General features: G+C 46.0%; 1 protein-coding gene across 3 annotated transcripts; it reads right to left on the bottom strand.

The window, feature by feature from the left end:
- Window positions 1-39,319: 39,319 nt before the first annotated feature.
- On the bottom strand, window positions 39,320-143,771 carry LOC120928006 (interferon-induced GTP-binding protein Mx2-like). 3 transcript variants are annotated; one of them, XM_040339063.1, is made up of 15 exons: window positions 143,748-143,771; window positions 114,813-114,943; window positions 108,216-108,274; window positions 93,324-93,570; window positions 91,316-91,453; window positions 88,210-88,364; window positions 84,278-84,416; window positions 77,635-77,833; window positions 73,519-73,597; window positions 71,701-71,823; window positions 66,743-66,884; window positions 61,227-61,385; window positions 53,443-53,519; window positions 44,496-44,720; window positions 39,320-39,676 (listed from the first exon to the last, which is right to left on the bottom strand). In XM_040339063.1, exons 2-15 carry the CDS (start codon window positions 114,898-114,900, stop codon window positions 39,446-39,448), a joined length of 2,061 nt encoding a protein of 686 aa, XP_040194997.1. In that variant the 5' UTR covers window positions 114,901-114,943; window positions 143,748-143,771; the 3' UTR covers window positions 39,320-39,445. The 3 variants fall into 3 exon arrangements, with proteins under 3 accessions (XP_040194997.1, XP_040194998.1, XP_040194996.1); XM_040339064.1 differs by lacking the exon at window positions 143,748-143,771 and adding an exon at window positions 121,254-121,408; XM_040339062.1 differs by lacking the exon at window positions 143,748-143,771 and adding an exon at window positions 121,205-121,296.
- Window positions 143,772-144,179: the final 408 nt, after the last annotated feature.

Here is a 144,179-nt window from a genome sequence, read left to right as displayed (position 1 = left end):
CCTTAAAGGGGTTGTAAAGGTTTTTTTTTTATTTTCTAAATAGGTTCCTTTAACCACTTAAGCCCCGGACCAATATGCAGGTTAAGGACCTGGCCCCTTTTTGCGATTGGGAACTGCGTCGCTTTAACTCACAATTGCGCAGTCGTGCGACGTGGCTCCCAAACAAAATTGGCGTCCTTTTTTTCCCACAAATAGAGCTTTCTTTTGGTGGTATTTGATCACCTCTGCGGTATTTATTTTTTGCGCTATAAATAAAAATAGAGCGACAATTTTGAAAAAAATACAATATTTTATACTTTTTGCTATAATAAATATCCACCAAAAATATATAAAAAAAACGTTTTTTTTCCCCCTCAGTTTAGGCCGATACGTATTCTTCTACATATTTTTGGTAAAAAAAAATCGCAATAAGCATTTAACGATTGTTTTTTGCGCAAAATTTATAGCGTTTACAAAATAGGGGATAGTTTTATTTGCATTTTTATTAATAATTTTTTTTTACTACTTATGGGGGCGATCAGCGATTTTTTTCGTGACTGCGACATTATGGTGGACACATCGGACAATTTTGACACATTTTTGGGACCATTATCATTTTCACAGCAAAAAGTGCTATAAAAATGCATTGTTTACTGTGAAAATGACAATTGCAGTTTGGGAGTTAACTACTAGGGGGCGCTGAAGGGGTTAAGTGTGACCTCATATGTGTTTCTAACTGTAGGGGGTGGAGCTGGACGTGTGACGTCACTGATCGCCTTTCCCTATATCAGGGAACAGACGATCAATGACACTGCCACTGCCACAGTGAAGAACGGGGAAGGTGTGTTTACAGTCACCTCTCCCCGTTCTTCAACTCCTGTGACCGATCGCGGGACTCCGGCGGCGATCAGGTCTGCGGGTCCCGCGGCCACGGAGCTTCGGACCGGGTCGCAGGCGCGCGACCAACGGCTGGGCATTTAACAATCACGTACAGGTACGTGATTGTGCCCAGCCATGCCATTCTGCCGACGTATATCGGCGTGAAGGGGTCCTTAAAGGAGTTGTAAAGGAAAAAATATTTTTGCCTGAAATGAATGTCTGCAAGGTAGACAGACAGAATAGTGTAATGATTCTGTTAAAAAACTAGTAAATACCTATTAAATTCCTTCATCTATATCACCTCCGGCATTCTAGTTTCTGTTCTCTCATTCACTTCCTGGTTTGCGGCGCTCGTTCATGTAAGAACTACATTTCCCAGTATGAATTGCGGCACACCCAGTAATTCACACCTCCTTGAAGTCTCTAACACGTAGAGAGCGTCCTGCCGCACAGATGTAGTTCCCAGGAGGGGGCGAGCATGTCACTGACCACCGCAGTAAACCCTCCCATCACGGTGGTCAGTAAAATCAGACAAGCAGGAAGTGAAGAGAACAGAGAAGAAATAGAGCAACTTCTGAGCAAAAATTAACAATGAGGAAGTAAAAAGAGGAATGTCTGCAGGTAAAGGATGCTTATTATGAAAAAAAAAAATTCCTTTACAAACCCTTTAAGTGGTTAAGCTAGTGCAGTGCTGGTTCACTTACCTTTTCCTTCGATTTCCCTTCAAAATGTTTTTTGTCTGAATTTCTCACTTCCTGTTTCTCCTCAGTAAGCTTGCTCCCATCATCCGAGCGGTGGAAAGTCAGTCAGAACAGCTTACTGAGGAGGAACAGGAAGTGAGAAATTCAGACAAAGAAAAAAAACATTTAGAAGGGAAATGGAAGGAAAAGGTAAGTGAACCAACAATGCACTAGCTTAAAGGAACCTATTTAGAAAATAAAAGCCAAACCTTTACAACCCCTTTAATGCATAGGATGCATTAAGGTGAAAAAACACGAAGCTTTACAACCCCTTTAACTGAACTAATTTCCAAACTGTCTATCATTTACCTGGTAGAGAGCAAATCCCTAGGTTTATCTTTTGTTGTTTGCATGCCTCTCATGGCTTCAGGAACCCCAGCCATATCCAAGCCGTGCCAGGATTGTACCCATCACACTCTCAGTCAGCATGGATCTCCACATAGTTTTATTATTTGGATAGAGACCAACTAGGCAGGAGGTGCAGAAGGAGCCCCCTCATCTGACACTCCAGAGGGTGGATAATTGAAAATCATAAAATCAGAGTGGTGCTGTGGATAGGTATACTGAGTAAGAAATGCCACGTCCCGAAAAAGTTCCGTTTTATAAAAATAGGTTGGCAGATGATGGATTTTATAGGCATAACACAACTGAATATAAAGAATAAGGATTTTGTTACAGAAAATACAAAATTGACATTGAAATTCATTGGCCCAGATTCAAGAAGCTATTGCGCCCGCGCAATATCTGTTTTGCTCCCGCGTAGTGAATGCCCCTGATTCAGGAACATCGCTACGCGGACTGCAGCCTAGGATATGACAGACATAAGCCTCCTTATGCCTTCATATCTCAGGCTGCATTCTTGCGTTGTCCGCTAGGGGGCGCGGCCATTGTGATCGGCGTATAGTATGCAAATTGCATACTACCACCGATTCACAAAAGTTGCGCGGGCCCTGCGCACGCAAGGTACGGAGTTTCCGTACGGCGACTTTAGCGCAAGGCTGCTCCTGCTAATAGCAGGGGCAGCCAATGCTAAAGTATAGCCGCCCTTCCCGCTCGTGAAATTTAAATTTCACGTCGTTTACGTAAGTGATTCGTGAATGGCGCTGGACGCCATTCACGTTCACTTAGAAGCAAATGACGTCCTTGCGACGTCATTTGCCGCAATGCACGTCGGGAAAGTTTCCCGACGGAGCATGCGCTGTTCGCTCGGCGCGGGAGCGCGCCTAATTTAAATGATTCCCGCCCCCGACGGGATCATTTACATTAGGCGCCCTTACGCCGGGCTAATTAGCATAGCGCCCGCGCAATTTACGGAGCTACTGCTCTGTGAATCGCGGGCAAATCAAAATATTTGCGTGGGCGCAGAGCAAAAATCGTTGCCCTTTGCCCACGCAAATATTGCGCGGATCTACCTGAATCTGGGCCATTGACTATTCATAAATATGCCTCAGAGCATAAATAACACACCACCTACATAACAAATATATTATACTTAGAAAAGAAGAACCCTAGGTCACTGCCCAAAGAATGATTGATGCACTAGCATAGAGCGTGATGCCGCGTACACACCATCACTTTATGTGATGAAAAAAAACGTCATTTTCTGTGAAGTAAAAAACGACGTTTTTCAAACTTCAATTTTCATAAACGACATTGCCTACACACCATCTTTTTTTCACAATGCTCTAGCAAAGTGAGGTTACGTTCACCACTTTTTTCCATTGAAGCTAGATTAATAACTAGCTTCTGGGCATGCGCGGGTTTCAAAACGTCATTTTAAACGTCGTTTTTTGCTACACACGGTCAATTTCTGTGAAACAAAAAACGACGTTTTGAAAAACGACACATAAAATTGAAGCATGCTTCAATTTTTTTTGTCATTTTTCACAAGACATAAAACAACGTTTTCCCCCACACACACGGTCATTTAAATTGACGTTTTTAAAAATGTCGTTTTTTTTCATCACATACTGTAAAGTGATGGTGTGTACGCGGCATGAGACGGGCGGTGTGTCAAATTACAGCTCAGCTTGATATGTTGAGCGTATTCAAAAGACGCTTCTTCAGGATTTCTTCTTCTTTCTATTTTGTAGACGCTATAACTTTTGCGCAAACCAATCCATATACAGTTATTGCAACAAAAAAAAATCCCAAAAATATGTAGAAGAATACGTATCGGCCTAAACTGAGGAAAAACATATATTTTTTTTAAATTGGGATATTTATTATAGCAAGAAGTAAAAAATATTGGGGCAGATCCACAAAGAAAGTACCCTGGCGTATCAAGTATTGATACGCCGGCGTAATTTCAAAATTCCCGCGTCGTATCTTTGTTTTGAATCCTCAAAACAAGATACGACGGCATCTGGGTTAGATCCGACAGGCGGACGTCTTCGTACGCCTTCGGATCTTAGATGCAATTTTTCGGCGTCCACTAGGTGGCGTTCTCGTCGTAATCCGCGTCAAGTATGCAAATTAGCTATTTCCGACCATCCACGAGCGGCCGTCGCATTTTGTTACGTCGTTTCCGTTCGGCTTTTTCCGGCGTATAGTTAAAGCTGCTATCTGGTGGCGTACTCAATGTTAAGTATGGCCGTCGTTCCCGCGTATAATTTTGAACATTTTACGTCGTTTGCGTAAGTCGTCCGTGAATGGGGCTGGACGCCATTTACGTTCACGTCGAAAACAATGACGTCCTTGCGACGTCATTTGGAGCAATGCACCATGGGAGTTTTGAAGGACGGGGCATGCGCAGTTCGTTTGGCGCGGGGACGCGCTTCATTTAAATGAAACACGCCCCCTACTCGCCGCATTTGAATTCTGCACCCTTACGCTGCGAGAGATACGCTACGCCGCCGTAACTTACGGCACAAATTCTTTCAGGATTCAAAGAATTGCAAAGTAAGTTACAGCGGCGTAGCGTATCTCACATACGCTGCGCCCACGCAGATGTATGTGGATCTGCCCCATTGTGTTTTCTTCAAAATTGTCGTTCTTTTTTTGTTTATAGCGCAAAAAAATGAAAACCGCAGAGGTGATCAAATACCACCAAAAGAAAGCTCTATTTGTGGGAAAAAAAGAACGCCAATTTTGTTTGGGTACAGCATCGCACGACCGCGCAATTGTCAGTTTAAGCGAGGCAGTGCCGTATCGCAAAAAATGGCCAGGTCATTGGGTAGCCAAATCTTCCGGGGCTGAAGCGGTCAAAAAAAAAACTGTAGGTATGACCCCAAACATGCTGAAAAATAGATTTTGGGTTTACATACAGTACACGTTAAGAGACGACAGGATACATTTACAAGTGACTCCCCTTACATAGGGTAATTATTGTTTGCTCTTGCAGTCATTTTCTACATCATTTGTTGGGTCTTCCATAATAACCTGTTAAGCCCTGTACACACGATCGGATATCTGATGGAATCTAATCCGATGAATTTTTTCGTTGGATATCCGATGAAGCTGACTTGCCTACACACCATCAGTCAAAAATCCGACCGTGTCCAACGCGGTGACGTAAAACACTACGACGTGCTGAAAAAAATGAAGTTCAATGCTTCCGAGCATGCGTCGACTTGATTCTGAGCATGCGTGGATTTTTGACCGATGGACTTCCACACAGACGATCGTTTTTTTTCTATTGTTTTTTTATCCATAGGAAAAATTTAAAACAGGTTCTATTTTTTTTCACCGATGGGGAAAAAAACGATGGGGCCCACACACGATCGGTTCGTCCGATGAAAACGGTCCATCGGTCCGTTTTTATCAGACAAACCGATCGTTTGTACAGGGCTTTAGCTTTGGCTTTCCATTCAGAAAATCAGACTCAACTTCTTCCACCTCGTTCAATAAAAGTCTTACCTGAACAGAGGGCTCCCCGGAGCATTAAGATCAGATCAAGCAGAAAGCCGATTGATTGTAGATCATGCATGACAAAAAATATCTGAGACAAGGTAAAAGATCAGTTTTGCTTTTGCAGAGTTTTATGTGTGATTATGAGGCGTGATGAGACTTCCTGAGTGACTTTTCCTGTTGTGGTCACTATCAGACCACTGGCAGAAATGATCAGGTATACTGAATATACAGCGGGTAAAATACGTATTGGACACGTCACCATTTTTCTAGGTAAATATATTTCTAAAAGTGCTATTGACATGAAATTTTCACCACATGTCGGTAACAATCCATGGAAAAAAGTATTGAACATGCTAACTGAAATGTATTTACCGTATTTATTGGCGTATACTGCGCACTTTTTTGCCCTGAAAATCAGGGCAAAATCGTGGGTGCGCGATATATGCCGATACCCGCTTCCCGCGCCGAGTTTGAACTACTGCGCCGGCATATACCGAGCGCAGTACACTCGTATAGTCGGGCAGGCTCGGCTCCTCTCGCAGTCACGTCCTGGACGTACAGGACGCACAGGACGTGACCGCGAGAGGAGCCGAGCCTGCCCGACTATACACGAGTGTATTGCGCTCGGTATATGCCGGCGCAGTAGTTCAAACTCAGCGCGGGAAGCGGGGATTGAGCGGGGAGGACACTGCAGAAGGACGCCGGACCCGACGAGCAGGACACCACCGAAGCCGCAGACGGACGCCGGACCCGACGAGGCCGCCGATGGACGCCGCGCAAGACACCAAAACTGTAAGTACTAAAATCTTTTTTTTTTCAGGAATGCGGGTTCACTTTAGGGGTGCGCGCTATACGCCAGAGCGCGCAATACCCCGATAAATACGGTAATACTTGGTACAAAATCCTTTGTCGGTAATGACGGCTTCAAGACGCCTCCTGTATGGAGAAATGAATCGCATGCTTTGCTCAGGTGAGATTTTGGCCCATTCTTCCACACAGTCTTCAAATCTTGAAGGTTCCGTGGGCCTCTTCTCTGAACTCTGATCTTTAGTTTTTTCCATAGATGTTCTCTTGGATTCAAGTCGGCTGAGCCAGTCTAGCAGCTTTTTTTTTTTATCTTTGAAACCAATTTTCAAGTTTCCTTGGCTTTGTGTTCTGGAGGGCCGATCCTAGGCAGGGTGCACAGGGTGCATTGCACCCAGGCGCCTGCAGAGGTGGGGGCGCCGAACATCTAACAGACTCTCTAACAGAAGCCCTCTCTGTGTCCATCAGAGAGGTCCCCCTCCAGGTCCCAATAAAGTACTTTGCTTCTCTTCCTGTATTTTGATTATTGTTAAGAGATCATGTAAGGATCCCAGATTAATGAAGACTTCGTTGGGAGCATCTCTGTGGTTGAGTCATTCCCATAGAAACATTTGTAAAGGGGAGGAGTTGGTAAAATTACGACGCCCATGTGGGGGCACCAGAAATATTTCTGCACCCAGGCGCCTGTGACCCTAGGATCGGCCCTGGTGTTCGGGATCATTGTCTTTCTGAAATGTCCTCCCTCTTTTTATCTTCATCATCCTGGTAGATGGCAGCAGATTTTTATCAAGAATGACTTGGTCCATTTTTCCCATTCATCCTTCCTTCAATGATATGAAGTTTGTCAGTACCCTATGCTAAAAAACAGCCCCGCCCACACCATGATGTTCCCACCTCCAAACCTCACTGCTGGTATGGGTGTGTTTTTGGGGTGATGTGCAGTGCTGTTGGAAGGCAACATGGTTTAACCACTTGCTTACTGGGCACATATACCCCCCTCCTGCCCAGGTGAAATTTCAGCTTCCGGCACTGTGTCGCTTTAACTGACAATTGCGCGGCCGTGCGACTTGGCTCCCAAACAAAATTGACGTCCTTTTTTCCCCACAAGTAGAGCTTTCTTTTGGTGGTATCTGATCACCTCTGCGGTTTTTATTTTTTGCGCTATAAACAAAAAAGTAAGTCAGTTTTGAAAAAAAAATACAATAGTTTTTACTTGTTGCTATAATAAATATCCCAATTAAAAAAAAAAAAAAAACATGTTTTCAGTCTAGGCCGATACGTATTCTTCTACATATTTTTGGTAAAAAAAAAAAACGCAATAAGCGACTGGTTTGCGCAAAAGTTATAGCGCCTACAAAATAAGGGACAGAATTATTATTATTTTTTTTACTAGTAATGGCGGCGATCTGCGATTTTTATTGGGATGGCGACATTATGGCGGACACATCAGACACTTTTGACACATTTTTGGCACCATTCACATTTATACTGCAATCAGTGCTATAAATATGCAATAATTACTGTATAAATGTGAACAAAAAGAATGTAAGATGATGAAACTCTCTAAGGAGTGTCAACAAATTAAAACAGCGCTATCAAATAACTGTGCATATTTGACTATATAAAATACATTACTACAACCCATATGTAATGATATACAGTGATAATAAACAAAATATATCCAGTTTAAGAAATAAACACTAAACTGTGACTGTAATAATAAACACCCGTGATTGACTTAAACGTGAAGTGAACGCACTGAAAGTGCAAGAGACAGTCTTTAAAAATAATTTAGAACGTGGCCAAACAAAGCAAAGTTCATGTGTATAAGGATCCTGCGATCTTCAAATTTTTTCAAAAACTTCCACCACACCCGACAGTGCTCAGTGATTCCTCCCCCATCAAATGGACACTCACCGGATAGGTATGCCTCACACTCTCGTGTTTTGGCACAAAAAACCTTATCAGATGTAGTTGTTCCCGTCAATAAAGATGTAATCCAAATATGACATCCAATCAGTTCCACATATATGTCAGAGAGAGACAAAAGAAGTGCAAATAGTGTGATACCATCAAAGGTTTAATAGCACACCAAAATAAAACTTCAAACAGTGCACTCACAAACAAAATCTTGTAAAACAGCAGAATATCACATCAAGAAACTCCTTCAAACGTCAAAATGGTGAGAAGCGGTCACGGCGGACCCCCGATCAGCGAGAAAAAGTGAAACCAATTCTCCTACTCACGGTGCCATGGACTTCTGTCAGATGCAGCTGCACATCCACTTAAATAAAAAACTTCAAACGCACTCTGCATCCAAAAACGCAGCACTCACTAGTAAAATTAGACTGTATGGCAATACCCCGACATGTTTCGTTATAAAAACTTATTCATGGGACTAACCACACAGTCATAAATGGTTACCTTATATCTGATGTAGTCAGATCAATCAGCCTATCAGTCCTGGGCGTTTTCCCACTTCCTCCAAAACTGTGGGCGGAAGTAAACGATAATCCCAAACTGCTGTGGGCTGACAGCATCATCCACCACCACTGGCTGGTGTATGAATCAATCAGCCAGTGTGATAGGCGTGGCGCCAGTCCCCAGATTCCAATAGGTGAGAGAGTATGTTAATCACATCCCCCAACAGCAGCAGTCTGAGCCAATCACATGCTGCACAGCGCATCCCGCTCCGCCTGCAACGATGGGCGGGCCTAGAGCGCTTATGCAGCCAAAGCTAGGAGGAAGTCAGCGCCTCCTCCATTGGCTGGCTGTCTTACCCAGCAGCCACAGCGGTAAGCCGACCTGATAGGTCGAGCAGACGCTGCTCATGATAGGCTACAGAAGCATACAAAACACAACTGGATTCCTTAATACAATGGGGTTTCCAGATCAATGCCCTGAATATTAAAGAGAAAGCATATTTGGCTCCTTCTGTGTGTAGAGTTCCGGTTATCTACACCTTACCGAAGATACACAAACATGCAACCATGCCACCAGCCCGTCCAATAGTGAACGGCATTGGGTCCGTCACGGCAAGGTTAGGTGAATACTTGGACAAATTCCTCCAGCCAAGTGTGCGGGAAACCAAAGCATACTTAAAGGATACAGCTGATCTGCTCATATCCCTGGAGGATATAAGAATAAATCCAGGTACTGAAACCTTCCTTGTGACGGCGGATGTCGCCTCACTATATACTATAATACAGCATGAGGACGCTGCTCTGGCACTCAATTGGGCATTGAGTAAGAGGGAGGAGATCCCGTTTACACAAAAAAGATTTTTGGGTCAAGCCCTCGATTTCTGTATGTCGCATAATTATTTTTGGTTCGATGGTTTCTTTTTTTCACAACAGGTTGGCGTGGCTATGGGAGCTAAATATGCCCCTAGCCTCGCCAACCTGTTTATGGCGGAGTGGGAGGACAAAAGTGTCTTCAGAGATCAAAGATCTCAACTTATCTTCTATCGGAGATACATTGACGACATCTTTTTGATCTGGCAGGGATCGGAAACGGATCTCAAAGTTTTCCTTGAAGTATTGAACAACAATGTGAACAACATTAAACTGGAATATGTGATCAGTGCGTGTTCAGTTAACTTCTTGGATGTAACTATAGAAAGATGTAATGACAGGTTGAAAACAAAGGTGTACTTTAAAAGCACTGATCGAAACAGTTATCTATCGATCAGAAGTGGACACCACCCTGCTTGGATAAAGAATATCCCTAAAGGGCAATTTCTCCGAGTGCGCCGAAACTGCACTGATGACTCAGATTATTTTGAGCAGGCGAATGTACTGAAGAAGAGATTTGCCCAAAAGGGATATGATGAGATCAACCTGGTGTCAATGATTCAAGAGATCGCAGAGAAGCCGAGAGAAGACTGTTTTAAGAAGAAAATAGAAGAACCATCCACAAATGAACATCAGTGGAGCTTCCTGACGGGCTTCCACATCCAATATAAGGAAATTGAAACCATATATAAGAAACACTGGCACTAGTGCTGCGTTTTTGGATGCAGAGTGCGTTTGAAGTTTTTTATTTAAGTGGATGTGCAGCTGCATCTGACAGAAGTCCATGGCACCGTGAGTAGGAGAATTGGTTTCACTTTTTCTCGCTGATCGGGGGTCCGCCGTGACCGCTTCTCACCATTTTGACGTTTGAAGGAGTTTCTTGATGTGATATTCTGCTGTTTTACAAGATTTTGTTTGTGAGTGCACTGTTTGAAGTTTTATTTTGGTGTGCTATTAAACCTTTGATGGTATCACACTATTTGCACTTCTTTTGTCTCTCTCTGACATATATGTGGAACTGATTGGATGTCATATTTGGATTACATCTTTATTGACGGGAACAACTACATCTGATAAGGTTTTTTGTGCCAAAACACGAGAGTGTGAGGCATACCTATCCGGTGAGTGTCCATTTGATGGGGGAGGAATCACTGAGCACTGTCGGGTGTGGTGGAAGTTTTTGAAAAAATTTGAAGATCGCAGGATCCTTATACACATGAACTTTGCTTTGTTTGGCCACGTTCTAAATTATTTTTAAAGACTGTCTCTTGCACTTTCAGTGCGTTCACTTCACGTTTAAGTCAATCACGGGTGTTTATTATTACAGTCACAGTTTAGTGTTTATTTCTTAAACTGGATATATTTTGTTTATTATCACTGTATATCATTACATATGGGTTGTAGTAATGTATTTTATATAGTCAAATATGCACAGTTATTTGATAGCGCTGTTTTAATTTGTTGACACTCCTTAGAGAGTTTCATCATCTTACATTCTTTTTGTTCACTTATTATCTTCTAAACAGCAGCTAGGCATCATCTACTCCTCCATAGGCGCAACGGTGGGCGACTTTTTAGGGCGCATTCTATAGATCACCCATTGTTACTGTATAAATGTGACTGGCATTGAAGGGGTTAACACTAGGGGGTGAGGAAGGGGTTAAATGTGTACCCTGCATAGTGTTCTAACTGTGGGGGAAGAGGACTGACTGGGGAGGTGACCGATCTGTGTCCCTATGTACAAGCAGGGGCGTCCCTAGGGGGGGGGGGCAGAGGGGGCCCTGACCCCACCAACATCATGCTGCGCCCCACCATGTGCCCCCCCTCCTTTTTTTTTACAATTCTTGTATTTTGCTCCCCGAGAGGGAAAGTGTCCCCAGTCAGCTCTGCGGGGGATTCCTCCCCCTCCCTCTGCTCGCCATCACTGCATAATGCGAGTGCTCACACAACCAGATATTCTAGCCTGGACCGTGTTTAAGTGTGTGCACTGCAGACTGCAGTACACTGTAATCACTGAACTACATTATCTCCATCCCTTCTCTCTCCCCCCCCATCTGTCTCCCTCCCCCTCTCCTGTTCTTTCAAAACATTCACAATTTACTTTCACTTTCAGTTAGGCAGATAATATACGGTGCAAATTTCTTTCCTGCATCCACAGATTGCAGGAAAGAAACTTGCATGACTCCCCATCAACAGACAGTGGTGACAGGGGAATATCCCTCCTGCCCAGCAATGATATTCTCCCGACAAACAGTTATTATCACCAGTGACTATACAGCAACCACTAGTGATAATTATAAGAGAATCTGCTCATTAATGGTTCAAATCTCAGCCAGTTTCTGCTGAACCAGCTGAGATTTAAACTGTCTATGGCTGGTCTTAGCTCTTAGGCAGCCCATACATTGATTAGCACTGTGGAGTGTCGGCTTCCTGGCGGGATTGGGCATGTGGGATTTCAAACACACCCGAGCCCATCTCTATTGGTTGTAGACAGTTGAGCTCCCTGCAGGTTGCTTAGCAGCAGTGGACCCTTCTCTGACATGCTGATCGGGATGCAATCCAGGTGATGCTCTTAGTCAAATCCTAGTCATAAATATCAGTGATTTTAATGATCAAAGCCCACACTTTACAGGCATAGAGCCCACATGGCTGCTGATCATACGGTTGATTATATTTATGTGGTTGTACTCTTGATGCTAATAAATACTGTGTTTATTAGATCTGACTGGGAGCATCACCTGGATCACATGCCGATCAGCATGTCAACAGAGAAGGTTATACAGCATTACTGCTGCTAGGTGACCAGCTGGGGGCTCAGCTCTTTATAACCAATAGTGCCAGCCTTCCCCTGCATGTCACCAGCACTAGGTCCTAATAGACTGCCGCCGCTGCCAAGGAGACAGATGCCAGACCAGCGCTGTAAATAGCAGGGACAGGACAGCTGGGGATCCCCACTGTGGCAGAACACCAGGGCCCGGTGGCATGACAACCTTTGCAACAATGATAGTTCTCCCACTGCTTTGGACCCTTATATTTTCTTGGTGTGCTGGTGACATATATCTCTTGTTTTCTGCCACCCTGGGGGGCCCCAGTATAGTAGGAAGGGAGCTCACTGCAGAACATATGAAAGGGCCCATAGTGGGATCGTAGTAAAGGGCCCCAGGATATATATATATATATATATATATATATATATAATTGCATTTTATAGTTGGCCCCCTACTTTTGTCCCTGTCCCCCCATGTGCCCCCCCTAAATATGAACGCTGGAGACGCCACTGTGTACAAGAGACACAGATCGGTCTCCTCTCTCCCTGACAGCATGCTGTCTCTGTGAGAGCCGGCAATGAGAGATGATCTCATATGTTTACATATGAGATCATCTCTCATTGGCCGCACAGATTGCCTACCAAACGGCCACTTCGATTGACCGTTCACGGCGATCTGTGATTGGCTGTGTCCAAGGGACACGGCCAGCACAGAGTTTCCCCGCTGCACGCTCGGGAGCGCGCGCAGGGAACGAGGAAAGGGGCAGACGTCAATTGACGTCCAGTTGGATTTTCAGGTCCGCGCTGTAGCCGTCATTCGGCTATAGCGCGGGCCTCTAGTGGTTAATATCATAGTTCTGGAATTTCGCTTCCTGGTTCATACAGGCTACTGGCCCCAAGTTGGAATGTAACCAGTTAACATCAAAGCTTTCAAAAGGGAAAAAAAGTGCGCTTATCTAGTGCAATATACAGCTGCAAACTCAAAATGTTTATACAAACAAAAATTAACATAGAAAAAGGTGGAGTCGCGCTAAATAATGTGTGATAAATTATGTCTTATCCAATCATAAGGGACAAAAATAAATATAAAAAAGTCCAATGATGAAAACAGTGAAGGAGAAAGTTCATATAAAAAGAAAAATGTGATATATATAAAAAATGGTATAGCAGAAAATGTGATCAGTTCAGTGAGAAATAAAATTCAAAAACAGCTATCCAAAGGAGTAAAAGAAATCTGGATCAGAGGATAAACCACGGGCATGGATCACAACTTCCTGGTATTACTGACCCTTACCAGATAGGACGATCCAAATGGATCAAGCAAAGCAAGTAGCCATACACCTGGGCTGCACAGGGAATCGGAATCTTGAAGCGATCCTCGCAATGGTCCTCCAGCGGAGTATCCAGGGAAAAACAAATGAACTAAAATAGTGTGATACTGTATGGAGCACTTGCATGTATCATCCCCCAGTGACTGGCAAAAGAACAGTGTGACACAAACAAATCACCACCACCACAGTACACACTGATCCTTACCAGAGCCCTGGAAATAACATTCGCAGACAGTATATGTAGTGTGTGCAGCAGATGAAAGCTTTCCACAGAGCGACCCTCAGACCAGTAATCAGGCGATGTACGAGCATGTAGAAGAGAACTCACAATAGTGTAACATCGTTTAGACGTTTAATCAATAAAAAAGTAATGCACTTACAGCATATGAGATATAAAACAGCATAAAAGTTCCGGCCGGTAACAAAACGAGTATCCTCACTAGCGGTGACGTCAGTACGCCTCCTCCCAACGTTTCGTCCAATCAGACTTGTTTCATCATTGGACTTTTTTATATTTATTTTTGTCCCTTATGATTGGATAAGACATAATTTATCACACATTATTTAGCGTGACTCCACCTTTTTCTATATCAACATCAAAGCTTTGTAGCATATCAGAATCTGCATCTGGAAGTTAGTAACAACGGCTTGGCTCAAGCCCACCTGGTGTGATATGTGTGATTACAGGCTTCAAAGAGAATAAGGGCTAGCAAAGACGGCCCACAGTTCATGGAGATGATACATGGACAATGCTGCCCCTAGAGGCCAATATAATATATTACAAGGACTACCTCTTGGCAATATCTATTGGGCATAAGGCAAGTGGGGGTGGTTACGAGTGGGTGTGAATGTTTGAGTAAAAAAGACACACAAAAGAGAAATAGTCCCCTTTCCCCCTAGATCCTGGCTTTTGCCATCCAGAACCCAGCCAATGAGACTATGTCTAGAGGATTGTGATGAGTATTTTTGATATTCTGCTGCTTAGTGTTTGACGTTAGTATATTCCTATTTTCTTGGGAAATAAATGAAAGTTATTGTTTTACTAAGCAGTGTGTTTACTTTCATAGAAAACTTATATCATTGTGCTTATCAGAGTCTTAATAGACTATCTAATTATAGGCTTAGACAAGTTAATACCTTTATGCAATAGATAGAGGGAATCAGTAAACACCTTTCGGAAGAATAGTAATATAGTTTATATTAGATTGTATATTATTGCATATTTACTTCAAGTGCCATTTGACCTCCAAACATGGTGTGTAATATGGCATCCAAAGAGTTAAATTTTGTTCTGATCTGACCAGACTATATTCTCTCCGTGTTTCACAGGCTTGTCTAAATGTTGTGCAGCGAACTTTAAACAAGCTTCAATATTATTTTTCTTCAGCAATGGAGTCTTGCGTGGCTGTCTTAATGAGAGGGCACACCTGGGCACTGCCCAGGGGCCCCAGCTGCATGGGGGCCCCCTGCACTTTCCCCAAAGCAGCTGGTCCTTGAGCCCATGCTCCCCTGAAATTGGGGGCCCCATGATGGCACTGAGAGTGATAGATGCAAAGGGGAGGCAGTCTGCCTCCTACCTACTTAAAGCGGTTGTAAACCCCCATCTACTATCTTCAGTATTAACAGTTTCCTAAAAACAGTGTCCCGCTGCATCCACCGATCGTTATGTAATCAATGCAATTATTATAATTGCGGTGTAATCGTTACCTTTGTCCCTGAGCTTCCTTGTACTATGCCAGCACCATTATTCTTTTTGTCTTCCGCATCTGCTGCTGTAAAAACTTCCGCCCACAGTTGATGACGATTGCTGTAATCCCACGCGTGCGCACTACGGCAAATATTCAAGCCTCTTCTTCGTTTCCGGTTACTATGGAAACGAAGAGAAGCTCTGCACAGCGTACACCCGGAAGCTGTTATCAGAGCTTCCGGAGCATGCTGCAGATGCTGGGTCACAAATGTAATATTACCTTCTTCCGAAATCGTACATTATTTCCCTATAGTTTTAAAAAAAATATTAATCGAAATATATATATATTTAATGAGTGTATTACCAGAACTAATTATTTTTTCAAAAAACAGCAGCGTTGTTATTTTTTGAAGTATAGATATATATTGAGGTGTATATCTAGCAATCAATATATACATGCATATGTATATCTATACATCCATTTAATAATTAAATCAATTTAAAAATATGAAGATATATCTCTATAAATTCCGATATGTAAACATTAAAGATTTATATAAATATATTTATAGAAAATTTTCTTATTTTTTTATTTATTATAGTATTACTTGCAAAAAGATTAAATCTCCAAAAATTCCCAGCAACTTTATTTCCCCTTTGTATAGCTGTCACCTGTAAGAAAATATGTAAACATAAAAATAAATATAAAAACAAAAAAAGATTAATTTTAACTCTCTCTCTCTATTTATATATCTAAAAATATATATATATATATATATATATATATATATATATATATATATATATATATATATATATATATTTCCTGGTGCCTCCATGGCAGCATACCAATGGTCATGGCTCCGCCCCCGACCGACCCACAGGACCACATAACTCTCTTAATAAAAGGAGTTGCTCCCCCCTGTTTAGGCATTCTTTTTTCTGTCCTCATCCCGCAGGATCATACGTCAGCTCTACCTCACCATCCCATGGTGTGACCGTTGCAGGTTCATGCTCTCCTGCAGGACGGAGTCCTATGGCTTGGGCTGCTAAAGGCGCCAGATAAGTATAGGAGCCCTTTTTTTCTGTGGATCTTTTTTTCAGGGCACTTATTTTAAACCTCCAGGAGCCTGTCTTCTCTCCTCGCTAGGTAACACAGGCTGACTGTCCCAAGGTATCCCAATTGATTCTTCCATAATGCTGTCCCTTCCAAGCAGGCCATCTAGCGCACCCCACTTACCGCCAGTGTTTGTATCACTCTGCGGCTGGATGTCGGAGCATCGGCTCCCTCCACGAGCGGCGAGCGCTTCGCGCGCGTCACATGACTCAGGCTTGTCATCTCGGTGGGCGGAGTCGCGTCGGCACGGCCGCGCATGCGCACTGCGCATCCGGCGGCCATCTTGGTACTCCCAAGCTATTTAAACAGCCTGTGTCTCTCATTTGGGAGCAGACTGTCTGTGGGATAGCATCTCCATTGCTCTTCTCTTGCTTGCTCCCCCTGCAGCAAGCACTATGGATCACTGCCAAGGTACATCTATTTCATGGGTCTTAAAAAAAAAAAAAAAGTGTTTCTTTTGTTTTAAAAAAAAAAAAAAAAAGGAGGAATGTTTTCCTTTTGTTTGTGATTATCCTTTATGGGCATGTGTATGGATATATATATGTATGTATGTGTATATATATATATGTATATATATGTAGGTGTGGATGTATACTGCTATTATTCCTTTTTCTTCACAAGAAACGAATGCTTATGTAATACTTTATCTAAAGCAGGTTAGTAATCAGCGTAAATTCTGTAATTTGCCCTTAGCTGTCCTGGACATAGTCACGCCAAAACAAAAAGATCCTCAACAATCCACTAGGTAAGGGCTGCTACAGTCAGGTAAGTTTTTTTTAAAAAAAAGAGCACTGCAGCAGGCATACAATATAGCCTTTTCTGTGGTTTTGTCTCCGCAGCCCGCAACGAGACTCATCTCACAGATCATCCCGCGACAGAGGCTCAGGGAGCCATAGAAGTTCGGGTCACCACCACACTTCAACCCGTAACTCAAGTAGTCAGTGGAGTTCTTCCCACCGCTCCTCATCCAAACCAAGAGGGGAGGACTGCTGGGTTTGTGGTAAAAAAGCCTTACCAGGGAAGCTAGCCTGCGGCCAGTGTTTTTCAGAGGCTACAGCAGAAGAGCGGAGCTCCTCAAGCTCCATAAAAGAGCTCATCAAGGAATCAATCAGGGAATTGGCTTCTGCACAAAGTACCCCTTCTTCTCCCTCTGCTGATCAAGAGGTCGCAGGCCCGTCCACCCCATACCCCGGGGAAGGTGGCTCGGAGGAAGAGCCAGTCTCAAATGAGGAGGAGTTTTCATCATTTGACTTTAGTTTAGTGGAACCTTTTGTGGTGGCAGTCAAGGACGCTATTCAATGGGAGGAAGAATGCCCCGAACCCCCGTCCAAAACAAAAAAGTATTTTCCTCATTTGATAAAAAAGGTCTCTAATTTCCCGCTTATGGAGGAAATTAAAGGGATCATCTTAGGGGAATGGCAAAGGGTAGAGAAGAGGCCAGTCGCCTTCAATCATCTCCAAAAACTGTATCCATTGGCCGAGTCAGATGCCAAACTCTTTGACTCCATTCCGGCTGTAGATGCTTCAGTCATGAGGCTGGCAAAAAATACGACCCTACCACTAGAAGACTCGGTCTCCTTTAAAGACGCCTTGGATCGGAGGATCGACGCAGACCTTAAAAAGGTGTACCAAGCGACTGGAGGGGCTTGCAAGCCAGCAGTGGCCTTGTCATCCGTCTCCAGGGCCACCCGAGTGTGGTCTGACAACATCGAGACAGCTCTCAGGGCAGGTATAGACACTGAAGAAGTTATTAAGGCATTAGATGAGCTAAAGCTTGCATCAGATTTCATGGCAGAAGCGGCTATAGATGTCTTAAGAAGTTCATCCAGGGCCATGCTGTATTCGATCACGGCCAGAAGAGCCCTGTGGTTAAAACCATGGGCAGCAGACCCATCTTCTAAACAATCTTGGTGTCGCATTCCGTACGATGGGAAAGCACTATTTGGAGAGAAGATGGACTCCGCGATTTCAAGAGTCACAGGGGGAAAGAGTGGTTTAATCCCTCAAGACAGAAGCAGGAGGAAGAGATTCGCTCCCAGGCCAGGGGCCCAACAGAGAGGGAGGGACTCAAGGTCCTACCGCCCAGGCAGAGAGTACAGACGGGGCTGGAAAGGGTCTCAAGCTTCTTTCCTTAAACTAGGAAAACCAAAGCCCACAACCTCCGCTGGGGATACCCAGAAGTCTTTTTGACTTCCCTACCACCCAGACCGGCTTAGTGGGAGCAAGACTCAAATCCTATGCGCAGGTCTGGGTGGAGGGGTGCACCGATCTATGGGCAGTGTCCACCGTCCTCCGGGGACATTTTTGGAGATTCAAAACCCGACCCCCACCCTTTTCTTTTCAAGATACCAAGATCCCGGCCTCCAAGGAGAAAAGGGAAGTATTATTTCAGTACATCCAAATACTTCTACAACAGAAGGCAGTATCGCCAGTACCAGCGTCAGAGATAAAATCGGGATTCTACTCTCCCGTCTTTTTAGTTCCCAAGAAGACGGGAGGGTGGAGGCCCGTACTGGATTTAAAGAGATTAAACAAGTATATCAGATTGGAACGTTTCAAGATGGAGTCTCTGAACACAGTAATCTTATCAGTCCAACCAGGGGACTGGATGGTCTCCATAGACCTTCAAGATGCGTATCTGCACATTCCAGTACACGACCAGTTCCAGCATTTCTTACGGTTCAAGATAGGCAGTCTACATCTACAATTCCAATGCCTCCCGTTTGGAATCTCGTCAGCCCCCAGAACATTTACAAAAGTGTTAGGGGCAATCCTGGCACCCCTTCGGGAAGAAGGGATTCGAGTACTGTATTATCTGGACGATATTCTAATCTTGTCTCAGCGCAAGTGCACCCTAGAGGAGCACACTCAAACAGTACTAAACACCTTGGTCAGGTTTGGCTGGTTGATCAACCTGGAAAAAAGCCAACTAACGCCAACACAGAAAATGACTTATTTGGGGGCCTTATTCAATACCCCGGAAAGGTCGGTCTCTCTTCCACCCGAGAAGATTCCGAATTTGATCCAGAAGGTGAAACGAGCAATGGGTTCCCGCAACATGCCAGCTTCAGACTGTCTGAGTCTAGTAGGCTCCCTCGCTTCATGCATTCCTATGATAAAATGGGCCAGATGGCACCTACGGGAATTCCAACTAGGTTTCCTAGCACAGTGGGGGAAAGAACATCTCAAACAGAAAATAAGTGTTACCTCTTCAGTGAAATCCAGCCTGTGGTGGTGGACGAGGCCCTCCAATCTACTAGTTCCTCGGTTCCTTGGACCAGTTACCTGGACAGTCCTTACATCAGACGCCAGTCAGCTTGGTTGGGGAGCACACACCCAAGGCAAGCTAGTTCAAGGGAGGTGGCCGTTCAATGCGGAGGGGGTGATTTCCAATATCCTGGAACTAAGAGCAGCGTGGATGGCGGTTCTGCATCTAGCTCCTCTCCTCAGAGACAAACCTGTCCTTCTCCAAATGGACAACCGTGCAGCAGTAGCCTACGTCCAGAACCAAGGGGGTACACACAGCGGGTCACTGCTCAGCGAGGTAACTCCGATAATCTCTTGGGCAGAAAAGAATCTATACGACCTACGAGCATCCTATATTCCGGGACCAGAGAACCAGCTAGCCGATCACCTTTCCAGGTCATTTTACAACAACAACGAGTGGTCTCTAGACCAAGAGGTTTTCAACAGGATCTGCCAACAGTGGGGGACTCCCCAAATAGATCTCTTTGCCTCACCCCTCAACGCGAAAACTCCTCTGTTTTTCTCGAGGACACCATGTCCGACCTCAGCGGGTACGGATGCCTTGATCCAGCCTTGGACATTCCAGTTGGGATATGCATTCCCCCCAACCCCCTTAATTCTGAGATTACTCCAACGTCTGACGAAAGAAGATGTCACCATTCTGGCGGTCATTCCATATTGGCCGAGGAGGCCATGGTTCCCGCTCTTGGTCAGTCTATCACTGTGCAGTCCGACTCCTCTACCTCACAGGAGCAGCCTGCTGTCTCAGGGCAACTTCCTTCATCCTCATCCAGGGATACTGGACTTGAGGGTCTGGAAATTGAAAGGAGGAGGCTGGGGGACTTAGGGTGTTCACATAAAGTTATTCAAACCCTTTTGCTTGCAAGGAAATCTTCCACAAACACCACTTACTACAGAATATGGAAGAAGTTTGTGGCTCTGGCGGAAGCCAACCAATTCAACCCACTATTGCCTGAAGTCCACAATGTTCTATCTTTTCTGCAGTCAGGCTTAGACCTAGGTTTGGGCCACAGCACCCTAAAGGTCCAGGTGTCTGCCATCTCAGCTCTAACAGATGTTCGATGGGCTCATAATCCGTTGGTGGACCGATTTCTGAAAGCGGTTCTGAGACTACGCCCGCCTAGAAAATCTCTATACCCCAAGTGGGATCTAACAATAGTTCTGGAAGCTCTAGCACGTTCCCCCTTCGCTCCTACAGAAGATTGCTCACTGGAAGACATTACCTGGAAAACAGCCTTCCTAATTGCCATCACATCGGGGCGCAGGATATCGGAAATTCAGGCCCTAGGAGCCCAAGAGCCTTATATCACCTTCTTCCCAGACAGGGTGGTATTACAGCCTATTCATCAATTCATTCCTAAAGTACCTTCGGTCTTTCATCTAAATCAGGAATGGGTCCTTCCAACATTTGAAGTAGAACAAGCATCCTCAAACTTACATGAGCTGGATGTAGCCAGATCCTTAAAACACTATCTTAAGTTAACTCAGGAGTTCCGGAAGGACCAACGTCTCTTCATCATCCCTAGAGGAGCAAGGAAGGGAAAAGCAGCTTCCAAAGTAACAGTGGCAAGTTGGATTGTTAAACTCATTCAGAAAACTTATCGGGCTAGTGGTCTTCCTATTCCCAAGGCAGTGAACGCCCATTCAACAAGAGGAGTCGCCGCGTCTTGGGCAGCTTTGGCACGGGTCTCCCCAGAGACAATCTGCAGGGCAGCAAGCTGGTCTTCCTTCAGCACCTTTATGGCACACTATAGCCTGGATCCGGCAGCTCTCACCTCCCGTGACTTTGGGAGAAAAATGCTAGAATGCTCCACTCTGTAGTTTATTAAATATATATTTTTGAGCAGTACCCTCCCTGTAAGCGAGTTATTTGACCATTGGTATGCTGCCATGGAGGCACCAGGAAAACGGAAAATTGAATACTTACCTTTCTGTAATTTTCCTTTCCTGGTGCCTACCCATGGCAGCATACACCCTCCCTTTCGGACTGCTCTGCGGTCTGAGGTCTAGTTACTAAGAATGCCTAAACAGGGGGGAGCAACTCCTTTTATTAAGAGAGTTATGTGGTCCTGTGGGTCGGTCGGGGGCGGAGCCATGACCATTGGTATGCTGCCATGGGTAGGCACCAGGAAAGGAAAATTACAGAAAGGTAAGTATTCAATTTTCCGTTATATATATCTCGATTTATGTATATATGTATTTTTTTAACCTACTGTTTTGTATGTATATCTATATATATATATATATATGTGTACATATGTATATACATATATATGTATATATATATATATATATATATATATATATATATATATGTGTTTATATATATATATATATATATATATAATTTAGCATATTAAGATATAAATATTTTAATATAGATTATTTTACACACACACACATATATATATATATATATATATATATATATTCTATATATATAGTTACTATTTTTAAAATCTATTGTCTTATATATATATATATATATATATGCGTTTCTCTCTCTCTCTCTCTCTATTTATATATCTAAAATATATATATATATATATATATATATATATATATATATATATCTTGATTTATGTATATATGTATTTTTTTAATCTTCTGTTTTGTATGTATATCTATATATATATATATATATGTGTTTATATATATATATATATTAAAAATAATATATATATATATATATATATATATATATATTTAGCATATTAAGATATAAATATTTTAATATATATTATTTTACACACACACACATATATATTTATATATATATATATATATATATATATATATATATATATATATTCTATATATATATATATAGTTATTATTTTTAAAATCTATTGTCTTATATATATATGCGTTTCTCTCTCTCTCTCGTTATATATATATATATATATATATATATATATATATATATATATATGGGGAGAGAGAGAGAGAGAGAGAGAGATGACACAAGACAATCAATTTTTGAACAATCTTTTTTTATTATAAATCTAATTGTAAGACACAAATGACACATGAGAATAGTAACACATACACTGGAATGTGCATATACTTTTACATATGATTGCAGGCTTAGCTACATCAGGAATCCAGGCTTCACACTCTGCAATATCAAGACGCTTCCTGGTGTGTCTTGCGCGCCGTCTTCCTCCTTCAAACCCTGTGACGTAGGAGTCACAAGGTATGAAGGTAAACATCCATGAGCCTCTTGGGGGGGGAGGGAGGAAATTTCACTGAAAAATATCGCGCGATGTCGGGGCTGACGTCAACAGCAGGAAATGACGCAGCCCCCGACATAAACAGAGCTAGTGACCGGCAGGGTCTCGGCTGGCCGGATTAACGAACGGACGGCGCATGCGCGGAGTGACGTCACCATTTGGGATATCGGCGATATCAGGAGAAGGAAGCAGGTAGGGAAAAAAAAAAAAGACAGGGACGAATTGGGGATATTAGAATGCCTCTAGAAATAGAAAGAAGAAATTTTAGGTTTACAACCACTTTAATGTCCGTTTACCTGCACTGTCATCATTGTAGGGGCCCCAGAGCATTACTTTGCCCAGGGGGCCATGATGCTATTAAGATGGCCCTGCATCAAAACTGGCACTAAATAGAGTAAAAAGTCTGATTAATATTTAAAAAAAAAAAATTATAGCTGCTATGGCTGGTCGGAAAAAACATGCACCAATGAAAGGAATGCAAGACCAAATCATAAGAGTCCAACCCAGATAGCAAGGATAACTTGGCACAAATTTGTGTTGAATTGTGTGAATGTGTTTATTTCCTCTGAATACTTTGTATAAACTCAGATGAGCATCTCAGTGCCTCTGGAATGCTTGTTTCTTCGGAGTATGCCAATTCAGAAGAAAAGCAAAAATATATATATATATAAAAAAAAAAAATTCCCAGCCTAGTGCATAGTCTTTAAAGCGGGGGTTCACCCTATAAAATAAATATATTTTTTTTTTTTTCTTCTAGCCTAAAATTCGGCATTGTAGCGCAAGCTACAGTATGCCGGTCTTAATTTTTTTATCGCCGTACTCACAGCGTAATCGTACATCGTAGATTCCGATTGCCCACGGGGAATGGGCGTTCCAATCCAGACGGAAGGTGATTGACGGCCGGCTCTGGCGCGTCACGCTTCTCCGGAAATAGCCGAAATAGGCTTGGCTCTTCACGGCGCCTGCGCATAGTCTGTGCGCAGGCGCCGTGAAGAGCCGAGACCTACTCCGGCTGTCTTCGGGGAGCGTGACGCGCCAGAGCCGGCCGTCAATCACCCTCCCTCTTGAAAGGAACGCCCATTCCCCGCGGCAGACGGAATCTACGATGTACGATTACGCTGTGAGTACGGCGATAAAAAAATTAAGACCGGCATACTGTAGCTCGCGCTACAATGCCGAATTGTATGCTACAATGTTGTTCTGCAGGGTGAACCACCGCTTTAAGCACCATTTATTAATGAAAAAAAGTGTAAGAAATACTCGCAAATGTTTGTAAGTTCACAAACATGTAATAAATCCTAATTAGACACATGCAGAACGAAAACATTTGTTTTTGTTTTAATTCATAATTTACACAAATTTGTTTAGTTAAATTTGTTTCATTTGTTTTCAGAATCCAGTGTTTATTTGGAATCGAATCGATTCACATTTTCTGAACTCCGTTTGACCGAACTCGGAAGATTTGAATCAATTCGAATTCCATTCAAAATTTGAATTTTGGAAGATGGTTATATTCTTTCTATTCCAATCTATTCTATTGGTTTTTCGATTCTATTTTTTTATTCTTTTCTGTTCTATTCAAATTTACTCTATTAACCATTTGAATTTCAGGAATTTATTTTCTATTGTTTAGTCTATTCTATCCTTTTCTATGCTATTATTTTATTTTCCATTCTATTCTTTTCGAATTAAAATTTATCCTATTCGGAATTAGAATTTTGGAAAATGGTTATATTGTCATATTCTTTCTATTCTGTTCTTTTCTATTGTTTATCCCATTCTTTTCTATTCTGTTATTGTATTTTCTATGCTATTCTTTTCTATTCTATTATTTTCTATTCTATTTGAACTCAAATTTATTTGATGGTTATACTCTTTCTATTCTATTGTTTTTTTTTCTATTCTAGTATTTGCTATTCTATTCTAATTTGAATGTATTCTATTCTTTCTTTTCTAGTACAAAAATGTTGTGGTAATGTGCGTTATATAGTCTGAATGGGCCCTTAGGACCAGATTCACGTAGGTGAGCGGCGGCGTAACGTATCGTAGATACGTTACACCGCCGCAAGTTTTCATCGCAAGTGCCTGATTCACAAAGCACTTGCGATGAAAACTACGCCGGCGGCCTCCGGCACAAGGCGGCCAATTCAAATGGGCGTGTGCCATTTAAATTAGGCGCGCTCCCGCTCCGGACCTACTGCGCATGCTTCGTTTCGCAATTCCCATTGTGCTTTGCGCGCTGTGACGTAATTTTTTCGAACGGCGATGCGCGTAGCGTACTTCCGTATTCCCGGACGTGTTACGCAAACGACGTTAAATTTTAGATTTCGACGCGGGAACAACGGCCATACTTTAGACAGCAATACGATTGCGACTAAAGTTAGGGCACCCAAAACGACGACTACATTTGCGACGGGAAACTAGACTAGCGGCGACGTAGCGAACGCGAAAATCCGTCGTGAATCGCCGTAACTCCTAATTTGCATACCCGACGCTGGTTTACGACGCGAACTCCCCCCAGCGGCGGCCGCGGTATTGCATCCTAAGATCCGACAGTGTAAAACAATTACACCTGTCGGATCTTAGGGATATCTATGCGTAACTGATTCTATGAACAACAGATACGACGCCGTATCCCTTTTGTGAATCTGGCCCTTAGTACTTGCATAGTATCTGATTGAGTTTCTGGAAATTAACCTTTTACTTTAAAGTGGATGTAAACCCGAAAAATTTGTATTTATGTTTTTTGATGTCACAATGTAGAGTATACAATTTCCTATCATCTGTGCCCAGTCTTGCCACACAGAGCTAATCCAGCTCTGAGCAATCCTCTTTTATTGTTCAGGGAAATAAAACGGACTTACAGAGAAAAGCCTTAGTCCGTTCCGCCCCCTTGCTGTGAGTGACAGGTTATTTACATATCTCATGCACTAGCCTGGAGACAGGCATTATTTTTTAATTCCCACCCCCACTCCTTTTCTGAAGTCATGTGGTTACTTTTCTGGATTGTGACTGGATGTTAGTGATCATAGCAGAATTTAGTGTAAGGAATACACAGGAGAAAATGCATGTTGATAAGGGGAGTGTAGGGGAGGGCGGGGAGTCTACTGACATCACGACTCCACCCACCGAGCTCCAGACAACAGATCCACCCACAGAATCTGCAGTTTTTCAGTTCTTATAACAGACAGAGGGGAGACATGTGACAGGTAAGGATACATGCAGGAGGCATCTATATCCTTATAGATCAGCACTATGGCAGGAGATTAGAGTGGGTTTACATCCACTTTAAGTTTATGAAAAGCCCCAAATTTTCTTTTTGTTTCGGACAGAGTAGGGGGAAGATATCTCTTCACTTCCTGTCCTGGAGACACAACAGGAAGAGAATGAAAAGCTCACCAAAGTGATGGAAATCCCTCCTTCGACTATTGTCGGCAACATTCCACCCAAAGCTACGAAAGAAAAAGTTATCGCATTATGGCCAATAGATGGAGCTGATGATACTTATTTCCTATGATCCCCAACTCCTTCTAGAGGCCATAATGGGCCATTTTCCTCAACCACTTTTTTTTTTTTTTATGAATGTACAACATTCGAACTGTAGAGGAAATAGCTTGAAAACATTTGCTTTCTCCCTATTTGAAAGTTCCATCAGTTTCACAAGAATAATAGCTCTGTAAAAAAAAATTCTTGCATACTACACTGTACACGGGTGGCAACAAAGGCAGATTAGTTTGAAAAGGGACTGGGGAGGGATTAAAAAAAAATTTCAGGTCAGGGCCACATTTAATATATATATATATATTTAACCATTTAAGGACCGCCGCACGACTATATACGTCGACAGAATGTCACGGCTGGGCACATGGACGTATATATACGTCCTCTATAAGAGCCCAGCCGTGGGTCGCGAGCGCGCCGGTCCGAAGCTCAGTGACCGCGGCCGAGAAACCCGCGGACCTGATCGCCGCGGGTGTCCCGCGATTGGTCACAGGAGCTGAAGATCGGGAAGAGGTGTGTGTAAACACAGCTTCCCCGTTCTTCTCTGTGGCAGTGTCAGTGATCGCGTGTTCCCTGATGTAGGGAACGACGATCACTGACGTCACACGTCCAGCCCCGCCCCCCTACAGTAAGAAACACACATTAGGTCACACTTAGCCCCTACAGCGCCCCCTAGTGGTTAACCCCTTCGCTGCCAGTGTCATTTTCACAGTAATCAATGCATTTTTATAGCACTTTTCGCTGCGAAAATGACAATGGTCCCAAAAATGTGTCAAAATTGTCCGATGTGTCCGCCATAATGTCGCAGTCCCGATAAAAAAAACGCTGATCGCCGCCTTTAGTAGTAAAAAAAAAAATGAATAAAAATGCAATAAAACTATCCCCTATTTTGTAAACGCTTTAAATTTTGCGCAAACCAATCGATAAACACTTATTGCGATTTTTTTTACCAAAAATATGTAGAAGAATACATATCAGCCTAAACTGAGGAAAAAAATGTTATATATTTTTTGGGGATATTTATTATAGAAAAAAGTAAAAGATATTGCATATTTTTTAAAAATTGTCGCTCTATTTTTGTTTATAGCGCAAAAAATAAAAACCGCAGAGGTGATCAAATGCCACCAAAAGAAAGCTCTATTTGTGGGAAAAAAGGACGCCAATTTTGTTTGGGAGCCACGTCGCACGACCGCGCAATTGACAGTTAAAGCGACGCAGTGCCAAATCGTCAAAAAGGGGCCTGGTCCTTAAACTGCATAATGGTCCGAGGCTTAACCGGTTAATGAATATTATCATTTAAACAAATTGTAAAAAAAAACAACACAATCAGGTTTCACAAATTTTTATTAAAGCAATTTTTTCTATACATGTATAGTAGATTACTTACAAATAACAATAAATAAAATTATACCTTGCAGTTGTGGAAACACAGGACATCACAGCAGATAAATTGACCTAGTAGATTAAAAATGAATATATATATATATACCTTTAACACTCACCATCCTAGCAACAGGGTAGCGGGGTGGACATCATTCTGGGAAATTTGACCTTTGAGGTCCACCTCTCACCTCTGTTTCGGAATACTGGCCTCTTTCCATTGTACTGTACCAATGGGAGTATTATCCTATGTATTAACTAGAAGAAGCTTTTAGTATACAGTGGAACCTCGGATTGCGAGTAACGCAGTTAACGAGCGTTTCACAATACGAGCGCTGTATTTGAAAAAATCCTAACTCAGTTTGCAAGTGTTGTCTCAGAAAACTAGCAGGATTCAGGCCAAAGCAGTGTGCAGTACCGCGTTTGGCCTGAGGTGAGGGGCGCCGTTCGGCAATGCTCAGAAAGACACGGAAATACTCAGGCCCTGATTCAGATACCAGTTACGACAGCGTATCTCTGGATACGCCGTCGTAACTCTGAGTTGCGGGGTCGTATCTATGCGACTGATTCATAGAATCAGTTACGCATAGATTTCCCTAAGATCCGACTGGCGTAAGTGTCTTAGGCTGCATATTTACGGTGGCCACTAGGTGGCGCTTCCGTATATTTACGCAAGGAATATGCAAATTAGGTAGATACGCCGATTCAGAAACGTACGTCCGCCCGGCGCATTTTTTTTACGTCGTTTACGTTCGGCTTTTTCCGGCGTAAAGTTACCCCTGCTATATGAAGGGTATCCTATGTTAAGTATGGACGTCGTTCCCGCGTTGAATTTTGAAAATTTTACGTCGTTTGCGTAAGTCGTTCGCGAATAGGGCTGTATGTAAATTACGTTCGCGTCTAAGTCATTGACGAATTGAGGAGTAATTTCGAGCATGCGCACTGGGATTCTTTCACGAACGGCACATGCGCTGCGCCATTCATAAAAAACGTCAAATACGTGGGGTCACACTAAATTTGAATAAAACATGCCCACATCATTCACATTTGAATTAGGCGGGCTTACGCCGGACCACATACGCTACGCCGCCGTAACATAGGGCGCAAGTTCTTTCTGAATACGGAACTTGCGCCTTAATTTACGGCGGCGTAATGTATCTGAGATACGTTACGCCCCCGCGGAGAGATAGGCAGATCTCTCTGAATCTGGGCCTCAGTTTCCGATGATTGCTGAGGTGTCCTCAGGCCTTTCCGGCCGTTTCCGAGGCTCTCCGGTGCTCCCGTCACCCCTGGTCGCATGCGGTATTGCATGTCATTGAAGTCAATGCGGAACAAATAATTTTTGTTTCCATTGACTTCAATGGGAAAACTCGCTTGGATATGCGAGTGCTTTGGATTACGAGCATTCTTCTGGAACGGATTATGCTCGTAATCCGAGGTTCCACTGTACATTTCAACTCTACTCTTAGAGTAGGGAGGGGTTGGAACCTCTGTCAGGTTTTTATTGCTGTCTGTGTCCCAGCTGGGGAGATTCAGCTTCTCTATTAGTCCTGGTGACAGGTGGCACAGAAAATGATGGAAAATCCTAAATTCTACAGTTGCCCCCAAAAGAAGAATAGCGGAGAAGTCTTCCAAGGGGGCCAGTAACAGCTTTCTAAAATGGGATTTACAATCATTTTAGGGAGATTTCCTCTCATTTGTCTCCCCAACAGGACACAGACAGCCAATAAAAAAATATGTGTAGCATCATTAATAATAAGAAGATGCCGAGAAGCCCTCCTTCGTATTTTGCATTGGGATCTGGGGTCATTTGGATATGCTGTAGGGTGAGGCACATATATGGGCTGCTGTAGTTCTCCTGGTTGGCCACTAGATGCTCCCATAGCTTGAGAGTAGGACTCAGCTTAGGAGCCTCCTGGGTTAAGTGCTAGCCCCACCCCTGAGGGGTACCCTGGGTAAGGTTATATTAGGAAGGTAAAAAACGTGGCTAGTTTGTTCGATTCCACAAGGAGAGTGATTACTGTTTTTTCCATGTGGGTGCAACCGCAAGGACCAGCATGTAGGCAGGGAGCTTAGGGGGGAAGCTGGAGGACTTGTAGATATCAGAACTACACACATTCCCTAAGGAAGGGATACTGGACCCCAAATCATTGTACTTTACATATCTCAACTTAAAGAGGAGTTCCACCCAAAAATGGAACTTCCGCTTTTTGGAATTCCCCCTCCCCCATCCGGTGTCACATTTGGCACCTTTCAGGGGGGAGGAGGGAGCAGATACCTGTGTAATACAGGTATTTGCTCCCACATCCGGGCATAGATCACCACGGTGATCGTGGTGACCTACGCCACGTCTGGCGCCTCCCCTCTCTCGTCTTCTGGGAGACATACAGGTCCTAGAAGACAGCAGGGACCAGTGGGATCAAGCAGCGCAAGTCGCGGATGCGCAGTAGGAAACCAGGAAGTGAAGCCGCAAGGCTTCACTTCCTGATTCCCTTACCAAAGATGGTGGCCGTAACTCCTAATTTGCATACCCGACGCTGGTTTACGACGCGAACTCCCCCCAGCGGCGGCCGCGGTATTGCATCCTAAGATCCGACAGTGTAAAACAATTACACCTGTCGGATCTTAGGGATATCTATGCGTAACTGATTCTATGAACAACAGATACGACGCCGTATCCCTTTTGTGAATCTGGCCCTTAGTACTTGCATAGTATCTGATTGAGTTTCTGGAAATTAACCTTTTACTTTAAAGTGGATGTAAACCCGAAAAATTTGTATTTATGTTTTTTGATGTCACAATGTAGAGTATACAATTTCCTATCATCTGTGCCCAGTCTTGCCACACAGAGCTAATCCAGCTCTGAGCAATCCTCTTTTATTGTTCAGGGAAATAAAACGGACTTACAGAGAAAAGCCTTAGTCCGTTCCGCCCCCTTGCTGTGAGTGACAGGTTATTTACATATCTCATGCACTAGCCTGGAGACAGGCATTATTTTTTAATTCCCACCCCCACTCCTTTTCTGAAGTCATGTGGTTACTTTTCTGGATTGTGACTGGATGTTAGTGATCATAGCAGAATTTAGTGTAAGGAATACACAGGAGAAAATGCATGTTGATAAGGGGAGTGTAGGGGAGGGCGGGGAGTCTACTGACATCACGACTCCACCCACCGAGCTCCAGACAACAGATCCACCCACAGAATCTGCAGTTTTTCAGTTCTTATAACAGACAGAGGGGAGACATGTGACAGGTAAGGATACATGCAGGAGGCATCTATATCCTTATAGATCAGCACTATGGCAGGAGATTAGAGTGGGTTTACATCCACTTTAAGTTTATGAAAAGCCCCAAATTTTCTTTTTGTTTCGGACAGAGTAGGGGGAAGATATCTCTTCACTTCCTGTCCTGGAGACACAACAGGAAGAGAATGAAAAGCTCACCAAAGTGATGGAAATCCCTCCTTCGACTATTGTCGGCAACATTCCACCCAAAGCTACGAAAGAAAAAGTTATCGCATTATGGCCAATAGATGGAGCTGATGATACTTATTTCCTATGATCCCCAACTCCTTCTAGAGGCCATAATGGGCCATTTTCCTCAACCACTTTTTTTTTTTTTTATGAATGTACAACATTCGAACTGTAGAGGAAATAGCTTGAAAACATTTGCTTTCTCCCTATTTGAAAGTTCCATCAGTTTCACAAGAATAATAGCTCTGTAAAAAAAAATTCTTGCATACTACACTGTACACGGGTGGCAACAAAGGCAGATTAGTTTGAAAAGGGACTGGGGAGGGATTAAAAAAAAATTTCAGGTCAGGGCCACATTTAATATATATATATATATTTAACCATTTAAGGACCGCCGCACGACTATATACGTCGACAGAATGTCACGGCTGGGCACATGGACGTATATATACGTCCTCTATAAGAGCCCAGCCGTGGGTCGCGAGCGCGCCGGTCCGAAGCTCAGTGACCGCGGCCGAGAAACCCGCGGACCTGATCGCCGCGGGTGTCCCGCGATTGGTCACAGGAGCTGAAGATCGGGAAGAGGTGTGTGTAAACACAGCTTCCCCGTTCTTCTCTGTGGCAGTGTCAGTGATCGCGTGTTCCCTGATGTAGGGAACGACGATCACTGACGTCACACGTCCAGCCCCGCCCCCCTACAGTAAGAAACACACATTAGGTCACACTTAGCCCCTACAGCGCCCCCTAGTGGTTAACCCCTTCGCTGCCAGTGTCATTTTCACAGTAATCAATGCATTTTTATAGCACTTTTCGCTGCGAAAATGACAATGGTCCCAAAAATGTGTCAAAATTGTCCGATGTGTCCGCCATAATGTCGCAGTCCCGATAAAAAAAACGCTGATCGCCGCCTTTAGTAGTAAAAAAAAAAATGAATAAAAATGCAATAAAACTATCCCCTATTTTGTAAACGCTTTAAATTTTGCGCAAACCAATCGATAAACACTTATTGCGATTTTTTTTACCAAAAATATGTAGAAGAATACATATCAGCCTAAACTGAGGAAAAAAATGTTATATATTTTTTGGGGATATTTATTATAGAAAAAAGTAAAAGATATTGCATATTTTTTAAAAATTGTCGCTCTATTTTTGTTTATAGCGCAAAAAATAAAAACCGCAGAGGTGATCAAATACCACCAAAAGAAAGCTCTATTTGTGGGAAAAAAGGACGCCAATTTTGTTTGGGAGCCACGTCGCACGACCGCGCAATTGACAGTTAAAGCGACGCAGTGCCAAATCGTCAAAAAGGGGCCTGGTCCTTAAACTGCATAATGGTCCGAGGCTTAACCGGTTAATGAATATTATCATTTAAACAAATTGTAAAAAAAAACAACACAATCAGGTTTCACAAATTTTTATTAAAGCAATTTTTTCTATACATGTATAGTAGATTACTTACAAATAACAATAAATAAAATTATACCTTGCAGTTGTGGAAACACAGGACATCACAGCAGATAAATTGACCTAGTAGATTAAAAATGAATATATATATATATACCTTTAACACTCACCATCCTAGCAACAGGGTAGCGGGGTGGACATCATTCTGGGAAATTTGACCTTTGAGGTCCACCTCTCACCTCTGTTTCGGAATACTGGCCTCTTTCCATTGTACTGTACCAATGGGAGTATTATCCTATGTATTAACTAGAAGAAGCTTTTAGTATACAGTGGAACCTCGGATTGCGAGTAACGCAGTTAACGAGCGTTTCACAATACGAGCGCTGTATTTGAAAAAATCCTAACTCAGTTTGCAAGTGTTGTCTCAGAAAACTAGCAGGATTCAGGCCAAAGCAGTGTGCAGTACCGCGTTTGGCCTGAGGTGAGGGGCGCCGTTCGGCAATGCTCAGAAAGACACGGAAATACTCAGGCCCTGATTCAGATACCAGTTACGACAGCGTATCTCTGGATACGCCGTCGTAACTCTGAGTTGCGGGGTCGTATCTATGCGACTGATTCATAGAATCAGTTACGCATAGATTTCCCTAAGATCCGACTGGCGTAAGTGTCTTAGGCTGCATATTTACGGTGGCCACTAGGTGGCGCTTCCGTATATTTACGCAAGGAATATGCAAATTAGGTAGATACGCCGATTCAGAAACGTACGTCCGCCCGGCGCATTTTTTTTACGTCGTTTACGTTCGGCTTTTTCCGGCGTAAAGTTACCCCTGCTATATGAAGGGTATCCTATGTTAAGTATGGACGTCGTTCCCGCGTTGAATTTTGAAAATTTTACGTCGTTTGCGTAAGTCGTTCGCGAATAGGGCTGTATGTAAATTACGTTCGCGTCTAAGTCATTGACGAATTGAGGAGTAATTTCGAGCATGCGCACTGGGATTCTTTCACGAACGGCACATGCGCTGCGCCATTCATAAAAAACGTCAAATACGTGGGGTCACACTAAATTTGAATAAAACATGCCCACATCATTCACATTTGAATTAGGCGGGCTTACGCCGGACCACATACGCTACGCCGCCGTAACATAGGGCGCAAGTTCTTTCTGAATACGGAACTTGCGCCTTAATTTACGGCGGCGTAATGTATCTGAGATACGTTACGCCCCCGCGGAGAGATAGGCAGATCTCTCTGAATCTGGGCCTCAGTTTCCGATGATTGCTGAGGTGTCCTCAGGCCTTTCCGGCCGTTTCCGAGGCTCTCCGGTGCTCCCGTCACCCCTGGTCGCATGCGGTATTGCATGTCATTGAAGTCAATGCGGAACAAATAATTTTTGTTTCCATTGACTTCAATGGGAAAACTCGCTTGGATATGCGAGTGCTTTGGATTACGAGCATTCTTCTGGAACGGATTATGCTCGTAATCCGAGGTTCCACTGTACATTTCAACTCTACTCTTAGAGTAGGGAGGGGTTGGAACCTCTGTCAGGTTTTTATTGCTGTCTGTGTCCCAGCTGGGGAGATTCAGCTTCTCTATTAGTCCTGGTGACAGGTGGCACAGAAAATGATGGAAAATCCTAAATTCTACAGTTGCCCCCAAAAGAAGAATAGCGGAGAAGTCTTCCAAGGGGGCCAGTAACAGCTTTCTAAAATGGGATTTACAATCATTTTAGGGAGATTTCCTCTCATTTGTCTCCCCAACAGGACACAGACAGCCAATAAAAAAATATGTGTAGCATCATTAATAATAAGAAGATGCCGAGAAGCCCTCCTTCGTATTTTGCATTGGGATCTGGGGTCATTTGGATATGCTGTAGGGTGAGGCACATATATGGGCTGCTGTAGTTCTCCTGGTTGGCCACTAGATGCTCCCATAGCTTGAGAGTAGGACTCAGCTTAGGAGCCTCCTGGGTTAAGTGCTAGCCCCACCCCTGAGGGGTACCCTGGGTAAGGTTATATTAGGAAGGTAAAAAACGTGGCTAGTTTGTTCGATTCCACAAGGAGAGTGATTACTGTTTTTTCCATGTGGGTGCAACCGCAAGGACCAGCATGTAGGCAGGGAGCTTAGGGGGGAAGCTGGAGGACTTGTAGATATCAGAACTACACACATTCCCTAAGGAAGGGATACTGGACCCTAAATCATTGTACTTTACATATCTCAACTTAAAGAGGAGTTCCACCCAAAAATGGAACTTCCGCTTTTTGGAATTCCCCCTCCCCCATCCGGTGTCACATTTGGCACCTTTCAGGGGGGAGGAGGGAGCAGATACCTGTGTAATACAGGTATTTGCTCCCACATCCGGGCATAGATCACCACGGTGATCGTGGTGACCTACGCCACGTCTGGCGCCTCCCCTCTCTCGTCTTCTGGGAGACATACAGGTCCTAGAAGACAGCAGGGACCAGTGGGATCAAGCAGCGCAAGTCGCGCATGCGCAGTAGGAAACCAGGAAGTGAAGCCGCAAGGCTTCACTTCCTGATTCCCTTACCAAAGATGGCGGCGGCAGCACCCGAGAGACGAGGGACAGATCGGCTTCGGGTGCCGACATCGCTGGCATCCCAGGACAGGTAAGTGTCCATATATTAAAAGTCAGCAGCTGCAGTATTTGTAGCTGCTGACTTTGAATTTTTTTTGTTTTGGCGGAACTCCGCTTTATCTGCTTGCCGACCAGCGCACGATGATATACGTCGACACAATGGCACGGGCAGGCAAATGGGCGTACCTGTTACGTACCTTTAAATTTGGCACCCAGCGGGTCCCGGGAACTCAATGTTCCAGGGCGGCCCGGGATTGCGGTCGGCAAAGGCAGAACAGGGGGATGCCTCTGTAAACAAGGCATTCCTCTCTTCTGCCTAGTGACACGTCAGTGATCTACTGTTCCCTGCATTCCCCCCACTACACAACAACGCTACCGCTTAACAAAGCACACAAATACAGCGGCAAATTCAAGATTTCAAAGCTGCCCTGCTATTGGAGGAACATTAGTGCACTGAAGCATTAACCCCCAACTTAGGACACACACTTATTTGTAATTATTCCTTGTTGGCCACACAGGATATATATATCTAGTTTGCATGCACCAGACGCCTTCACAAACCAAAATCTGAGATTGTAAAAGCATCACCAGAGAACTATGGGTGGGGGTGCCAGAACATTACAGGAGGGGGCGGAGACAAGACCCCTAAGAGAGAGAAGCAGCAGTGACCGGTCTGTTCTACAAGAAGCGCCTTCTCAGAGGCAAAGTACAGGAGTTGTTTCATGATGAATTACTAACAAAGATAATACACAAAGGAGTGCAAAATTCAACAAAGAATACACATGGATCTTGTATTAAGACAATGTTGTCCGTCGGCTTTCAGCAGCAGCCACAGTCTCCATCCTCGCTATGGGAATCATGAAGTGAAGCTTTCTGGCTTCACTTCCTGGTTCCCTACTAGGCATGTGCGCGTCCTCACTGGTCCCTGCTGTCTTCTGGGACCTGTGTGTCTCCTAGAAGACACCGGGGGGGACAGAGGAAGCGCCGTAAGTGGCGTAGATCACTGCGGTGATCTATGCCAGGAAGCGGGAGCAAATACCTGTATTAGGGCTCTTTCACACGGGCGGCCCGTTCAGGTCCGCCTGCCAGTTTTCTAGGCGGACCTGAACGGGCGCTCCGTGCTCCTCTATGGAGCCGCGGTTGTCAGCAGTGACATGCCCGCTGACATCCGACCCGCCAAAGTGTGACGAAGGAAAAACCTACTTTTCCATCCATCTGGCAGATCGGGTGAACACGGACATACGGTCCGTGTTCATCCGATCCCCCCATAGGGGAGAGCGGAGAAAAGACAGAGCGGTCCCTGCACAGTGTGCGAGGACCGCCCTGTCATCCGCCGGCTCAGCGGAGATCAACGGGGCGATCCCCGCTGAGCAAGCGGAGGTTCATGGGGCGGATTATTACTGATCTGCCCCATGTGAAAGGGGCCTTACACAGATATCGGTTCCCCCCTCCCCCTGAAAGGTGCCAAATGTGACACCGGAGGGGGTGAGGGTTCCAAAAAGTGGAAGTTAAATTTTTGGGTGGAACTCCACTTTAAGTCTAGGGGTAGAGGAAGCAGAGCAATACTTACCTTATTCCTGGCTCCAACAGGCTATGGCCCGCTCTTTGACATACCAGGTTGTGGGTGGGCCTTTGACATCCTCAAGTACAATGCAGGACCTCTGGTCCTGTATTGTACATGATGGCGTCAGAGTGAGAGGCTTCGAGAGACCAGTCATGGATGCCTGCCAGAGCAAGAAACATGGTATTACAGATTATTCATCTACCCCTAGACTTAATGAGCACTTAACCCTTGCCGTGCGGGGGCTGCACATCAAGGGTATTTTTTTTAATCAGCTAAAAAAATAAAAATCTCTGCAAAACACTAAATATCCTTCAGGGTTGGGAAACAACCGACCCGTGACAGTTCGAATGTTTAGAACTTGGTGGATCAATAAAAAATTTAACAGATTTGAACTTTACTGGTATCAAAAGGAGGAACAGCCACACATTTATAATAAAATAACAATGTTTATTACAAAAATCTATAAAAATCATCAATAGAAACATGTACAGTGGAACCTCCGATTGCGAGTAATGCGGTTTACGAGCGTTTCGCAATACGAGCGTGCAAAAGTTGTCTCGCAATACGAGCGGGATTCAAGCTCCTGGGGTGTGCAGTACCACATTTGGCCAGAGCTGCGGGGGTGCCACAGACACTCGGTTCCTGAGTGTCTCCGAGGGTCTCTGGCACCCCCGCACTTCTGGCCACATGCGGTACTGCATAGACCAGCAGTGGCTGTGGAACGGATTAACGGAGTTTCCATTATTTCCTATGGAAAAACTCGCTTTGATATTCGAGTGCTTTGGATTACATGCATGCTTTTTTGAACGATCAATGTTCGTAATCCAAGGTATTACTGTATTCATATTTTTATGGGACAATTTTTGCCATATATGAAAACACCAATATATCTTTGAAATTACTTCAAGAGGTCGACATGTTTCACATAATCGCTTACTCAGTACCTCAAAGTCTTAGGAGACTTTATATATATATATAAATATAATCAATAAAAACATGTATTTATGGGACAATTTTTGACATATATTAAAACACCAATATATCTTTGAAGTTACTTCAAGAGGTTGACGTGTTTCGCGTAATCGCTTCCTCAGGACCTCATAATCTTAGCAGCAAAGAAGTTAGGCCTATCCAAAATAAAAAATAAAATTATCAGCACATAAGCATCAGAAAAGCTGTATAAAATGTCTCACACATCCACGTACGTATCATCCCATAGGCGCAACATACAGATGGTAGTACAGCAGGTGATGCGGACTTGATACATTGCCTTTCACAATTTATCAAGTCCACATTACCTGCTGCACTACCATCTGTATGTCCTGCCTATGGGATGATACGTAAGTAGATGTATGAAACACAGCTTTCCTGATGCTTATGTGCCGATTAGGCTGCTTTCACATTGGGCAGCGGAGGTGCGGTGACAGTATAGCCGCGCTATTTTTAGCGCCGCTATACCGTCGTATTTACGGCGATATTTGGGCGCTAGCGGTGAGGTTTTAACCCTCGCTAGCGGCCGAAAAGTGGTTAATACCGCCCACAATGCGCCTCTGCAGAGGCGCATTGTGGGTGGTATTACCGCGGTTTCCCAGTGATTTCAATGGGAAGGCGCGGTATAGGAGCGGTAAACACCCTGCTCCTATACCGCTCCAAAGATGCGGCTAGCAGGACTTTTGGAGCGGTCCTGCTACCGCACCGCTTCAGTGTGAAAGCCTTCAGGCTTTCACATTGAAGCCTGCAGGGCAAGATTTATTCATGCGGTATAGCAGCGCTATTTTTAGCGCTGTACCGCATGAATAACGCCTCAATGTGAAAGGGGCCTTATTGTAATTTTTCTTTTGGATAGGCCCAACTTCTTTGCTGCAAAGACATTGAGGTCCTGATGAAGCGATTACATGAAACGCGTCGACCTCTTGAAGTATCTAGCAAAGATATATTGGTGTTTCAATATATGGCAAAAACTGTCCCATAAAAATATACGAATACATGTTTTTATTATTGATGCTTTTTACATATTTTTGTAATAAACATTGTTATTTTATTAGAAATGTGTGGCTGTCTCTCTTTTCTGATACTTATGTGCCGATTATTGTAATTTTTCTTTTGGATAGGCCTAACTTCTTTGCTGCAAAGACATTGAGGTCCTGAGGAAGCGATTACGCGAAACGCGTCGACTCCTTGAAGTATCTAGCAAAGATATATTGGAGTTTTAATATATGGCAAAAATTGTCCCATAAATACATGTTTTTATGTATATATATATATGCGAAACGCGTCAACCTCTTAAAGTATCTAGCAAAGATATATTGGTGTTTCAATATATGGCAAAAAATGTCCATAAAATATACGCATACATGTTTTTATTGATTCTTTTTATATATTTTTGTAATAAACATTGTTATTTTATTATAAATGTGTGGCTGTTCCTCTCTCGGTATCAGTAAAATCCAAATCTATTAAAGTTTTCTAGGTTTATTTATTATTTACTGGGCCATAGTGCTAGAATGCACATAAGACAAGGAAGTGTTCCTTTCTAAAATAGTGATAAAGTTTGATGACCACTTCAGTGAAGGATCCAGAACTTAGTTGGGGAACCTCGCCAGGCGCCGCTGGGCTTTTTGCAGCCGGTCGATCCGACCCTTTAAGCTCTTCCTCTCGGTGGAGAGGTCCTGCTTCTCCTGCAGCATCAGATTCAAGTTCTCTTTGTCTTGAATAAGGAGAATCATCTGTGTCTGAAGCTGACTGGCAGAGCCGCGGAGGACATAGTGCTGGATGATGAGCGGGATCTGACTAGCTAGGCGGGCAATTGTGTTCTAGGAAAGAAAGAAAAAGGTTACAATTAAATATTATCTATAAAGGGATCACAGTACTCCCCCTGACAGTGCATTCACCTTCCTTTCTACCCCAGGAGGGTGGCACTATTTATGTACAGGCCAGTGGCGTCACTAGGGTTGGTGTCACCCGGTGCGGAAAAAATTGGTGTCACCCCCTCGACCAACAATAGTCCCCCTTCAGTACAGACCACCCTCCCTCATTATAGACCCCCCCACTAAGTACAGACTCCCTTTCTTCAATATAACCCACTCCCATTAAGTACGTATCCATCAGTATATACCTCCCCTCAGTGCAGACCCCCCCCCCATCAGCATAGACACCCCCCAGAACAGACCCCCTCCATAAGAATAGACCCCCCCCTCAGTGCAGCCCCTCTCCATACGCATAGATCCCTCTCAGTGCAGACCCCCCTCTCCATAAGCATAGATCCCCCTCAGGGCAGACCCCCCTCTCCATAAGCATAGTTCCCCCTCAGGGCAGACCCCCCTCTCCATAAGCATAGATCCCCCTCAGGGCAGACCCCCCTCTCCATAAGTATAGATCCCCCTCAGTGCAGACCCCCCTCTCCATAAGCATAGATCCCCCCTCAGGGCAGACCCCCCTCTCCATAAGCATAGATCCCCCCTCAGGGCAGACCCCCCTCTCCATAAGCATAGATCCCTCTCAGTGCAGACCCCCCTCTCCATAAGCATAGTTCCCCCTCAGGGCAGACCCCCCCTCTCCATAAGCATAGATCCCCCTCAGGGCAGACCCACTCTACAAAAAAATGTATCCCACTCAGTGCAAACCCCCCTTTCCCTAAGCATAGTAGACCCCCCCCTACATAAACATAGATCCCCCTCAGGGCAGACCCCCTCTCCATAAGCAGAGATCCCCCTCAGTGCAAACCCCCCCCTCCATAAGCATAGACCCCCTTCAGTGCAGAACCCCCTCTCACCTCCCATAGCACCCCCAGGCTATATATATATATATATATATATATATATATATATATATATATATATATATATATATATATAGAGAGAGGGAGAGGGAGAGGGAGAGGGGGAGAGGGAGGGGGAGAGGGAGAGGGAGGGGGAGGGGGAGGGGGAGAGAGAGCTGTGTCCATGTCCAGTTCCCCCCCCCATCATCAGACGAGCACAGGCTTCACATACTCGCATAGACACCATGGCAATCCCCCCCCCTCCTCTCACCTCGGGTCGGCGGCGGTCACCCCCTCAACATGCTAACACCCTCCCGGCGCTCCCGCCCGTCACAGCACCAGCTTGGGGCCACGCAGACACAGAGATAGTGCAGACACGTGACAGGCTCAGCACGCAGCGCAGGGATGTTGGAGGCAGGAAGGACACACGTGCGGCTGCGGCGCACGTCGCTAGAGATGTTTAGCCAGGACCCTCCTCACCCTGAGAGAAGAAGAGTCGGAAGGTGTCTCCCCTCTAGCGGGTGTCACCTGGTGCGGAGCCCAGCCCCCGCACCGGGCTAGCAACGCCTCTGGTACAGGCATCTGCCAATGGGCAGCATCTATTTCCTGGACTAAAACTGTTTCACACATCCCTGAGTGCATTGACCTACCTTCCACAGGTTGATTTACTACAACTGGAGAGTGCAAAATCTCTTTCAGCTGGGCATGGTGGCCAATCAGCTTGTAATTTCCTTTTTTTTCCCTATGATCGTCAGCTCCATCTACTGGCCATAATGTGGAATTTTACTGAAATACCTGGATCAGAAGGTATGGCATGCCTTCAATGGCAAGCAATACCGCATGCGGCCAGAGGCGGGGGGAGCCAGAGCCAGAGCCGAGCCGAACCGAACGTCGCAGATCGCAGCCAATCTGAAATGCACGGAAAGGCCAGAGGACATCAAGGCTGACCTCTGCAAATCTCGGAAACAAAGTCTTTCTGAGGTTTGCCGAGGTGTCCTCAGACCAGTTTCCAAGGCTCTCCGGCGCCCCCTACCCCGGCCTCTGGCTGTATGTGGTATTGCATGCCATTGAAGTCAATGCGGAACAAATTATTTTCATTTCCATTGACTTCAATGGAGAAACTGGCTTTGATATGCGAGTACTTTGGATTACGAGCATTCTCCTGGAATGGATTATGCTCGTAATCCGAGGTTCTGCTGTATACCGCATTATTCCCCTGATAGAGCTGATGATCATAGGAAATAAACACATTGGGGTTGATTTACTAAAACTGGATAGTGCAAAATCTGGTGCAGCTGTCCATGGTAGGCAATCTAACTTCAGCTTGTTCAATTAAGCTTGGGAAGCTGATTGGTTTCTTTGCAGAGCTGCACCAGATTTTGCAATCTCCAGTTTTAGTAAATCAGTCGCAGTCTGTCCACACAGTATGGTCACCTGCTGATTTGGCACCACCCACAGGCAGCTTAACTCCTCAACAGGGGTGTACTCACTTTTGTGAGATACAGTGGAACCTCGGTTTACGAGTAACGCGGTTAACGAGCGTTTTGAATAATGAGCCACTTTTTTTCTTTTTCAAATCCTGACTCGGTTTGTGAGCGTTGTCTCGCAAAATGAGCAGAATTGAAGCTAATGGGGTGTGCAGTACCGCATTTGACCAGAGGTGCGGGGGCGCTGGTGACACTCGGTTTGGGTCGTTTGGAAATACTCAGAATCACGCGAGATCAGCCGAGCTGTCCCTTAGTATTTCCGAGGCTCACCTCTGGCCACATGCGGTATTACATGCCATGGAAGTCAATGCGGAACACATTGGGCTAGATTCAGGTAGATTTCGGCGGGCGTAGCGTATCTCAGATACACTACCTAGCCGTAAGTTAGAGCAGCAGGTCCTGTATTCACATAGAACTTGCGCTGCAACTTACGGCGGCGCAGTGTAACTGGGCCGGCGTAAGCCCGCCTAATTCAAAATAGGCTGGTTGGGGGCGTGTTCTATGTAAAATACTAGTGACCCCACGTATTTGACGTTTTTAATGAACGGCGCATGCGCCGTCCGTGGACGTATCCCAGTGCGCATGCTCCAAATGACGTCGGCAAATCGTCAATGCTTTCGACGTGAACGTAAATTACGGCCAGCCCCATTCACGGACAAGTTACGCAAACAAAGTAAAATTAGAAAAATTTGACGCGGTTCCGACGTCCATACTTAACATTGGCTGCGCCATCTTTTTGGTGGTTTATCTTTACACCTGAAAACCCCTTACGTAAACGGCGTATCTTTACTGCGACGGCCGGGCGTACGTTCGTGAATAGGCGTATCTAGCTGATTTACATATTCTCGGCGTAAATCAGCGTACACGCCCCTAGCGGCCAGCGTAAATATGCAGTTAAGATACGACGGCGTTGGAGACTTACGCCGGTCGTATCTTAGCAACATTTAAGCGTATCTCAGTTTGAGCATACGCTTAAAGTTGCGACGGCGCGGATTCGGACTTACGACGGCGTATCTACTGATACGCAAGTCGTAAGTCTTTCTGAATCTGGCCCATTATCTTAGTTTTTCATTGACTTCTATGGGGAAACTCGCTTTGATATACGAGTGCTTTGGATTACAAGCATTCTCCTGGAACGGATTATGCTCATAATCCAAGGTTGCACGGTACTTTATATGCACTTCACCCATGCAATTAGTGGGGTAGATTCAGGTAGGGGCGCACACTGCTACGGCGGCGCAGCGTACCGTTTTTACGCTACGCCTCCGTAAAATTACTGGAGCTACGCTTCATTCACGAAGCATTTGCTCCGTTATTTGCGGCAGCGTTTCGTAAAAGGGGCCGGCGTAAGCGCGCGTAATTTAAATGATTCCGTAGGGGGCGTGGATCATTTAAATTAGGCGCGTTCCCGCGCCGAATGTACTGCGCATGCTCCGTCGGGAATATTTCCCGACGTGCATTGCGGTAAATGACGTCGCAAGGACATCATTTGCTTCGACGTGAACGTAAATGGCGTCCAGCGCCATTCACGATCCACCTACGCAAACGACGTAAATTTCGAAAATCGCGACGCGGGAACGAAGTGTATACTTACCATTGGCTGCGCCTCCTAATAGCAGGAGCACCCTTACGACGAAAGCAACGAACGCAAACGGCGTAAAACACGACCGCCGGGCGCGCGTACGTTTGTGAATCGGCGTGAGTATGAAATTTGCATACTCTACGCTGACAACTACGGGAACGCCACCTAGCGGCCAGCATCAGAATGTAGCCTAAGATACGACGGCATAAGAGCCTTATGCCAGTCGTATCTTAGGCTACAGTCGGTGTATCGAGCTTTCTGAATACAGAAAGTTGATACGCCGGCGCTACTTAGTAATTACGCTGCGTATCTATGGATACGCAGGCGTAATTGCTTGCTGAATCTACCCCAGTGTTTTGCTTGATTGAATTACTAGTTAGCCTAAATACACTATCAAGAACCTGACATTCTCTTGTTCTACCTGCAGGTGGCAATACTTTCTAATGCATATTAGCTTGTGACTTCAGTAGCCACCAGTAGGTGTATAAAAACTCACACAGTGGAGGGCGCCATTTGAGTGCAGCAGATGGAGGCGGCAAAATACAGTGGGTTTCATTTTGTAATTTGGTGGTCCCTGATCCAGACCTACCCCAACCCTGATCCACCCGATCCTCTGTTATTTGGTGTACAAAACATCTATTCTGGGATGACTGTCCCTTTGCACTGGGCTTGTTCATTGTTGCTTTGCCCTTGCCCACAGAACACGTCTATAGTGCACAGACCACCAGTCATCTCTACATGACTCTGGTCCCACCAATCCATAGACGACTCCAGTCCTGGTTTTCTGACCCGTACAGAATTCTCACCTTGAAATAGGCTTGGAGATGATAACTCATTTCCACGATGGATAAGTGCATGTCGCCTTGAGATTTCTTCTGGAAACAAAATTTAGTAGCGTCCTCGCGGGCGGCCTTCAGGTAGCGCCCGTAGATTGAGTCCTGACAGTAGATGATGTCCTCCATCCTGAACTGGTTTTGGATCACGTTCTCGGCCTCTTTTTGTTGGTCACCACAAATGTTTTCCAGCTTTCCCTTTTGAAAAAAAAAAGGAGAGGAGAGCTTAAAGCTATTTTCATCCTTATGCTGCTAGCCTTAGTAAAAATAGATAGGAAGGTGTATATATATATATACATACATATACACACACATTTCTATAGTTACTTCCTGGTTTTTGGCCTAGGCCAAAATGATCTCATATAGGTAGATTCAGGTAGAGTTAGGCCGACTTATCAGTAGATAAGTCGACCTAACTCAGAATCTACGCCGACTTATGTTTAAGCGTATGCTCAAACAGAGATACGCTTAAACATATCTAAGATAAGACAGCTTGCGCCGTCCTATCTTAGATTGCAATTTTTCGGATGGCCGCTAGGTGGCGCTTCCATTGTGGTCGGCGTAGAATATGTAAATGAGTTGATACGCCGATTCACGAACGTACGCCAGCCCACCGCAGTCGATTTACGCCGTTTCCGTAAGGCATTAGCAGGCCTAAAGTTATTCCACCTATTAGGTGGAATAACAATGTTAAAGTATGGCCGCCGTTCCCGCCGCGAGATTCAAATTTTTTACATTGTTTGCGTAAAAGTCGTCCACGAATCGGGATTTACGCCGTTTACGTCCACGTCGAAATCAATAGGCCCGTGCGGCGTACTTAGCCGCAATGCACACTGGGAAATGTAGGCGCCCGGCGCATGCGCAGTTAGAGATGAATGTAAAAAACGTGAGGTCAAGCCTCATTGCCATTAAACACGCCCCCCTCCAAGACATTTGAATTTGGCTCCCTTACGCCCGCTTTAGGCTACGCCGCCGTATATTAGCAGGCAAGTACATTGAGAATCATGTACTTGCCTAGCTAACTTACGGCGGCGTAGCCTAAACAGGCTAAGCTACGCCGCCGTAATTTTGCACCCAGGTACCTGAATCTACCTAATACTCCCTAGGAGTCTTCAAGGGCATCTTATTCCTGGAGGAGTGGAGGAGAGGTTTTCTCTCAGCACATCCTCCAGCCTGCATGCCTGAGCTAAGGGCAAATGGATTCCAGGGAGTAAATGCTACATGAATCATCTGCCCTTACTCAAGATGGCCACGGCTACAAATGCTAGAGGGGGAATTCCAAAGTGACTTCTTAGCAAAATAAAGCGTGGAGACGTGGATGGATGGATGGATGGGGGACTTTGCTTTGAATATTAAAAATGAATTAGATGATAGCACTTGTAGCAATCCTCACTTACTGTTCTTCTGTCTAACTCCACACAGTAATTCGAGGCTTTCTCCCTGGTGTGGAGTGTCGTGCCCACCCCCTCCCTTGGACTACATGAGAGTCAGGACGCCCACTAACACAGAGCTCCTTTCTCTATCTGCAACATAGAGAGCGTCCTGACTCTCCTGTAGTCCAAGGGAGGGGGCGAGCACGACACTCCACACCAGGGAAAAAGCCTTGCATTACTGTGTGGAGTTACAGACAGAAGAACAGGAAGTGAGGATTTCTCAGAAGAAATAAGGACATTTAAAAGCAAAATGGAAGGATGAGGTAAGTGAAGGAGGACTGCACTAAGGGAAAGGAAGCTATTTAAGGAAAAAAATTATTTCCTTTACAACCTATATAAGTTTCACTTTAAACCTCAGCACTATGATGTCAGAGATCTAATCCTCTTTAGCGTGTTATGAACCTGTAGATTTGCACTGCCCCCTTGTGACGTCACCGACCCAGCATGCACGGTCGATAAAGTCACAAGAGGGGCGGTGGCATCAGGTGACTTTGCCGGGCGGCCCCGCCCTTTAGCTATTTAAAGAGGAAGTAAAGCCGCCTTAACCACTTCAGCCCCGGACCATATTGCCGGTCAATGACCGGGCCACTTTTTGCGATTCGGCACTGCGTCGCTTTAACAGACAATTGCGCGGTCGTGCGACGTGGCTCCCAAACAAAATTGGCGTCCTTTTTTCCCCACAAATAGAGCTTTCTTTTGGTGGTATTTGATCACCTCTGCGGTTTTTATTTTTTGCGCTATAAACAAAAATAGAGCGACAATTTTGAAAAAAAATATATATATTTTTTACTTTTTGCTATAATAAATATCCCCAAAAATATATATAAAAAACAATTTTTTTCCTCAGTTTAGGCCGATACGTATTCTTCTACATATCTTTCGTAAAAAAAAAAATCGCAATAAGCATTTATTGATTGGTTTGCACAAAAATAATAGCGTTTACAAAATAGGGGATAGTTTTATGGCATTTTTATTAATATTTTTTTTTTTACTAGTAATGGCGGCGATCTGCAATTTTTTTTTGGTACTGCGACATTATGGCGGACACTTCCGACACTTTTGACACATTTTTGGGACCATTGGCATTTTTTATAGCGATCAGTGCTACAAAAATGCATTGATTACTATAAAAATGCCACTGGCAGGGAAGGGATTAACACTAGGGGGCGAGGAAGGGGTTAAGTATGTTCCCTGGGTGTGTTCTAACTGAAGGGGGGGGGTGGCCTCACTAGGGGAAATGACTGATCGCTGTTCATACATTGTATGAACAGAAGATCAGGCATTTCTCCCCTGACAGGAACGGGAGCTGTGTGTGTAAACGAGCGATCGCCGGTGCCCGGCGGCGATCGCGCCCGCCGGGCACGCGCGCCGGGATCAGGGATGAGCGGGGGGCGCGCGCCCCTATTGGCTGCTGGGAGAGATGACGTATAGCTAAGTGATCTCACCCAGCAGAGCCGACCTGCCTCCGTATAACTGCCGCGGCTGGTCGGCAAGCAGTTATAAAATAAATAAACCCTGCAAGACAAAGGCATAATGAGCTAGTATGCATAGCATACTAGCTCATTATGAAGTACTTACCTGAGATCGAAGCCCCCCCAGCGGTCCTCCTTCAGCTGCTCCATTGCTGCCATGTCTCCTAGAGGGACTTCCGGGTATCGCAGCTCCAGCGCTGTGACTGTCCGGAGCCTTGATGACGTCACACCCGTGAATGCATGCGGGTGCCGCCACTAACGGCATCATCGCCGTTAGAAATGGCACGCTTAGTGCGCCTGCGTGCCATTGTCTATGGCGCACCGTAGACATCGGTGCCTTTCTTCTGCAAATATCTCCTAAACCGTATAGGTTTAGAAGATATTTCTTGTACCTACAGGTAAGCCTTAGGCCTTGTACTCACGAGCAGACATGTCCGATGAAACCGGTCCGCGGACCGTTTTCATTGGACATGTCTGCCCGGGGACTTCTGTTCGATGACTGTACACACCATCGAACAGAGGTCTGCGCGTAAACAATACGCGGGGCGTGTCCGCGATGACGCGGTGTCGCCGCGACAATGACGCGGCGACGTGGGCGGGCCTGCCTTTTAAATGCTTCCACGCATGCGTCGAAGTCATTCGCCGCATGCGAGGGATGGGGGGCGGCCGGACATGTACGGGCGGACAGGTTTCCAGCGGACTGTTTTAAAGCAAGTCCAGGAAACAGTTGTCCGATCCGCCCGAAAATGGTCCGCTCGGGCCTACACACGGCCAAACATGTCTGCTGAAACTGGTCCGCGGACCAGTTTCAGCAGACATGTTTGGTCGTGTGTACGGGGCCTAAATCTAAGCTTACATGTAGGTTAAAGTGGTCTGTAAGGGTTTACAACCACTTTAAGTTCCACTTTAAACCTCAGCACTATGATGTCAGAGATCTAATCCTCTTTAGCGTGTTATGAGCCTGTAGATTTGCACTGCCCCCAGCATGCACCGGTCGATAACACCACAAGGGGGCGTGGCACAGGCGACGTTGCTGGGTGGCCCCCTCCCCTTAGCTATATAAGAGCTTTCAGGCGGTGGGAGCCTTCGGCCAGAACTGAGCTTTTTTTGGGTTGGTGGTGTGGCGGCGGGCGTCGTGATCTACACCAGGGGACCAGTGGCGGCCCGTCCATAGGGGGCGCTCGGGCGCCGCCCCCCCACCCCCCCCAAGCTGTAAAAAAAAATAATAAAAAAAAAAAAAAATTTTTTTTTTTTTTTGTAAATGTCACTTTAAGAGTGATCAGGCGCCGGACATGCGGCGGTCTATGGAAAGCTTCCCAGCCTGCAATCAGCTGATTGCAGGCTGGAAAGCTGATTTGCCCGTGTTTAGGGCGTGTGCAGGGCGCAAGCTGTGCGCCCGCACACACTCCCACTCTCCAGTGATTTGTTAAAATGCCCTAGTGGTGTGATGGGATTGGCCAGCGGGGACCGAAGTAGAGGTCAGTGGGAAGTGCCATTTAAATCACTTCCGGTTTCTGGAGTGCTTGTGGGGGCATCAGAGGAGCGGCGCCATTGAAGGTAAGCAGTTACTTTCATACCTCCACTCCCTGCAGCTAAATCCATCCATGTCTGCCACCACCACCACCAGCCAAACCACCACCGTGCCCCGCAGCATCATCCCGCGCTAGTACTGCCACTGACAGCCAGCCCCGTCACCACCAGCACCCCCCCCCCCCAGTTGGAAGCGGGATTCCTGCTCCCCTCTCCAGGGTCCCGCCGAGCAGCACTACACACAGCTTCAAGTCTGTATGCTCTGATCGAACTGACTGTGTGAAGGGAGGAGGGGGAGGAGGGGGGGGGGAGATTATGCTTCACCTTTTCCCCCAGCTATTCACTCGTAATCTGCTGGTGGCTGACCTCTTCTGCCAGGCACATGTATCTGTCTTCACCAGCAGATTACGAGTGAAAAGCTGGGGGAAAGGTGAAGCAGGCCCCCCCCCCCTCCCCCCTCTTCACAGTCAGTGCTGCTCCGAGCATACAGACTTGAAGCTGTGTGCAGCTGGACTCGAGAGGAGAGCAGAAGGGGGGGGGGGGATGGGGGACTGCTGATTGTAGTAACTGTTTCTCCCATTCACCACTAAATCTCTCTCATCTGTCTGTCTTATCTATCTCTCATTCTTCCCCTTAGACCCAGTGTCTATCTATAGATCGATCTATCTATCTATCTATCTGATTATCTACCTATCTATCTATCTATCTATCTATCTATCTATCTATCTATCTATCTATCTATCTATCTATCTATCTGAGTATCTACCTATCTATCTATCTATCTATCTATCTATCTATCTATCTATCTATCTATCTATCTATCTATCTATTTGATTATCTATCTATCTATCTATCTATTTGATTATCTACCTATGCATCTATCTATCTATCTATCTATCTGATTATCTATCTATCTATCTATCTCTCTCTATCTATCTTTCTATCTCTCATTATTCCCCTTAGACCCAATATCTATCTATCTATCTATCTATATGTTTATATATCTATGTATCTGTCTATCTATCTATCTATGTATCTGTCTATCTATCTATCTATCTATCTATCTATCTATCTATCTATCTATCTATCTATCTATCTATCTATGTGTTTATCTATATCTATCTATCTATCTATCTATCTATCTATCTATCTATCTATCTATCTATCTATCTATCTATGTGTTTATCTATATCTATCTATCTATCTATCTATCTATGTGTTTATCTATATCTATCTATCTATCTATCTATCTATCTATCTATATCTATCTATGTGTTTATCTATATCTATCTATCTATCTATCTATCTATCTATCTATCTATCTATCTATCTATATGTTTATCTATCTATCTGAGTATCTACCTATGTATCTATCTATCTATCTATCTATCTATCTATCAATCTATATGTCTATCTATCTATCTATCTATCTATCTATCTATCTGTCAATCTACCTGTATGTTTATCTATCTATCTATATATCTATGTATCTGTATATCTATCTATCTATCTATCTATCTATCTATCTATCTATCTATCTATCTATCTATCTATCTATCTGTATGTTTATCTATCTATCTGTCTGTCCGTCTATCTGTATGTTTATCTATCTATCTGTCTGTCTGTTTATCTATGTATCTATCTATCTATCTATCTATCTATCTATCTATCTATCTATCTATCTATCTATCTATCTATATGTCTGTCTGTCTGTCTGTCTGTCTATGTATCTGTCTATCTATCTATCTATCTATCTATCTATCTATCTATCTATCTATCTGCCCCCCCCCCTCCTACCCAATGTTTATCTATTTCTCCATCTGTCTATTTATCTGTCTGCATATTTATCCCATCTGTCTCTATTTCCACACAATGCCTGTCTGTCTTTCTATTGGTCTGTCTGTATATATATCTGTAGGACCTATTGTGGGCGAGTGACCGGGGGGGGGGGGGTTGGTTGGGGCTTTGTTTGCGCCCCCCCAAAATAATGGAGCACCAGCCGCCACTGCAGGGGACATTGTTTTTTTTTTTTTTTATTATCCACTTGCCAACTGGCTCACGCTGATATACGTCGGCAGAATGGCATGGTTGGGCAAAACAAGGTATGGGTACGTTGTTGCCTTTAAGAGCCGCTGGAGGCGCCCGCCCGCTGCGCTATCGTAGGCATGAGAGCCAGCACGGAGATTTGTGTGTGTTAACAAACAAATCCCTGTTCTGTCAGGGGAGAGGAGACAGATTGTGTGTTCCTACTAAGTAGGAATAGCGATATGTCTCCTCCCCCAGTCAGTCACATCCCCATACAGTTAGAAACGCTAACTGAGCCCACCCTTTTTTAAGCCTATTAGGCCGCGTACACACGATCGCTCCATCCGATGAGAATGGTCTGATGGACCGTTTTCATCGGTCCAAACCGATCGTGTGTGGGCCCCATCGGTTAGTTAACCTTCGGTCAAAAAAATAGGAACTTGCTTTAAAATTGAACCGATGGACGCCTAACCGATAGGTCAAAACCGATCGTTAGTATGCAAAAGCATTGGTTAAAAACTCAGAATCAAGTCGACGCATGCTTGGAAGCATTGAACTTTGTTTTTTTCAGCATGTCGTTGTGTTTTTACGTCACCGCGTTGTGACAAGATCGGTTAATTAACCGATGGTGTGTAGGCGCGACGGACCATCAATCAGCTTCATCGGTTCTTCGGACCGTTCTCATCGGATGGACTGATCGTGTGTACGAGGCCTTAGGCCCCGTACACACGAGAGGATCGATCCGCTGAAATTGATCCGCGGATCGGTTTCAGCGGATAGATCCGCTGGTGTGTACGATCCAGCGGATATTTATCCGCGGATATATTTCGGGCCGACCGATTTCCAGCGGATACAAATTTCTTAGCATGCTAATTAATCTATCCGCTGGAATCGGCTCCAGCGGATCGATCCGCTGGTCTGTACAGACTCACCGGATCGATCCGTCCGAACCCGTCCCTCGCATGCGTCGTAATGATTCGAGGCATGCGTGGATATCCTTATATGACAGCGTCGCGCACGTCGCCGCATCATCCGTTTCCGCGGATAAATCCTCTCGTGTGTACCCGGCATTAGAGTCTCTGGCTCTAATCACATGCTTTAAAAAAAAAAAAAAACCCCCATTGGAATCCATGTGTCCGCGCCATGCATGTAGATTAGGGGGCCGGACGCATGGATAGAGGGGGTGGCGCCAGTGCACCCGTAATAGACGGGCCGCCACTGCTCAGGTGGTTATAAAGAACACAGACACTCTCATTCAGGAATCATTCTTTAAAGGACGTAGTGGAACAGAAAAGGGTAGGAATCTGCCGCAATGTTTGTTTAAATCCTGGCAATGTATATAGATCAGCCGTGTGGGGGGAACCTTTTATTTTATTTTTTTTGTCCACAAAAGCGGAGTTACACTTTAACCACTTAAGCCCCGGACCAATATGCTGCTAAATGCCCAAAGGCGTTTTTACAATTCGGCACTGCGTCGCTTTAACAGACAATTGCGCGGTCGTGCGACGTGGCTCCCAAACAAAATTGGCGTCCCTTTTTCCCCACAAATAGAGCTTTCTTTTGGTGGTTTTTGCGGTTTTTATTTTTTGCGCTATAAACAAAAATAGAGCGACAATTTTGAAAAAAATGCAATATTTTTTACTTTTTGCTATAATAAATATCCCCCAAAAACATATAAAAAAAAAACTTTTTTTTTCCCTCAGTTTAGGCCGATACGTATTCTTCTACATATTTTTGGTAAAAAAAAAAATCGCAATAAGTGTTTATCGATTGGTTTGCGCAAAATTTATAGCGTTTACAAAATAGGGGATAGTTTTATTGCATTTTTATTAATTATTTTTTTTTTACTACTAATGGCGGCGATCAGCGATTTTTTTCGTGACTGCGACATTATGGCGGACACTTCGGACAATTTTGACACATTTTCACAGCAAAAAATGTCTTTAAATTGCATTGTTTATTGTGAAAATGACAGTTGCAGTTTGGGAGTTAACCACAGGGGGCGCTGTAGGAGTTAGGGTTCACCTAGTGTGTGTTTACAACTGATGGGGGGTGTGGCTGTAGGACTGACGTCATCGATCGAGTCTCCCTATAAAAGGGATCACTCGATCGATGCAGCCGCCACAGTGAAGCACGGGGAAGCCGTGTTTACATACGGCTCTCCCCGTTCTCTAGCTCCGGGGAGCGATCGCGAGGGGGCGGCTAGAAACGAATAGCCGCGCCGTCATCCCGGATCGCTCCCTGCGGGTTACCGACCGTCGCATGTACCGGGGGGGGGGGGTCCCGATCGGACCCCCGACCCGCGGAAAGGCGGGGACGTACATATACGCCCATCTGCCTGTACGTGCCATTCTGTGGACGTACATATACATGCGGCGAGCGTTAACCGGATAATCTGTTTGTAAAAGGTGAAGATTAAATAGTTGTATTTACCAATAGAATCTGAGTAATCAGGCTTACCTTTGCACTTCTGTAAAGATTGGGGAACTGCTCAAAATGCCTTGAAGCGATGCTGTCGAAATATTTTCGGACAAGCTCTAAGAAAAAAAAACAGAAAAGAGAAATGTAATGTTAGTGAGATACTATATTACCCACTTAAGGACCTCCGCACAACTATATACGTCAACAGAATGGCGCGGCTAGGCACATGGACCCGGTCCGAAGCTCCGTGACCGTGAAACCCCGCGGGTGTCCCGCGATCGGTCACAGGAGCTGAAGAACGGGGAGAGGTGAGTGTAAACAAACCTTCCCCGTTCTTCTCTGTGGCAATGTCAGTGATCGTCTGTTCCCTGATCACTGATGTCACACGTCCAGCTCCGCCCCCCTACAGTAAGAAACACACATGAGGTCACACTTAACCCCTACAGTGCCCCCTAGTGGTTAACCCCTTCACGGCCATTGTCATTTTCACAGTAATCAGTGCATTTTTATAGCACTTTTTTTCGCTGTGAAAATGACAATGGTCCCAAAAATGTGTCAAAAGTGTCCGAAGTGTCCGCCATAATGTCGCAGTCACGAAGAAAAATCGCTGATCGCCGACATTAGTAGTAAAAAAAAAAATTATTAATAAAAATGCCATAAAACTATCCCCTATTTTGTAAACGCTATACATTTTATAAACTACCGATAAACGCTTATTGCGATATTTTTTACCAAAAATATGTAGAAGAATACGTATCGGCCTAAACTGAGGAAATTTTTTTTTTATATATTTTTTGGGGATATTTATTATAGCAAAAAATATTGAATTTTTTTTTAAATTGTCGCTCTATTTTTGTATATAGTGCAAAAAATAAAAAACGCAGAGGTGATCAAACACCATCAAAAGAAAGCTCTATTTGTGGGGAAAAAAGGACACCAAATTTGTTTGGGAACCACGTCGCACGACCGCGCAATTGTCAGTTAAAGCGACGCAGTGCCGAATCGCAAAAAGGAGCAAGGTCCTTAATCTGCATAATGGTCCGGGTCTTAACCAGTTAATGAAAGTGGCAGGGTCTCTTCATTCCTGTTGTCGATGCTTTAGTTTTATTAAAGGAGAAGTGTAGCCAAAGCTTGTTCTGCAGTCCTGTGAGCCCTTTTTAGCAGACAGCGGGCCGAAGCCTGTTGTCGGCTGATGTCACAGAGCCGGTCCAGGCTCGGGCAAGGTGACGACAATATGGTCAGGATTTTCCCACGTGCCTGGATCGGTACCAGGCTCAGCCTCTCAGCGAGTCGCTCTCACCCCCTCCACAGCCCAGCACTCCAGTGAGCAGAGAGCCGGTGACGGAGAGCCTCCAGCTCTCTGATTATGGGGCTCTGAGAACCAGGGCCGCTGATAGAAATCATGGTGCCCCATACAGCCTACCTGACGGGGCCCCCTTCAGCCCCACTCCTGGTCCCGCCCCTATACATAGGCTAAATAAGTACGTTTTCTTCTTCAATTACGGGCACTTATATGGCTGTACTGATGGGCACCAATGAGGTGGCACTGATGGGCAATGATGATGGTCACTGATATGCGGCACTGATAGGCGGCGCTGGTATGCGCCACTGATGGGCATTCATAGGCGGCACTGATGGGCACTCATAGGCGGCACTAATGGGCACTCATAGGCAGCACTGATAGGTGGCACAGAGGGGCACTGGTGGGCAATGATGGGCACTGAGAGATGGCACTGATGGACACTGAGGGGTGGCACTGATGATACTGATGGTGGCATTGCTGGGCAACACTTGTTTTATATTTTTTGCCAGTCAGTGCCCATGTTGCCAGTCAGTGCCCATTTGTGGGCACTGATTGGCATCTATTGTGAATATTTTTTAACATGTGGATGGCCATGGGGTACATTCCTGGCCATCCACGTTGCCCCCGAACAGGGAGAGCTGTTTGTAAACACAGCTTCCCCGTTCTTCACAGTGGCAGCTTCATTGATCTTGTGTTCCCTGATATAGGGAAACACGATCAATGACGTCACACGTCCAGCCCCACCCCCCTTCAGTTAGAAAAACATATGAGGTCACACATAACCCCTACAGCGCCCCCTAGTGGTTAACTCCCAAACTGCAATTGTCATTTTCACAGTTATCAGTGCATTTTTATAGCATTTTTTTTGCTGTGAAAATGACAATGGTCCCAAAAATTTGTCAAAATTGTCCGATGTGTCCGCCATAATGTCGCAGTCACGAAAAAAATTGCTGATTGCCGCCATTTTACCAAAAATATGTAGAAGAATACGTATCGGCCTAAACTGAGGAAAAAAAACTTTTTTTTGTATATATTTTTGGGGGATATTTATTACAGCAAAAAGTAAAAAAATATAGATTTTTTTTAAAAATTGAAGCTATATTTTTGTTTATAGCGCAAAAAATAAAAACCGCAGACGTGATCAAATACCACCAAAAGAAAGCTCTATTTGTGGTAAAAAAAAGACCCCAATTTTGTTCAGGAGCCACATCGCACGACCGCGCAATTGTAAGTTAAAGCGACGCAGTGCCGAATCGCAAAAACTGGCCAGGTCCTTTACCTGCATAAAGGTCCGGGTCTTAAGTGGTTAAAGTAACAAAGTGCTGTTTAGCAAAAAAAATAGCCTGGTCATGAAGAGGGGTAAATCTGTTGGAGATCAAGTGATTAAAGGATTTATTAATTAAAAAAAAAAATCATTGGGCGAATGCATCAGCTTTTGTACAGCCATTACAAATAATCCCTATAATAATAATATATGTATTTCTTTGATCATCAGCTCCATCTAGTGGTCATAATGCATTATGGCCACTAGAATTCCCAGCAACAGGATCTAAAAATTGGAGAAAATATTTTCACCTACCTCCATGGGTTAATCCCTTGCTGGCTGAATGAGAAAGCCGTTGCTCCTTGTTGACAGAAATGCTGTAAGAATGTACAGTGCATCTGGAAAGCTTCCCTTTTTCCACATTTTCTTATGTTACGGCATTATTCCAAAATGGATTCAATTCATTGGCCCGGATTCAAGTAGCAATTGCGCCTGTGTAACCATAGGTTACACAGCGCAATTGCTTACTTGCTCCGGTGTAGCGAATGCTCCTGATTCAGGAACATCGTAACGCCGACTGCAGCCTAAAATCTGCGTGGCATAAGGCTCTTATGCCACGCATATCTTAGGCTGCATTCTAGCGATGACCGATAGGGGGCGCTCCCATTGTGCTCAGTGTATAGTATGCAAATTGCATACTAACACCGATTCACAATGTTGCGTGAGCCCTGCGTACGCAATTTACGTTGTTTCCGTACGGCGTGTTTAGCGTAAGGCTGCCCCTTCTAATAGCAGGGGCAGCCAATGCTAAAGTATACCCGTCGTTCCCGCGTCGCGACGTTCGAATTTTACCTAATTTGCGTAAGTGATTCGTGAATGGCGCTGGACGCCATTCACGTTCACTTTGAAGCAAATGACGTCCTTGCGACGTCATTTGCCGCAATGCACGTCGGGAAAGTTTCCCGACGGAGCATGCGCTCTACGCTCGGCGCGGGAGCGCGCCTAATTTAAATGATTCCCGCCCCCTACGGGATCATTTACATTAGGCGCCCTTACGCAGGGCAAGTTTACACAGCGCACACGCAATTTACGGAGCTACTGCTCCGTGAATCGCGGGTAGCGCAGTAAATTTGCGGGGGCGCAGGGCAAAAACGCTGCCCTGCGCCTCCGCAAATAAGGGGAAAATCTACCTGAATCCGGGCCATTATTTTCCTCAAAATTCCACAAACAATACCCCATAATGACAACGTGAAAGAAGTTTGTTTGAAATCTTTGCAAATTTATTAAAAATAAAAAACAAAAAAAAAATCCCATGTACATAAGTTTTCACAGCCTTTGCTCAATACTTTGTTGAAGCCAATTGCAGCCTCAAGTCCTTCTGAGTATGAGGCTACAAGCTCGGCGCACCTATTTTTGGGCAGTTTCTCTCATTCTTCTTTGCAGGAACTCTCAAGCTCCATCAGGTTGGATGGGGAGCGTCAGTGTTCAACCATTTTAAGATCTCTCCAGAGATGTTCAATCGGGTTCAAGTCTGGGCTCTGGCTGGGCCACTCAAGAACATTCACAGGGTTGTCCTGTAGACACTCCTTTGTTCTCTCGGCTGTGTGCTTAGGGTCGTTGTCCTGCTGGAAGAGGAACCTTCTCCCCAGTCTGAGGTCCAGAGCGCTCTGGAGGAAGTTTTCATCAAGGATGTCTCTGTACATTGCTGCATTCATCTTTCCCTCGATCCCGACTAGTCTCACAGTTCCTGCCTCTGAATAACATCCCCAAAGCATGATGCTGCCACCACCATGCTTCACTGTAGGGATGGTGTAACAGGAGTCACTTTTGGGCACAGATTGAGCCAGGAGATGGGGTACACATGTTGGATTGTTTTGGCGTGGACAGTGATTTACAGTATATTCCTTAATGCCTGCAAAGAATATTCTATGACTCATTTCTATGATTAGCCCTGACTAGTGACATGCTAATTGAGTCAGGGCCTGGAAGACATTCTATTGTCCTTGTGTAAAGGTGTTAATCCAGGTCTGCTCCCAGACCTCTAATTATGTATGCTAAATACTGTTTATGTGTGGAATGTACTTGTCGGAGACAGAGCGTCTGTCTGGGGATGTGGATTGGAAGGAGATCACTGTGTGATGGTGTTTTGTTTGTTATGCTGTTAATGAAGGAATGTTTAGTAATTAGCCTTAGTGTGTGATTAGGGGGGTGGAGATTTCATTGTTCCTTTGAATACTTCCATGCCTTGTACTATAAGCTGAGAAGAAACCATTAAAGTTGTCTTCATTTTGAAACCAGTAATGGAGCAAGTCTCATTATTCTGGGATGTCTGATGTCTGTTGGACGGTTGGAGTGTCAGATGAGCTGTCGTGGATGGGATGGAAGGTCATAAACGGTGGTGACCGTTACAGATGGTATTGGCCAGGTGATGAGCGGTGCCTGGTTTCCTCCAGACATGATGCTGGTCATTCAGGCCAAAGAGTTTAATATTTGTTTCATCAGACCAGAGAATTTTGTTTCTCATGGACTGAGAGTGCTTTAGGTGCCTTTTGGCAAACTCCAGACAGGGTATCACATGACTTTTACTGAGGAGTGGCTTCCGTCTGGCCACTCTACCATACAGGCCTGATTGGTGGGGAGCTGCAGAGATGGTTGTTCTTTTGAGAGGTTCTCCTCTCTCCACAGAGAAACACTGGAGCTCTCTCAGAGTCACCATCGGGTTCTTGGTCACCTACTTGACTAAGGCCCTTCTCTCCCGATTGCTCACTTTGGCTGGGCTGACGCTCTAAGAAGAGTCCTGGTGTTTCCAGACTTCTTCCATTTACAGATGATGGAGGTCACTGTGCTCATTGGGACCTGCAATGCGGCAAAAATGTTTCTGTACCCTTTCCCCAGATCTGTGCCTCCAAAAATGTCTGGGAGGTCTACAGACAATTCCTTGGAATTCATAGCTTGGTTTGTGCTCTGACATGCACTGATAACTGTGGGACCTTTATATAGACAGGTGTGTGCCTCTCCAAATCATGTCCAATCAACTGAATGTGCCACAGATGGACTCCAATCAAGTTGTAGAAACATCTCAAGGATGATCAGTGGAAACATGATGCACCTGAGCTCCTGTACACACGACCGGTTCATCCGATGAGAATGGTCCGACGGACCGCTTTCATCGGTTCACCGCTGACGTGGCCTGATGGTCTGATGTGTGTACACACCATCATTCCAAAAATCGATCGGGTCAGGATGCGGTGACTTAAAACACACGATGTGCTGAATAAAACGAAGTTCAATGCTTCCAAGCATGCGTCGACTTGATTCTGAGCATGCGCGGGTTTTGAACCGATGCTTTCTGTACTAACCATCGGTTTGGCGCAATCGGTCAGCGGTCCATCGTTTCGATTTTAAAGCATGTTTTAAAATTTTGGTCCGAAGGACAAAAGACTGATGGGCCGTACACACGGTCAGTTTGGACTGATGAAACTGAACCTCGGTCCATTCTCATCGGTTTTGACCGGTCGTGTGTACGCGGCCTAAGTGTCATGGCAAAGGCTGTGAATACTTTTTTTTTTAATAAACTTGCAAAGATTTCAAACAAACTCCTTTCACGTTGTCATTAACCACTTCCCGACCTCCTCATGTACATTTATGTCGGCAGAATGGCACGGACAGGCACATCAACGTACCTGTACGTGCCTGCCTAGACGTGGGTGGGGGGTCCGATCGGGACCCCCCCCCCCGGTACATGCGGAGGTCGGGTCCGCTCGGGGAGCGATCCGGGACGACGGCGCGGCTATTTGTTTATAGCCGCTCCGTCGCGATCGCTCCCCGGAGCTGAAGAACGGGGAGAGCCGTGTATAAACACGGCTTCCCCGTGCTTCACTGTGGCGGCTGCATCGATCGAGTGATCCCTTTTATAGGGAAGACTCGATCGATGGTGTCAGTCCTACAGCCACACCCCCCTACACTAGTAAACACATACACAGTGATCCCTAAATGTTACAGCGCCCCCTGTGTTTAACTTCCAAACTGCAACTGTCATTTTCACAATAAAGAATGCAATTTAAATGCATTTTTTGCTGTGAAAATGACAATGGTCCCAAAAATGTGTCAAAATTGTCCGAAGTGTCCGCCATAATGTCGCAGTCACGAAAAAAATCGCTGATCGCCGCCATTACTAGTAAATAACTAGTAAATAAAAATGCAAAAAAACTATCCCCTATTTTGTAAACGCGATAAATTTTGCGCAAACCAACCGATAAGCGATTATTGCGATTTTTTTTACCGAAAATAGGTAGAAGAATACGTATCGGCCTAAACTGAGGGGAAAAAACATTTATATATGTTTTTGGGGGATATTTATTACAGCAAAAAGTAAAAAATATTGCATTTTTTTTTTAAATTGTCGCTCTATTTTTGTTTATAGCGCAAAAAATAAAAACCGCAGAGGTGATCAAATACCACCAAAAGAAAGCTCTATTTGTGGGGAAAAAAGGACGCCAATTTTGTTTGGGAGCCATGTCGCACGACCGCGCAATTGTCTGTTAAAGCGACGCAGTCCCGAACTGTAAAAACCCCTTGGGTCTTTAGCCAGCATATTGGTCCGGGGCTTAAGTGGTTAAGGGGTATTGTTTTGTTTGAAGAATTTTGAGGAAAATAATGAATTTAATTTTTTAATGAATCAATTTTGGAATAATGCTGTAACATAACAAAATGTGGAAAAAGTGAAGCGCTGTGAATACTTTCCGGGTGCACTCACCAGAAAGGGACTGACATCTCGCTCATCCAGCTAGTAAGGAAGCAACACATGGAAACAGAAGAGTATTTTTCTTATCCTCTTTTTCCTCTATAAGGAGAACACATCAACAACAGGAAACCATAGTTTGCTATAGGGATTGCCTGAGCTAATAGCTGGCTCCCCGAATACCCAGAATATCTGATATACCTTTGTATAGGATACTCTAAATTCTATGGACAGTGAGACCTGTTTTCTTTTCAAACGATCTCTGAATGTGTCCTGACGAAGCTTAACGGCGAAACGCGTTGACGCACAGGGGCTCACTTCTTATCATGTATTTTTTATATGTGCTTTTTAAATTTTTCTCTTATCTTTTGTACCAGGAACACTACTGTGAAATGGTCTTCTGAAGGAAAGGTTTTTGAGAAAAGGGATTAATTTCCTACTTCACCAAGTAACACATTTATTGTGAGATCAAAGGTCTCTTTCCCACCAGTAAACAGGACTGTGTTCCTTCCTACCGGTTATTTCATTCAGCTTCACAATCGCCGGATCTTCGTATGTCTGGATTTGCTTCTTGGCAATATTTTCAAACGTTCTGAAATTTACAAAGCCCGTCATCTCTCGGCCTCGGTGCTGCTCCTCATAGATCTTTATGTCATCTCTTAGGTCCTCAGCATCTGAAAACCAAGTACAGGTGAACATTTTTCTTCTCTTAATCTCACTTAAAAATCATTGAAAAAGAGTTTAAATTATTAATGTGAATAATATGTATTACATGCGGTAAAATATTTCTAAGGTAACCACAGTGTCAAATGATTGTATCTTTTTTTTTAACTGCTTGCCGACCAGCCGCCGCAGTTATAGGGCGGCAGGTCGGCTCCCCTGCGAGAGAGCCCATAGCTATACGTAGGCTCTCGCGCAGGCGTCGCTTCTTGCTCGCCCCCGACTCCCGTGCACATGCCCGGCGGGCGCGATCGCCGCCAGGCACACGCGATCGCTCGTTACAGAGCGGGGACCGGGAGCTGTCTGTGTAAACACACAGCTCCTGGTCCTGTCAGGGAGAGAAATGCTGATCTTCTGTTCATACAATGTATGAACAGAAGATCAGTCATTTCCCCTAGTGAGGCCACCCCCCTACAGTTAGAACACACCCAGGGAACATACTTAACCCCTTCCCCGCCCCCTAGTGTTAACCCCTTCACTGCCAGTGGCATTTTTATAGTAATCCAATGCATTTTTATAGCACTGATCGCTATAAAAATGCTAATGGTCCCAAAAATGTGTCAAAAGTATCCGAAGTGACCGCCATAATGTCGCAGTACCGAAAAAAAATCGCTGATCGCCGCCATTACTAGTAAAAAAAAATATTAATAAAAATGCCATAAAAATACCCCCTATTTTGTAAACGCTATAACTTTTGCACAAATCAATCAATAAACGCTTATTGCGATTTTTTTTACGGAAAATATGTAGAAGAATACGTATCGGCCTAAACTGAGGAAAAAAAATGTTTTTTTATATATTTTTGGGGGATATTTATTACAAAATTAACTTTTTTTTCAAAATTGTCGCTCTGTTTTTGTTTATAGCGCAAAAAATAAAAACCGCAGAGGTGATTAAATACCACCAAAAGAAAGCTCTATTTGTGGGGAAAAAAGGACGCCAATTTTGTTTGGGAGCCACGTCGCACGACCGTGCAATTGTCAGTTAAAGCAACGCAGTGAATCAGTGACGTGTCACGTGTAGCCACGCCCCCTAACAGTTAGAATCACTCCCTAGGACACACTTAACCCTACTGGTTAACAACTTCACTGCCAGTGTCATTTACACAGTAATCAGTGCATTTTTATAGCATTGATCGCTGTATAAATGTGAATGGTCCCAAAAGTGTCCGCCATAATGTCGCAGTCACGATAAAAATCGCAGATCGCCGCCATAACTAGTAAAAACAAAATTATAATAAAAATTCCATAAAACTATCCCCTATTTTATAGACGCTATAACTTTTGCGCAAACCAATCAATATACCAAAAATATGTAGAAGAATATGTATCGGCCTAAACTGGGAAATAATTCGCTTTTTTTAAAAAAAAAATGGGGATATATATTATAGCAAAAAGTACAAAATATATTTTTTTTTGTTATAGCGCAAAAAATTAAAACCGCAGAGGTGATCAAATATCACCAGAAGAAGCTCTATTTGTGGGGAAAAAAAGACGTAAATTTTGTTTGGAAGCCACGTCGCACGACCGTGCAATTGTCAGTTAAAGCAACGCAGTGCTAAATTGCAAAAAGTGGCTCGGTCATTTGGCAGCCAAATAGTCCGGGGCTGAAGTGGTTAAAATTATTGTAAAGGTTATTTTTTTTAAATAGCAAACATGTCATACTTAACTGCTCTGTGCAAGGGGTTTGCACAGAGCAGCCCTTATCCTCTTCTTCTGTGGTCCCCTGGCGGCGCTCCTGGCTCCTCCTCTTTATCGGGTGCCCCCATGGATAGCCAGTTTCCCTGGGGACACCGGTGCGGGCCCGCTCATGATTCCCGCTGCTGCGTCCATAGACACAGACAGCAAGACTCGGCCCCGCCCCCTGCTCTTGTGTCACAGGATTTGATTGACAGCAGTAATGGCCCTACCACTCTCTCCCCCAAAAAAGGGTCTGTTAACCACTTCCGGACCACCGCACGCCATATATACCATAACCCAGGTATCCTCGTCTTCACCGGGGGGTCCGGTTTCCGATAATGGTGGTCTCTGCGGCAGATTCGCCGCAAGATCCCCGCTATCGGCGGCGGGAGAGGCCCCCCCTTACCGTAGCTGTCGGCAGCGGCGGAGGCGATCAGGTCCTTCCTGTGGCTGGGTATGGAGACGAATGAGGGGAAGATGGCCCCCACCTGTCTCCATACCATAGCAGGGCAGAAGCGACATTAAAAGTCACTTCCGCCCATAGCTCTTTTTTTTATTTTATTGCATTTTAGTGTAAATATGAGATGTGAGGTCTTTTTGACCCCGGATCTCATATTTAAGAGGACCTGTCATGCTTTTTTTCCATTACAAGGGATGTTTACATTCCTTGTAATAGGAATAAAAGTGACACAATTTTTTTTTTAAAAGAACAGTGTAAAAAATAAAAAGGTAAAATAAATAAGATTTTTTTTTTTTTTAAACGCGCCCCATCCGCTGCGCAAATACGGTGTGACATAAAGTTTTGCAACGACCGCCATTTTATTCTCTAGGGTGTAAGAAAAAAATGTTTAATGTTTGGGGAGTATTTTTCTAGCAAAAAAAATGTTTTTAACTTGTAAACAACAAATCTCAGAAAGAGGCTCGGTCCTTAAAGGGGTTGTAAAGCTTTGTGTTTTTTCACTTTAATGCATCCTATGCTGGCTTTCAGCTGCTGCAGGGAGAGACACAGACATAGGGCATCGTGCCTGTAATCGCTTCCCCCGCACCGATCCCCCTCCTTGTTCTGCCTACTTCTGATCCCCCACTGTGCTGCTCCCCCCCACCAGGTAGGCTGTTGGGGGACCCTGTTCGGTGCCATAAGTAGCACTAAAGATCCCTCCATTTTGATTCTGTGGGACGGATGAGGCAGGGGCCTTAGAAGTGGAAAAGTGTAGTTTGAGTTGAACTGATCCCACAGGAGTCCCCAAGCCATCCCCTGCTATGGCTAAGAAATGGTTGGAGTCACAACAGCAATGTCCCACTTCCTAAGAAACCCCTCCTCAAGTCAACAGTCTACTGCTGAGCAAAATTAGGAGGGAGTAACCAACTTGATTAGTCCAGTCACCATACAACACAGCCTTCAGCCCTCGTTCTCACTGGTGCGATTTGACATGTCAAATCGCATGTCAAGTCAGTGGCAATTTTTTTTTAAGAATTTGAGGTACAGCCTAGGATAAGGATCCAAGGGGTTCTACAGGAATCAGTTGGCTAACACAGGCAGCACAAGGAACCTACACTCTGTTTCAACAGTTTGGTTGCTTTTCAGACATGTGCAATTCATTTAGTACTGAATTTGTTTAACGAATTTTGACAAATTCGCTTATTCCAAAATTTCCGAATTTTTCAATTTACGAAATTTCTAATTACCAAATCTTCGAATTCCAAAATTTCTAATTTTCGAAGTTTCTAATTTCCTATATTTTGAATTTTCAAAATTTTGAATTCCTCAATTTAGAATTTTTGAATCTTCGAATTTCCAAAATTTTGAATTTCCAAAATTTTGAATTTCCAAAATTTCGAATTTACGAATTTTTGGAAACTTGGGCCCAGATTCACATAGAAATACGTTACGCTGCGGCGGCGTAACGTATCCCATTTACGTTACACCGCCGCAAGTTTACAGCGTAAGTGCTTGATTCACAAAGCACTTACCTGTAAACTTGCAGCGGCGTAGCGTAAATCCGCCCAGCGCAAGCCCGCCTTATTCAAATGGGGCGGGGACCATTTAAATTAGGCGCGTTCCCGCACCGAACGTGTACTGCGCATGCTCCGTCCCTAAAATTTCCTGATGTGCATTGCGCTAAATGACGTCACAAGGACATCATTGGTTTCGACGTTAACGTAAATGGTGTCCAGCGCCATTCACGGACGACTTGCGCAAACGACGTGAAATTAAAAAATTTGATGCGGGAATGACCATACTTAACATTGGTTAGGCCACCTAGAGGACATGCTTAGTTTTACGTGATGTATCTCTATGGAAACGACGGGCAAAGCGGACGTTCGTGAATCGGCGTAACTAGTCATTTGCATATTCTACGCCGACCACAATGGAATCGCCACCTAGCGGCCGGCCTAGATTTGCAGCCTAAGATCTGACGGTGTAAGTCACTTACACCTGTCAGATCTTAGGGCTATCTATGCGTAACCTGATTCTATGAATCAGGCGCATTGATACGACAATCATATCTCAGAGATACGCCGTGGTATCTCTTTTGTGAATCTGGCCCTTGGAATTTTGAAAATTAAAAAATTCGAAATTTTGGAAATTGGAATTTCGTAATTTTTACATTTCGAAAATTCCAAAATTCGAAATTCCAAAATTTGAAATTCCAAAATTTGAAATTTCTAAAATTCAGAATTCCAAAATGGGAGATTAGGAAATCAGAAATTCGAAAATTCAGAATTGAAAAATTCGAAAATCTGAAAATTTACGAATTCTCAAATTTCCGAAATTCAGAATTTTCTAATTTCAGAATTCCTGAATTGCAAAATTTACAAATTTTTGGAAACTTGGAATTTCGAAAATTCAAAATTTTGGAAATTGAAATTTCGTAATTTTTACATTTTTTGAAGTTCGAAATTAGGAAATTCTAAAAATTCGAAAATTTGAAATTCGAAAATTCAAAATTCCAAAATGGGAGATTAGGAAATCAGAAATTCGAAAATTCAGAATTGAAAAATTCGAAAATTCTCGAATTTCCGAAAATTTCAAATGTTCTAATTTCAGAATTCCCGAATTCCAAAATTTTGAATTTCCGAATTTTTGGAAACTTGTAATTTTGAAAATTAAAAAATTTCCATATTTCAGACATTTTGGAAATTGTAATTTTGTAATTTTTAAATTTCGGAAATTCGAAATTAGGAAATTCTGAACATTCGAAATTCTGAAAATACGAAATTCCAAAATTTGTAATTTCAAAATTCCAAAATGGGAGATTAAGGAAATCCGAAATTCGAAAATTCAGAATTGAAAATTTCTTTAGAATTTCAGAATTCCCGAAAAATGCAAAAAAACGAATATAACGAAAACTAACACATTTTTCAGCAGTGCACATGTCTATTGCTTTTATACCATTTTATATATTATACTATATATTATTATAGAATAGGCTTTGATAATATACTGATAGGTGGCTCTAAATGAATGGCTTGCAATAGGTGTCCTGCTAGAATGCTGACTGTACTATCTGACACACAAGTCTGTAATGTATAAACCTGTAAGCATAAATGCTATCAAAAATCATTTTCAGACCAACAATAACAATAGAAAATAAAAGTTTGTTGAAATAATGTTGTTTTTTTGCGCTTACAATTGTCAGCTGAGTCTTTGAGACTTCTCTCCCAGGAATTGAAGAGCCTTCGCATGCTGGTGAAAAGCTTTAAACTTCCTTTGCTGACGTCCTCCTCCCCATGAACGGCTTTTTCAAGTTCGTCTCCAAAGTGTTTAATTTTCTGTTAGAGAAAGGATAGATAGAAACATATCAAATAGAACTGACATTGTTCTAATATAATACAGTGGAACCTCGGATTACGGGCATAATCCGTTCCAGGAGAATGCTTGTAATCCAAAGCACTCGCATATCAAAGCGAGTTTCCCCATAGAAGTCAATGGAAACTAAAATAATTAGTTGACTTCAATGGCATGCAATACCGCATGCGGACAGAGACGGGGGGGGGCACAGGAGAGCCTCGGAAACAGACGGAACGGCCCGAGGACAGCTCGGCTGACCTCGGCAAACCTCAGAAAGGCTCTGGAAGATAGTATTTCTGAGTCTTTCCGAACAGTTACGATCGGCACTGTTCGGCTCGGCCCCCCCCCCCACCTCAGGCCAAACGTGGTACTGCACGCCACTTTGGCCTGAATCCTGCTCATTTTGCGAGACAACACTCGCAAACCGTGTTAGGATTTTACAAAATACAGTGCTTGTATTGCGAAACGCTCGTTTACCGCGTTACTCGCAATCCGAGGTTCCACTGTATATACAGGAGAGCGGAGGTGGAGCTAACAAGTCGCAGGACCCTCATATAGAGTTTAACCACTTAAGGACCGGACCAATATGCTGCTAAATGACCCAAGGGGTTTTTACAATTCGGCACTGCGTCGCTTTAACAGACAATTGCGCGATCGTGCGACGTGGCTCCCAAACAAAATTGGCGTCCTTTTTTGATCACCTCTGCGGTTTTTATTTTTTGCGCTATAAACAAAAATAGAGCGACAATTTTGAAAAAAATGCAATATTTTTTACTTTTTGCTATAATAAATATCCCCCAAAAATATATAAAAAAACATTTTTTTCCTCAGTTTAGGCCGATACGTATTCTTCTACATATTTCTGGTAAAAAAAAAATCACAATAAGCGTTTATCGGTTGGTTTGCGCAAAATTTATAGCGTTTACAAAATAGGGGATAGTTTTATTGCATTTTTATAAAAAAAAAATTTTACTACTTATGGCGGTGATCAGCGATTTTTTTCGTGACTGCGACATTATGGCGGACACTTTGGACAATTTTGACACATTTTTGGGACCATTGTCATTTTAGGAGTTTCGTTTCACCTAGTGTGTGTTTAACTGTAGGGGGGTGTGGCTGTAGGTCTGACGTCATCGATCGTGTCCCCCAATAAAAGGGATCACACGATCGATGCAGCCGCCACAGTGAAGAATGGGGAAGCCGTGTTTACACACAGCTCTCCCCGTTCTTCAGCTCCGGGGACCGATCGCCGCACTCCAGCGGCGATCGGGTCCGCGGGACCCGCGGTCCCGGTCACGGAGCTTCGGAGCGGGTCGCGGGAGCGACCCACGGCTGGGTACTAGTACAGGACGTACCTGTACGTGGATGTGCCCAGCCGTGCCATTCTGCCGACGTATATGTGCAGGAGGCGGTCCTTAAGTGGTTAAACTGGGGTCGCCCTTCACTTTCCCCATTTAATGTCTGTGGACACCTGTCTGTTACACCTATATTAGATTGTTGGACATCCCATTCCAAAACCATTGGCATTAACATAGAGTTGGCCCCCCATTGTTGCACTCTTCTGGAAAGGCTTTCCACAAGATTTCAAAGTCTGTCTGTGGGAATTTGTTCTCATTCAACATTTTTAAGGTCAGGTCCTTAAAGGGGTTGTAATGGTACAATTTTGTTTTCCTAAATAGCTTCCTGTCATGTAAATACACACAGTAATGCGAGGCTTTCTCCCTGGTGTGGAGTGTTGTGCTTGCCCCCTCCCTTGGACTACAGGAGAGTCAGAACTCTCCAGTAGTCCAAGGGAGGGGGCGAGCACGACACTCCACACCAGGGAGAAAGCCTTGCATTACTGTGTGGAGTTACAGACAGAAGAACAGGAAGTGAGGATTTCTCAGAAGAAATAAGGACATTTAGCCCTGGTTCACACTGGGTACGATTTGGAACGATTTGAGATGCGATTTGACATGTCAAATCGCATCTCAAATCGGCGGCAATTGTCGGCAATGGCACTGTCCTAATCAGTGCGACGCCGCATCTGCGATTTCAAAAAGTAGTTCCTGTACTACTTTTTGCGATTTCGGGCCGCGATTTACATCGCGGCAAAATCGCGGCAGAATCGCAGCCGCAAAATCGCAGGAAAATCGCGCATTTTACCGCGATTTTGAATTCGCAGCAGTGTGAACCTAGGCTTTAAAGCAAAATGGAAGGATGAGGTAAGTGAAGGAGGACTGCACTAAGGTAAAGGAAGCTATTTAGGGAAATAAATTGTACCTTTACAACCCCTTTAGGGCCTGTACACACCACACGATCGGATAATCCGACGGGAATTGTGTGATGACAGGATGTTGTCGGATAATCCGACAGCCTCTGTACCCATAAATTGCCATCACTGTGCCCATCAATTGCTGCCAGTGTGCCCCATCAATTGCTGCCAGTGTGCCCCATCAATTGCCGCCAGTGTGCCCCATCAATTGCCGCTACTGTGCCCCATCAGATGCTGCCAGTGTGCCCATCAATTGCTGCTACTGTGCCCATCAATTGCTGCTACTGTGCCCCATCAGATGCTGCCCGCCACTTACCTGTCTCGCAGCGGATCAGCGGCGGTCTCCTGCACGCCCTCCATGTCTTTTTCCGTCCTCTCTCAGGTGTCCAATCACAGCGCCTGACATTTCAGCCAATCAGGTCACCGGTAACAGACACGGCAACCTAATTGGCTGAGAGGCGGTTCAGTGAAATTCCTTCGCTTTGCTAACACACAGCTGAAAGAACAGCGACCACCCCCGCCGATGTAATTCAGGTGCCTGGCGCCCAAAAAGGGGCCGGACACCTGAATAGGGGGTGTCAGCAGCGACCATAGATAGATTCATTCTATAGCGATAGAGTGGTGCTCCTGCGCCCTTTATAGACGCACCGCCACTGATCTGTAGCTCATTCATAATGTAGTAGATATACAGGAGAATAGATTTTTAGAATCCTTCCACTCCCAATTTCCTGCTGGGGCAGCTCTCTCACATTCACGGGACCAATATCTACATGAACCCTAGCAGTTCCTTTGGGCAGGTACAAAAGGTTTTCGCACATGTGTAAAGCCCCTTATCAGCAGCTGAAAGATCCTGCACTAGGGGTCTACATCAGGAGCTCTTCTGCTAAGGGCATCGGAGGCCTAACCCCAAGCGTTAGCTCACTAGTTATGGCCTAAGAGCCTATCAGGAAACCCCTAGTCTACAAAAGTCACATGGTTAACGGGGTCCCATCTCCTAGAGTAGACAGCCCGGTCTCACCATGTTCATGCCAACCACTTAGCTTCAAGGCCACCAAGCTACTGTGTTTCTGGTGCAAACAAGAGACCCGCCTCCACCAAAACACTGGCCAATCAAACCCACCAGGGCACCACGATCTCCATGTGAGCCATATTCCACTAAAGAGTCCCCAGGTATGAGCAACTCATCTCAAATGTCAATGAAGAGACCGACTCATTGTTCTTCTTCTTCCTGCTTTACTGAATATGAGCTTGCATAAGCTGGAGCCGAGCATAGCTGATCGGCGCAGTTCGGAATGACTACGTTCCCAATCCTTTCCGAGGCTGTCCTTTTGGCCTTTCCGGCTGTTTCTGAGGCTCTCCAGTGCCCCCCTGCCTCTGGCCGCATACGGTATTGCATGCCATTGAAGTCATAGCAGAACAAATTATTTTAGTTTCCATTGACTTCAATGGGGAAACTCGCTTTAACCACTTAAGGACCACCCCATGTACATATACGTCCACAATATGGCACGTACAGGCACATGGGCGTATAGGTACGTCCTCGCCTATTAGCGGGTGGGGGGTCCGATCGGGACCCCCCCCGCTACATGCGGAGGTCGGGTCCGCTCGGGGAGCGATCCGGGACCACGGCGCGGCTATTTGTTTATAGCCGCTCCGTCGCGATCGCTCCCCGGAGCTGAAGAACGAGGAGAGCCGTGTGTAAACACGGCTTCCCCGTCCTTCACTATGGCGGCGCATCGATCGCGTCATTCCCTTTATAGGGAAGACACGATCGATGACGTCATTCCTACAGCCACACCCCCAAACCTGTGGTTAACTCCCAAACTGCAACTGTCATTTTCACAATAAAGAATGCAATTTAAATGCATTTTTTGCTGTGAAAATGACAATGGTCCCAAAAATGTGTCAAAATTGTCCGAAGTGTCCGCCATGTCGCAGTCACGAAAAAAATTGCTGATCGCCGCCATTAGTAGTAAAAAAAAAATAAAAAATAAAAATGCAATAAAACTATCCCCTATTTTGTAAACACTATAAATTTTGCGCAAACCAATCGATAAACGCTTATTGCGATTTTTTTTACTAAAAATAGGTAGAAGAATACGTATCGGCCTAAACTGAGGAAAAAAAATGTTTTTATATATGTTTTTGGGGGATATTTATTACAGCAAAAAGTAAAAAATATTGCTTTTTTTTCAAAATTGTCGCTCTATTTTTGTTTATAGCGCAAAAACTAAAAACCGCAGACGTGATCAAATACCACCAAAAGAAAGCTCTATTTGTGGGGAAAAAAGGACGCCAATTTTGTTTGGGAGCCACGTCGCACGACCGCGCAATTGTCTGTTAAAGCGACGCAGTCCCGAACTGTAAAAACACCTTGGGTCTTTAGGCTGCATATTGGTCCGGGGCTTAAGTGGTTAATATGCGAGTACTTTGGATTACGAACATTCTCCTGGAACAGATTATGCTCCACTGTATCACTTTGTAGCTAAATTGAATATCTGAGCAGGCACCTTGTGGTCGGGGATTTATGGACCTGCACTTACATTAATGAGACAGGAAGCTTTTTCCATTTCAGACTCTGGGACCCCTGTGCCAATAACTTTCAGCCTCTCTTCTGCCTTCCTGCGTTTCTCTTTGATCTGATGCTCCAAAGTGGGTAAACTTTGCTAAAAGTAAAAAAATATATAAAAAATATAGTTACAAAACAGAAAATTATGTTTAGATCAGAAGCCTAGTGTATATCCTAAAGCTGAACTCCAGGCAAACAGGTCAATACACTGATGAAAAACACATAAGGAAACTATTTTACCTGCCAAAGGATTTGTATTTCATGCCATCCAGGAGATCCACCTTATGTCTGGACAGTGAAAGGAGAAGCAGCAGATTAATGAGCTCTTCTCTCTATCACTCTGCTCTCTCCTGCTTTCAGGATGCTCCTTATACTACCGTGTTTCTCTGACTTACGGCGGCGTAGCGTATATGCGATACGCTACGCCGCCTCAAAATTACGCCGACATACCTGAATCCAGCTAATAGAGTTCAGTTTATGGGCTTTTTAAAAAAAGTCCAAAACGCCAATAAACTGCAGTTTATCAGCTTCAGTGTGCATGAAGCCTAAGACAGGGCCGACTTAATAGCATCATGGGCCCCTGGGCAAAGTAATGCTCTGGGGCCCCCTACCAGCATGCCCCAATTTACACACCAAAGAATAAATAGTTAATAGAATTAAGCATATAGGGCCAAATCCTCAAAAGGGATACGCAGGCAGAACTGCTGTTCAGCCTGCGTATCCCTGTGCCTATCTTTGGAACTGATCCTCAGAATCAGTTTTCCAAAGATAGGCAGAAGATCCGACATCTGTAATAGACTTACACTGTCGGATCTTAGGATGCAGTACCGCATCCGCCGCTGGGGGCATTTCGAGTCGAAATGCCGCTTTGCGTATGCAAATGAGTACTTAGGCAGATCCACAAAGCTTTTTAGCTTTGTGTTTTCTGCGTAAGTTACGTTTTGCATGCGTAAAATTAGGGATGCTTTTACAAAGTGTAAACTAGTAACACCTTGTAAAAACATACCTTTTTTTCGATCGCCGTTATTTTTTTTAAATTTCGAATTTTATTTTTCGCCGCGTAACTTTTTTTTTTTCCCGACGCAACTTTATTGTCCCGTCGCAATCCACAAAGCCCGACGTAACGTAATTTCGCGCGCTGCCCGTCGGGAAAAATGACGTCACACGCATGTGCAGAACGTCCGGCGCGGGAGCGCGCCTCATTTAAATTGTCATCGCCCCCTGGATGAGAAGACCGCCTTGCGACGGAGGCACTTAAGTTACACAGCCGAAAATTTCTAGGTAAGTGCTTTGTGGATCGGGCACTTAGGTAGAAATTTTCCGCCAGTGTAACTTAACTGCTGAAAGTTAAGTTAGGCAGGTTTTTTGTGGATTTGCCCCATAATTATTAGTACTTTCAATAAAATCTTAAAATTTTAAACCATAAAAAAAAAAAAAAACATAAATCAAAGACAACACAAAGAACACAGTATGGAGGAGGCAGAAGGGCACAGTACAGGTTCCGGGAACCAGCCTGGGACACAGCCTTCCCGGGACAGCTTTGTAAAAAGTTGGACTGTCCCAGCAAATCCAGGACAGTTGGCAAGTATGATGTAATGCAAGATTTTTATAGGGCCCCCATGCACCTGGGCAATTCCCAGGGGTGCCCCTGCATTAAGAAATCCCTGGGCTGAGACAAGAAAGGGGGGGGGGGGAGTACTTGCACCTACAGTATTGTTTGAGAGAAAAAAAATAAAACATTCCTTTTCACTGATAAAGCCACAGCTGAAATGATGGTTTGTAAGTGACTTACACTGATATGATCAACAAGCTCAATGGTCAGTTTTTCTGCCAGTGATGGGATTGTAGCATAGCCTTCATTTAACAGGACGCTGAAAAAAGAAAAACAAAATACGGCATTAATTCCTCCGGGGATCTTGTGTGAATTGTATAACGTTTTCTTATTTCTAAGGCCTCGTACACACGAACGGACTGTTTTCATCGGTCATGTCCGCTGCCGGATTTTGGTCTGATGGTTGTACACACCATCGAACCAAAATCCCCGCGTACAGGATACGCGGTGACGTGGCCGCGCCGTCGCCGTGACGATGACGCGGCGACCCTGGAAGGTCAATGCTTCCACGCATGTGTCGAATCACTTCGACGCATGCGGGGGCTTTCGGCCGAGCGGACATGTCCGGTGAGTCTGTACAGACGACCGAACATGTCCGACGGACAGGCTTCCAGCGGACATGTTTCTTAGCATTCTAGGGCCCCGTACACACGAGAGGATCCATCCGCTGGAATTGATCCGCGGACCGGCTCCAGCGGATAGATCCTATGGTGTGTACACTCCAGCGGATCTGTTTCCGCGGATATTTATCCCCTGGGATGGATTTCCAGCGGATAAAAATTTGAAGACATGCTTTCAAATCTATCCGCTTGAATCCATCCCAACGGATTGATCCGCTGGTCTGTACAGACTCACCGGATCAATCCGTCCGAATCAATCCCCCGCATGCGTCGTAATGATTCGACGCATGCGTGGAACTCCTTATATGACAGCGTCGCGCACGTCGCCGCGTCATCATCGCGGCGACGGCGCGACACGTCATCGCGATGGGATTTCGGCGCGGATTTCGATCCGACGGTGAGTACACTCCATCGGATCAAAATCCTCGAGAGGATTTATCCGCGGAAACGGTCCGGTGGACCGTATCCACGGATAAATCCTCTCGTGTGTACGGGGCCTAAGAAACATTTGTCCGCTGGAAACCTGTCCGATCCGCCGGAAAATTGTCCGGTCGGACGTACAGACGACCGAACATGTCCGCTGAAACTGGTCTGCGGACCAGTTTCAGCAGACATGTTCGGTCGTGTGTACGGGGCCTTAGGGTATCAAGATTTTTATGATTGCATTCTCAGTCTAATTTATAATCAGCGCCGTGGACAGGAGGGATGCACCGATAACCATTTTTTAGGCCCGAGTACCGATACTTTTTCTCAAGTACTCGACGGAACCAATTACCGTTTTTTTTTTAGGGCTCGCTCACACCATACATGCATGAAAACTAAAGGAAAAACTGCACAGATTTCAGTTGGAAAGTAGAGACGCACGATTAATCGTTAAAAGATCGCAATCTCAAATCGACCTCCCCACACCATCTTAACCGCTTCTGGACCGCCCCACTTAAATTTACTGCAGCAGGGCGGCCCTTCAGCACAAAATAACGTATCTGTACGTGATTTCGATTGCCAGGTCTGGGGCACGGGTCGCCGGCGACCCACTCCCGATGTGACTGGGCACAAGCGGGAGCCAATCGGCATGTCCGGCGCACCTGATGTCCGCCAGGACCCGCCAAACGTTGCCGAGGCAGACAGAACGGCGGTCTGCCTATGTAAACAAGGCAAATCGCGTTCTGTCAGAGGGGAAGATGGAGATCTTCTGAGGAACACCGATCTCTGTCTTCCCCTCCAGGCAAAGCACCTCCCCCACAGTTAGCAAGCTGTCAGGACCTGGGCTTGAACCTGGTTGAATATGCTTTATCTCACTTCTTCGATGTAAGTGTGCATTTTTATGTTACATTTGTAGCACTACCCCCGAAGGAGTTGCTGGTTTGTTTTGGGTGGCATGTTACCTCTGTATCTCCGCCGTCTAGGGTACTTGATGAGAGTTGTAGTGCAGGGAATGTCTTTCTGTGCTTTTATTACCCAGCCGGAAACAATCAAACGGTTAAAAGGTGAAGGGATAGCAAATAGGAGACAGCAGATTCAGGTGTAACTGCATACGGGAAACAGTCCTGCTTCCAACAATAGTTTACTTCGCCACTCCAGCCCGAGTGGGTGTAGCGCACCTGGACAGGCCTCTCTTACCAGCCTGGCATCCAGGGTGTCACTCAAACTTAGGATTAAGTCTCTGCCACAGACCCTCCCAAAAGAATGGAGACAATTATAGTCCAGAATCCTTTCTCTGTAGATTCAACACCCGGATCTCCTTCAGGTAGTTTCTTTTGCAAGTTAGCGACTGACAGGCGACCAACATCCAGCCTGTCAGATTCCAGGTAGTCCCCGATGAATGGACAGACCCCTCCTGGAACACCAGCCTCGTGCTTGGTATCCACCGGACAGGCTCCTCATCGTCCAGCCTCCTCCAATTGGACGGACAGCTCGGGACCCCTCCAAGTTGGGGACCCAGTCAAACACTGGGTCCGCACAGCAGATCAGTTGCTTCGGGTCAACGTGGTCCCGGAACCAGGAACACTGCTACCCATGCACACCCTGGCCAGGAGGGCCATATGCGGGGGTGTCGTGGAATGGCTACCCCAATAGTGGGCGCCACACGAGGAAGAAGATGAACCTCGAGGCAACAGCGTCTGCCCCCTTTATACCCCTCCCCAGCATGCAAAGCGAGACTGCCAACCTCTCACTGGCCGCTAAGGAGTGGCACTCAGAACACTTGACCCCACTGCTGCCACCTGCCGTCCGGAGGGTGACTTGAGTCCCCGGACAAAAGGTTAACCCACAGTACAGCCAAGTTAGAGCAGAGACCCAAATTGAAACAATCATACGAATTCAGAGTCAACTATTTCTCTGAATTTTCCCCCTAAATTTAATATAGCACCCGCTCTGAAAGTAGTCCGGCGCTACACTTATTAAAAATTTTAAGGGTTTTACACTATGCCAGTACCTTCCTTTTTTTTATGTGGTGCATCCTGAATTGCTATGTTGTTTGAGACATCTTCTATGCAATATTGAACTACATTTATGCTACCAATAGAGACCCCAGGCTGGGCTATCAACCATATGCGCATATTGATCTCCTATAATTAGAGATCACATCCATCGGGTAAGCGGCAGTGTTATTGTTTGGTGGAGGCACTATCCTGTCAGCACTTTTTCCTGGACTATTGGATTTGTTGAACACAAGTTTATATGGACATTCTCAGGGGTCAAGTCCTGGGAAAAAAGTGTGGGAACTCACCCAGGATTCCCCACCCGCCTCAAAAATAAAAAATTGCGCATAAAAAATATATATATATATATATATATATATATACACACACACACACACACACACTGGCCCAGATTCAGAAAGGACTTACGACGGCGCAGCGTCATGTACGCCGTCGTAAGTCCTAATACGAGCCGTCGTATCTATGCGCCTGATTCCAAGAATCAGTTACGCATAGATATCCATTAGATCCGACAGGCGTGAGTCTCTTACACCGTCAGATCCTAACTGCATATTTTTTCTGACCGCTAGGTGGCGCTTCCGTCGAATTCCGCGTTGAGTATGCAAATTAGCTAGATACGCGAATTCACGAACGTACGCCCGACCGACGCAGTAAAGTTACGACGTTTACGTTAGGCTTTTCCCGGCGTATAGTTGCCCCTGCTATATGAGGCATAAGTGCGGCGTAACAATGTTAAGTATGGCCGTCGTTTCCGCGTCGAAATTTGAAATAGTTACGTTGTTTGCGTAAGTCGTCCGTGAATGGGCCTGGGGGAAGGAGAGGTGAAGGAGGGGACTTTGGGGGGGGGGTTCCCTTTTTTTTGGGGGGTAGGGGGAATTAGGAGGAATAAGATAGTTTGTAGTCGATACATGTTGAGGGGTAGCTAATGTAAGGAACCCGGAAGACAACCAGAAGGGTAGAGACCACCGAGAGGGGTAAGCCCAAACAGGAGCCTATATCGGGGGGGTCTCCCCTCCGGTTTTTCTTTTCTTTTTCGCTTGATTGTTAATTTAAGTGACTGATGTATAGGTTGATGGTATAACAAGATGTGACTATTGTGAATGCCCTTAACGTGTATCTGCTCATTTCTTTGAAAACAAATAAAATATATATATATATAAAAAAAAAATAATACAGAAGGGCAAATAATCAAACATCGTCTGTTACTAAGAAGACCAAAATGATTGTCACTCTACCTAAAATGTTCATGGTTTTCAAAGAAAGCTCTCTCGTTCCTTATGGCATCTTCTAGGCAAACGTTATTCAGGATCTCTTTCTGTCCGCGACATTTGACAATCATATAGCCCTTCCGGAGTTGGTAGACCAGGTTTCTCACAATGTTAACAATGTCTTCTTCTGCTCCGTTGTCAACCAGGTCGGGCTTGGTCAAGATCCCTGGGAGAGAAGTTACAGGAAATGTTCAGCATTATCAAAGCCATAAAGTTTTCCTTCCCTGTCTAAAAGTACCCAATGGCCGCCAAGCAGTTACTTCCTGGAAAAATATTTATTGGGATGGCTTCTGATAGCTAAAGTGGTGGTAAACCTCAGGCCTCGTACACACAACCGAGTTTCTCGGCAGAATTCAGCCAGAAACTCGATGGGAGCCGTATTCTGCCGAGAAACCCGGTGGTGTGTACACTTTTGGCCGAGGAAACCGACGAGGATCTCGTCGGGCCGAATAGAGAACATGTTCTCTATTTCCTCGTTAGTCAATGGGGAAACTTGGCTCGGCGAGATCCTCGGCGGCTTCACAAGGAACTCGACAACCAAAACAATGTGTTTTGCTCGTCGAGTTTCTCGGCCGTGTGTACGGGGCCTCAGACGTGAAATTTGAACAAAGCATATCCCTCTATAGTGTGTACTTGTCTCAAGCCAGAGCATGAAGAGTCATTTCTGTCTGCTGCCTCCTTCCTTTGCTATTCGCATGAGTCACTTCTGATTTCCTGCCACCAAGAGGATAATGGTGACAGGGGAGGAAGCTCCAGCTGATTGACAGTTTTAGCTCTGTTCATGTAAGCTGTGTGGAGGGGGTGTGTCTTTTCTCTCCAATCAGCTCTCAGAGCTCTCCTCACTGAGCTCTGCAGAGTGTAATTTCAGCTCTCTGCCCCCTTTTTTTGACATCTCAGACAAGATTTATAAATTCTGGACTTTGCCCGGCTGTAGTGAAGAGAAGAATGCAGATAAACATGTACACCGTACATAGGAGGATTTGTTTCAGACCAGTCACTTCACTGGGTATATCTAAGGCCCCGTACACACGAGGGGATCTCCGCTGGAAACGGTCCGCCCGACCGTTTCCAGCGGAGATTCCTCCTCCGGATTTGGATCCGATGGCTTGTACTCACCATCGGATCAAAATCCGTGCGGAATTCATCCGCGATGATGACGCGGTGACGTGCGCGACGCTGGAAGGTAAGTACTTCCACGCATGCGTCGAATCATTACGACGCATGCGAGGGAGGGGACACACCACCGGATCCGATTCAAGCGGATACATTTCTTAGCATGTGTACGGTGGTGTGTACGAGGCCTAAGGCCCCATACACACGATAGAATCCATCCGCTGAAAAATCCCAGCAAATGGGTTTTAGCGGATAGATCCTATGGTGTGTACATTCCAGCGGATCTGTTTCCGCGGATATTTATCCCCTGGGATGGATTTCCAGCAGATCGAATATTTGCTGACATGCTAAACAAATCTATCTGCTGGAGTCCATCCCAACGGATGGATCCGCTGGTCTGTATAGACTCACCGGATCCATCCGTCCGAAGGGATCCCCCGCATGCGTCGTAATGATTCGACGCATGCGTGGAATTCCTTATATGACAGCGTAGCGCACGTCGCCGCGTCATAATCGCGGCGACGGCGCGACACGTCATCGCCAGAGGATTTCAGCGCGGATTTCAATGCGATGGTGAGTACATTCCATCGCATAGAAATCCGCGGAAATCCTCGAGAGGATTTATCCGCAGAAACGGTCCGCTGGATCGTATCCGCGGATAAATCCTCCCGTGTGTATGGGGCCTTAGGGTTTACAACCACGTTAACTAGATCCCGCCTGCCGTATAGTAAAATAATGGTGGGCGGGATCTCCCCTGTGTCACCGCTTTTACGATGCCGCGGCTCTTTACCCACGTGATCGGCTGTGTCCAATCACAGCCGATTACATGTAAATGTGAAGGTGCCATTTATTGGCTTTCCTTGCCTCACACTGACAGAGTGTGAGGAGAGGAGAGCCAATCAGTGGTATCTCCTCCAAGGGGAAACCTGTACAGATAATCAGGGCACTGATCATTAGTGACCTGATTATTAGTGCAGCCCCATCAGTGACACCAATCAGTGCTGCCCATTAGTGCCACCTATCAGTACCCATCAGTGCTGCCCATTAGTGCTGCCAATCAGTGCCCATAATTGCCACCCATCAGTGCCACCTATCAGTGCCCATCAGTGAGGCATATTAGTGCTTCCTCGTCAGTGCCACCTAATCAGTGTCCTTCAGTGCTGTCTCATCAGTGCCCATCAGTGCCGCCTCATCAGCACACATCAGTGAATGAAAAAATATTTATTTACTAAATTTACTGACAGAAACTACAATTTTTTTTTAAACATTTTCGGTCTTTTTTTAACTACTTGCCGACCAGCCGCCACAGTTATACAGCAGCAGGTCGGCACGGCTGGGTGAGATCACGTAGCTATACGTCATCTCGCCTTTCAGCCAATAGAGGCGCACGCCCCCCGCTCGTCCCTGATCCCGGCGCGCGTGGCCGGCGGGCACGATCGCCACCGGGCACCCGCGATCGCTCGTTACAGAGCGAGAACCAAACACACAGCTCCCGGTCCTGTCAGGGGGAGAAATGCCTGACCGTCTGTTCATACAATGTATGAACAGCGATTTGTCATTTCCCCAAACCAGTTCCACCCCCCCTTAAGTTAGAACACACCCAGGGAACATAATTAACCCCTTCCTCGTCCCCTAGTGTTAACCCCTTCACTGCCAGTGGCATTTTTATAGTAATCAATGCATTTTTATAGCACTGATCGCTATTAAAAATGCCAATGGTCCCAAAAATGTGTCAAAAGTGTCCTTAGTGTCCGCCATAATGTCGCAGTACCAAAAAAAATCGCTGATCGCCGCCATTACTAGTAAAAAAAAAATATTAATAAAAATGCCATAAAACTACCCCCTATTTAGTAAACGCTATAACTTTTGCATAAACCAATCAATAAACACTTATTGCAATTTTTTTTAACGAAAAATAGGTAGAAGAATACGTATCGGCCTAAACTGAGGAAAAAAATAGTTTTTTTTATATATTTTTGGGGGATATTTATTACAGCAAAAAGTAAAAAATATTAATTATTTTCAAAATTGTCGCTCTATTTTTGTTTATTGTGCAAAAACTAAAAACCGCAGAAGTGATCAAATACCACCAAAAGAAAGCTCTATTTGTGGGAAAAAAAGGACGCCAATTTTGTTTGGGAGCCACGTCGCACGACCGCGCAATTGTCAGTTAAATCAACGCTGTGCCGAATCGCAAAAAGTGGTCCGGTCATTGAGCAGCATTATGGTCCGGGGCTGAAGTGGTAAAAAAAAAACCCAGTGGTGAATAAATTCCACCAAAAGAAAGCTCTGTGTGTGTGTGAAAAAAATTATATAAATTCCATTTGGGTACAGTGTTGCATGACCGGCGCAATTGTCATTCAAAGTGTGACAGCGCTGAAAATTGGCCTGAGTAAAGAGGGGGTCATAACTCTTCTTGGCCATCTGTGTCGCGTTGGGGAGATTTCCCATCCATCCCTTCCATTGCCTCCACAAGGAGTGGAAAGTAAACCCTCTGAGGCTGGGTTCACACGAGAGCACGGAGCAGCTCACAGCAGGGGGTCCGGGGCGTCTCCATTCACCGGTTCAGGTCTGATCTCAGCCCGAATCTTTGGCTGAATTCAGACCCGAAATGGACCAAAAAGACGCACAGGACTCCTGTGCAATTCCCTCCGGAGCCGCTTTGGAGATGTGTGAACCGGCTCCATAGAGAGTCGCTCACAATCTCCTGCTATGCAAATTGGATGCGGGAAACTCACTTCCGATTCTCAATAGTGTGAACCTGGCCTAAAGGGAGGAATTTCCCTGGTAGTCACTAGAACTAATGTTCTCATTGGAAGATTTCCCTCCTGCTCTGAAGACCACTCAAAATTGTGAATTTTCTTAGGCCTCGTACACACGACCGAACATGTCTGCTGAAACTGGTCCGTCGGACCAGTTTCCGCAGACATGTTCGGTCGTCTGTACGGCCGACCGGACAATTGTCCGGCGGATCGGACAGGTTTCCAGCGGACAAATGTTTCTTAGCATGCTAAGAAACATGTCCGCTGGAAGCCTGTGCGTCGGACATGTTCGGTCGTCTGTACGACTCACCGGACATGTCCGCTCGGCCGAAAGCCCTCGCATGCGTCGAAGTGATTCGACGCATGCGTGGAAGCATTGACCTTCCAGGGTCGCGCACGTCGCCGCGTCATCGGCGCGGCCACGTCACCGCGTTCGCTGTCCGCGGGAAATTTGGTCTGATGGTGTGTACAGCCATCAGACCGAAATCAGGCAGCGGACATGTCCGATTAAACCGGTCCGCGGACCGTTTTCATCGGACATGTCCCGTCGTGTGTACGAGGTCTTACACTTTCATTCTTGATTATAATTGTCACAGGGTCAAAAAGAGAGGGGGGAAAGCATAAAAAAAAACAAAAAAAACAACTGATGTTCCAATCCCTCTCCACTCTATACAACTTCCTTCAGTTATAAGGAAAAGCCTAAGGGAAGGGTCAGTTCACACCATAGAAAAGCAGTCCGGATGAGTTCCAGGTGCTTTTCTGTATGCGCGTTTGACGCATTTTTTGATGCATTCTAGTCCATTTTTGGTGTGTTTTTGATGCAGTCCAGTGCATCCTGCCCATCCTTATTCTTAACCTTAACCCCTTCCATACAGGGCATTTTCACCCCCTTCCTGCCCGGACCAATTTTTAGTTTTCAGCGCTGTCGCACTTTGAAAGTGCGACGTCGCTCCCAAACAAAATTGACGCCCATTTTTTCCCACAAATTGAGCTTTCTTTTGGTGGTATTTGATCACCTCTGCGGTTTTTATTTGTTGCGCTATAAATGAAAAAAAACAATATTTTGTGCTTTTTTTTTTTTCTTCTATATTTTTTTTTTTTTTTAAAGGCAAGAAAGCAATACAGGAAACATAAGAAAAGGAACAAGCAAAATCCATGAAAACAACACATGGATATTACATTACATCTCTCTCTTCAACTATTTTTACTAATTACAGTTTACCACCGAGGGAAATTATAATATACTATATCACAAACAGTTTTTTTAAATCCATTCCCCCTAGGAGAGATGTCATAACCAAAATACTATTCCTATTCTTCCCCAGTTATTTCATCTCCTCCCTAATTATCCATATTTTCCCTATGTATATTTCTTGATTAAACTACCGGATTTATCGGCGTATAACGCGCGCCGGCGTATAACGCGCACCCCAATTTCAGAGGGAATGCAGCCTGTGCCCAAATGCAGCCTGTGCCCAAATGCAGCCTGTGCCCAAATGCAGCCTGTGTCCAAATGCAGCCTGTGCCCAAATGCAGCCTGTGCCCAAATGCAGCCTGTGCCCAAATGCAGCCTGTGCCCAAATGCAGCCTGTGCCCAAATGCAGCCTGTGTCCAAATGCAGCCTGTGCCCAAATGCAGCCTGTGCCCAAATGCAGCCTGTGTCCAAATGCAGCCTGTGCCCAAATGCAGCCTGTGCCCAAATGCAGCCTGTGTCCAAATGCAGCCTGTGCCCAAATGCAGCCTCACCTTCTCTCGTGGGAATCACCGAGCCGAGCCATCATCCGAGCCGTCATTTCCTGTTCATTCGGCAGCAGTCACACACACAGTCCCGCCTCCGCCATCGGCATTGGACCAGCGTCTGTGATTAATAGAACACTGGTCCAATGCCGGTGGCGGAAGCGGGAATGTGTGTGTGACGTGTGCCGAGTAAACAGGAGATATGGCGCGTGAATTCCGGCGGCACTCGTCCCCCTCCTTCTCCTCCGAGCCGAGGTACAGTATCGGCGTATAACGCGCACCCGTGATTTTCCCCATATTTTCAGGGGAAAAAAGTGTGCGTTATACGCCGATAAATACGGTAATTCCCTCTTTATCTCCGTCACCCTTCCTTCCCCATTTTTTCCCCCCCTCATTCCCGCCCCCCTTCCCCTCCTCAAGACCCCCTCTTTATCTCCACCTCCTCTCCTCCTCCGTCCATGTAGAACCATGGACCGGAAGAGAGGAAGGAGAGAGAGAAAAAAAAAAAAAAAACAATATCCCCCCCCCCCTCCGCTGTCCCCCCCGGTGAGCGACATCTGTACCTTCCTACCTTTTTTCCTTTTCTTTCCTCCACCTCTAATTATTTTGTGCTTTTTGCAGGACCATGGATCGGTGTGTGTAAACACACACCGATCCATGTCCTGTCAGAGGAGAGGAGACCGATGTGTGTTCCCAGTAAAGAGGAACACACATTTGGCGCTCTATTTTTGTTTATAGCGCAAAAAAATAAAAACCACAGAGATGATCAAATACCACCAAAAGAAAGCTCTATTTGTGGGGAAAAAAAACATAAAGTTTATATTTGGGTACAGTGTTGCATGACCGCACAATTGTCATTCAAAATGCGACAGCGCTGAAAACTAAATATTGGTCTGGGCAGGAAGGGGGTGAAAATGCCCGGTATGGAAGCGGTTAATCTTCGTATCTGTTGGTAATGTATCAAAGCAAATTGATTTTCAATAACAGTTATTTTGTACCTAATGTCCTCTGTCCGCTGGGGTCCACAATTTTGGCCATTTCCAGAGCCTCTGTTGTTGCAATATCCACATTACTGGGAACCACGACCAAATTGATGGTCTCCTGCTTCATAATGTACTTGCTGATCATCCTTTTAATCTAGAAAAACATGAAATTTTCCAGTTAGCAGTTTGCTGTAATGAAAAGGTGACCAAATGTAAATGGGCCGCCATCAGTGGGGTACATACAGTACACCTGTAAGAGACCCGGAGGTCCCCAGGGCCCCGGATGGCAACCCCCCCCCCCTTTTTTTTTTATAATTAATTTTTTTTTATATATTAATTTTTTTGTTTATTTTTATTAAAGGGCCCAAAGGTCCCCGGGGACCCGGAGGTCCCCAGGGCCCCGGATGGCAACCCCCCTTTTTTAAATATATTTTTTTTACATTTTTTAAATATTTGTTTGTTTATATTAAAGGGCCCAAAGGTCCTCAGGGCCCCGGATGGCAACCCCCCCCTTTTTTTTTATAATTTGAATTTATTTATATATTTATTTTTTGTTTATTTTTAAAGGGCCCAGAGGGCCCCGGATGGCAACCCCCCTTTTTTATATATATTTTTTTTTTACATTTTTTAAATATTTGTTTGTTTATATTAAAGGGCCCAAAGGTCCTCAGGGCCCCGGATGGCAACCCCCTCCCCCCCTTCTTTTTTTTTATAATTTTAATTTTTTTATATATTAATTTTTTTGTTTATTTTTATTAAAGGGCCCAGAGGTCCCCAGGGCCCCGGATGGCAACCCCCCTTTTTTTTATTTTTTTTTTTTATATATTTTTTTGTTTATTTTTATTAAAGGGCCCAGAGGTCCCCAGGGGCCCCGGATGGCAACCCCCTCCCCCCCTTCTTTTTTTTTATAATTTTAATTTTTTTATATATTAATTTTTTTGTTTATTTTTATTAAAGGGCCCAGAGGTCCCCAGGGCCCCGGATGGCAACCCCCCTTTTTTTTATTTTTTTTTTTTACATGTTTTAAATATTTGTTTGTTTATATTAAAGGGCCCAGAGGTCCACAGGGGCCCAAAGGTCCTCAGGGCCCTGGATGGCAACCCCCCTTTTTTTACATTTTTTTGTTATAATTTTTATTTTATATATTTTTTTTATTTAAGGGCCCAGATGATAACCCCCCCTCTTTTTTTTTTATTATAATTTTTATATTATATATATATATATATATATTTGGTAAGGGGCCCAGAGGTCCCCAGGGCAACCCCCTCTTTTTTTTCTGTTCGTCAGTACCCAAAGCCCCCCGACCTGAATTTGTGGCACGCCCCTCCCCTGCGCTTCTTAATTTGAGACGGCGGCACCCCTACCCCCCACCGGTTCTCTGCTCCAGGGGGCCCATGCCTGAAGCTGTGTAAAGGGGCCCCATAATTTTTCCTGATGGCGGCCCTGGTAGATATACAAGGACTGCCCATGCTAACTTTCTTCTGAAAATGCTGCTTATTTGAGTGTTTTTTTGTATTTTACAGCTTCCGTTCCATGCTATCTAAGTCACTAGGCCAAAATAAGTACAGTGGAACCTCGGATTAAGAGCATCATCCGTTTCAGGAGAATTCTCGTAATCCATAGAAGTCAAAGTAAACGGAAATAATTAGTTCCGCATTGAGTTCAATGGCATGCAATACAGCATGCGGCCAGAGACGGGGGGGCGCCGGAGAGCCTCGGAAACAGCCGAAAAGGCCCAAAGACACCTCTGCAAACCTCGGAAAGACTTTGTTCCCAAGATTTGCATTTCCGAACGGTGCCGATTAGCGACGTTCGGCTCTGCTCTGGCGTCCCCAACCTCAGGCCAAACACGGTACTGCACACCGCTTTGGCCTGAATCATGCTTGCTTTTGCGAAACACTCGCTTTTAAAAATACAGGGCCGGATTCACAAAGAATTACGTCGGCGTATCACCAGATACGCCGACGTAACTCGGAATCTAAGCCCGTCGTAAGTTTAAGTGTATGCTCAAACTTAGATACACTTAAACCTAGCTAAGATACGACGGTCTGCACTGTCGTATCTTAGGGTGTATTTTTTTAGCTGGCCACTAGGTGGCGCTTCCGTTGATTTCGGCGTAGAATATGTAAATGACTAGATACGCCGATTCACGAACATACGCTTGCCCGTCGCAGTAAAGATACGCCGTTTCCGTAAGAGATACGCCGCGTAAAGATAAACCTGCCCCCTAGGTGGCGTAGCCAATGTTAAGTATGGCCGTCGTTCCAGCGTCTAAATTTGAAAATTTTACGTCGTTTGCGTAAGTCGTCCGTGAATGTAGGCTGGACGTAATTTACGTTTACATCGAAACCAATACGTCCTTGCGGCGTACTTTGGAGCAATGCACACTGGGATATGTCCACGGACGGCGCATGCGCCGTTCCTTAAAAACGTCAATCACGTCGGGTCACCAGTTACTAACATAAAACACGCCCCCCTGTTCCACATTTGAATTAGGCGCGCTTAGGCCGGCCCATTTACGCTACGCCGCCGTAACTTAGGAGGCAAGTGCTTTGTGAACACAGCACTTGCCTCTCTGACCTACGGCGGCATAGCGTATATGCGATACGCTACGCCGCCTCAAAGTTATGACCACATACCTGAATCCAGTTATTTGTTCCCAAGATTTGCATTTCCGAACGGTGCCGATTGGCGACGTTCGGCTCTGCTCTGGCGCCCCCCACCGCAGGCCAAACGCGGTACTGCACACCGCTTTGGCCTGAATCATGCTTGTTTTGCGAGACAACACTCGCAAACCGAGTTACGGTTTTTAAAAATACAGTGCTCGTATTGCGAAACGCTCATTAACCGCGTTACTCGCAATCCGAGGTTCCACTGTATATTGTTTTTTGCTTTTCTGCTTAACAGAGAGCTGTGATTGTTTAGTGAGGTCTGCTCAGTGTGTTCTGGTGCTGCTCATGCTGTCTTGATGTTTCACACAGATCCAATAGAAATTAAGTATATTGGACAGTGGGAGGAAATCCAGCAGATTTGGATGTAGATACAGCCCTGGCCAATTAGAAGGGGGTGTGCCCCAGGGAATACTGGATGGCTGTATTTATATCTGAGGAGCACATGGGCTCGGGTTCGGGGTTCCAGTCCAGCCCATCTCTAAGGAGAGAGGTTCAGGTGGGGAGGAGGCTGCTGCCTCTCCTCAGCATAGGCTGCCATGCGGCCTCAGGTGACTGACCTGAGGGCCTGAAGCCTTAAAGCTACAACCCATAGCTCCCAACTGTCCCTGATTTCGAGGGACTGTCCCTGATGTGGAACAATGTCCCTCTGTCCATCTTTCCTCCTCATTTGTCCCTCATTCTGGTCTGATCTCTATAGTTGTATATAAAATGCACTTTTATATGCATGAGCCGTCCGTGGGGGTATCCCAGTGCGCATGCTCGAAATTAACCCGCAACAAGCCAATGCTTTCAACATGAACATAATTCTACGCAAAGCCCTATTCGCGAATGTTTTACGCAAACGACGTTCACGACGGAAAATTAGACGCTGGCCCGACGTCCATACTTAACATTGCGTACGCCTCATAGAGCAGGGGTAACGTTACGCCGAAAAAAGCCTTACGTAAACGACGTAAAAAAAGCGCCGGGCGGACGTACGTTTGTGGATTGGCGTATCTAGCTAATTTGCATACTCGACGCGGAAATCGACGGAAGCGCCACCTAGCGGCCAGCGTAAATATGCACCTAAGATCGGACGGCGTACTAAGACGCACGCCAGTCGGATCTAGCCCAGATTCAGGCGTATCTTGTTTTGTGGATACAAAACAAAGATACGACGGGGCATCTTAGAAATTACGCGGCGTATCGATACGCGTAATTTCTTTGTGGATCTGGGCCATATTTGTTAGTATGTGTCCCTCATTCCTATCTCAAAATGTTGGGAGGTGTGCAAACCTTCTGTCCAATATCCGCCTCTTGATTGGCTAGGGCAACCCGTGTGATTCCCGGGAGATCGATCAAAGTCAGGTCTGGAACATTCGGAGATATAACTTCCAGGGTTATAAGTTCCTCACTGACCCCGTATCCGGCACCAGCCATGCAGTCTTGAGCTAGGAGAGAAAAAGAAGGAATGGGCAAACACAAAACTTTACTTTGAGAGACGCCTGTATTAAAGGGGTTGTAAATGAAAAATGTTTTTCACCTTAATGCAATCTATGTATTAAAGGTGAAAAAACATCTGGTGTTGCCGGCCCCCCCGAGCCCCCGTTTTACTTACCTGACCTGCCCAAAGTCCCGTGCGGCGGTCCCGATATTCCTCTTCGCCGCTCGGCCTAGCGGCTGATTGGCTAGAGCGGATGGATTGAGCGCTGCTGTCAATCACATCTCTGAGGCCGCGGTCAGGGCCGCCATCAGGAATTATGGGGTCCCTTACACAGCTTCAGGCATGGGCCCCCTGGAGCAGAGAACCGGGGGGGGGGGGTGCCGCCTGAAATTGAGAAGCGGGGGGGGGGCGGCTGCCGCAAATTGAGAAGCGGGGGGGGGGCCCTTTACAAAAAAAAGAAGGAGTAAAGAAAAATATATATATATATAAAAAAAAAAAAGGGGTAGCCCTGGGGACCTCTGGGCCCTTTAATAAAATATATATATATACACAAAATATAATTTTTTCTTTTTATAAAAATAAATTACAAAAAAAAAAGGGGGGGGTTGCCATCCGGGACCTCTGGGCTCTTTTATAATAACAATATATATATATATATATATAAAAAGAAATAAAATAATATTTATATATATATATATATATATATAAATAAAATAAAAATATATATAGCAAAAATTAAAAAAAATATAAAAAAAAAGGAGGGTTGTCATCCGGGGCACTGGGGATCTCCGGGCCCCTGGGGATCCCCGGACCCCTAAAAAATGTTTTAAAAAAATTGGACCTTTAATAAAAAATAAAATAAAAATATATTAGAAAATATATACATTTTTTTAATAAAAAATAAATAAAAAAAGGTGGGGTTGCCATCCGGAGCACTGGGGGCCTTCGGGCCCCTGGGGACCTCTAAAAAAAAATGTCCGTTTAATAAAAAATAAATAAAAAAAAGGGGGGTGGCCATCTGGGGCCCTGTGGGCCTCCGGGCCACTGGGGACCTCCGGGCCCCTTACAGGTGTACTGCCTGTACCCCCCTGATGGTGGCCCTGGCCGCGGTGCTTCCATGGGTATTCTTACCTGTATTCCAAGCCCCCTTTTTTTGGACAGAGAGGGCTCGTCAATGTTTGGTGACTCAATTGCATGTGGGCCCCTTACCTGGGTCGGTGTGGACCAGTGGTTGTAGGGACATGCAATGCTGGTCTCCGCTCTGTATGTCTCTTCTGCCCTAAAATCTTCTCCCTTGCCTGCTAGCAATTTGCTTTGGATTATTAGTACAATGCTCAGCTTACTATACAGCTTACTATACAATTTCAGCATGCCTTGGGTTCCAGGATGAATTCACTCCCATGTGCATGCTCAAGATGGTCAAAAATATTGAAACTGAAATGCCGCGTACACACGATCGGAAATTTACAACAAGTGTAGGCTCCATCGGACTTTTTCTGTTGGAACTTCCGACAACAAAACTTCGAACAACAAAACTTCCGAACTTCCGACAACAAAAATGTGAGAGCTGGTTCTCAATTTTTCCGACAAGAAAAGTTCTTGTCGATAATTCCGATCGTCTGTATGCAATTCCGATGCACAAAAAAAACACGCATGCTCAAAATCAAGCAGAAGAGTCAAACTGCCTATTGAACTTCATTGATCTCGGCCCATCATACGTCTTGTACGTCACCGCGTTCTTGACGGTCGGAATTTTGTGTGAGCCAAAATTCCATCGAAAAAAAACAAAAAAACAACACGGTTTTCTTGTCGGAATTTCCGATCGCGTGTACGCGGCAGAAGACCTGGATTGCAGCAAAAAGAGGATAGCTGACACCACATTGCTGGAGGGAGGAGGGTAAGTGTAGTAAAATGTGCAAGTATGCTGCGAAGATTATGGCAAGAGCCCACCCACCATGATGCAGACATTAGTTCCTCATCAGCAATGAAAACTTAATGGCAAGTCAGTTGATTCATATTTAAATGCTCATATTTGTTTCTTAAAGCGGAGCTCCACCCTAAAGTGGAACTCCCGCTGATCGGAACCCTCCCCCCCTCCGGTGTCACATTTGACACCTTTCAGGGGGGAGGGGGGTGCAGATACCTGTCTAAAGACAGGTATTTGCACCCACTTCCGGCCACACAGTCTTGGGCAGACTGCGGGCATGACGTCACCTCCCCCCCCGTTTGTGTTCTGGGAACACTCGGCTCCCAGTACACAGTGGGAGCCAATCGGCAGGCGTAGCGCGACTCGCGCATGCGCCGTAGGGAACCGGGCAGTGAAGCCGGAGCGCTTCACTTCCTGGTTCCCTCACCGAGGATGGCGGAGGGGGGGGGGCAGCAGAGTGAGTGACGAGCGATCGCTCATCTTCTGCTGCGGACGGCGCTGGACTCCAGGACAGGTAAGTGTCCTAATATTAAAAGTCAGCAGCTGCACTATTTGTAGCTGCTGGCTTTTAATATTTTTTTTCCAGCGGAGCTCCGCTTTAAAATAAATGTTGCATGATTCTTCAGTATTTCATGTCTTAATTGCTGCTAGTATTGCCTGTCAGCTCCACCCCTGTAGGAAGCCCGATTTGTGGACTTTCCTTTTGTGGCACTCAAGCAGAGGTCTCCTGCTACCACCCCCTTTGCTATGAGCATGTCTGTGAGAAAGTCCTGGTTATGTGTTTACAGTCTCGCTGACACTCACCAAGCATAAGTAGTGATGGCATTGGTCCTTGGGCTAGCACCTGGTGCCCAAGACAAGCGCTGTCAGTAACATCTAATTATTTACTCGTCCTCTACTAAACAGCGTGGTCAAAAAGTGGTGGAGGAAGAGGGGCAACTGTCGACCATGCTAGCTCAGCGTCCACAACCCTTGTGAATACAAGGCAAACTCTCTGCTCTGCCCTCTCTGGAATGACAGGATTGCTTTACCTTTTCTGACCTCATGCTCCACTTCGCCTGGGTTTTTAAGTTTTACTTTTTGGTCACGGTACTTGATTTCACCGGTCCACTTCGAGCCCTTTGAAGACTTTTTTAACCTGAGTACCAGGGGACAACGAGTGACAATACCTTCACAAAAGCAAAAAATAAATTAAATAAAATCACCACATAGAATAATTTATTACATTTTTAGATTTATTAAAGGGGTAATTTCATTTAAAAAGTTATATTTTAGACAAGAATTACAAATATTTTATGATATTTTTCAAATATTTTATATTTCTTATAATTTATATTTTTTTAGCAAGCAGGTGGAGCTATTGCCATTACCTCTGTTTCACATGCTTAGTTATCTGTTCTAAGCTCTGTTGAAAAAATGACCTGCTGTTTACAGTGCTTAATAGCTCAAGGTGAAATTTATACACATAGGTGAATGAGCCATTTCCCTTCCATCATCCCTCTTTTTAAGGCCCAAACATGGTCGGACTTTTTGACATCAAACTTCAAAATGAGCAAGTTTTCTCTCCGAGGACGAGAGGGCCTCCGTGATAGGCGGACACTAAACACAGGACGAGAGGCCCTCCGTGATAGGCGGACACTAAACACAGGACGAGAGGCCCTCCGTGATAGGCGGACACTGAAAACAGTGCCTCCTGGGAAGCTGAGTGTTTCCGCCTATCACGGAACAGAAGACGTCGGAGGCGTGGCTTTTGAAAAATCGTACGGCCGCAATTCTGGGATAAGGTAAGTTAGGTTACCGGCGTATAAGACGACCCCCGACTTTTAAGAAGATTTGAAGGGGTTAGAAAGTCATCTAAGGCCGGGTACACACGGGCAAACATGTACGATGAAACCGGTCCGTCGGACCGTTTTCATCGTACATGTCTGCCCGGGGACTTCTGTACGATGGCTGTACTAACCATCGTACAGAAGTCCGCGCGTAAACAATACGCGGGGCGTGTCCGCGCCGTCGCCGCGACGATGACGCGGCAACGTGGGCGGGCCTGCCTTTTAAATACTTCCACGCATGCGTCAAAGTCATTCGACGCATGCGAGGGACGGCGGGCGCTCGGACATGTACGGTAGGTCTGTACTGACGACCATACATGTCCGAGCGGGCAGGATTCCAGCGGACGGTTTTAAAACAAGTCCAGGAATATTTGCCCGCTGGGAAAAGGCCCGGCGGGCAAATGTTTGCTGGAATTCGGCCCGCTGGCGCCTACACATGACCGAACATGTATGCTGAAACTGGTCCGCGGACCAGTTTCAGCATACATGTTTGGTCGTGTGTACGGGGCCTTATATGCCGGAAAATACGGTAACTATGTAATAGAGTAAAACAGAACAAGATAGAATATAGAAAATAAAAAACAAAGTAAAATAGAATAGAAAATAAAGGAATACAATACAATAACAAAAACAGAATAGAATAAAATAGAAAGAATAACCAGCTTCTGAAATTCGAATTTCAAATAGAATACATTTGAATACAATAGAAAAAAAAATTGAATAAAATAGAATGAATATAACCTTCCGAAATGTACATTTCAAACCGAATAAATTGAAATAAATAAAACAATAGAAGAGAATAGAATAAAAAAAAACATAACCATTTCCCAAAATTTTAATAGAATAAATTAAAAAAAGAATGGAAAAAAACAGAATAGAATATAAAATAATAGAATAGAAAAATATAACCAATTTTCCAAAATTAGAATGTCAACATTTTTAAATTTAGAATAGATTAAATTTCCAATGGAATTTGAAGGACTTTTGATTTTAATTAACGATTTTCTGAAAACGAATTAAATGAATAAAACTGATTTAACTAAAAGATTTTATGTAAGTAACGAATTGAAACAAAATGAATTTTTTCGTTCTGCACATGTCTAAGGTTCAGTACATTTTACACATTATTAGATCACCACTTTGACAAAACAAGCATTATATTCTGATCTAGTTTCACTATGTGGATGTGGATTACTAGAAGAATTCTTACCACTTCCCCTGGGTAGACATACACCGGAAAGGGCCTCCAGTACGGAACTTTTCCCCGAACTCTGGTCACCGATCACAGCAATGGCCGGCAACCCCAAGTCCTTCTCCACCCCCAGTGACCGCAGGGAGTCAATGAGATCAATGCAAGGCCGGATCTTGTACTCATATTGTTGGTTTAGAACATTCTCTGGCTCTGTCTTGACGGTAATCTCCTCATAATCTTGACAAAGCAGGACTTGTGTAGAGGGCTGGAGAGAAGACAGACATAATAAATTGGATGATTTAACTCCACATAGGAGATAACGGGGCAGATCCACGTAGATCGGCGCATATATCCGCCGGGCGTAGCGTATCTAAGATACACTACGCCGCCGTAACTTATATATATTTTTTCGAATCCTCAAAGAATTTGCGCCGTAAGTTACGGCGGCGTAGTGTATCTTTGGCGGCAATTCAAATGGATGTGATGGGGGCGTATTTTATGCAAATACGTCGTGACCCGACGTAAACAACTTTTTTTTTAACGGCGCATGCGCCGTCCGTGGGGGTATCCCAGTGCGCATGCTCGAAAATAAACCGGAACAAGCCAATGCTTCCGACGGTGACGTCATTCTACGCAAATCCCTAATCGCGAACGACTTACGCAAACGACGTAAAAAATTCAAAATTCGACGCGGGTACGACGGCCATACTTAACATTGAGTACGCCTCATAATAGCAGGGGTAACTATACGCCGGAAAAAGCCGAACGCAAACGACGTAAAAAAATGCGCCGGCCGGACATACGTTCGTGGATCGCCATAACTAGCTAATTTGCATACTCAACGCGGAATTCGACGGAAACGCCACCTAGCGGCCGGCGGAAAAATGCATCTACGATCCGACGGCGTACTAAGATGTACGCCTGTCTGATCGATCCGAGATGCAGTCGTATCTTGTTTTGTAGATACAAAACAAAGATACGACGCGGGAAATTTAAAATTACGCCGGCGTATCAATAGATACGCCGGCGTAATTCTTTTGTGGATCTGCCCCAACATGCCAACCTTACACTAGGTTAGTGTTCCCTACTTCTATTAGAGAAAAGTGATCTCTGGTTTCTTATGAGCTCTTTAGATCTCTAAAAATGAACTATCAAAGCCAATCTGTTTTTGGATAGAGTATGAATAGCTTAGGACCCCTTTGAAGTATTTACAGTGCCTTGCAAAAGTATTCACCCCCCTTGGCATTTTACGTGTTTTGTTGCCTCACAACCTGGAATTAACATGGATTGTTTGAGAATTTGCATCATTTAACCACTTCCTGCCAGCCGTACGACTATACACGGCCGCAGTGTGTTTGCCAATCTCCGGGAGGCCGTCTCTATACGGCCTACGGCCACTGGGGGGCGCGTGCCCGCCGCATCACTAATATGCCGATGCGCGTGCCTGACCTCACCCCCTAGTGTTAACCCCTTCCCTGCCAGTCACATTTATACAGTAATTAGTGCATATTTATAGCACTGATCGCAGTATAAATGTGAATGGTGCCAAAAAAGTGTCCGATGTGTCCGCCATAATGTCGCAGCCCCAATAAAAAAATTGCAGATCGCTGCCATTACTAGTAAAAATAATAAAAATAATAATAATTCTGTCCCCTATTTTGTAGGCGCTATAACTTTTGTGCAAACCAGTCGCTTATTGCGATTTTTTTTACGAAAAATATGTAGAAGAATACGTATCGGCCTAGACTGAGAAAAAAAAATGTTTTTTTAAAAAAAAAAAATTGGACTATTTATTATAGCAACAAGTAAAAAATATTATTTTTTTTTTCAAAATTGTCGCTCTTTTTTTGTTTATATCGCAAAAAATAAAAACCGCAGAGGTGATCAAATACCACCAAAATAAAGCTCTACTTGTGGGGAAAAAGGGACGTCAATTTTGTTTGGGAGCCACGTTGCACGACCGCGCAATTGTCAGTTAAAGCGACGCAGTGCCGGAAGCTGAAATTTCACCTGGGCAGGAGGGGGGTATATGTGCCCAGTAAGCAAGTGGTTAATTTACAGAACACGCCCACAACTTTGAAGATGTTTTTTTATTTTTTATTGTGAAGCAAACAACACATAGGACAAAATAACAGAAAAAGTCAATGTGCAAAGCTATTCACCCCCCCCCCCCTAAAGTCAATACTTTGTAGAGCCCCCTTTTGCGGCTATCACAGCTCCAAGTCTCTTTGGATAATTCTCTATAATCTTGCCACATCTTAACACTGGGATTTTTGCCAATTCCTGCTCCTTACAAAACTGCTCCAGCTCCTTCAAGTTGGACGGTTTGCGCTTGTGAACAGCAATCTTTAAGTCTGACCACAGATTTTCTATTGGCTTGAGGTCTGGGCTTTGACTAGGCCAGGGATCCTCAAACTACGGCCCTCCAGCTGTTGTAGAACTACACATCCCATGAGGCATTGTAACACACTGACATTCACAGACATGACTAGGCATGATGGGAATTGTAGTTCCTGAACAACTGGAGGGCCGTAGTTTGAAGACCCATGGACTAGGCCATTCCAACACATTTACATGTTTCCCCTTAAAGTGGATGTAAACCCGAATTTTTTTTCTTTCTGTGTAGAGTATAAGATTTCCTATCATCTGTGCCCAGTCTTGCCACAAAGAGTTAATCCAGCTCTGAGCAATCCTCTTTTCTTTTTTCAGTGAGATAAACGGACAAACAGAAGAAAAGAAAAGCGAATTACCCCCAGGTGGGACTTTAAAGGTCAGACTCCAGTACAAGATAAATAAGTTTTATTAAATGGGTTAAACCAAGATGGGTTGACATTAGTTCACAGAGATAGTCTGGACATTAGATTACATGAATCTTCTGAAACAAACAATGGAAAAAACATACAAATAAATGACACCTGGGACATGGTGTGTCCCGTGTAGAAACCAAAAAACAAAATAGACCCAGTGACAAAAAAACAAACAAATTGATTAAAAAAACACTCTGTAGGGAGCGATGGAGATTTTCCCGACGCGTTTCTGGTCTGTTGATAAGACAAGAGACCTTCATCAGGGGCCACAGGAGTGTGTGATTGTGAGCTCTCTTCTCGTTTGTAACAAGCAAAGGATTGAAGAGTGAACCCTTGTGTCGTGGGTTCTCGATGTACCCAAAATTCAGTTTTGGGGTCTTGCGGGTGGAGAAAGAGGGAAGGGTGGCTCCGACTAGCCTCAAACACAGGATGTCCCAAAAATGGGGCGTTTTGAAGGCAAAGTGCAGCAGGTCAGTGGTTCCACTGAGTCCAATACGGACAGTCCTCGTGACAGTGCTCGGGAGAATCCCGGGCTAAATATGTACAGAGGGGGCCTGTTGACAAGTGCCGTGGTTGGAGGCTCTAGATCCCAGTAGCGTTAGTCCCTATCACTCTCAGGGTGAAACAGAAGAAAACTTTTGTCCGTTCCGCCCCCTTGCTGTGAGTGACAGGTTATTTACATATCTCATGCACTAGCCTGGAGACAGGCATTATTTTTTAGTTCCCACCCCCACTCCTTTTCTGATGTCATGTGGTTACTTTTCTGTGTTTTGATGTTAGTGATCAAAGCAGAAGTTCAGTGTAGGAAATACACACGAGAAAATGCATGTTGACAAGGGGAGTGTAGAGGTGGGCGGGGAGTCTACTGACATCACGACTCCACCCACCAAGCTTCAGACAACAGACCCACCCACAGAATCTGCAGTTTTTCAGTTCTTATAACAGACAGAGAGGAGACATGTGACAGGTATGGATACATGCAGGAGGCATCTATATCCTTATAGATCAGCACTATGGCAGGAGTTTAGAAAGGATGAGAGTGGCTTTACATCCACTTTAAACCACTCAAGTGTTGCTTTAGCAGTTTTTTTTGGGGTCATTGTCCTGCTGGAAGGTGAACCTCCATCCTAGCCTCAAATCACACACACAGAGTGGTACAGGTTTTGCTCAAGAATATCCCTGTATTTATCACCATCCATCTTTCCCTCAACTCTGACCAGTTTCCCAGTCCCAACTGCTGAAAAACATCCCCACAGCATGATGCTGCCACCACCATGTTTCACAGTGGGGATGGTGTTCTTTGGGTGATATGATGTGTTGGGTTTGCGTCAGACACATAGCGTTTTCTTTGATGGCCAAAAAGTTCAATTTTAGTCTCATCAGACCAGAGCACCTTCCTCCATACATTTTGGGAATCTCCCACATGCCTTTTTGCAAACTCAAAATATGCCATTTTGTTTTTTTGCTGAAAGTAATGGCTTTCCTCTGGCCACTCTGCCATAAAGCCCAACTCTATGGAGCGTACGGCTTATTGTCGTCCTATGTACACTCCAGTCTCTGCTGTGGAACTCTGCAGCTCCTCCAGGGTTACCTTAGGTCTCTGTGCTGCCTCTCTGATTAATGCCCTCCTTGCCCGGTCCGTGAGTTTTGGTGTGCGGCCAGTGGCAGCCCGTCCATAGGGGGCGCCCGGGCGCCGCCCCCCCCTCCTGTAGTCACAAAAAAATTTAAAATATTTTATTTTTTTAATACTGCCCCTTTAAGAAATAAAAAATGCAAAAAAATGTCCTTTTGCTACAGTAAATGCACTATGTGGCGCCGGCCACATGCATTATGGGAAGCGCCACGTCAATGCAATCACGAGATTGCAGATGCGGCACTTCATTTGCAGGCTTTTGTCCCGCCTTGTGGCGCTTTCCGATGCGCCACAGCTTCTGCCTGGCGCTCGTAGTATCTATTACTGTGGCCGGGCAGTTTGATTGACATCTGTTAGATCATGATGTCACTTCCTGTTTTCTCTCTCTCATTGCGCCCGAGAGAGAAAACAGGAAGTATGAGGAGCGGACTCATCCATGGCCGCTGCCAGTGGAGGAAGAAGACACAAGGAGGACAACACACAAAAAGCTAAGTCCCACTGTGTGATCTAGTTCTCGGCGTTCGGCGGCACCCGGCTAAACCCCCCCCCCCCCCACCTCCCTATGCTTATTAACTGTAATGTAAATCTCATTTCCCCAGTGTCATTGTCATTTTCAGAATTTCGGCGGCCGTGGATGGGACAGGCTGCATTTGATGGGGGACAGGCTGCATTTTATGGGGGACAGAGGCTGCATTTGATGGGGGACAGGCTGCATTTGATGGGGGACAGAGGCTGCATTTGATGGGGGACAGAGGCTGCATTTGATGGGGGACAGGCTGCATTTGATGGGGGACAGAGGCTGCATTTGATGGGGGACATGCTGCATTTGATGGGGGACAGAGGCTGAATTTGATGGGGGACAGAGGCTGCATTTGATGGGGGACAGAGGCTGCATTTGATGGGGGACAGGCTGCATTTGATGGGGACAGAGGTTGCATTTGATGGGGGACAGAGGCTGCATTTGATGGGGAACAGAGGCTACATTTGATGGGGACAGAGGTTGCATTTGATGGGGGACAGAGGCTGCATTTGATAGGGAACAGAGGCTACATTTGATGGGGGACAGAGGCTGCATTTTATGGGGGACAGAGGCTGCAATTGATGGGGGACAGAGGCTGCAATTGATGGGGGACAGAGGCTGCATTTGATGGGGGACAGAGGCTGCATTTGATGGGGGACAGAGGCTGCATTTGATGGGGGACAGAGGCTGAATTTGAAGGGGGACAGAGGCTGCATTTGATGAGGGACAGAGGCTGCATTTGATGAGGGATAGAGGCTGCATTTAATGGGGCAGAGGCTGCATTTAATGGGGGACAGAGGCTGCATTTAATGGGGCAGAGGCTGCAATTGATGGGACAGAGGCTGCATTTGATGGGGGACAGAGGCTGCAATTGATGGGGGACAGGCTGCATTTGATGGGGGACAGAGGCTGCATTTGATGGGGGACAGGCTGCATTTGATGGGGGACAGAGGCTGCATTTGATGTGACACAGGGCTGTATGTAAGGAGGGACTCCGCTGGGAACACCTGATGGCATCTGGTGGCAGGCGACACGCTCAGGGCTTCCACAGCATTATGGTGAGTTTAATCATTTCATTTTATATTATAATGTAATAATAGAAATAATGCGCTTCAATAATCCTGACACCATAACAACCATGGTGCCGGGATGATTGAAGTATCTTTATCTGCTGTTGAACTTTCTAGAATACACATATTTCTATTGTTGTGTAGGATATGGGCCTGCTGTCCCTCCCTCTCCTTCGCTCTCCCTCCCTCCCTCTCCCTCCATCCCTCATTCGTCTTAGATGCTAACCACACCACTTTAGAGCTACGCCCACTATTTCGCTGAAACCACGCCCATTTCCGCCAAGTGGGAGGGGTCAAAAAGGAAGGGCCGGGTCTGGCGCCCCACCATCCTAAAACTTCACCAGCTGCTACTGTGTGCGGCCGTCTCTTGGCAGGTTTGCTGTTGTGCCATGTTCTTTCCATTTGGTTATAATAGATTTGATAGGGCTCCTAGGGATCATCAAAGATTTGGATATTTTTGTATAACCCTGACTTGTACTTCTCCACAACATTGTCTCTTACTTGTTTGGAGAGTCCCTTGGTCTTCATGGCAGTGTTCGGTTAGTGGTGCCTCTTGCTTAGGTGTTGCAGCCTCTGGGGCCTTTCAGAAAGGTGTGTCTATGTAATGACAGGTCATGTGACACTTAGGCCCCATACACACAAGAGAATTTATCCGCGAATACGGTCCAGCGGACCGTTTCCGCGGATAAATCCTCTTGAGGATTTCGGCGGATTTTCATGCGATGGAGTGTACACACCATCGCATTGAAATCCGCGCCGAAATCCTCTGGCGATGACGTGTCGCGCCGTCGCCGCGATTATGACGCGGCGACGTGCGCGACGCTGTCATATAAGGAATTCCACGCATGCGTCTAATCATTACGACGCATGCGGGGGATCCCTTCGGACGGATGGATCCGGTGAGTCTATACAGACCAGCGGATCCATCCGTTGGGATGGATTCCAGCAGATGGATTTGTTGTGCATGTCAGCAAATATTCGATCTGCTGGAATCCATCCCAGGGGAGATATATCCGCGGAAACAGATCCGCTGGAGTGTACACACCATAGGATCTATCCGCTGAAACCCATTTGCTGGGATTTTTCAGCGGATGGATTCTATCGTGTGTACGGGGCCTATGGCTGCATTCACACCTGAGCATTTTGTCGCCTGAACCTCGACGCCCCAAAACGCTAGAGGGGAAAAAATACATTATTCTCTATGGAGATGGTACACATCTCCACTCCAAAACGCCTGACGCCGAACGCCTAAAGCCCAAACAAGTTCTGGACCCTTTTTTGACGCTCGAATTTGGGCGTTTTACATTGGTGACCCTAGACCTGTAAAAAAATCGCGGTAAAAAACGCAGCGTTTTGACGCGGTAAAAATGCTGCGTTTTGTTGCGGTAAAAACGATGCGTTTTGTCGCGGCAAATCGCGGGAAAAAACTCAGCAAAACGCTATGCTCAGGTGTGAATGCAGCCTTAGATTGCACACAGGTGGACATCATTTCACTAATTATGTGACTTCTGAAGGTAATTGGTGGCACCAGAGCTTTTTATGGGCTTCATAACAAAGGGGGTGAATACATACGCACATGCCAATTATCAGTGTTTTATTTCTGAAAAGTAGTTTTGTCTATATTTTTCTAATTTTACTTCACCAACTTAGACTATTGTGTTCTCATCCATCACATATAATTCAGATAAAAAAAAAAACATTGAACTAAAGGCTGTAATGTAACAAAATAGGTAAAAAGCCAAGGGGGGTGAATACTTTTGCAAGGCATTGTATTTGCCATCCATGGATGTTGTGGAGGTAGGTGAGAAGGTCTTGTAACTTGTATCCAGTTAAAAGGACAAGATTTGTATTTATTGGTAAATAAACATTCATCAACATTGACCACGCATTTCAGGGGTTTTATGGCACCTTCTTCAGGGCTTTGTATGGCTAAATACACTATATTACCAAAAGTATTGGGACACCTGCCTTTACACGCACATAAACTTTAAAGGTATCCCGGTCTTAGTCTGTAGGGTTCAATACTCACATGAAAATTTAGAATAAAATTACAAAAATGTGAGGGGTGTACTCATTTTGTGAAATACTGTGTGTGTGTGTGTATATATATATACACGCTATATTACAAAATGTATCGGGACGCCTGTCTTTACAAGCACATGGGGCCAGATTCTCAAAAGAGTTACGACGGCGAAAAGCCATTTGCGCCGTTGTAAGTCCTAATCTGGCTCGGCGTATCTATGCGACTGATTCTTAGAATCAGTTACGCATAGATATCCATTAGATCTGACAGGCGTAAGGCTCTTACGCTGTCAGATCTTAGATGCAATTTTTTTTCCCGCCGCTAGTTGTCGCCGACGACGTTTTCCCCGTCGTCTATGCAAATCAGGTTTTTACGCGAGATTCCCGAACGTACGCGCGGTCGACGCAGAGAATTTACGACGTTTCCGTAGCTTTAGCCCCTGCTATTATGAGGGGCAACCAACTATGGCCGTCATTCCCGCGTCGAAATTTAAAAAAAGTACGTCGTTTGCGTAAGTCGTCCGTGAATGGCGCTGGACGCCATTTACGTTAACGTCGAAAACAATGATGTCCATGCGACGTCATTTAGCGCAATGCACGTCGGGAAATTTTAGGGACGGCGCATTGCGCAGTACGATCGGCGCGGGAACGCGCCTAATTTAAATGATCCACGCCCCCTACCTGGATCATTTGAATTAGGCGGGCTTGCGCCGGAGAATTTACGCTACGCCGCCGCAACTTTACAGGCAAGTGCTTTGTGAATCAAGCACTTGCCCGTAAAACTTTCGGCCGCGTAACGTAAATGAGAAACGTTACGCCGCCGCTGTTTTACGCCAGTCTACGAGAATCTGGCCCATGAACTTTAATGGAATCCCAGTCTTAGTCGGTAGGGTTCAATATTGAGTTACAGTAACTCACCCTTTGTAGCTATAACAAATCCATCTCTTCTGGGAAGGCCGTCCACAAGGTTTAGGAGTGTGTCTATGGGAATGTTGGGAAGTAAGTTCCTCTAGTCATGTCCTTCCTATGTGTAGCGCCTGTGTACTATATAGTACTAGTGCTAGTTAAATTTGTGTGTAGATCAGAGTGTAGTTAAACTCTGATCCAGATTGTTAGTTGTAAAACAGGGTCTCTGTCTCAGCTTGGCTGTGCTGTAGGCTCATTCTGCTGTACTGGGGTGTTCTTCCAGCCCCGGTGCTGCAGGTGGCAGCAGTGGAGTCTGGGTTTGGGTGCTCTTTCCCAGCAGCCAATCAGGAGGGTTTGACCTTGCTGTGCATGCTGGGGAGGGGTATTTATGAGGCAGACGCCATTGGTTCTGGTTCTTCTTCGTCCAGTGTGGCACCCACCTTTAGGGTGGCCACATCACGGCCCCCTGACGTTATGGCCTACCTGGCCGGGGTGTGCGTGCCACGTGGTGTTCCTGGTTCCGGAGCAATGCTGGCCCGGAGCATCTGAACAGCGACGGGGACCCAGTGAGTGACTGGGTTCCTACCTTTGAAGATCCCAAGCTGTACTGCTGTTCGGTGGGGAGTCAGTCTGAGGAGCGCCATTGAGAGGCTGACGGTCCAAAAGGGCCTGGACAAACCACCGGGGATCGAGGTAGCCGGACACTGAGGGATTGATCACCTGTCAGTCGGTACCTGGGCGACAAGTTGAAGGAGACCCAGGCGTAACTCACCTAAGGAGGGATATCTCCAAGAATTCAATCCAGAAGGGGGTCTGTGGCAGAGACTTCTCCTCAAGTTCACCAAGGAGGGTCTGTAGCAGAGACTTCTCCTCAAGTTCACCAAGGAGGGTCTGTAGCAGAGACTTCTCCTCAAGTTCACCAAGGAGGGTCTGTAGCAGAGACTTCTCCTCAAGTTCACCAAGGAGGGTCTGTAGCAGAGACTTCTCCTCAAGTTCACCAAGGAGGGTCTGTAGCAGAGACTTCTCCTCAAGTTCACCAAGGAGGGTCTGTGGCAGAGACTTCTCCTCAAGTTCACCAAGGAGGGTCTGTGGCAGAGACTTCTCCTCAAGTTCACCAAGGAGGGTCTGTAGCCAATTCTGTATCCTGCCCTAGGCCAACAAGGCCCAGACCTAGGTCAGCACTTTGCAGGGGGGCAGCACGGACAGTGTCCCTGCCTGCTTGCGCTATACTGTTAGGCAAATTAATTTCAGCACCCCCATAAATCCTCCGCACTGCTTCCAGTATGTGGCATTCTGCAACTGTGGGGGGGGGGCCTCACTTCTAATTTTTTACCATCCCTGTCTCATTGCAGAGATTTCCCCTCACTTCCTGTCCCATAGCCAAACAGGAAGTGAGAGGAAATCTATGCAAATTAAGGGAATCCATTCCCCCCCCCCCAGGCCATCAGAACTAGTGTCCCCACTTGAAAATTTCAGGGTGGGTCTTAAACCGCAAGGGGTGTGGCCTTGACAGGAGGGGGTGGGTCATATTTAAATTAGGGGGTGCACGAGTTTAGTCAGGCCTAGGGCAGCACAAAACCTAAATACACCTCTGTCTGTAGCAGAGACTTCTCCTAAAGTTCACCAAGGAGGGTCTGTGGCAGAGACTTCTCCTCAAGTTCACCAAGGAGGGTCTGTAGCAGAGACTTCTCTTCAAGTTCACCAAGAAGGGTCTGTGGCAGAGACTTCTCCTCAAGTTCACCAAGGAGGGTCTGTGGCAGAGACTTCTCCTCAAGTTCACCATGGAGGGTCTGTGGCAGAGACTTCTCCTCAAGTTCACCAAGGAGGGTCTGTGGCAGAGACTTCTCCTCAAGTTCACCAAGGAGGGTCTGTAGCAGAGACTTCTCCTCAAGTTCACCAAGGAGGGTCTGTAGCAGAGACTTCTCCTCAAGTTCACCAAGGAGGGTCTGTAGCAGAGACTTCTCCTCAAGTTCACCAAGGAGGGTCTGTGGCAGAGACTTTCTCCTCAAGTTCAAGTTCACCAAGGAGGGTCTGTGGCAGAGACTTCTCCTCAAGTTCACCAAGGAGGGTCTGTGGCAGAGACTTCTCCTCAAGTTCACCAAGGAGGGTCTGTGGCAGAGACTTCTCCTCAAGTTCACCAAGGAGGGTCTGTGGCATAGACTTTCTCCTCAAGTTCAAGTTCACCAAGGAGGGTCTGTGGCAGAGACTTCTCCTCAAGTCAGGGCCGATCCTAGGGTCACAGGCGCCTGGGTGCAGAAATATTTCTGGCGCCCCCACATGGGCGTGTTTTTTTTACTAACTCCTCCCTTTACACATGTTTCTATGGCAACGACTCAAACAAAGAGATGCTCCCCTAAGGAGTCTTTCGTTACCCTGGGATCCTCCCATGATCTCTTAACAATGAAAAAAATACTTTCTGTATTTTTTTCATTGTTAAGAGAGCAAGGAGTACGCTAATGGGACCTGGAGGGAGGGGTCTCTCTAATGCACCCAGAGAGGGCCTCTGTTAGAAAGAGCCCCCAGACATAATACAGGAGATGGTCAAAGACTACAGATATGACACAAAAGGTGGTCAGACTGCAGACAGGAGATGGTCAGGGACTGCAAACATGATACAGGAAATGGTTAGAGACTGCAAAAATTATACAAGAGATCAATGCAGCCTTACCAGTGCCCACCAAATGCAGCCTTACCAGTGCCCACCAAACAGGGTTGGTGCAAGGATTTTTGACAGCCTAGGCGAAAAACCTCATTTTGCCCAACCCCCCTCCCCCTGGCTCCACCGCTGACTCCACCCCCTTTGCCCTGCCCATGTATTATGCATACCTCACAACTTTTGAACTTTTTGGCTTAAGGGCCATGGTTAAACAAAACCTGGCCTTCCTTGTCCCTCTAAATATGCTTTGATTGCTGTGCCACAGGCTGTAGTCTCATAGATACATATAAACCTCAACACAATCATTTAGAAAATTACTTCCAATACACCTGGTTTTGTATACATTGAGCATAGACAGAGAGCTTAAAATAGAGGATTATAAAGGATCTGAGGAACCCGGGATGGAGCCAAAGAATAAGTACTGCAGTATGACCCCTTAGGGAGAGAGAAGGAAGAGGGGACACTATGGTACATGGAAGGCAGGAAGGAAGGATCACTATGGTACAAGGAAGGAAGGATCACTACGGTACATGGAAGGCAGGAAGGAAGGATCACTGTGGTACATGGAAGGCAGGAAGGAAGGATCACTATGGTGGAAGGAAGGATCACTATGGTACAAGGAAGGATCACTATGGTACAAGGAAGGAAGGATCACTATGGTGGAAGGAAGGATCACTATGGTACAAGGAAGGAAGGATCACTATGGTACATGGAAGGCAGGAAGGAAGGATCACTATGGTACAAGGAAGGAAGGATCACTATGGTACATGGAAGGCAGGAAGGAAGGATCACTATGGTACAAGGAAGGCAGGAAGGAAGGATCACTATGGTGGAAGGAAGGATCACTATGGTACAAGGAAGGAAGGATCACTATGGTACAAGGAAGGAAGGATCACTATGGTACAAGGAAGGAAGGATCACTATGGTACAAGGAAGGAAGGATCACTATGGTACATGGAAGGCGGGAAGGATCACTACGGTACAAGGAAGGCAGGAAGGATCACTATGGTACAAGGAAGGAAGGATCACTATGGTACAAGGAAGGCAGGAAGGAAGGATCACTGTGGTACAAGGAAGGCAGGAAGGATCACTATGGTACAAGTAAGGCAGGAAGGAAGGATCACTATGGTACAAGGAAGGAAGGATCACTGTGGTACAAGGAAGGCAGGAAGGAGGGATCACTATGGTACAAGGAAGGCAGGAAGGATCACTATGGTACATGTAAGGCAGGAAGACTATGGCACATGGAAGTCTAGAAGACTATGGCACATGGAAGGCTGGAAGACTATGGCACATGGAAGGCTGGAAGACTATGGCACATGGAAGGCTGGAAGACTATGGCATATGAAAAGCTGGAAGGCTATGGAACATGGAAGGCTATGGCACTTGGAAGGCTATGGCTCATGGGAGGCTGATAGCCTTCCATGTGTCATAGCTGTCCAGCCTTCCATGTGCCACAGCCTTCCATTGCCATAGCTGTCCAGCCTTCCATGTGCCATAGCCTTCCATGTGCCATAGCCTTCCATGTGTCATAGCTATCCAGCCTTCCGTGTGCCATAGCTGTCCAGCCTTCCATGTGCCATAGCCTTCCATGTGCCTCAGCCTTTCATGTGTCATAGCCTTCCATATGCCATAGTCTTCCAGCCTTCCATGTGCCATAGCCTTCATTGTTCCATAGCCTTCCTTCTGTGTCATAGCTGTCCAGCCTTCCGTGTGCCATAGCCTTCCAAACTTCCATGTGCCATAGCCTTCCATGTGCCATAGCCTGGCTAGAAGGCTATGGCACATGGAAGGTTGGAAGGCTATGGCACATGGAAGGCTGGAAGACTATGGCACACGGAAGGCTATGGCACACGGAAGGCTATGACACATGGAAGGCTGGGCAGCTATGACACATGGGAGGCAATACATGGAAGCCTGGAAGTCTATGGCACATTTAGAGAAGAGAGGGGAGAGATCACTAACCCAGGCTGCATTGTCTTCAGAGGCAGAGCACAGGCAATTCAGGCAGCGAGTCAGCGACATCAGATTCAGGTAGGATCACTAGCTGGTTTAAAATCTCCCGCCCACACCCCCTTCCCAGGGACAGATTGGCTACACACAAGGGGTTGTGGGCGGGCACAGGCGGGACATGGGGAGGAGGCTGGGCAGACTTAGCCTACCTCCTTCTTGTAAGGAAAATACAGCAGACACGGGGCGCGGGATGATCATGTGCAGCACTGCAGGGAAGGCACTCGGGCAGAGCGACATCAGGACAGGCAGGATCGCTGGCTGGTTAGAAATCTCCCGCCCACATCCCCTTCCCAGGCACAGATTGGCTGCACGAAGGGGTTGTGGGCGGACACAGGCGGGACATGGGGAGGAGGTGAGGCAGACCTAGCCTCCCTCCTCCTCGCACGGAATGTACTGCAGCCGCCGGGCAAGAAAATAAATCTTGTGCACAAAGCCGCGAGCGCGCCGCGGGGCAGTCCCTGCAGGGAATGTTAATAAACTCTGTGATGGGGGCGAGGAAGGAATATACAAATGCTGCTAACATATTCAGTGCCGCGAGCACGAGGTGGGCAGTGAATATGCACACTGCCGCCGCGGGCGGGAGGCAGCACACTCGGGAGTCGGTACTTACGATCAGGATACCCTGACACTCTGGCGCCCCCCCCCCTCTGAGGCGCCTGGGTGCAGTGCACCCCTCGCACCCGCCCAGGATCGGCCCTGCCTCAAGTTCACCAAGGAGGGTCTTTAGCAGAGACTTCTCCTCAAGTTCACCAAGGAGGGTCTGTGGCAGAGACTTTCTCCTGAAATTGTTTCCAGTGATTCTCCGGCTGCCAGGTCAGTGAGAGAGGCCTGTCCGGGTACACTAAACCTATTCCGGCGGGAGTGGCGCAGAAGTGTTACGTTTGGGAGCAGGACTGTTTCCTTATCATAACGCCTGAATCTGCTGTTCTCCTTTCTTCGACAACTTTACTTTCCTCACCACAAGTCTATTGTTTTTACCCGGCTGGTAACAGCAAAGAGCACCTGTCTGGACATTCCTTTACTTCTACTATTATCAATACGCATCATTCACCCCTAGGAGTTCGGAGGAGCCATGAGGTAATACGCCGCCCAAACATCCAGCAGCTCCTCCGGGGGTAATGCTACATATACATTTGGCCTATATTTGCTTTTTCCTTTTCACACTTGACCCTTTTACACACCTTTTTTACACTTGACCCCACAATTTGTATTTTCTACATTGCGTAACCCAATAAAACTTTATTGAAAAGAAGAACAATGTACAGAACTAAATGCCTACATACCATTTTAGCTGCTGGGGGTGTTCCTTCTTCTACATCTTCTGTTGTGATAACTTCTGAAACTGAAGATGTTTAAAAAAAAAAAAAATGATCTCAACATTAATAGGACTCAGTTACAGAATACATTTTCATACACTTTGTGTTGTGCTGATGGGGCTCCCATTTACAGTAAAACCTTGGTTTGAGAGCGTTTTGCAAGACAAGCAACATTTTTTAATACATTTTGACTTGATATACAAGCGATGTCTTGATACAAGAGTAGCGTCATGTCACAACTGAGTATAAAAGAGAAGAGAGGCGCCTCTAAGTGTAGCAATATGGTTACATTTAATGAAGGTACAACATTTAGCAACTCACATGGTTGATGATTAAAAGAGGCACATCTAAGTATGCAGGGATCCGGGGTAAAGCGATCCACATAGACCGTCCTCCTCACCACCATTGATGTCGTCCCTTCCACGCTGCGCTCCACGAGCGGTTCAAGCCTCGCTTTCAGATCGCTGGGTAGTCTTCCTGGTCACGATTGCAGACTGACAGCGGTGAGAGTCAACGGTGAGGAGGATGGTCTATGTGGATCGCTTTACCCTGGATCCCTGCATACTAATACCACGTACACAGGCCCGTTGCTAAAAGGCACGCAAACCAAGCAATTGCTTGGGGTCCCGAGCTGGCCTGGGGCCCCAAGCAGGGCCCTTGCTTACCGCCCTTGCCGTGCTTCTTACAGCCGCCTGAGAGCTCTATAGAGAGCCTGCAGCACTGCTGCCAGCCTGCCTCGAGATGTCACTTCCCCTTCTCTGTGTAGCGTGGCCGAGCAGCTCCTCCTCTTGTCAGTCCGGATTCCGGCCGGGTACCGCGCGGTACAGGAGATTCAGTTTCCTGTTCCCGGCCGGACTGACAGGAAGTGCACACTGAGTGCTCACTTCCTTTCAGTCCGGCCAGGAACAGGAAACTGAATTTCCTGCCACGAGGTACGGACGCGGTAGGGAGGGGGGCCCCGGGGGGGAGTAAAAAGAACATAGGGAGGGGGGCCCGGGGGGAGTAAAAAGAACACGGGGGGAGTAAAAAAAAACATAGGGAGGGAGAGAGGGGAGTAAAAAAACATGGGGAGTAAAAAGAACATAGGGAGGGGGAGGGGGGAAGTAATAAAGACACGGCCCATTTTTTTTTTACCCCCCTATGATTTTTGTACCATGTTCTTTTTACTCCCCCCCCCCCCCCCCCCCCCGCCCACCCAGTTGTGTGACAATAGCAAATTACTATTCACTATAGTCTTCCTGATTCTCCTCTGCTAGGGAACAGCAGTAGGAAGTTTTCTCTTCACCTAAACTTTCCAGGAATGAACACCCAGAATCACCCGAATTTACATATAAATACCCAACGCCATTTACATTGGATACACTGGATATTAATTACAGAACAATGCCTTGAGTATCGCTCCCTCTACAAAGCTGGTGGGAGGGGGAGAAACAGGCTTTCAGCTGCTGCAGAGAGCTGCACATGGCATGGTTCTGTCGCTGCCAGGGCCATCTTTAATATTGCCTGGAGTGTGAAAGCAGCCTAAGAGTTAGGGAGTGAATGAGACAGGGGGGGGGGGAGCTGAGAGACAGAGGGGGGGGTCAGAGAGACAGAGGGGGGGGGTCAGAGAGACAGAGGGGGGGGGGTCAGAGAGACAGGGGGGGTCAGAGAGACAGAGGGGGGTCTGAGAGATAGAGGGGGGGTCTGAGAGATAGAGGGGGGGTCTGAGAGATAGAGGGGGGGTCTGAGAGATAGAGGAGGGGGCTAAAAGAGGGGGGACTGAGAGACAGGGGGGGACTGAGAGAGTCTCAGTTAAAAAAATAAGTTTTTTTTTAAACGGCCCACTGAGCCATCGGCCCACCGGGAAACTCCCTGTAGTCCCTATGGCCAGTCCATCCCTGGCCTGGACCCTGGGCAAAAAAATGCTTGGGCCCTCCCCCCTCCATGCAGTTTCGTTCTCATTTCAATTAATGGCAATGCTGATTTTTTTTTACCGAATACTAATATAAAGAGGAGTTTTAACACTGGCCACCAATGTAATAGGGGTTTACACTGACTACTAATGTAACAGGGGTTTACACTGACCACTAATGTAATAGGAGTTTACACTGACCACTAATGTAATAAGAGTTTACACTGACCACTAATGTAATAGGAGTTTACACTGACCACTAATGTAATAGGGGTTTACACTGACCACTAATGTAATAGGGGTTTACACTGACCACTAATGTAATAGGGGTTTACACTGACTACTAATGTAACAGGGGTTTACACTGACCACTAATGTAATAGGAGTTTACACTGACCACTAATGTAATAAGAGTTTACACTGACCACAAATGTAATAAGAGTTTACACTGACCACTAATGTAATAGGGGTTTACACTGACCACTAATGTAATAGGGGTTTACACTGACCACTAATGTAATAGGAGTTTACACTGACCACTAATGTAATAGGAGTTTACACTGACCACTAATGTAATAGGGGTTTACACTGATCGCTAATGTAATAGGGGTTTACACTGACCACTAATGTAATAGGGGTTTACACTGACCACTAATGTAATAAGAGTTTACACTGACCACTAATGTAATAAGAGTTTACACTGACCACTAATGTAATAAGAGTTTACACTGACCACTAATTTAATAGGAGTTTACACTGACCACTGATGTAAGAGGGGTTTACACTGACCACTAATGTAATAGGGGTTTACACTGACCACTAATGTAAGAGGGGTTTACACTAGAGGTCGACCGATATGGGTTTTTCTCTGGCCGATGCCGATGCCGATATTTCGAAATCGGGGCAGCCGATGGCCGATATATGATGCCGATTTTTGCGGCCGATATTTTGGGCCGATTTTTGGATTGGGATGCATTGTGGAGGAGGATGGATGGTGCTGGGCGTGGGTGGGAGATGCGCTGTGGAGGGGGAAAGATGGTGCTGGCTGTGCGTGGGGGATGCATTGTGGAGGGGGATGGCTGGATGTTGCTGGCGGTGGATGTGTTGTGGAGGGGGATGGATGATGCTGGCCGTGGGTGGGGGATGCGTTGTGGAGGGGGATAGATGGATGGTGCTGGCCGTGGGTGGGAGATGCGTTGTGGAGGGGGATGGCTGGATGTTGCTGGCCGTGGAGGGGAAGAGATGGATGGTGCTGGCTGTGGATGGAGGGAAGGGGGTGGATTGATGGAGCTGGCCGTGGGTGGGGGATGCATTGTGGAGGGGGATGGATGGATGGAGCTGGCCGTGGGTGGGGGATGCATTGTGGAGGGGAAGAGATGGATGGTGCTGGCTGTGGATGGAGGGAGGGGGGTGGATGGATGGTGCTGGCTGTGGATGGAGGGAGGGGGGTGGATGGATGGAGCTGGCTGTGGGTGGGAGATGCTTTGTAGAGGGGGGTGGATGGATGGAGCTGGCCGTGGGTGGGAGATGCTTTGTAGAGGGGGGTGGATGGATGGAGCTGGCCGTGGGTGGGAGATGTATTGTAGAGGGGGGTGGATGGATGGAGCTGGCCGTGGGTGGGAGATGCTTTGTAGAGGGGGGTGGATGGATGGAGCTGGCCGTGGGTGGGAGATGTATTGTAGAGGGGGGTGGATGGATGGAGCTGGCCGTGGGTGGGAGATGTATTGTAGAGGGGGGTGGATGGATGGAGCTGGCCGTGGGTGGGAGATGTATTGTAGAGGGGGGTGGATGGATGGAGCTGGCCGTGGGTGGGAGATGTATTGTAGAGGGGGGTGGATGGATGGAGCTGGCCGTGGGTGGGAGATGCTTTGTAGAGGGGGGTGGATGGATGGATGGAGCTGGCCGTGGGTGGGAGATGTATTGTAGAGGGGGGTGGATGGATGGAGCTGGCCGTGGGTGGGGGATGCATTGTGGAGGATGAGATGGATGGAGCTGGCCGTGGGTGCGAGATGCTTTGTAGAGGGGGGTGGATGGATGGATGGAGCTGGCCGTGGGTGGGAGATGCTTTGTAGAGGGGGGTGGATGGATGGATGGAGCTGGCCGTGGGTGGGAGATGCTTTGTAGAGGGGGGTGGATGGATGGAGCTGGCCGTGGGTGGGGGATGCATTGTGGAGGATGAGATGGATGGAGCTGGCCGTGGGTGCGAGATGCTTTGTAGAGGGGGGTGGATGGATGGATGGAGCTGGCCGTGGGTGGGAGATGCTTTGTAGAGGGGGGTGGATGGATGGATGGAGCTGGCCGTGGGTGGGAGATGCTTTGTAGAGGGGGGTGGATGGATGGAGCTGGCCGTGGGTGGGGGATGCATTGTGGAGGATGAGATGGATGGAGCTGGCCGTGGGTGCGAGATGCTTTGTAGAGGGGGGTGGATGGATGGAGCTGGCCGTGGGTGGGGGATGGATATATATAAAATGTGTGTGTATACAGGAGTATGTATATGAGTTTGTATACAGGAGAGGGGTGTGCTCTGACATGTACACACTGTTCCCTCCAGCACTGCCCATTGGATGACACCTGTGAGCTCCCACGTGAGTAGAGTACTATCACTAGAGAGCCGAGGCACCTATCATAGATAATATGAATACTGTACATTACCCCAGTATCAGGCTGCCAGCCTCCAGCAGCACGAGAAATTAACCACTTAAGGACCAGCCCATGTACATATACGTCCACAATATGGCACGTACAGGCACATGGGCGTATGGGTACGTCCTCGCCTATTAGCGGGTGGGGGGTCCGATCGGGACCCCCCCCGCTACATGCGGAGGTCGGGTCCGCTCGGGGAGCGATCCGGGACCACGGCGCGGCTATTTGTTTATAGCCGCTCCGTCGCGATCGCTCCCCGGAGCTGAAGAACGAGGAGAGCCGTGTGTAAACACGGCTTCCCCGTCCTTCACTATGGCGGCGCATCGATCGCGTCATTCCCTTTATAGGGAAGACACGATCGATGACGTCATTCCTACAGCCACACCCCCAAACAGTTGTAAACACATACTAGGTGCACCCTAACTCCTACAGCGCCCCCTGTGGTTAACTCCCAAACTGCAACTGTCATTTTCACAATAAAGAATGCAATTTAAATGCATTTTTTGCTGTGAAAATGACAATGGTCCCAAAAATGTGTCAAAATTGTCCGAAGTGTCCGCCATAATGTCGCAGTCACGAAAAAAATTGCTGATCGCCGCCATTAGTAGTAAAAAAAAAAAAAAAAAAAAAAATGCAATAAAACTATCCCCTATTTTGTAAACACTATAAATTTTGCGCAAACCAATCGATAAACGCTTATTGCGATTTTTTTTACTAAAAATAGGTAGAAGAATACGTATCGGCCTAAACTGAGGAAAAAAAATGTTTTTATATATGTTTTTGGGGGATATTTATTACAGCAAAAAGTAAAAAATATTGCTTTTTTTTCAAAATTGGCGCTCTATTTTTGTTTATAGCGCAAAAACTAAAAACCGCAGATGTGATCAAATACCACCAAAAGAAAGCTCTATTTGTGGGGAAAAAAGGACGCCAATTTTGTTTGGGAGCCACGTCGCACGACCGCGCAATTGTCTGTTAAAGCGACGCAGTCCCGAACTGTAAAAACCCCTTGGGTCTTTAGGCTGCATATTGGTCCGGGGCTTAAGTGGTTAATCCCTCAGCCACGCTGCTGGTAGCCTCAGCCTGCGCGCCGGCCCCGCCCCCCTACCTCGGCAGCTGCAGTAGTTGTCTGTGCGAAGAGATCACAAAAGCTTCCTGCATGCTGGGACGGTGGCGAGATTACTGAACATGGGCTCTAGGCTACGGCTGGAGCCGTAGCCTAGAGCCCATGTTCAGTAATCCCGCCACCGTCCCAGCATGCAGGAAGCATTACATGTGTGATCTCCGCACAGACAACTACTGCAGCTGCTCGGGCTTGTGACATGTTTGCTTTCTGCTACAGCCCGCCGAGGTAAAGGGGGGGGGGCGGGGCCGGCGCGCAGACTACCAGCAGCGTGGCTGAGGGATTCATTTCTTGTGCTGCTGTAGGTGGAGCGGGACTTAGTGTGGCAGCCGAAAATCGGCCGATTTTTTTACAATAATCGGCCGATGCCGATCTCTTAAAAACGGTCAAATATCGGCCGATATATCGGCCGACCGATATATCGGTCGACCTCTAGTTTACACTGATCGCTAATGTAATAGGGGTTTACACTGACCACTAATGTAATAGGAGTTTACACTGACCACTAATGTAATAGTGGTTTACACTGACCACTAATGTAATAAAAGCAATTTGCTTACCTTTGCAGAACATGGTGACGGTAGGCTAGCAATAGTAACAAATGGAAAAAGAAAATATGGACAGCCGCACTCCAAAAAACCTTGATGGTTGTCTTTATTTAAAAAAAGCAAAAATGCACTACAAGTCACAGCACACTACACGGGAGTAAAACAGCTGACACGTTTCACGCTATAAATTAGTGCTTAATCATGGGCAGCAGTAGTAACCAATCCCTCTCCCTGTCCGGGCCCCTATGTGTGCTTGGCCCCCCTACAGGAGGACTGGTGGTCCCCCCCCCCCCATCAGCAGCCCTGGGTGTATCCATAATTATTATTATTATTATTAAGTAGTAGATTGACAATCCTACCTCCATTAACTTGTAGCGTCACTGGATTTGCTGCGACAACCACCGATGGCAGTTTCACCTTTAAGGGAGATACGACGTGACTAGACATGGCACCGAGGGTGGGGCAGAGTAAGACGTCTGGATTGTGGTACCTGCAGGGAAGGAAGGTTTCGGACATATCATTGTCTCTGCATTCACCACAACATTCCGAGCAACGGGCGTGGATCTGTACAGTTGTCTATTAGCCAGGATCATAGAGAGTAACTCTGAATCTGCGCCGTCGTAAATGTAAGCGTATTCTGGAAACCAGATACGCTTAAATTAGGCTAAGATACGAGCGGCGTAAGTCTCCCACGCCGTCGTATCTTAGGGTGCAATTTTTCCGCTGGCCGCTAGGTGGCGCTTCCGCTGAGTTCGGCAAGAATATGTAAATGACTAGATACGCCGATTCACGAACGTACGTGCGCCCGGCGCAGTAAAGATACGCCGTTTCATGATAGTGGGAGCAAGTTAGCGGTCACATGATAGCGGGAGCAAGTTAGCGGTCACATGATAGCGGGAGCAAGTTAGCGGTCACATGATAACGGGAGCAAGTTAGCGGTCACATGATAACGGGAGCAAGTTAGCGGTCACATGATAACGGGAGCAAGTTAGCGGTCACATGATAACGGGAGCAAGTTAGCGGTCACATGATAACGGGAGCAAGTTAGCGGTCACATGATAGCGGGAGCAAGTTAGCGGTCACATGATAGCGGGAGCAAGTTAGCAGTCACATGATAACGGGAGCAAGTTAGCGGTCACATGATAACGGGAGCAAGTTAGCAAGATAGCGGTCACATGATAGTAGGAGCAAGTTAGCGGTCACATGATAGCGGGAGCAAGTTAGCGGTCACATGATAACGGGAGCAAGTCAGTGGTCACATGATAACGGGAGCAAGTTAGCGGTCACATGATAGCGGGAGTAAGTTAGCAAGATAGCGGTCACATGATAACGGGAGCAAGTTAGCGGTCACATGATAGTGGGAACAAGTTAGCGGTCACATGATAGCGGGAGCAAGTTAGCGGTCACATGATAGCGGGAGCAAGTTAGCGGTCACATGATAGTAGGAGCAAGTTAGCGGTCACATGATAGCGGGAGCAAGTTAGCGGTCACATGATAGTGGGAACAAGTTAGCGGTCACATGATAGCGGGAGCAAGTTAGCGGTCACATGATAGTGGGAACAAGTTAGCGGTCACATGATAGCGGGAACAAGTTAGCGGTCACATGATAGCGGGAGCAAGTTAGCGGTCACATGATAGCGGGAGCAAGTTAGCGGTCACATGATAGCGGGAGCAAGTTAGCGGTCACATGATAGCGGGAGCAAGTTAGCAAGTTAGCGGTCACATGATAACGGGAGCAAGTCAGCGGTCACATGATAACGGGAGCAAGTCAGTGGTCACATGATAACGGGAGCAAGTTAGCGGTCACATGATAGCGGGAGTAAGTTAGCAAGATAGCGGTCACATGATAACGGGAGCAAGTTAGCGGTCACATGAAAGCGGGAGCAAGTTAGCGGTCACATGATAGCGGGAGCAAGTTAGCGGTCACATGATAGTGGGAGCAAGTTAGCGGTCACATGATAGCGGGAGTAAGTTAGCAAGATAGCGGTCACATGATAGTGGGAGAAAGTTAGCGGGCACATGATAGCGGGAGCAAGTTAGCGGCCACATGATAGTGGGAGCAAGTTAGCGGCCACATGATAGCGGGAACAAGTTAGCGGTCACAAGTTAGCGGTCACATGATAGCGGGAGCAAGTCAGCGGTCACATGATAGCGGGAGCAAGTCAGCGGTCACATGATAGCGGGAGCAAGTTAGCGGTCACATGATAGCGGGAGTAAGTTAGCAAGATAGCGGTCACATGATAACGGGAGCAAGTTAGCGGTCACATGATAGTGGGAGTAAGTTAGCAAGATAGTGGTCACATGATAGTGGGAGCAAGTTAGCGGTCACATGATAGCGGGAACAAGTTAGCAAGTTAGCGGTCACATGATAGCGGGAGCAAGTTAGCGGCCACATGATAACGGGAGCAAGTTAGTGGTCACATGATAACGGGAGCAAGTTAGCAAGATAGCGGTCACATGATAGTAGGAGCAAGTTAGCGGTCACATGATAGCGGGAGCAAGTTAGCGGTCACATGATAACGGGAGCAAGTCAGTGGTCACATGATAACGGGAGCAAGTTAGCGGTCACATGATAGCGGGAGTAAGTTAGCAAGATAGCGGTCACATGATAACGGGAGCAAGTTAGCGGTCACATGATAGTGGGAACAAGTTAGCGGTCACATGATAGCGGGAGCAAGTTAGCGGTCACATGATAGTAGGAGCAAGTTAGCGGTCACATGATAGCGGGAGCAAGTTAGCGGTCACATGATAGTGGGAACAAGTTAGCGGTCACATGATAGCGGGAGCAAGTTAGCGGTCACATGATAGTGGGAACAAGTTAGCGGTCACATGATAGCGGGAACAAGTTAGCGGTCACATGATAGCGGGAGCAAGTTAGCGGTCACATGATAGCGGGAGCAAGTTAGCGGTCACATGATAGCGGGAGCAAGTTAGCAAGTTAGCGGTCACATGATAACGGGAGCAAGTCAGCGGTCACATGATAACGGGAGCAAGTTAGCGGTCACATGATAGCGGGAGTAAGTTAGCAAGATAGCGGTCACATGATAACGGGAGCAAGTTAGCGGTCACATGAAAGCGGGAGCAAGTTAGCGGTCACATGATAGCGGGAGCAAGTTAGCGGTCACATGATAGTGGGAGCAAGTTAGCGGTCACATGATAACGGGAGAAAGTTAGCGGTCACATGATAGCGGGAGTAAGTTAGCAAGATAGCGGTCACATGATAGTGGGAGAAAGTTAGCGGGCACATGATAGCGGGAGCAAGTTAGCGGCCACATGATAGCGGGAGCAAGTTAGCGGCCACATGATAGCGGGAGCAAGTTAGCGGCCACATGATAGCGGGAACAAGTTAGCGGTCACACGTTAGCGGTCACATGATAGCGGGAGCAAGTCAGCGGTCACATGATAGCGGGAGCAAGTCAGCGGTCACATGATAGCGGGAGCAAGTTAGCGGTCACATGATAGCGGGAGTAAGTTAGCAAGATAGCGGTCACATGATAACGGGAGCAAGTTAGCGGTCACATGATAGTGGGAGTAAGTTAGCAAGATAGTGGTCACATGATAGTGGGAGCAAGTTAGCGGTCACATGATAGCGGGAGCAAGTTAGCGGCCACATGATAGCGGGAACAAGTTAGCGGTCACATGATAGCGGGAGCAAGTTAGCGGCCACATGATAACGGGAGCAAGTTAGTGGTCACATGATAACGGGAGCAAGTTAGCGGTCACATGATAGCGGGAGCAAGATAGCGGTCACATGATAGCGGGAGCAAGTTAGCGGTCACATGATAGCGGGAGCAAGTTAGCGGTCACATGATAGTGGGAGTAAGTTAGCAAGATAGCGGTCACATGATAGTGGGAGCAAGTTAGCGGTCACATGATAGCGGGAGCAAGTTAGCGGCCACATGATAGCGGGAACAAGTTAGCGGTCACATGATAGCGGGAACAAGTTAGCGGTCACATGATAGCAGGAGCAAGTTAGCGGCCACATGATAGCGGGAGCAAGTTAGTGGTCACATGATAGCGGGAGCAAGTTAGCGGTCACATGATAGCGGGAGCAAGTTAGAAAGTTAGCGGTCACATGATAGTGGGAGCAAGTTAGCGGTCACATGATAGCGGGAGCAAGTTAGCGGTCACATGATAACAGGAGCAAGTTAGCGGTCACATGATAGCGGGAGCAAGTTAGTGTTTACATGATAGCGGGAGCAAGTTAGAAAGTTAGCGGTCACATGATAGCGGGAACAAGTTAGCGGTCACATGATAGCGGGAGCAAGTTAGTGGTCACATGATAGTGGGAGCAAGTTAGAAAGTTAGCGGGCACATGATAGCGGGAGCAAGTTAGCGGCCACATGATAGCGGGAGCAAGTTAGCGGCCACATGATAGCGGGAGCAAGTTAGCGGTCACATGATAGCGGGAGCAAGTTAGTGGTCACATGATAGCGGGAGCAAGTTAGAAAGTTAGCGGGCACATGATAGCGGGAGCAAGTTAGCGGCCACATGATAGCGGGAGCAAGTTAGCGGCCACATGATAGCGGGAGCAAGTTAGCGGCCACATGATAGCGGGAACAAGTTAGCGGTCACAAGTTAGCGGTCACATGATAGCGGGAGCAAGTCAGCGGTCACATGATAGCGGGAGCAAGTCAGCGGTCACATGATAGCGGGAGCAAGTTAGCGGTCACATGATAGCGGGAGTAAGTTAGCAAGATAGCGGTCACATGATAACGGGAGCAAGTTAGCGGTCACATGATAGTGGGAGTAAGTTAGCAAGATAGTGGTCACATGATAGTGGGAGCAAGTTAGCGGTCACATGATAGCGGGAGCAAGTTAGCGGCCACATGATAGCGGGAACAAGTTAGCGGTCACATGATAGCGGGAGCAAGTTAGCGGCCACATGATAACGGGAGCAAGTTAGCGGTCACATGATAACGGGAGCAAGTTAGCGGTCACATGATAGCGGGAGCAAGATAGCGGTCACATGATAACGGGAGCAAGTTAGCGGTCACATGATAGCGGGAGCAAGTTAGCGGTCACATGATAGCGGGAGTAAGTTAGCAAGATAGCGGTCACATGATAGTGGGAGCAAGTTAGCGGTCACATGATAGCGGGAGCAAGTTAGCGGCCACATGATAGCGGGAACAAGTTAGCGGTCACATGATAGCGGGAACAAGTTAGCGGTCACATGATAGCAGGAGCAAGTTAGCGGCCACATGATAGCGGGAGCAAGTTAGTGGTCACATGATAGCGGGAGCAAGTTAGCGGTCACATGATAGCGGGAGCAAGTTAGAAAGTTAGCGGTCACATGATAGTGGGAGCAAGTTAGCGGTCACATGATAGCGGGAGCAAGTTAGCGGTCACATGATAACAGGAGCAAGTTAGCGGTCACATGATAGCGGGAGCAAGTTAGTGTTTACATGATAGCGGGAGCAAGTTAGAAAGTTAGCGGTCACATGATAGCGGGAGCAAGTTAGCGGTCACATGATAGCGGGAGCAAGTTAGCGGTCACATGATAACAGGAGCAAGTTAGCGGTCACATGATAGCGGGAGCAAGTTAGTGTTTACATGATAGCGGGAGCAAGTTAGAAAGTTAGCGGTCACATGATAGCGGGAGCAAGTTAGCGGTCACATGATAGCGGGAGCAAGTTAGCGGTCACATGATAACAGGAGCAAGTTAGCGGTCACATGATAGCGGGAGCAAGTTAGTGTTTACATGATAGCGGGAGCAAGTTAGAAAGTTAGCGGTCACATGATAGCGGGAGCAAGTTAGAAAGTTAGCGGTCACATGATAGTGGGAGCAAGTTAGCGGTCACATGATAGCGGGAGCAAGTTAGCGGTCACATGATAACAGGAGCAAGTTAGCGGTCACATGATAGCGGGAGCAAGTTAGTGTTTACATGATAGCGGGAGCAAGTTAGAAAGTTAGCGGTCACATGATAGCGGGAGCAAGTTAGCGGTCACATGATAGCGGGAGCAAGTTAGCGGTCACATGATAACAGGAGCAAGTTAGCGGTCACATGATAGCGGGAGCAAGTTAGTGTTTACATGATAGCGGGAGCAAGTTAGCGGTCACATGATAGCGGGAGCAAGTTAGCGGTCACATGATAACAGGAGCAAGTTAGCGGTCACATGATAGCGGGAGCAAGTTAGTGTTTACATGATAGCGGGAGCAAGTTAGAAAGTTAGCGGTCACATGATAGCGGGAGCAAGTTAGCGGTCACATGATAGCGGGAGCAAGTTAGCGATCACATGATAGCGGGAGCAAGTTAGAGGTCACATGATAGCGGGAGCAAGTTAGCGGTCACATGATAGCGGGAGCAAGTTAGCGGTCACATGATCGGTACAATCGCAAGTTAGCGGTCACATCTATGCAATCTCATGATCTGGTGGAGGAAATACTATTGAATTCACAGACAGAGCATGTCTGTGCTGCCCGTCGAAGCCACACAATTGATCATTTTCTGCCCTGGCTGACCAACTCAGATCAAAATCAATTGGAATACTGTAGCTATTCGATTGTTTGCCGTTTTAATTGAAATGCATTATCGATCGGAATAATAACATTGTAGCATGTAGGAGCACGATTAGATTTACATAAACTAAAAATATAAGGAAAAACAATCTATACAATTTGTATCCAATCAGGCAGTTCCCTGCTCTACGTGGTTGATGGCATATCCTATAGGAGATTGTACAATCAGATTGTATAGTGTATGGCTGCTTTTTAAATATATTGTGTTATCTCAATGGGAGACAAACTCACCGCACTCCGTCTCCTCACAGATCTCAGTGCAGAATGAAGAATCTCCTACCTGTTATGTTCCTTTTGTTTCCTCCTCCTCCCCCCTCCTGTTCTAGATAAAGGAAAGTGAAACCTCAGATCGCAGAGGATGGAGAATTCCTTCCTTCCCGAGAAACGAAACTGAATGTGTGCCGAGGCAAAGCAGCAGCACCGCTCCCCCCCCCCCACTGTGATTCACAATCACCAGACCGATCGTCTTTGTAACCCTTCCATTGACAAACGCAGCATTGACCGCAAATACAAAGCACAGAAAATACAACAGAACCTGAACTACAGGCACACAGCCAAGTATGCAGCTGGAAAAATATAGGGGGGTACGTAGTATAATAGTGGTAGTGTCACCATTAGATATCAACCTACCTGACAGGTCCCCCAGTACCCTCTATTGGTCTCATTGCCCACTAGCCTGCACTCCGTACCCCCTGAACCACCTACTACTGTGCACTTTGTACCCCCTACTACCCCACACTCTGCACCCCCAACTACCCTACACTCTGTACCCCCTGAACCCCCCTACTACCCTACACTCTGTACCCCCTGAAACCCCCCCACTACCCTACACTCTGTACCCCCTGAACCCCCCCACTATCTTATGCTCTGTACCCCCCCACTACCCTACACTCTGTAACCCCTGAACCCCCTACACTCTGTAACCCCTGAACCCCCTACACTCTGTACCCCCTGAACCCCCTACTACTGTGCACTTTGTACCCCCTACTACCCTAAACTCTGCACCCCTACCTACCCTACACTGTGTACCCCCTGAACCCCCCACAATCCTACACTCTGTACCCTCTGATACCCCCCCACTACCCTACACTCTGTACCCCCTGAACCCCCCCACTACCCTACACTGTGTACCCCCTGAACCCCCCACAATCCTACACTCTGTACCCTCTGATACCCCCCCACTACCCTACACTCTGTACCCCCTGAACCCCCCACTATCCTACACACTGAACCCCCCACTACCCTACACTCTGTACCCCCTGAACCCCCCCCCACTACCCTACACCCTGTACCCCCTGAACCCCCCACTATCCTACGCTCTGAACCCCCCCCACTACCCTACACTCTGTACCCCCTGAACCCCCCCACTACCCTACACTCTGCACCCCCAACTACCCTACACTCTGTACCCCCTGAACCCCCCACTATCCTATGCTCTGTACCCCCTGAACCCCCCACTACCCTACACTCTGCACCCCCAACTACCCTACACTCTGTACCCCCTGAACCCCCCCACTATCCTATGCTCTGTACCCCCTGAACCCCCCACTACCCTACAGTCTGTACCCCCTGAACCCCCCCACTACCCTACACTCTGTACCCCCTGAACCCCCCCACTATCCTACACTCTGAACCCCCCACTACCCTACACTCTGTACCCCCTGAACCCCCCCCCCCACTACCCTACACCCTGTACCCCCCCACTATCCTTCGCTCTGAACCCCTCCCACTACCCTACACTCTGTACCCCCTGAACCCCCCCACTACCCTACACTCTGCACCCCCAACTACCCTACACTCTGTACCCCCTGAACCCCCCACTATCCTATGCTCTGTACCCCCTGAACCCCCCACTACCCTACACTCTGCACCCCCAACTACCCTACACTCTGAACCCCCCACTATCCTACGCTCTGTACCCCCTGAACCCCCCACTACCCTACACTCTGCACCCCCAACTATCCTACACTCTGTACCCCCTGACCCCCCCTCCCACTATCCTATGCTCTGTACCCCCTGAACCCCCCCACTACCCTACACTCTGCACCCCAACTACCCTACACTCTGTACCCCCTGAACCCCCCACTATCCTACGCTCTGTACCCCCTGAACCCCCCACTACCCTACACTCTGCACCCCCAACTATCCTACACTCTGTACCCCCTGACCCCCCCTCCCACTATCCTATGCTCTGTACCCCCTGAACCCCCCCACTACCCTACACTCTGCACCCCCAACTACCCTACACTCTGTACCCCCTGAACCCCCCACTATCCTACGCTCTGTACCCCCTGAACCCCCCACTACCCTACACTCTGCACCCCAACTACCCTACACTCTGTACCCCCTGAACCCCCCACTATCCTACGCTCTGTACCCCCTGAACCCCCCACTACCCTACACTCTGCACCCCCCACTATCCTACACTCTGTACCCCCTGACCCCCCCTCCCACTATCCTATGCTCTGTACCCCCTGAACCCCCCCACTACCCTACACTCTGCACCCCCAACTACCCTACACTCTGTACCCCCTGAACCCCCCACTATCCTATGCTCTGTACCCCCTGAACCCCCCACTACCCTACACTCTGCACCCCCAACTATCCTACACTCTGTACCCCCTGACCCCCCCTCCCACAACCCTACACTCTGTACCCCCTGAACCTCCCCCACTACCCTACACTCCTAAAATGTACTATAAGGGGTTTTAATATTGTACGAGTTGAAGGGACTCAGGGAGCGCTAAATGTCCGTGGGTTAGGGGCGCAAATTACCTGTCTTGCCTTGGGTGGGTGCTGATAACCCACACTACAATTTTTTTACTGTTAGGGGTCCCCACAACTTGGGAAATTTTATCAAGGGGTCACGGCACTAGAAGGTTGAGAACCACTGCTCTAGATGAACTCCCTACTACCCTACACTTTCTAACCCCTGCACCCCTCCCCACTACCCTACACTTTGCACTGCCGACTACATCCCCTTTCACCCTTCTCTGCACCCCCTCACTGCCCTGCACTCTGTACCCCCCTGCACTCTGTACCCCCTGCACTCCCGACTACCCTGCACTCTGTGCCCCTGCATCCCCCTTATACCTTACTCTGCTCTTCCCGCATTCCACATTACCCAGCACACAATCTGCATCTCTCATTACTCTATCTGTACCCTCATTACACCTCTGTACCCCCTGCAACCCTCAATACTACGCACTCTGCACCCCCTGCATTCCCCATTACCCAGAACTCTACATCACCTGCAATCTCCCATTACTCTATCTGTGCCCTGATTGTACCTCTGCACCCACAATTCCACATTACGCTATACTCTATAGCTCCCATTATTCTGCGTTCTGTACCCTGTACACCCCCCATTACTCCACAGTCTGCATCCCCTATCACTTATCACTCTGTATCCCCCATTACTCCACACTCTCTATCCTCCATTACTCCACACATTGCACCCCCTGTATACCCCAATACTCAACATCCTACATCCCCCATTACTCCACACTCTCTATCCTCCATTACTCCACACATTGTACCCCCTGTATGCCCCATTACTCAACATCCTACATCCCCCATTACTCCACACTCTCTATCCTCCATTACTCCACACATTGTACCCCCTGAATGCCCCATTACTCAACATCCTACATCCCCCATTACTCCACACTCTCTATCCTCCATTACTCCACACATTGTACCCCCTGTAAAATCCAATACTCAACATCCTACATCCCCCATTACTCCACACTCTCTATCCTCCATTACTCCACACATTGTACCCCCTGTATGCCCCATTACTCAACATCCTACATCCCCCATTACTCCACACTCTCTATCCTCCATTACTCCACACATTGTACCCCCTGTATGCCCCATTACTCAACATCCTACATCCCCCATTACTCCACACTCTCTATCCTCCATTACTCCACACATTGTACCCCCTGTATGCCCCATTACTCAACATCCTACATCCCCCATTACTCCACACTCTGTATCCTCCATTACTCCACACATTGTACCCCCTGTATGCCCCATTACTCAACATCCTACATCCCCCATTACTCCACACTCTCTATCCTCCATTACTCCACACATTGTACCCCCTGAATGCCCCATTACTCAACATCCTACATCCCCCATTACTCCACACTCTCTATCCTCCATTACTCCACACATTGTACCCCCTGTAAAATCCAATACTCAACATCCTACATCCCCCATTACTCCACACTCTCTATCCTCCATTACTCCACACATTGTACCCCCTGTATGCCCCATTACTCAACATCCTACATCCCCCATTACTCCACACTCTCTATCCTCCATTACTCCACACATTGTACCCCCTGTATGCCCCATTACTCAACATCCTACATCCCCCATTACTCCACACTCTCTATCCTCCATTACTCCACACATTGTACCCCCTGTATGCCCCATTACTCAACATCCTACATCCCCCATTACTCCACACTCTCTATCCTCCATTACTCCACACATTGCACCCCCTGTATGCCCCATTACTCAACATCCTACATCCCCCATTACTCCACACTCTCTATCCTCCATTACTCCACACATTGTACCCCCTGTATACCCCAATACTCAACATCCTACATCCCCCATTACTCCACACTCTCTATCCTCCATTACTCCACACATTGCACCCCCTGTATGCCCCATTACTCAACATCCTACATCCCCCATTACTCCACACTCTCTATCCTCCATTACTCCACACATTGTACCCCCTGTATACCCCAATACTCAACATCCTACATCCCCCATTACTCCACACTCTCTATCCTCCATTACTCCACACATTGTACCCCCTGTATGCCCCATTACTCAACATCCTACATCCCCCATTACTCCACACTCTCTATCCTCCATTACTCCACACATTGCACCCCCTGTATACCCCAATACTCAACATCCTACATCCCCCATTACTCCACACTCTCTATCCTCCATTACTCCACACATTGCACCCCCTGTATACCCCAATACTCAACATCCTACATCCCCCATTACTCCACACTCTCTATCCTCCATTACTCCACACATTGTACCCCCTGAATGCCCCATTACTCAACATCCTACATCCCCCATTACTCCACACTCTCTATCCTCCATTACTCCACACATTGCACCCCCTGTAAAATCCAATACTCAACATCCTACATCCCCCATTACTCCACACTCTCTATCCTCCATTACTCCACACATTGTACCCCCTGTATACCCCAATACTCAACATCCTACATCCCCCATTACTCCACACTCTCTATCCTCCATTACTCCACACATTGCACCCCCTGTATACCCCATTACTCAACATCCTACATCCCCCATTACTCCACACTCTCTATCCTCCATTACTCCACACATTGCACCCCCTGTATACCCCATTACTCAACATCCTACATCCCCCATTACTCCACACTCTCTATCCTCCATTACTCCACACATTGTACCCCCTGTATGCCCCATTACTCAACATCCTACATCCCCCATTACTCCACACTCTCTATCCTCCATTACTCCACACATTGCACCCCCTGTATACCCCAATACTCAACATCCTACATCCCCCATTACTCCACACTCTCTATCCTCCATTACTCCACACATTGCACCCCCTGTATACCCCAATACTCAACATCCTACATCCCCCATTACTCCACACTCTCTATCCTCCATTACTCCACACATTGTACCCCCTGTATACCCCATTACTCAACATCCTACATCCCCCATTACTCCACACTCTCTATCCTCCATTACTCCACACATTGTACCCCCTGAATGCCCCATTACTCAACATCCTACATCCCCCATTACTCCACACTCTCTATCCTCCATTACTCCACACATTGCACCCCCTGTAAAATCCAATACTCAACATCCTACATCCCCCATTACTCCACACTCTCTATCCTCCATTACTCCACACATTGCACCCCCTGTATACCCCAATACTCAACATCCTACATCCCCCATTACTCCACACTCTCTATCCTCCATTACTCCACACATTGCACCCCCTGTATACCCCAATACTCAACATCCTACATCCCCCATTACTCCACACTCTCTATCCTCCATTACTCCACACATTGTACCCCCTGTATACCCCATTACTCAACATCCTACATCCCCCATTACTCCACACTCTCTATCCTCCATTACTCCACACATTGCACCCCCTGTATACCCCATTACTCAACATCCTACATCCCCCATTACTCCACGATCTGCACTACATGAATCCCCTATTGCTCCACACTCTGTACCCTCTGTATCCCCCATTATTCCAAATTCTGCACTCTGCACATCCCCCATAACAATCTGCATCTCCTATTACATCACACTCTGCATCCTCCATTGCACTCCACTCTGCACCCTTGCATCCCCTATTACTCCACATTCTGGATTTCAATCTAAAGCTAGACTCCTGATTTAAGGGGGGCTTCAATCTAAGGGGAGGCACTGATCCTAAGGTAGACTTCTAATCTAAGATTGGACTTCTTACCCAAAAGTGGACTATGACCAAAGGGGGGATTCTGATCTAAGTTGGTCTTCTGATCTAAGGAGGGGCTCTGACCTACAAGGAGATTTCTGATCTATGGGGGACTCAATGTTAAAGCGGAGGTTCACCCTAAATAACAAGTTTCTACCATGTCATCCAGCATACTAGCGTGAGCTACAGTATGCCTTTATTTATTGTTTTTGCGCCGTACTCACAGTTTAATCCCGTAGTTAAGTTTCAGACTCCCCGCGGGGAATGGGCGTTCCTATGCAGAGGGGAACATGATTGACGGCGCGTCACGCTTCCCGAAAATAGCCGGAGTAGGACTCGGCTCTTCACGGCGCTATACGGCGCCTGCGCACAGACTAGGAGCTGACTGCGCAGGCGCCGTGAAGAGCCAAGTCCTATTTCGGCTATTTTCGGGAAGCGCCATAGCCGGCCGTCAATCATCTTCCCTATGCATAGGAACGCCTACTCCTCGCGGGGAGTCTGAAACTTAACTACGGGATTAAACTGTGAGTACGGCGCCAAAAAATAAAATAAAGGCATACTTTAGCTCACGCTAGTATGCTGGATGACATGGTAGAATTTTTTTTTTTTTTTTTTTAGGGTGAACCCCCGCTTTAAGGAACATTCTGATTTAAGGAATGTCTTTGATGTAAAGTGAGAATCTTTATCTAGGGGCAACTCTGATCTAAGGGGGAACTGATAAAAGGGGACTTTGATCTAAGGGTGTCTGATGTAAGTGGGCACTCTAATTAAAGAGGGAGAATTTGATGTGAAAGGGGACTGATGTAAGAAGGGACTCGGATCTAAAGGGGGACTCTGCTGTAAGAGGAGACTCCTTTGTAGAAAGACAAAGGGCCAGACCCACATACATGTAGAACGGCGCAGCGTATCAGAGATAAACTACGCCGCCGTACCTTACCTGGCGCATTTTCGAATCCTCAGCGATTTCGCGCCGTAAGTTACGGCGGCGTAGTGTATTTCTGGTGGCGGATTTCAAATTGGGCGGGTTAAGGGCGGGTTTCATTTAAATGAAGCGCGTCCCCGCGCCGAATGAAATGCGAATGCGTCGTCCAGAAATTTCCCTCTGTGCTTTGCGCGAAATGAAAAAAACAATTTAAAATTTCGACGCGGGAACGACGGCCATACTTAACATGGCAATTCTATGTATACGCCGCAAAATACCAGCTTTAACTATACGCCGGAAAAAGCCGACTACAGACGACGTTAGAAAATGCGACGGCCGCGCGTACGTTCGTGGATCGTCGTAAATCGCTACTTTGCATACCCGACACAGAAAACGCCACCCAGCGGACGCTGACGTATTGCATCTTAGATCCGAAGGCGCACGAAGACGTACACCTGTCGGATCTAACCCAGAAGCCGTCGTATCTTGTTTTGAGGATTCAAAACAAAGATACGACGCAGGAATTTTGAAATTACGCGGCGTATCACTAGATACGCCGGCGTAATTTCTTTGTGGATCTAGCCCATAGTGAATTTCTTGAACAGGGAGACAGACAGCAATTGGGTTCAAACTTCTCACCTCTTTATTCTATTATTACTGAGCTGTTGGGCGCCACACAACCCTGAAGAGCGGCCTCATGCTCAGCTCCTTCTGAAACCACCCCCTCGATTTTTTTCACCCCGCCACCTGGTGCTTACTCATTAGTCAAATGAGTAAGCACTAGGTGGCGGGGTGAAAAAAAACTCAGGGGCGGGCCAAAATGCAGCAGAGGGCGTGGTCTCAGAAGAAACTGAGGGTGCTCTTCACAGTTTATCACACACTGAGCTGTTGTGCGCGGTGCCTATACATTGCATACTTCGGTGTGCTGTTTGGATGAGAATTTCTGAAGCCAGCACCCCTTCAATAGTGGATCACCCAGGCAGCTTTGCTGGCCCTTGGAACAGTGTTTTTAGAAAAAATCAAAAAAGAGCCTCCGCGCTACTGTAGACTCCTAAACAGTAATAACCCAAAACAGATACGGTGCTGCAAAACCTAATAGTGTTTACAATACACAAATCAGAAATCATACATATAGGGGTTCTGCGCGAACCAACACAGTGATAAAAAGGTAAATAATCTAGACATATAAATATATAAATATAGTGAATGTGAACAAAAAGTAGAAAGTGGGATAGTGAGTGCTCACACTTTCCAAAATCAAATATGTGTAAGTGTAACCTCAAAAAGAATGAAATAATTAAATATACTAATTATATTAATTAAGTGGTTAAATAATCGAGCAAACAGTCCAAAAAAGTTGAGGTGATCGAAAAATATATAAAAATAGAAAATATGGAATATGAAAAAATGAGGTGAAAAAAGTGAATAAAGAGTGTCCCAATACTGGTGTACCAAGCTGTCAGATGGTGGTCGCAGTGTAGCTGGATATCCACTAAGCAGGTTGTTGACAGATGTATAGTTCACTCCCTCACAAGGCTCCCAGAACTCTTACCTCAAACCATAAATAAATGTGCATCCAATAGATATTGAATCACCATAGAGATCTTCTCTCTTGTTAGTATCAGCTGGAACGTCTCCTTGGCCACTTCCTGGAACGTCTCCTTGGCCACAATCCCGATTGGTCAGAGCGTACACCTGGAGTGACGTAAGCCGGCGCTGAAGACGCCGCTTGTATGTTTATTCACTGCACTCGTTTTTATGTTTTGATGTAAGCACAGGTTTTTTCCTTAATAAATTCCCCCTGAGTCTTACAATATTACACTATTGGAGCCCTTGTGTTCCTTTCTTTTCCCTGTACTGGAGCTGTATTAGGAAGTGGCCAAGGAGACGTTCCAGCTGATACTAACAAGAGAGAAGATCTCTATGGTGATTCAATATCTATTGGATGCACATTTATTTATGGTTTGAGGTAAGAGACTCACTATCCCACTTTCTACTTTTTGTTCACATTCACTATATTTATATATTTATATGTCTAGATTATTTACCTTTTTATCACTGTGTTGGTTCGCGCAGAACCCCTATATGTATGATAGTGTTTTTAGAAAGGTATAACAAGTCAAGGTGAATGAACTTTAAAAGTGTTTTTCTATATCACCCTCTAGTATGCCACCACTAGTGGTAGTACAAGAAAATGTATCTGGCTCAGAGATATACCTGGGGCATGGAATCTGGGTCTGGGCTATTAGAGGTTAGGACTGAATGACTGATCCTGGAAGCTCTCTTGTGCCTCCCCTGGTTTCTAGAATGTTGGAGAACATTCTGGAAGATAGTGCATGGAAGTTAGGAGGGGTTGCCTTGAATATTTAGGCACCCTTAGCCAATCCACAGGAGTGGGTCTTGCAGGGGGACTAAGGAGCCCTTAAATAGGAATGAGCCATGGGGCCCCCGGGCAATAGAAGATTATGGGGCCCCTGGGCTTACAGATGGCCACCACGCCAGGAGGCAGTGCAGAGGCGGGGCAGCTAAAATCTTGTGATTTTCACATCAAAAGCATGTCAGTTTTCGATGTATCAGGGACAAATGAAAAAAAAACATAGATTTTTACATACTGTCCCTGGTTTTACTGAGTCTGGCAACCCTGATGGGGCCTCCTAGTGGCAAGGGGCCATCGGGCAGTGCCTGAGTGACTCAATGGTCAGTCCGCCCCTGTCAGGGAGTCCGGTGGAAGATGTAGCAGCAGTGCTGAGGAGAGGCTGTCAGTGGCACTTGAGGGACCCTTGATGAGGAGGGGTTTAACCTTGGGCTGAAGCTTGGGAGGCTGGCCTGGAAGAATCCCACCATAGGAAGCAGTCGGGCGACCCTACCGGAGAGGCAGCAGGAGCAAGAAGAGTGAGTAGATCAGCACAGTACAGGGACAGATAAGGGGAGAGACTGCCGGCTGTAGCAGTGCTTAGACATGTGCACAGCAAAAATTTTCGTTTATTTCTGTTTCGTTTCTGTTCGTTTATCGTGATTCGTAACGAGTCGTAATTTCGTAAGACGTTAGTTATCGTATTCGTACTCTTTAGTATTTTCGTAAAACGTTTTTTTCCGTTTCCGTTTTTTTCTGTTAGTTTATTTTTCGTTGAATCGAGATTAGTATTTTCGTTATATTTTGTATTCTGCCGCGTTCGTATTTTTAAAATGATTTTATTCGTTCCTTTGTATTTACGTTGGTTTAATTTTTGCTGTTTTGCTATTCGTATTTACATTATATTTTCCATCATGCCGCGTTCGTATTTTCGTAAGAAATCTATTTTCGTTGCTTTATGATCATTCGTATTTTCGTGTCTAATTTCCTTTGATTGTAAAAACGTACTTTTGTAGATTTTATTGCATTCGTAATTCTGTTAGAATACATTTTACGTTTATTCGACACACTACTCGTCGCAATTTTGTAATTCGTACTTTACTGTGATTGACTTGACTGTCTTAGTTAGCACACACACCCTGTCTAGAATGAAGTCTGACGTAGAAGAAAACTAAAATATGTCGGATATTACAAATAAAAATCTAGAAATTAGATGCACTGCAGTCTAACACAGAAAAAGACACAAGGAGCCAGGAGGTAATGAGAAAGAAGCTCATTGGGGGAAGGAACAAACCTCTTCAGAGGAAAGGGACAGCGCTCAGTGGCTATTGGTCAATGTCCAGAAATATTTCAGTACTAACGAAAGCTAATTTACATTATTTCGTATTTTCGTTGTTTTCATTTCAGTTTTCCGAAGATTCGTAATTTATTTTTCGTTAGTTTTGATTTTCGTTTTTTAGTCTTTGTTCGGCATTTCGGTTGTTTTCTTTTCGGTCTTCGAATATTAGTAAGTTTGCATTTTCGTTCATTTTGTTTTTCGTAATTATTATTTTTTTTGGGTTCGGTATTTTCGTTTTTTCTATGTTTTCGTTTCTTTCTTCTTTCGTATCTTCGTTGTTTTCCATATTCGTTATTTTGAAAATATCGTTATTAATTGCAACTTAACCGTTTGTACATTCGTATGTTAACGAATCAACTAAAATAACGAAAATTGACGGAAAACGTATTCGTAACTAAAAAAATTGCACATGTCTAGCAGTGCTCTCTTGAAGACCACAGTGTGCCAAGTCTTCATCCAACCCTGCCCTGGGGAGTCTCCATGTGCATGTCAGTCGGGAGGACTGAGAAAAGGAAGCAGCCAGGTGGGCTAGCATTTCCAGGTGGACTGGTGGTGGGCTAGCATTTCCAGGTGGACTGGTGGTGGGCTAGCATTTCCAGGTGGGCTGGTGGTGGGCTAGCATTTCCAGGTGGACTGGTGGTGGGCTAGCATTTCTGCATTTGGTAGAACTGGGACCAGTGTCAACAGGAGAAGCACAAGGTTGTGTTCACTCCACATGTGCTCCTTTACCAAGGGACTGTGAGTTCCTAGTCTGTAATGGGTTGTTCCTGATCTAGCAAGAGACTCTAATGCCCCGTACACACAATCGGATTTTCATGACCTGACGTGATTGACGTTTTTAACGAACGGCGCATGCGCCGTCCGTGGACATATCCCAGTGTGCATTGCTCCAAATACGCCGCAAGGACGTATTGGTTTCGACGTGAATGTAAATTACGTCCAGCCCCATTCACGGACGACTTACGCAAACGACGTAAAATATTCAAATTTCGTCGCAGGGGCAACTTTACGCCGGGAAAAGCCTAACGTAAACGGCGTATCTGTACTGCGTCGGCCGGGCGTACGTTCGTGAATTCTCGTATCTAGCTGATTTACATATTTTTTTAGGCGTAAATCAGCGTACACGCCCCTAGCGGCCAGCGTAAATATGCAGTTAAGCTCAGACGGCATAAGAGACTTACGCCGGTCGGATCTAATACAAATCTATGCGTAACTGATTCTAAGAATCAGGCGCATAGATAAGACGGCTCTCATTCGGACTTACGACGGCGTACATGGCGCTACGTCGTCGTAAGTCCTTTGAGAATCTGGGCCTTAGAGTGTATTTTTTCCAAATAAATTGCATTTGCAAAACCGCTGCGTAAATACCGCGTGACATAAAAAAAAACGATCTCCATTTTATTCCCTGGGGTCTAAATAAAAATATATATAATATTTGGGGGTTACAGTATAAGCAATTTTCTAGCAAGAAATACTGATTAAAGCTGGTAAACAAAAAGTGCCAGAAAAAGCCTGGTCAGCAAGTGGTTAAAGTGTACACACCTTAATCCCATCCCATGTATGTCCTCCTCACCCTCAGCACCATGACAACAAGGCACAAGGGTTGGCTCCGTAGGAGAAGATTGAAAAAAAAGTGACGAGCAAACAAGGTGAGTCCTGTAGTGCGCTAGTACTGTATAGATCAGATTTCACAACTGAGGATTCTAATCCACTTTAACAAAAATGAAGTTTCGACTGAAACCAGCCAAGCACAAAAGAGTGTGGCTGCTTCAAAAGACACAAGTATATTTATTGAAAAATGATGGTTTGTTATTCAATTACACTTACCTCCGGAAGGATTTTCCCCCTTCGTGACCAAGGTATTTTTTGCTATTCAGCACTGCGTGACTTTAAGACCCGGACCATTATGCAGGTAAAGGACCTGGCCAGTTTTTGCGATTCTGCACTGCGTCGCTTTAACTGACATTTACGCGGTCGTGCGACGTGGCTCCCAAACAAAATTGACGTCCTTTTTTTCCCACAAATAGAGCTTTCTTTTGGTGGTATTTGATCACCTCTGCGGTTTTTATTTTTTGGGCTATAAACAAAAATAGAGCGACAATTTTGAAAAAAAATTATATTTTTTACTTTTTGCTATAATAAATACCCCCAAAAAAGATCTAAAAAAAAATATTTTTTCCTCAGTTTTGGCCGATGCGTATTCTTCTACCTATTTTTGGTAAAAAAATCGCAATAAGCGTTTAACAATTGGTTTGCGCAAAATTTAAAGCGTTTACAAAATAGGGGATAGTTTTTTGGCATTTTTATTAATATTTTTTTTACTACTAATGGCGGCGATCAGCGATTTTTTTTGTGACTGCGGCCAATTTTGACACATTTTATGGACCATTGTCATTTTCACAGCAAAAAATGCTATAAAAATGCATTGTTTACTGTGAAAATGACAATTGCAGTTTAGGAGTTAACCACTAGCGGGCGCTGTAGGGGTTTTGTGTGACCTCATATGTGTTTCTAACTGTAGGGGGGCGGGGCTGGACTTGTGACGTCATTGATCGTGTTTCCCTATATCAGGGAACAGACGATCACTGACACTGCCACTGTGAAGAATGGGGAAGGGCACTTAAAGCAGAGGTTCACCCATAGAGAACACATTTTCCCCCTAGCTTTATGCTCGTTTTGTCTAGGGGAATCGGCTAGTTGTTTTAAAATATGAGCTGTACTTACCGTTTACGAGATGCATCTTCTCCGCCGCTTCCGGGTATGGGCTGCGGGACTGGGCGTTCCTTCTTGATTGACAGTCTTCCGAGAGGCTTCCGACGGTCGCATCCATCGCGTCACGATTTTCCGAAAAAAGCCGAACGTCGGTGCGCAGGCGCAGTATAGAGCCGCACCGATGTTCGGCTTCTTTCGGCTACGAGTGACGCGATGGATGCGACCGTCGGAAGCCTCTCGGAAGACTGCCAATCAAGAAGGAACGCCCGCTCCCGAAGACCCATACCCGGAAGCCGACGGAGAAGATGCATCTCGTAAACGGTAAGTACGGCTCATATTTTAAAACAAATAGCCGATTCCCCTAGACAAAACGAGCATCCATCTAAGGGGAAAAGAGAAAAAAAAAACTAATTGGGTGAACTCCCGCTTTAAAGGGGACAGCCGTGCCATTCTGCCAACGTAAATGTGCAGGAGGCGGTCCTTAAGTGGTTAAAGCGGGATTCCACCCGCAAATTATTTTTTTGTAAAAGTTAGCAGCTGCTAACAGTGTAGCTGCTGACTTTTAATAAGGACACTTACCTGTCCTAGGCGGCCGCGATGATGGGCCCCCGACGGCGATCGCGCGGTCCTGGCGCCTCCATCCTGACTAAGGGAAACAGACAGTGAAGCCGTCCCGTTTCCTACTGCGCATGCGCGACTTGCACAGCGCTTTGTGAATGGGCGGCTGCCTCCTGGGATACACACAGTTCCCAAAAGGCAGCGCGCCCCATTCACCAGAAGACACAGCAACGGAGGACAAAGAAGAAGAAAAGGACCGCGGTGGAGAAAGAGGCAGAACAGCTACTTCCGTATAGCAACAGCCCTTTCTGGTGAGTATAATTTTTATTTTTTTTTCAGATTTTTGCAAAAAAAAAAAACAACAAAAAAACGGGTGGAACTCCACTTTAACCACTTGCCTCCTGGGTACTTTTAACCCCTCCCTGCCCAAGCTAATTTTCAGCTTTCAGTGCGGTCGCACTTTGAATGACAATTGCGCAGTCATGCTACACTGTACTCATCTGAACTTTTAATATATATATATATATATATATATATATATATTTTTACACAAATAGAGCTTTCTTTTGGTGGTATTTAATCACCACTGTGTTTTATTTTTTATTTTTTTGCTAAACAAATGAAAAAAAAGACCAAACATTTTTAACCATTTCCTGCCCGGCCTATAGCAGAATGACGGCCGGGTGGTGATTCAGTTATCCTGACTGGGCATCATACGACGTTCAGCAGGATAACAGCCGATGTGTGCCCCCGCGGCAATCGGTGGTGCAGCGTGTCAGTCTGACACACCGCCACACCGATCTTGGTAAAGAGCCTCAGATGGAGGCTCTTTACCACGTGATCAGCCGTGTCCAATCACAACTGATCACGATGTAAACAGGAAGAGACGTTGATCGTCTTTTCCTCATTCGCGTCTGATAGACGCGAGTAGAGGAGAGCCGATCGGCTGCTCTCCTAACAGGGGAGGTCTGTGCTGATTTTTTTTTATCAGCGCAGTCCCCCCACGGATGCCCGCCCAACACCACCAGGATGCCGCCAGGACCACCAGGAATGGCCACCACTCTGGACCACCAGGTAGGCCACCCTAGACCACCAGAGAAATGCCAATCAGTGCCCAGGCAGCTGCCAATCACTGCCCATCCCCAATGCCTGCCAGTGCCAGTGTCACCATGGATGCCTCTCAATCTGGAAGGTTGATTCTTCTGCCAGCTTAGTTGGGGCCCTTACGTTGGCGCACAGTAGAGGTGCAGTCCATTTAAGATGTGGAGAAACAGGATGATTCTCTTTAAGAGGCAAAGTGGTTTTGCACCGTTCTCCTTAAAGCGGATGTTCCACCCCAAAAATATATTAAAAGCCAGCAGCTACAAATACTGCAGCTACTGACTTTTAATATAAGGACACTTACCTGTCCTGGAGTCCAGCGCCGTCCGCAGCAGGGCACGAGCGATCGCTCGTCACCCTGCTGCTCCCCCCTCCATCCACGGTGAGGTAACCAGGAAGTGAAGCGCTGCGGCTTCACTGCCCGGTTCCCTACGGCGCATGCGCGAGTCGCGCCCGCCGATTGGCTCCCGCTATGTGCTGGGAGCCGAGTGTTCCCAGCACACAACGGGGGGGGGCGACGGGATGTGACGGAATGCCCGTCTTTTGCCCGTGAATGCCGGGCCGGAAGTGGGTGCAAATACCTGTCTTTAGACAGGTATCTGCACCCCCTCCCCCCTGAAAGGTGTCAAATGTGACACCGGAGGGGGGGAGGGTTCCGATCAGCGGGACTCCACTTTAGGGTGGAGAACCGCTTTAACATGTGAAATTTGCTGGGAAGGGTCACTTTAAGATATTGAAATGTAAGCAAGAGTCACTTTGGTAGTTGAATTGTGGGTAATGGTGACTTTAAAGTGACACTAATGCCGCGTACACACAATCATTTTTCGGGTTGTAAAAAACAACGTTTTTCAGCCTCTAGAAAAAACAACGTTTTTTTCAACTTCATCATTAAAACGGCCTTGCCTACACACGATAGTGAAAAAAAAATGCTCTAGCAAAGCGCGGTGACATACAACACGTACGACGGCACTATAAAGGGGAAGTTCCATGTGGATGGCGCCACCCTTGGTGCTGCTTTTGCTGATTTCGTGTTAGTAAAAGACGATTCACGCTTTTCTGTCTGTTACAGCGTGATGAATGTGCTTACTCCATTACGAACGGTAGTTTTACCAGAACGAGCGCTCCCGTCTCATAACTTGCTTCTGGGCATGCGCGGGTTTTTCACGTCGTTTTAGCCCACACGCGATTATTTTTTACAACCCGAAAAACGACATAGTTTAAAACGTCGTTAAAAAATAGAGCATGTTCGAAGCCCACACATGATTATTTTAAATGACGTTTTTAAAAAACAACGTTTTTTACAACCCGAAAAATGATCGTGTGTACGCAGCATAAAGGTTAAATTTTTTTTATTTTTTTTAACCACTTAAAGCGGGAGTTCACCCATTTATTACATTTTTTTCTTTCTCCCCTTAGATTCCTGCTCGTTCGGTCTAGGGGAATCGGCTATTTGTATTAAAATATGATCCGTACTTACCCGTTTTCGAGGTGCATCTTCTTCCGTTGGCTTCCGGGTATGGGTCTTCGGGAGCGGGCGTTCCTTCTTGATTGACAGTCTTCCGAGAGGCTTCCGACGGTCGCGTCACTCGTAGCCGAAAGAAGCCGAACGTCGGTGCGGCTCTATACTACGCCTGCGCACCGACGTTCGGCTTCTTTCGGAAAATCGTGACGCGATGGATGCGACCGTCGGAAGCCTCTCGGAAGACTGTCAATCAAGAAGGAATGCCCAGTCCCGCAGCCCATACCCGGAAGCGATGGAAGAGGATGCATCTCGTAAACGGGTAAGTACTGCACATATTTTAAAACAAATAGCCGATTCCCCTAGAGAAAACGAGCATCCATCTAAGGGGGAAAAGTGCTCTCTAAGGGTGAACCCCCACTTTAAGGACTGCCTCCTGCACATATACGTCTTAATAATAGACTTCACTGTGCTTCTAGGCCAGTGTTTTTCAACTCCAGTCCTCAAGGCACACCAACAGGTTATGTTTTCAGGCTTTCCATTATTTTGCACAGGTGATTCGATCAGTTTCACTGCCTTAGTAATCACCACAGCAGTTTCATCTAAAATAAATCCTGAAAACATGACCTGTTGGTGTGCCTTGAGGACTGGAGTTGAAAAACACTGTTCTAGGCATTGATAAAGCCTTTGACTTTTTTTGTATCCATTTCCTGACTTGTGCCTGTTCACAACTTTATCCTGAAGATCCTGGGGACAGTGCCTCGCCACCCATAGTTGATTGTTTGCTTCAGTTGCACTATCAGGGACTGAAATGCTCCAGGAAAGCTCTTTTCATGCTAAGCTAATCAAAATGACCACAGCTGGTCACAGTTGAAAGTCAAATGGCTTTGTGGGCCATTGAGAAGTTGATGAGCTACCCCTGATTGAGTTAACAAGTCATTTTTAGGAGGGGGAGGGGGGGAGTGATCCTTTTTTCAACTGATTCTGTTTTTGAATTTTTGTTGGTGTTATATCTTTTGCTTGGATGCTATAAGTTGCAGAGTAAATACAGCTGGATAAAACAAAAAGGTGTCTGTCTTCATTTCAGGCTGCAGAGCAACAAAATGTGATTATTTTAAAGGGGGTGGTTTGCTTCTATACCCACTGTACATTTTTAATAAAGTAATATTGTGGCAGAGCCTGCAGCGGAAGGAGGTGAGTGGTGTTATTATGACTGACTTCACTGAGCATGTTATCCTGGAAGGCTATGTAAGAAAACACCAGGTTGCACTTACTCCCTCCAGTGGTAAGAACCAGGAAAGACATCCTATTCCAAGAAGATAATACATAAATAAAAATGATCTTCTTACCTGATCCACGCCACAGGAAAGCTACTAAAGGTAGCTCCAGCTTTCACCCACCACGGCGAGCAAGTTGTGCCAACCTTCAGGTTTACCAAGGGTTTTATTAGAGAAAACCTCATACCTGGACCTGTAGAAGACTCTGCCAGAAACTTTGTGCCACAGATGAATTAGTACACCAAAGTCCAGAGCCCAGACCTCCGCAGAGAGTCATTACAGGCAAACCCTGTTTCTTCTTACACACCAACCATCTTAGGCCTTTGATATCAGCCCAAGGAATGGATCCGGTTGCATGATCAAGAAAGGTTAAATTTAACCTAGTGGATGTTGGTGCATGGGTAGACACATCCCCGTCCTGTTTTTGAACATCTGCCAGCACAGTACAGACAGGGTTAATTATGGTAAACATAACTGCCCAGCTCCCTCTTAACCACTTAAGCCCCGGACCAAAATGCAGCTAAAGGCCCAGGCCAGGTTTTGCGATTCGGCACTGCGTCGATTTAACAGACAAATACGCTGTCATGCAACGTGGCTCCCAAACAAAATTGACGTCCTTTTTTCCCCACAAATAGAGCTTTCTTTTGGTGGTATTTGATCACCTCTGCGGTTTTTATTTTTTGCGCTATAAACAAAAATAGAGCGACAGTTTTGAAAAAAATGCAATATTTTTTACTTTTTTCTATAATAAATATCCCCCAAAAATATATAAAAAAACATTTTTTTCCCTCAGTTTAGGCCAATACGTATTCTTCTACATATTTTTGGTAAAAAAATCGCAATAAGCGTTTATCGGTTGGTTTGCGCAAAATTTATAGCGTTTACAAAATAGGGGATAGTTTTATTGCATTTTTATAAATAATTTTTTTTTACTACTAATGGCGGCGATCAGCGATTTTTTTCGTGACTGTGACATTATGGCGGACACTAAGGAACAATTTTGACACATTTTTGGGACCATTGTCATTTTCACAGCGAAAAATGCATTTAAATTGCATTGTTTATTGTGAAAATGACAGTTGCAGTTTGGGAGTTAACCACAGGGGGCGCTGAAGGAGTTATGTTTCACCTAGTGTGTGTTTACAACTGTAGGGGGGTGTGGCTGTAGGTCTGATGTCATCGATTGTGTCTCCCTATAAAAGGGAACACACGATCGATGCAGCGCCACAGTGACGCACGGGGAAGCCGTGTTTACACGCGGCTCTCCCCGTTCTTCAGCTCCGGGGAGCGATCGCGAGGGGGTGGCTAGAAACTAATAGCCGCCCCCTCATCCCGGATCGCTCCCAGACGATTTCCGACCGCCGCGTGTACCGGGGGGGGGGGGTCCCGATCGGACCCCCGACCCGCGGAAAGGCAGGGACGTACATGTACGCCCATCTGCCTGTACGTGCCATTCTGTGGACGTATATGTACATGCGGCGGTCGTTAAGTGGTTAAAGTGTAATTTAAGAATACCTCCTAACCCTCCCGGATTTCCCGGGATAGCCCAAGATTTCATATAAATCCTAAATTTAAAACATAAGTGCTGTGCTAATATCAACAATTGGTGCTGTAGGTACAAATAGTGCTAATGATACCTCGTACACAACCTTCTCAGGAGGTATCAATATGTGCAAATGAAAAATTGCATGCAATTGAAACAAATGTGCAGATTAGCAGGTAAGTGCAAATATAATACAATTAAGTGCCTATAACAATAGGATGGAACAGAGTCCTTCCTAACTCAAACCTTGTGCAAGTGCATAAAACAAGAACCAAATAGTGGCACACTAAGTATATGGAAGTCCTATGTCAGCCCATGGACAATGCACACACAGACAGGTTGAATTAAACTGATAGGATCAGTCCCAGATACTATGAGCGGTGATGTGATACAACGAGTGATCTTTCATTCATCCAGATTTAGCAGCTCATGTAAATAAAAGGAGACAAAACATAGTGCAAGACTGTATACGATAAAGGTAGCAGAGTATTCAAAGCGATTCAACACTCACGAAACCCCCCCCGATCAATCACAGCATTCAGCAAGGCAGTGTTTGAATAAGCCACTCAGCGTTGCGATCTCCTCATTCGGACGGATCTCCCGTCCATCGCGTCACTAGGCTCCTCCCCCACGCGTTGCGTCACTAGGCACGTGACTACAAATCCTGTTGTTCCACGGTATTTTTCTGTCAGATGTTCAGGAGGAAATCCTTCCGCCTCCTGAATACTTGTTCTTTATTTTCCAAATGGCAGCTTTTAGTGGGTCTAATGTGTCAAAACCGCAAACCAAGTGTTGTGACGTGGTCCCAATGGCTTGAACAGCTGATATGGACAGGCAGTGCCGCCAGTCAACTGGGCATGTCTCGTCGTTTAGTCTTTAGGTGGGCAGCCAAGGTGTGGTAAAACCAGTGGCGGCTGGTGAAGTTTTTGGATGGGGGGGCGCAAGACTCCGCCCCTCCACGTTGGTCCCTCCCACTTCTAATAAGCCACACCCCTTATAGAATCCACCGACTCCGTCCCCTGTATTCCACTTGCTTCCACTCATAGTGTCAGGAGTATACAGCTCAGCGTCACAGGACAGAGTATATAGCCCCAGCATCACAAATCATGGTATATAGCGCAGCCTTACAGATCGGCGCAAACAAACTAAAAAATTACACTGTTAGTAATGAAGGACTCTAAATAGGCAGGAGATTACCAAGACTGCGGACATACTGCATTAGATTACCAGAGACTGCGGACATACTGCATTAGATTACCAGAGACTGCGGACATACTGCAGGAGATTACCAGAGACTGCGACATACTGCAGGAGATTACCAGAGACTGCGACATACTGCATTAGATTACCAGAGACTGCAGACATACTGCAGGAGATTACCAGGGACTGTGGATATACTGCACAAGATTACCAGAGACTGCGGACATACTGCACAAGATTACCAGATACTGCGGATATACTGCACAAGATTACCAGAGACTGCGGACATACTGCACAAGATTACCAGAGACTGCGGATATACTGCACAAGATTACCAGATACTGCGGAGATAATGCACAAGATTACCAGAGACTGCGAACATACTGCATTAGATTACCAGAGACTGCAGAGATACTGCACAATATTACCAGAGACTGCGGACATACTGCATTAGATTACCAGAGACTGCGGACATACTGCATTAGATTACCAGATACTGCGGACATACTGCAGGAGATTACCAGAGACTGTAGACATACTGCATTAGAGAACCCATAATTCTGTGAATTGTGGCCCTAATGAAAGACTTTGTGTAGGGGGTGAAGGTTGGTATTTTACATGTAAAATACATTTTGTAAATAAGTGGGCATGGGGGGGGGGACTGAAGGCTGCTATTTTGGCAGAAATGTAAATAAAATCCGGTAAATAAGCGTGGGGGGTTGGGGGGGTGGGTGGAGATGGCCGCTATTTTGGCAGAAATGTACATTTAAAATAAATGACATTTGGTTAATAAGCGCGGGGGGGGGGTTTGGGGGGATGGTAGTGATGGCTATAATTTTGGCAGAAATGAACATTTAAAATAAATAACATTTGGTTAATAAGCGCGGGGGGCGGGGGGGTTCGGGGGGGTGGTAGTGATGGCTATAATTTTGGCAGAAATGTACATTTAAAATAAATGACATTTGGTTAATAAGGGGGGGGAGGGGGATGGTAGTGACGGCTATAATTTTGGAAGACATGTACATTTAAAATAAAAGACATTTAGTTAATAAGGGGGGGGGGGTAGGTGGGGGAGGGGGTGACAGACGCTATTTCAGCAACATATAGGATTAGTGAGCAGAGGAAAAGAGAGGAATGTACTGAAGAACACAGAGGCAATAACGAGGAGGAGAAGCAGAGGGGAATGTACATGTTACATGCTCCTCTGCTCATTAATCGTATGTGCTGCCGAAATAGCATCCGTCACCCCCCCCCCCCCCCCCCCCCGACTGTCTTTTACTGTAAAAGACATTTAGTTAATTAGTAATAAGGGGGGGGGGTGACGGATGCTATTTCGGCAGCACATACGATTAATGAGCAGAGGAGCATGTAACATGTACATTCCCCTCTGCTTCTCCTCCTCGTTATTGCCTGTTTGTTTCTCAGTACATTCCTCTCTGCTCCTCTGCTCACTAATCCTATGTGCTGCGGAAATAGCGTCCATCACCCCCCCCCCCCCCCCCCCCCCCGCTTATTAACTAAATGTCTTTTACTGTAAAAGACATTTAGTTAATAAGCGGGGGGGGGGGGTGAGGGGGGTGATGGACGCTATTTCCGCAGCACATAGGATTAGTGAGCAGAGGAGCAGAGAGGAATGTACTGAGAAACAAACAGGCAATAACGAGGACGGGGGGGGGGCAGGGGGATCGTGGCACTGGCAGCTACTTTTTCGGGACTCAGTAATGTAATTAGTCCCGAGGGGGGAGTAAAGTTAAGAGGTGGAGGGGGATGCTGCTGCATACCTTAATGTCCCGGGAGTCAGGACCACACGGGCGCTGAGCTGCAGAGTGTGCCGACGTCACTTCCTGTACCTCGAGTGACGTCGGACTTGGATCAATAGCGCGTGCACCCGCTCGGCCATAATAATAAAGTCCATCGCGCCGAAAATTGTGGCGCGATGGAGAACGCCACAAAGGCATTTTTTGCCTTCCAATGTAGCGCCTCGCCTGCAATCTTGTGATTGCACAGACGTGGCGCTACCGCACTTTACTGTGCCCGGCGCCGGGCACGGTGCACATAAGGACCATATTTTTTTTTCGTTTTTTTCTTAAAGGGACATGTTTAAAAAAAAAAAAAAAAACTTTTTTTTTTTTTTTTTTTTATAATTTTTTTTTCTTTTACTGACTGGGGGAGGGGGGGCGGCGCCCGGGCGCCCTCTATGGACGGGCCGCCAC

Source organism: Rana temporaria, chromosome 2, assembly GCF_905171775.1.
Source record: "Rana temporaria chromosome 2, aRanTem1.1, whole genome shotgun sequence".
Taxonomy (NCBI): domain Eukaryota; kingdom Metazoa; phylum Chordata; class Amphibia; order Anura; family Ranidae; genus Rana; species Rana temporaria.
Note: the sequence above shows the minus strand (reverse complement) of the source record. Positions and strands in the feature narration are given on the sequence as shown.

Excerpts from the sequence above, each read along its gene's own strand:
- LOC120928006 (XM_040339063.1), bottom strand. The coding sequence starts at position 114,900 with ATGTCTAGTCACGTCGTATCTCCCTTAAAGGTGAAACTGCCATCGGTG. Across the intron at positions 77,834-84,277 it reads CAGCGGACAGAGGACATTAG|GGATCTTGACCAAGCCCGAC; the intron begins GTACAAAATAAC and ends CTTCTCTCCCAG. Across the intron at positions 53,520-61,226 it reads GAAGCTGAATGAAATAACCG|AGCTTGTCCGAAAATATTTC; the intron begins GTAGGAAGGAAC and ends TTTTTTTCTTAG.